The sequence below is a fragment of the Zonotrichia leucophrys genome, chromosome 23, assembly GCF_028769735.1.
Source record: "Zonotrichia leucophrys gambelii isolate GWCS_2022_RI chromosome 23, RI_Zleu_2.0, whole genome shotgun sequence".
NCBI lineage: Eukaryota > Metazoa > Chordata > Aves > Passeriformes > Passerellidae > Zonotrichia > Zonotrichia leucophrys.
In genome coordinates, this window is record NC_088192.1 from 1,890,072 (window position 1) to 2,028,382 (window position 138,311).

The 138,311-nt window shown below is 50.2% G+C and overlaps 9 protein-coding genes and 1 long non-coding RNA gene across 18 annotated transcripts in view; 6 read left to right on the forward strand and 4 right to left on the reverse strand.

Moving 5' to 3' along the window:
* Nucleotides 1–526: 526 nt before the first annotated feature.
* On the forward strand, nucleotides 527–12,164 carry LOC135457267 (coiled-coil domain-containing protein 28B-like). 7 transcript variants are annotated; one of them, XM_064731733.1, is made up of 8 exons: nucleotides 2,242–2,891; nucleotides 3,002–3,024; nucleotides 3,272–3,525; nucleotides 4,318–4,461; nucleotides 4,551–4,610; nucleotides 5,422–5,671; nucleotides 7,917–8,026; nucleotides 11,892–12,164. In XM_064731733.1, the coding sequence occupies exons 1-8, from the start codon at nucleotides 2,554–2,556 to the stop codon at nucleotides 11,997–11,999; spliced, it is 1,287 nt and encodes a 428-aa protein (XP_064587803.1). In that variant the 5' UTR covers nucleotides 2,242–2,553; the 3' UTR covers nucleotides 12,000–12,164. The 7 variants fall into 7 exon arrangements, with proteins under 7 accessions (XP_064587808.1, XP_064587809.1, XP_064587807.1 ...); XM_064731735.1 differs by lacking the exon at nucleotides 2,242–2,891 and having other exon boundaries at nucleotides 2,903–3,024; XM_064731736.1 differs by lacking the exons at nucleotides 4,318–4,461; nucleotides 4,551–4,610; nucleotides 5,422–5,671; nucleotides 7,917–8,026; nucleotides 11,892–12,164 and adding exons at nucleotides 954–1,159; nucleotides 1,671–1,895; nucleotides 1,980–2,134 and having other exon boundaries at nucleotides 2,737–2,891; nucleotides 3,272–3,468.
* Nucleotides 12,165–12,729: 565 nt separating this feature from the next.
* On the forward strand, nucleotides 12,730–13,941 carry LOC135457196 (uncharacterized). Of its 2 annotated transcripts, none has more exons than XR_010442680.1 (2): nucleotides 12,730–13,489; nucleotides 13,711–13,941. It is a non-coding gene; the product is annotated as an uncharacterized LOC135457196 (long non-coding RNA). The 2 variants fall into 2 exon arrangements; XR_010442679.1 differs by having other exon boundaries at nucleotides 13,722–13,941.
* Nucleotides 13,942–15,048: 1,107 nt separating this feature from the next.
* TMEM234 (transmembrane protein 234) lies at nucleotides 15,049–19,357 on the reverse strand. Its single transcript, XM_064731610.1, has 5 exons — nucleotides 19,339–19,357; nucleotides 17,002–17,153; nucleotides 16,143–16,209; nucleotides 15,926–16,018; nucleotides 15,049–15,307 (listed from the first exon to the last, which is right to left on the reverse strand). The coding sequence occupies exons 1-5, from the start codon at nucleotides 19,349–19,351 to the stop codon at nucleotides 15,246–15,248; spliced, it is 387 nt and encodes a 128-aa protein (XP_064587680.1). The 5' UTR covers nucleotides 19,352–19,357; the 3' UTR covers nucleotides 15,049–15,245.
* EIF3I (eukaryotic translation initiation factor 3 subunit I) lies at nucleotides 19,342–29,156 on the forward strand. The gene is made up of 11 exons (XM_064731609.1): nucleotides 19,342–19,477; nucleotides 19,689–19,781; nucleotides 19,867–19,954; nucleotides 20,421–20,486; nucleotides 22,382–22,531; nucleotides 23,867–23,994; nucleotides 26,191–26,301; nucleotides 26,567–26,656; nucleotides 27,036–27,109; nucleotides 27,195–27,287; nucleotides 28,826–29,156. Exons 1-11 carry the CDS (start codon nucleotides 19,475–19,477, stop codon nucleotides 28,905–28,907), a joined length of 978 nt encoding a protein of 325 aa, XP_064587679.1. The 5' UTR covers nucleotides 19,342–19,474; the 3' UTR covers nucleotides 28,908–29,156.
* Nucleotides 29,157–30,586: 1,430 nt separating this feature from the next.
* LOC135457178 (myotubularin-related protein 9-like) lies at nucleotides 30,587–39,908 on the reverse strand. Of its 2 annotated transcripts, XM_064731578.1 has the most exons (11): nucleotides 39,639–39,908; nucleotides 38,978–39,168; nucleotides 37,725–37,833; nucleotides 37,429–37,554; nucleotides 37,171–37,344; nucleotides 35,384–35,619; nucleotides 33,992–34,153; nucleotides 33,773–33,914; nucleotides 32,094–32,314; nucleotides 31,820–31,971; nucleotides 30,587–30,859 (listed from the first exon to the last, which is right to left on the reverse strand). In XM_064731578.1, the coding sequence occupies exons 2-11, from the start codon at nucleotides 39,157–39,159 to the stop codon at nucleotides 30,714–30,716; spliced, it is 1,650 nt and encodes a 549-aa protein (XP_064587648.1). In that variant the 5' UTR covers nucleotides 39,160–39,168; nucleotides 39,639–39,908; the 3' UTR covers nucleotides 30,587–30,713. The 2 variants fall into 2 exon arrangements, with proteins under 2 accessions (XP_064587648.1, XP_064587647.1); XM_064731577.1 differs by lacking the exon at nucleotides 39,639–39,908 and having other exon boundaries at nucleotides 38,757–39,044.
* A 1,013-nt stretch (nucleotides 39,909–40,921) lies between these two features.
* Nucleotides 40,922–42,404, forward strand: FAM167B (family with sequence similarity 167 member B). Its single transcript, XM_064731699.1, has 2 exons — nucleotides 40,922–41,206; nucleotides 41,754–42,404. Exons 1-2 carry the CDS (start codon nucleotides 40,922–40,924, stop codon nucleotides 42,015–42,017), a joined length of 549 nt encoding a protein of 182 aa, XP_064587769.1. The 3' UTR covers nucleotides 42,018–42,404.
* A 2,612-nt stretch (nucleotides 42,405–45,016) lies between these two features.
* LCK (LCK proto-oncogene, Src family tyrosine kinase) lies at nucleotides 45,017–62,084 on the forward strand. The gene is made up of 14 exons (XM_064731757.1): nucleotides 45,017–45,235; nucleotides 46,439–46,531; nucleotides 51,706–51,812; nucleotides 51,913–51,994; nucleotides 52,117–52,207; nucleotides 52,298–52,396; nucleotides 53,317–53,420; nucleotides 53,509–53,658; nucleotides 54,938–55,090; nucleotides 56,744–56,923; nucleotides 58,154–58,230; nucleotides 58,331–58,484; nucleotides 59,727–59,858; nucleotides 61,310–62,084. The coding sequence occupies exons 3-14, from the start codon at nucleotides 51,711–51,713 to the stop codon at nucleotides 61,510–61,512; spliced, it is 1,527 nt and encodes a 508-aa protein (XP_064587827.1). The 5' UTR covers nucleotides 45,017–45,235; nucleotides 46,439–46,531; nucleotides 51,706–51,710; the 3' UTR covers nucleotides 61,513–62,084.
* Nucleotides 62,085–62,563: 479 nt separating this feature from the next.
* HDAC1 (histone deacetylase 1) lies at nucleotides 62,564–97,100 on the forward strand. The gene is made up of 14 exons (XM_064731482.1): nucleotides 62,564–62,639; nucleotides 69,040–69,152; nucleotides 70,871–70,988; nucleotides 73,125–73,199; nucleotides 78,479–78,617; nucleotides 80,155–80,296; nucleotides 85,371–85,463; nucleotides 86,981–87,089; nucleotides 88,419–88,559; nucleotides 90,959–91,067; nucleotides 91,156–91,286; nucleotides 95,225–95,371; nucleotides 95,945–96,014; nucleotides 96,887–97,100. Exons 1-14 carry the CDS (start codon nucleotides 62,591–62,593, stop codon nucleotides 96,912–96,914), a joined length of 1,464 nt encoding a protein of 487 aa, XP_064587552.1. The 5' UTR covers nucleotides 62,564–62,590; the 3' UTR covers nucleotides 96,915–97,100.
* Nucleotides 97,101–106,857: 9,757 nt separating this feature from the next.
* On the reverse strand, nucleotides 106,858–109,322 carry MARCKSL1 (MARCKS like 1). Its single transcript, XM_064731535.1, has 2 exons — nucleotides 109,196–109,322; nucleotides 106,858–108,237 (listed from the first exon to the last, which is right to left on the reverse strand). Exons 1-2 carry the CDS (start codon nucleotides 109,256–109,258, stop codon nucleotides 107,692–107,694), a joined length of 609 nt encoding a protein of 202 aa, XP_064587605.1. The 5' UTR covers nucleotides 109,259–109,322; the 3' UTR covers nucleotides 106,858–107,691.
* Nucleotides 109,323–126,874: 17,552 nt separating this feature from the next.
* The window catches only part of TMEM39B (transmembrane protein 39B), a 20,865-nt gene continuing 9,428 nt past the window's right edge, over nucleotides 126,875–138,311 (reverse strand). Inside the window, exons 3-9 of the mRNA XM_064731463.1 lie at nucleotides 137,487–137,706; nucleotides 137,134–137,217; nucleotides 133,341–133,495; nucleotides 131,025–131,361; nucleotides 129,421–129,608; nucleotides 128,345–128,465; nucleotides 126,875–127,278 (exon numbers count right to left, since the gene is read on the reverse strand). Coding sequence (XP_064587533.1) covers nucleotides 127,042–127,278; nucleotides 128,345–128,465; nucleotides 129,421–129,608; nucleotides 131,025–131,361; nucleotides 133,341–133,495; nucleotides 137,134–137,217; nucleotides 137,487–137,706 — 1,342 coding nt within the window. The 3' untranslated portion in view covers nucleotides 126,875–127,041. The remainder of the gene's footprint in view (nucleotides 127,279–128,344; nucleotides 128,466–129,420; nucleotides 129,609–131,024; nucleotides 131,362–133,340; nucleotides 133,496–137,133; nucleotides 137,218–137,486; nucleotides 137,707–138,311) is intronic.

Below are 138,311 nucleotides of genomic sequence, written 5' to 3' on the forward strand. Positions count from 1 at the left end.
CACAAACTGTACCTACATACAACCCTATTCCTAAACCCCACAAACTGTGTACCCCAATCCCAAACCCCACAAACTGTGTACCCCAAACCCCACAAACTGTGTACCCCACTACCAATCCCCATAAACTCTATACCTGCACACATCTCCACTCCCAAACCCCAAAAACTGTACCCCAAACCCCACAAACTGTGTACCTACACAGAGCCCAATTCTCAAACCCCACAAACTCTGTTCCTACACACAGCCCCTGTCCCAAACCCCACAAACTCTGTTCCTACACACAGCCCCTGTCCCAAACCCCACAAACTCTGTTCCTACACACAGCCCCTGTCCCAAACCCCACAAACTGCCCCTGCCGTGTCCCAGAGCTCTGCTCTCCTTTCCTCGGCAATGAGCTGGGGGAGGCAGGAGGGATTGCAGACTTTTCCTGCCGTGTGGATGGGATGTCCCCGCTCAGGTGTCCCCAGTGTCACCCGGCGTGTCCCTCCCGGGGACGCTGCAGCCACCAGGAGCCACCAGCCCCGAGGGTCCCGGCCCTGGGGACACCAACCGGGCTGGTCCCTTGTGTCCCCAGCGGCTCCAGAATGTCCAGGATGGGTTAAAAACCCTGCCGGGATTTACAGCAGCAGCCGCGCTCGGGCTGGGAGGGGGGGGACGGACGGGATTTGTTAATCCCGGCTCTGCGCCAGGGCTGGAGGCCCTTCCCGGTTCCTTCCAGCAGCGACGGATCCCGCGGCGCGGCGGGGACACCGGAGCGGACTCGGGGTAAAACCCGCGGGGACACCGGAGGGGACTCGGGGTAAAACCCGCGGGGACACCGGAGGGGACTCGGGGTAAAACCCGCGGGGACACCGGAGGGGCGGGAGGGGGCGGCGGGAACGAACCGGGGGCTCGGGGAGCGGATCCCGCCCCGTTCCCGATCTGCGGGATGCTGATCCCGGGGCTGATCCCGGGGCCGATCCCGGGTCACGTCCGCGGATCCTGCGGAGGGGAAGGGAACTCCCGGAGGAAGTTCCCTTTCCCTTTAAATGCAAATCCCGGCTGTGCAGTCGGTGTCCATCGGGCGGGGGGCGTCCGGTGGGCTCGGGGTGTCCATCAGGGTCTGGGTGTCCATCGGGGTGTCCATCGGGTCCCGGAGGCCGGAGCGGGCCCGGCTCAGGTCAGTCCCGGCCGTGGCGCTCCGGACGGCGGCCGGAGGTTGCGGATAAAGGGGACAAAGGGGACAAAGAGGCTCCGAACCGGAGCTGCCCGGTCCTGGCACCGGGGGGGCCCGCGGGACAAAGGGGTGACGGTGCCCATGCGGTCCCCATGCGGTCCCTGTGCCCCGCTCTCCCCGGGGTGTTTCGGGACCGAAATCCTCCTTTCCATCTCGCCGGGGCCCGGCTGGAGCTGCGGCTGCGGTTCAGGCCCCGGCCGGGCTCCTGCGGGGAGGGAGCGGAGCCCCCCGGGAACGGGCACCGAGCTCCTGCTCCGGTCCTGCCGCCGCCAGCGAGCCCGGGGCGGCTCGGGGTGCCCGTGGGTGTCACTCCTTAACACGGGGGTCCCGGTGTCCCTGGCTGTGTCCCCTTCTATCCTGGGTGTCCCCGAGTCCCCCCCCTGTCCCCGGGTGTCCCCGAGCCCCTCCGCCGTGCCCCGGGCAGCCGCATCCTCTCCCCGTTATCTCCGTGCAGGGAAGGAGCCTCCACACGCCGTGTCCGCCGCACGCCCGTTCCTGATCCCGGTCCCGGTGCCATCGGCCCCATGGAGGAGCGCAGGAAGAAGCGGAGCCCGCAGAGCTGCCTGGCCCAGCCGCCGCCCGCCGGGGCCCCGCGGCCGCTGCCCCCGAGCAAGAGCGCGTCCTTCGCGCTGCCGCTGCCCGCGCTGCCCTCGCCCCGCCAGCGGCCGCGGCCCCGCCGGTCAGTGCGGCCCGGGGGCACCGGGGGCGGCACCGGTAGCGGTGCTGGTGTCGGTGCCGGTGCTGACGCCCCGTTCCCCGGCAGGGCCAGCAAGGAGCGGGCGCGGGCGGGCGCCGGGGGCTCCCGGGGGGCGCCGCTCCAGCACAGCTTCCTCACGGATGTGTCCGACGTGTGCGAGATGGAGCGCGGGCTGCTCAGCCTCCTCAGCGACTTCCACTCGGGAAAGCTGCAGGCGTTCGGTGGGGGACGGGGGGGATCCGTGGGGTGGGATGGGATGGGATGGGGTGGGATGGGATCCATGGGATGGGATGGGATCCATGGGATGGGATCAATGGGATCCATGGGATAGGGTGGGATGGGATCTATGGGATGGGATGGGATGAGATGGGATGGGATCCATGGGATGAGATCAATAGGATCCATGAGATGGGATGGGATCCATGGGGTAGGATGGGATTTCATCCATGGGATGGGATGAGGTGGATGACATTGGATGGGATCCATGAGATGGGGTCCATGGGTTAGGATGGGATGGGATGATTTAGGATGGGATTTGATCCATGGGATGTGATGGGTACAGGGAAGGAGCAAACTGGGGAATTTTGGATCCACAGGGAAGGGATGGGAAAATGTTGGATCCAAGGGAAGGAATGGATGGATGGAGGATGGATGGATGGATGGATGGATGGATGGATGGATGGATGGATGGATGGATGGATGGATGGATGGATGGATGGATGGATCAGGGACAGGCTGGGGCTGGGATTGGTCCGCAGGGAGGGTGCTCTGGGCCTGTGCTGGAGCCTCCCCAGGGATGTTCTGGAAGGTTCTGGTTCCCCAGGGAAGGAGTGCTCCTTCGAGCAGCTGGAGCACGTGCGGGAGATGCAGGAGAAGCTGGCGCGGCTGCACTTCGGGCTGGACGTGTGCGTGGAGGAGCTCCCCGAGGAGCAGAAGAAGGCAGCGGCTGACAGGAACCTGGACCAGCTGCTGGCACACGTGAGTGGCACCTGTGACACCCTGTGTCACCTCTGTCACCCTGTCCCCTGCCAGGCCTGGCACAGCCCGGCGTCCCCTCCGCTCCCTCAGCTCTGCCTTTGCTCCCACAGCTGGAAGAGCTCAGCAGCTCCATGTATCCTTGGCTGGTGACAGTGACAGTGGCAGGGGTGGCAGTGGTGACGGTGACGACAATGATGGCACTGCCCGTGATGGCACTGACAGGGGTGGCACTGGCAGTGATGACAGTGGCAGTGGTGACTGTGGCAGGGGTGGCAGTGATGGTGGTGAGGGTGGCAATGGCAATGGTGGCAGTGACACTGGTGGTGACATGACCCTGGTGACAGTGACGGTGCTGGCGCTTCCCCTTGACCCGCTCTCAGACAGAAGCTGCACCTGGCCGAGAGCTCGGACCCCGAGGACGCGGGGCCCTGACCCCGGCCCTGTCCCCGTCCCCGCCATCCCCGGGAGCCCCGCGCGGGCCCGGCCCTGTCCCCGCCATGGCGGCGGCGGTCGCGGCCCGATGACGGCAGCAGGCGGCGCCGGGGCCATGGCGGCCGCGCCGGGCCCGCGGGCCGGGGCTGAGGCTGAGACCGAGGAGCGGCGGCGGCTCCTGCGCTCCGTGACCCGGCTGCAGGTGCGGGATCGGCCCGGGGGAACGGCGGGGAGCCGGGAAGGGAAGGGGAAAGGCGGGTGAGGCCTTTGAGGGGGGCACTTCGGGATGAAACCCCTGGGGTGGCACCTCGGGGCGGGCGGGCACCTCCGTGAGGGCATCTCCGTGAGGGCATCCCCGGGCGGGCACTTCCATGAGGGCACCTCCGTGAGGGCACCTCCGTGAGGGCATCCCCGGGCGGGCACCTCCATGAGGGCATCTCCGTGAGGGCATCCCCGGGCGGGCACCTCCGTGAGGGCACCTCCGTGAGGGCATCCCCGGGCGGGCACCTCCATGAGGGCATCTCCGTGAGGGCATCTCCGTGAGGGCACCTCGGGGCGGGCACCCCCATGAAGGCATCTCCGTGAGGGCATCCCCGAGCGGGCACCTCCATGAGGGCACCCCTGGGCACGGGCGATGGGATGGGTTCGGTGCCGGTGCCCGGTTGGGTTCGGTTCGGTCCCGGTGCCCGGTTGGGTTCGGTGCCGGAGCCCGGTTGGGTTCAGCCCGGTGCCGGTGCCCGGCTGGGTTGGGTTCGGTGCTGGAGCCCGGTTGGGTTCGGTGCCGGTGCCCGGCTGGGTTTGGTGCTGGTTCCGGTGCCCGGTTGGGTTCGGTCCGGTGCCGGTGCCCGGTTGGGTTGGTTCGGTGCCGGTGCCCGGCTCGGTCCGGTGCCGGTGCCCTGTTGGGCTCGGTGCCGGTGCCCGGTTGGGCTCGGTGCCGTTCGGTGCCGGTTCCGGTTCGGTCCGGTCCGGTTCAGCGCTGCCCCGGCCGTGCCAGGCCTGTGCCAGGGGGTTCCTGCTGCGGCGGCGCCTGCGGAGCGTGCGGGCGGAGTTCGAGGCCGCCGTGCTGGAGATCGAGGGCGACCTGAGGCAGCTGCGCTGGATCGGCCGCGTCCTGCAGCGCCCGCGCTTCGGCCCCGAGGTCCGTGAGCACCGGGAGCGGCACCGGGAGCGTACCGGGAGCGGGGACTGTGCCCGGTGGCAGCGCTCACCCTGTGCCCCTGCCCGCAGGACGCTCCCGGCCCGGCCCCCACAGGATTTGGCGCTGCCGGTGCAGCCCGGCCTGCCCAGGTGAGTGAGGGATTCCCATCCCTGTCCCACTGCCCTGAGCACAGCAAAGCTTGGCATGGCTCAAACCAGAGCAGCAGAGCCTTTATATTTTAAAAATATATTTTATTTTGTTTATTGTAATATTTTCTTTTATTTTTGATACTTCTTTATATATTCTATATTTCCTCGATTTTATATTTTCTTCAGTATGTTTAAATTTATTTACTATTATATTATATTAATTTATATATATATTCATATATATAAATTATATATATATAAATTATATATATATAAATTATATATATATACACTATTATATTATATTAATTTATTTTCTATTATATATTTTATTTTGTTTGCTTTAAAATTTTCTTTTATATATCTTCTTTTAATGTTTTCTTTCATATTTCTTTATATTTTCTCTTATATATCTTCGTTTATTTTAATACTTTCATTAATATTTTCTTTTGTTCCTTTTATATTTCTTTTATATTCTCTTATATTTCTTTATATTTTCTTTTATATTTCTTTATATTCCTTTTTTTTTTCTTCCTACTTTCTTCCTGTTCATCTTCATTTTTTCTTAATATTTTCCTTGATATTTTCTTTTATGTTTCTTTTATATTCTCTTATATTTTTTTATATTTTCTATTTCATTATATTCCTTTTTTTTCCCTATTTTCTTCCTATTCATCTTTATCTTTTCTTCCTATTCCTCTCATATATTTTTTTTACGCTTTCTTGATTTTTTAAAGATATTTTCTCATATTTTTCCCTGTCTCTCTAATTGTATTGAGATTTTTTTTTCTCTTTTCCTTTTTTTTCCCAGCACTCTCCAGGAAAACCTTTGGATTCAGGGGAGGCTGCAGAGAACAAAAAAAGAAAAAAATGGGAGAAGCTGAATCCTGGTGGAGCAGAGCGGGGTGGGAACATCCCCCCCTCATCCCCAAACCCCAAAAACGCCAAAAACCCCAAAAACCCCCAAGATTTGGGGTGTGGTGCTGCTGAAATCCCTGAGGAGGAAGAGGAGGGAGCCCTGGAGTGGGACAGTGACAGCAGCGAGCTGGGAGCCAGCACAGGTGAGGGACACCAAATATTTTGGGAATATTTTGGGAATGTTGGAGAAGCCCCCACAGGGCTGAATTTTGATTTTTTTCCCCATTTTTTTGCAGGAATCCCAGAGGAGCTGCAGGGGCTGAATTTTGGTTTTTTTCACCCATTTTTTTTGCAGAAATCCCAGAGGAGCTGCAGGAGCTGCCCCCACATGACTGAATTTTGATTTTTTTCCCCTTTTTTTGCAGGAATCCCAGAGGAGCTGCAGTGGCTGAATTTTGGGTTTTTTCACCCATTTTTTTGCAGGAATCCCAGAGGAGCTGCAGGGACTGAATTTTGGTTTTTTCCTCATTTTTTGCAGGAATCCCAGAGGAACTGCAGGGGCTGAATTTTGGTTTTTTCTCCTATTTTTTTTTCCAGGAATCCCAGAGGAGCTGCCCCTACATGACTGAATTTTTATTTTTTCCCCATTTTTTTTGCAGGAATCCCAGAGGAGCTGCAGGAGCTGAATTTTGGTTTTTCCCCATTTTTTTTTCCAGAAATCCCAGAGGAGCTGCAGGAGCTGCCCCCACATGACTGAATTTTGGTTTTTTCCCCATTTTTTGCAGGAATCCCAGAGAAACTGCAGGAGCTGCCCCCACATGACTGAATTTTGGTTTTTTTCCCCATTTTTTTTGCAGAAATCCCAGAGGAGCTGCAGGATCAGCCCCCACATGACTGAATTTTGATTTTTTCCCCATTTTTTGTGCAGAAATCCCAGAGGAGCTGCAGGGCTGAATTTTGATTTTTTTTCACCCATTTTTTGTGCAGGAATCCCAGAGGAGCTGCAGGATCAGCCCCTACATGACTGAATTTTGGTTTTTTCCTCATTTTTTGCAGGAATCCCAGAGGAACTGCAGTGGCTGAATTTTGGTTTTTTTCCCCATTTTTTGCAGAAATCCCAGAGGAACTGCAGTGGCTGAATTTTGGTTTTTTTCCCATTTTTTGCAGGAATCCCAGAGGAACTGCAGGAGCTGCCCCTACATGACTGAATTTTTATTTTTTCCCCATTTTTTTTTGCAGGAATCCCAGAGGAGCTGCAGGGGCTGAATTTTGGTTTTATCACCCATTTTTGTGCAGAAATCCCAGAGGACCTGCAGGGACTGAATTTTTATTTTTTCCCCATTTTTGTGCAGGAATCCCAGAGGAACTGCAGGGGCTGAATTTTGGTTTTTTCACCCATTTTTTTTGCAGAAATCCCAGAGGAACTGCAGGGGCTGAATTTTGGTTTTTTCCCTATTTTTTTTTGCAGGAATCCCAGAGGAGCTGCAGGATCAGCCCTACATGACTGAATTTTGGGGTTTTTTCCCCATTTTTTGCAGAAATCCCAGAGGAGCTGCAGGGGCTGAATTTTGGGTTTTTTCTCCCATTTTTTTTGCAGAAATCCCAGAGGAGCTGCAGGGGCTGAATTTTGGTTTTTTTCACCCATTTTTTTCAGTCCCCACAGAGCTGAATTTTGGTTTTTCACCCATTTTTTGCAGGAATCCCAGAGGAACTGCAGGGGCTGAATTTTTATTTTTTCCCCATTTTTTTGCAGGAATCCCAGAGGAGCTGCAGGGGCTGAATTTTGATTTTTTCCCTATTTTTTTTTGCAGGAATCCCAGAGGAGCTGCAGGAGCTGCCCCCACATGACTGAATTTTTACTTTTTCCCCATTTTTTGTGCAGAAATCCCAGAGGAGCTGCAGTGGCTGAATTTTGGTTTTTTTCCCTGTTTTTTTTGCAGAAATCCCAGAGGAGCTGCAGAATCAGCCCCCACATGACTGAATTTTGATTTTTTCCCCATTTTTTTGCAGGAATCCCAGAGGAATTGCAGGGGCTGAATTTTGGTTTTTTTCCCCATTTTTGTGCAGAAATCCCAGAGGAGCTGCAGGAGCTGAATTTTGGTTTTTTTCTCCTATTTTTTTTTCCAGAAATCCCAGAGGAACTGCAGTGGCTGAATTTTTATTTTTTCCCCATTTTTTTGCAGGAATCCCAGAGGAACTGCAGTGGCTGAATTTTGGTTTTTTTCTCTTTTTTTTTTTTCCAGAAATCCCAGAGGAGCTGCCCTACATGACTGAATTTTATTATTTTTTCCCCATTTTTTTTGCAGGAATCCCAGAGGAGCTGCAGGATCAGCCCCCACATGACTGAATTTTGATTTTTTCCCCATTTTTTTTGCAGAAATCCCAGAGGAGCTGCAGGATCAGCCCCCACATGACTGAATTTTGATTTTTTCCCCATTTTTTGTGCAGAAATCCCAGAGGAATTGCAGAGGCTGCCCCGTTGGGAGCTGCAGGCCCTCAGGACTCGGCTGCTGCTGGAGCTGCTGTGGATCCAACAGGCCATTGCCAGCAGGAAACACGTGAGGAATGGGGAGAATGGGAGAGGAAATAGAAAGGAAAATATAAAGGAAATATCAAAGAAAATATAAAGGAAAATATTAAAAAAAAATTAAGAAATATCGAGGAAAGTATAAAGGAAAATATAAAAAAAAATAGGAAGGGATATAATGGAAAATATAAAGGAAAATATTAAATTATAAGGAATATTAAAGAAATAGGAAGGAAATAGAAAGGAAAATATAAAGGGAAATAAATATTTTAAAAAATAAAGGAAAATGGAAAATATTTAAAAAAATGGAAAGGAATATCAAGGAAAATATAAATGAAAATATTAAAAAATGTAAAGGAATATCAAAGAAAATATAAAAAATATAAAGGAATATCAAAATAGAAAAGAAAATATAAAGAAATAGAAAAGAAAATAGAAATAAATATAAAAAACTATAAAGGAATATAAAAGAAAATATAAAGGAATATAATAGAAAATATAAAGGAATATAATAGAAAATATAAAGAAAATATAAAAATTGGAAAGGAAAAAGAAAAGAAAATAGAAATATCAAAGAAAATATAAAGGAAAATATTTAAAGAAATAAAGGAATATAAAGGAAAATATTTAAAAAAATAGAAAGGAATATAAAGGAAAATATAAAGGAAAAGATAAAATAGAAATATCAAAGAATAGATAAAAGAAAATATAAAGGAATATAAAGGAAAATATAAAAGAAAATATTAAAATTATATAAAGGAAAATATAAAGGAAAATATAAAGGAAAATATAAAGGAAAATATAAAGGAAAATATTTTAAAAATATAAAGAAGATAAAATATAAAAGAAAATATAAAAATAGAAAGGAATGTCAAAATATGAAGGAAATATCAAAGAAAATATAAGGAATATAAAGGAAAATATAAAAGAAAATATTAAAAATAGAAAGGAATATGAAAAAAATATAAAGGAATATAATAGAAAATAGAAATATCAAAGAAAATACAAAATATAAAGGAATATAATAGAAAATATTAGGAAAATAAAAGAAAATACAAATGAAAATATAAAAAATAAAAAGGAATAGAAAGGAAAATATAAAGGAAATATCAAAGAAAATATAAAGGAAAATATTAAAAAAAATTAAGAAATATCGAGGAAAGTATAAAGGAAAATATAAAAAAAAATAGGAAGGGATATCATGGAAAATATAAAGGAAAATATTAAATTATAAGGAATATTAAAGAAAATATGAAGGAAATAGAAAGGAAAATATAAAGGAAAATAAATATTTTAAAAAATAAAGGAAAATGTAAAGGAAAATATTTAAAAAATGGAAAGGAATATAAAGAAAAATATAAATGAAAATATTAAAAAATGTAAAGGAATATCAAAGAAAATATCAAAGAAAATATAAAAAATATAAAGGAATATCAAAATAGAAAAGAAAATATAAAGAAATAGAAAAGAAAATAGAAATAAATATAAAAAACTATAAAGGAATATAAAAGAAAATATAAAGGAATATAATAGAAAATATAAAGGAATATAATAGAAAATATAAAGAAAATATAAAAATTGGAAAGGAAAAAGAAAAGAAAATAGAAATATCAAAGAAAATATAAAGGAAAATATTTAAAGAAATAAAGGAATATAAAGGAAAATATTTAAAAAAATAGAAAGGAATATAAAGGAAAATATAAAGGAAAAGATAAAATAGAAATATCAAAGAATAGATAAAAGAAAATATAAAGGAATATAAAGGAATATAAAAGAAAATATAAAGGAAAATATAAAGGAAAATATTTTAAAAATATAAAGGAAGATAAAATATAAAAGAAAATATAAAAATAGAAAGGAATGTCAAAATATGAAGGAAATATCAAAGAAAATATAAAGGAATATAAAGGAAAATATAAAAGAAAATATTAAAAAATATAAAGGAATATAAAAAAATATAAAGGAATATAATAGAAAATAGAAATATCAAAGAAAATACAAAATATAAAGGAATATAATAGAAAATATTAGGAAAATATAAAAGAAAATACAAATGAAAATATAAAAAAATAAAAAGGAATATAAAAGAAAATATAAAGGAAACATCAAAGAAAATATAAAGGAAAATATTAAAAAAAATTAAGAAATATCGAGGAAAGTATAAAGGAAAATATAAAAAAAAATAGGAAGGGATATCATGGAAAATATAAAGGAAAATATTAAGATATAAGGAATATTAAAGAAAATATGAAGGAGATATCAAAGAAAATATAAAAGAAAAAATTTAAAGAAATAAAGGAATATAAAGGAAAATATTTAAAAAAATAGAAAGGAATATAAAGGAAAATATAAAGGAAAAGATAAAATAGAAATATCAAAGAATAGATAAAAGAAAATATAAAGGAATATAAAGGAAAATATAAAAGAAAATATTAAAATTATATAAAGGAATATAAAAGAAAATATAAAGGAAAATATAAAGGAAAATATTTTAAAAATATAAAGGAAGATAAAATATAAAAGAAAATATAAAAATAGAAAGGAATGTCAAAATATGAAGGAAATATCAAAGAAAATATAAAGGAATATAAAGGAAAATATAAAAGAAAATATTTAAAAATATAAAGGAATATGAAAAAAATATAAAGGAATATAATAGAAAATAGAAATATCAAAGAAAATACAAAATATAAAGGAATATAATAGAAAATATTAGGAAAATATAAAAGAAAATACAAATGAAAATATAAAAAAATAAAAAGGAATATAAAAGAAAATATAAAGGAAATATCAAAGAAAATATAAAGGAAAATATTAAAAAAAAATTAAGAAATATCGAGGAAAGTATAAAGGAAAATATAAAAAAAAATAGGAAGGGATATCATGGAAAATATAAAGGAAAATATTAAAATATAAGGAATATTAAAGAAAATATGAAGGAAATAGAAAGGAAAATATAAAGGAAAATAAATATTTTAAAAAATAAAGGAAAATGTAAAGGAAAATATTTTAAAAAATGGAAAGGAATATCAAGGAAAATATAAATATTAAAAAATGTAAAGGAATATCAAAGAAAATATCAAAGAAAATATAAAAAATATAAAGGAATATCAAAATAGAAAAGAAAATATAAAGAAATAGAAAAGAAAATAGAAATAAATATAAAAAACTATAAAGGAATATAAAAGAAAATATAAAGGAATATAATAGAAAATATAAAGGAATATAATAGAAAATATAAAGAAAATATAAAAATTGGAAAGGAAAAAGAAAAGAAAATAGAAATATCAAAGAAAATATAAAAAATAGAAAGGAATATAAAAGAAAATAGAAAGGAATATAAAAGAAAATAGAAAGGAATATAAAAGAAAATAGAAATATCAAAGAAAATGTAAAGAAATATCAAAGAATATATAAAGAAGGATCAAAATATAAAGGAATGTAAAAGGAAATAGGAAATATCAAAGAAAATATAAAGAAATCTAAAAAATAAAGTATCAAATATATATCAAAGAAATAGGAAAAATGGAAAGGATATATCAAAGAAAATATCTAAGAAAATAAAATATAAAGGAAATGTATCAAAGAAAATAGGAAATATCAAAGAAAATGAAAATATAAAATAGAAAGAAAATAGAAAGAAATATCAAAGATAATAGAAAAGGACATAGAAAAGAAAATTTAAAATAAAATAGGAAGGAAATAGAAGATAGAAAAAAATATCAAAGACAATAGAAAAGGAAGTAGAAAAGAAAATGTAAAATAAAATAGAAAATAGAAAGCAATATCAAAGACAATAGAAACGGAAATAGAAAATATAAAGAGATCTAAAAGAAGATATAAAGAAATCCATAGAAAACACAAAGCGATGTACACTGGGCTGTGTCTCCCCGCAGTTCCTGCTGCTGAAGCAGAAGTTGGGAGTTGCTGCCCATCCCTGCAGCGTCCCCGAGTTCCCGGCCTGCTGTGGAGAGGCCCTGGGGCTGCAGCAGCCTCAGCTCTGAGGGCACAGGGACAGCTGGGGCTGCCCCACCCGGAAAATGGAACAGAATCCTGCTGGGGCTGTTTGGTGTGAGCAGGAGCAGCCATGGCAGGGTCCTGGGGGGATCCTTCCCTTCCCTTCCCTTCCCTTCCCTTCCCCTTCCCTTCCCTTCCCTTCCCTTCCTTCCCTTCCCTTCCCTTCCCTTCCCTTCCCTTCCCTTCCCTTCCCTTCCCTTCCCTTCCCTTCCCTTCCTTCCCTTCCCTTCCCTTCCCTTCCCTTCCCTTCCTTCCCTTCCCTTCCCTTCCCTTCCCTTCCCTTCCCTTCCCTTCCCTTCCCTTCCCTTCCCCTTCCCTTCCCCCTTCCCTTCCCCCTTCCCTTCCCTTCCCTTCCCTTCCCTTCCCTTCCCTTCCCTTCCCTTCCCTTCCCTTCCCTTCCCTTCCCTTCCCTTCCCTTCCCTTCCCAAACCTTCCCAAACCTTCCCAAACCTTCCCAAACCTTCCCAAACCTTCCCTTCCCTTCCCTTCCCTTCCCAAACCTTCCCTTCCCAAACCTTCCCTTCCCAAACCTTCCCTTCCCAAACCTTCCTCCCTTCCCTTCCCTTCCCTTCCCTTCCCTTCCCTTCCCTTCCCTTCCCTTCCCTTCCCTTCCCTTCCCTTCCCTTCCCTTCCCTTCCTTCCCTTCCCTTCCCTTCCCTTCCCTTCCCTTCTCCCCTTCCCTTCCCTTCTCCCTTCCCTTCCCTTCCCTTCCCTTCCCAAACCTTCCCTTCCCAAACCTTCCCTTCCCAAACCTTCCCTTCCCTTCCCTTCCCTTCCCTTCCCTTCCCTTCCCTTCCCTGGGATCCTGCTGGCTGATCCAGGTGGGACATGAAGGTTGGAGGTGTTTTGGGTGGAGCTGGAGCTGCAGGAAGGAGCTTTTCCCACAGAACCGAGGGGATTCCATGTGGGAATTGGGGTTTGGGGTGGCTCTGCACTGTCCTGGGTGTCCCAGGGGGTTTTTGGGAGTGCAGAGTGGGGAGGGAGGGCAATCCCCTGATCCTTGGGGTGAGGCTCATTCTGCCTCTGGGAATTCTCTCCTGGACAAAGGAGCTGCTGCTTTGGGAATTCCTTCAGCTCAGGGACGTCCCAGGTCCCTCAGAAAGGGACATCCAGGGACGTCCCAGTCCCTCAGAAAGGGACATCCAGGGACATCCCAGGTCCCTCACAAAGGGACATCCCAGAGAAATCCCAGGGGTCATCCCAGGTCCCTGAGAAAGGGACATCCAGGGAACATCCAGGGACATCCCAGGTCCCTCACAAAGGGACATCCAGGGACATCCCAGTCCCTCACAAAGGGACATCCAGGGACATCCCAGATCCCTCAGAAAGGGACATCCAGGGGACATCCCAGATCCCTCAGAAAGGGACATCCAGGGACATCCCAGGTCCCTCACAAAGGGACATCCCAGAGAAATCCCAGGGGTCATCCCAGGTCCCTGAGAAAGGGACATCCAGGGAACATCCAGGGACATCCCAAGTCCCTCACAAAGGACATCCCAGGTCCCTCAGAAAAGGACAAAAGGACATCCAGGGACATCTCAGATCCCTCAGAAAGGGACATCCATGGACATCCCAGGGACATCCCAGTCCCTCAGAAAGGGACATCTCAGATCCCTCAGAAAGGGACATCCATGGACATCCCAGTCCCTCACAAAAGGACATCCAGGGACATCCCAGGTTCCCCAGGGAACATCCCAGAGAAATCCCAGGTCCCTCACAAAGGGACATCCAGGGACATCCCAGGGGACATCTCAGATCCCTCACAAAGGGACATCCAGGGACATCCCAGGTTCCCCAAGGACTTTCCCCCACACTGGTGCTGTGCTCCCCTGTCCCAACCCCACAGCAGATGTGGATCTTTCTGCTGTGGAATTCTGGAATTCTTTTTATTTTTTGAGAATAAAAAAAAAATCTTTTCCTGATGCTGAAGCTGTTCCTGCCTGGCTCGCTGGCATCTCCATGGCTGAGGGAGGGGTGGCCAGGACAGGACAGGAGCTTTGGGACTTCCCAGACTGTGACAGGGAGGTGACAGCACCTGGACATGAGGTGGGACATGAGGTGCTGAGCCAGAAATCCTGGATCAGATCCTGGGGGATAAATCCTGCAGGATCAGAGAGCCCTGAGGATGCACAGGAGGGTTTGGGGTGCTCAGGAGGGTTTGGGATTGATTGTCAGAAGGGTTTGGGGTGGGCAGAAGGGTTTGGGATTGATTGTCAGAAGGGTTTGGGGTGGCTGGAAGGGTTTGGGATTGATTGTCAGAAGGGTTTGGGGTGGTTGGAAGGGTTTGGTTTGGGATCGTCAGAAGGATTTGGGCTCAGTGAGGGGCTGGTTGGAAGGGTTTAGAGTGGCTGGAAGGATTTGGGCTCAGTGAGGGGCTGGTTGAAGGTTTTAGGGGTGCTCAGAAGGTTTAGGGGTGCTCAGAAGGGTTTGGGATTGTCAGAAGGGTTTGGGCTCAGTGAGAGGCTGCTTGGAAGGGTTTAGGGTGGCTGGAAGGGTTTGGGCTCAGTGAGGGGCTGGTTGGAAGGGTTTAGAGGTGGTCAGAAGGTTCTGTGGTGGTCAGGAGGGTTTGGGATTCTCAAAAGGGTTTGGGATTCTCAGAAGGGTTTGGGATTGATTGTCAGAAGGATTTGGGGTGGCTGGAAGGGTTTGGTTTGGGATTGTCAGAAGGGTTTGGGCTCAGTGAGGGGCTGGTTGGAAGGGTTTAGAGGTGGTCAGAAGGTTCTGTGGTGGTCAGGAGGGTTTGGGATTCTCAGAAGGGTTTGGGATTGATTGTCAGAAGGGTTTGGGGTGGCTGGAAGGGTTTGGGATTCATTGTCAGAAGGGTTTGGGGTGGTTGGAAGGGTTTGGGATTCATTGCCAGAAGGATTTGGGGTGGCTGGAAGGGTTTGGGATTGATTGTCAGAAGGATTTGGGGTGGCTGGAAGGGTTTGGTTTGGGCTTGGCAAAGGGGTTTGGGCTCAGTGAGGGGCTGGTTGAAGGTTTTAGGGGTGCTCAGAAGGGTTTGGGCTAATCAAAAACTCCATCAGTGCCAGGAGGTCACACTGGATAATTTATTAACCCTTTCTTACCCCCTTTCAGTGCTGTCCAAGCCAGTTTGAGGCACCCAAATCCCCTGAAGGCACAGAGTGGCTGCTGTCCCTGCAGTGGGGAGTGCAGTCCATGGGATTTGTTTGGGATCCATCCCAAAACACCTTCCCAGGCCCGGGAGGAGCCCTGGGTGAGCCTCTGCTGCCTCAGGCCCCAGCCAGGCACAGCGACAGCCCCAGCATGGTGAGCAGCATTCCTGCCACAGCCCCTGGGGAGGAACAAATCCAGGATCAGCAAACGGGGACAAACCGGGAATCTGCCCCAAACAACCACCTCCAGCTCCTGCAGTTTGAAATTCCCCAATTTCCTGCTTTTTCCTGAGCACCTGAGCAAGGCACGTTGACTTTTGGGCCACTCCTTTTCCATCATGGGCATTTTACTGAGGGAAATTTAAATCCTTTTAGCTTTAAACAGGCAATTCTGGCTTTAAATTCACCAGTCCTGCCCAAAAATCTATTTCAATTCCCTTTCCCTTTTCAATGGGATAAAAAATCCCATTGAAATGGGAATTTTCCATTCTCATTTCAATTCCCTGCAGCCAAAGCTGCTCTGACCCAGTTCAAGCCTTGTGGGGTGTTTGGTGTCTTCAGATTAGATTGTAAATTAAATTATACATTAAAATCAAATCTCCCACATGAAAAACCAAATCTCCCACATTATAAATTAAATCCCCCATGTTATAAATTAAATGATACATTAAAAATGAAATCCCTCACATTAAAAATCAAATCCCCCACATTAAAAATCAAATTCCCACATTACAAATCAAGTAATCCCAATGCAATAAAAGCTGATTTCTTGAGGAAATGCTGGAAGTGGGACTCACTTTTCCCCCCAATGTCCTCTCCCAGGATTTTCCCAGTCACCAAGGTCACAACCAAAGCCAGGGAGTTGCAGAGTGGCACTGCCAGCGACAGGTCTGAAATGCAAGATCCAAGTGGAGAAATTTGATTTATTTGGCATTATTCCAAGGGATCTTCTTGCTGTTTGGCTGAGCCACAAAATCCCATCAAAGCACCCCAAAAAAAGCAGCAGGGTCTGACCTGTGGAGGCCAAGGTGAGGTAGAAGAGCAGAGATCCAGCCTGGTTGAGCAGGAAGGGCACCAGGTACTGCAGGAGAACACAGAGCTTCAGGCAATTGTGGATATTGGGGTTCAGCAAGGATACCAAGCTTTCAGCAAAGTTCACTTTGTCTCTTGGTGTCCTGGTTCTTGTCACTGTTGTTTTATGATTCAGATACAAAAATTCCACAAATACATTGAATTAACAGAGCTATTTTACATTATTATCTGAGTTAATTCCACAAATGAAATATTTAACAGCACATAGTTTGTACTTTAATAGCATGAGAAGTTCTAAGCTATATTTATCACATTATTGATATAAACTACACGGTGCATGCAAAATCTGATATATTATATTATATTATATTATATTATATTATATTATATTATATTATATATAATACTATTACATTAATTATATAATAATATTATATAAATACATATTATTATAAAAAATTAAATTATTAATATTATTTAAATATCATTAATATATTATTTAATATTAATAATATATAATATAATATATAATATATATAATATATAATTATATATATATAATTCATATATAAACTATATATAATACAATATATTATATATAATATATATAATGCATATAATATATATTATATTACATTATTTTATTATATTATAGTATAGTATAGTATATTATATTATATTTATTATATTTATTATACCAAAAAGCAGTTCAAAGGGATTACAAGCTGCACTATATCAGGATCCTTGTGATTACCAATAACTTGCAGAAGCCAACACACCAATGACAAAGAAGCCATTAATGATATTTATCATTTATAATTAATGCCAGGCGGGCTCTCACCTGCCAGTTGAGGCTGAGGAACCGCAGCTCCGCCAGCAGCTGCCGCAGGCGGCCCCGGCCCCGCTGCTCCTCCATGCCCGCGGCTGCCGCCCTCAGGAACGGCCCGGTGCCGCCCCAGAGCGCGGCCACCAGCGCCAGGGCCAGCGCCTGCCCTGCGGGGAACGGCGGGGTCAGAGCCGGGAGCCAGCCCGGCCTCAGCCCCGGGAACGGCGGGGTCAGAGCCGGGAGCCAGCCCGGGCCCGGGAACAGCGGGGTCAGAGCCGGGAGCCAGCCCGGCCTCAACCCCGGGAACAGCGGGATCGGAGCCGGGAGCCAGCCCGGCCTCAGCCCCGGAACGCGGGTCAGAGCCAGCCGGCCCAGCCTCAGGAACGCGGGGTCAGAGCCGTGGAACCAGCCCGGCCTCAGCCCCGGGAACGGCGGGGTCAGAGCCGGGAGCCAGCCCGGCCCCGGGAACAGCGGGGTCAGAGCCGTGGAGCCAGCCCGGCCTCAGGAACGCGGGGTCAGAGCCAGCCCCGGCCTCAGGAACGGCGGGGTCAGAGCCAGCCCGCCCGGCCTCAGGAACGGCGGGTCAGGAGCCAGCCGCCCAGGCCCCGGGAACGGCGGGGTCAGAGCCGGGAGCCAGCCCGGGCCCGGGAACGGCGGGGTCAGAGCCGTGGAGCCGGCCCGGCCTCAGCCCCAGGAACACCGGGATCGGAGCCAGCCCGGCCTCAGCCCCGGGAACAGCGGTTAGATCGGAGCCAGCCCGGCCTCAGCCCCGGGAACAGCGGGGTCAGAGCCATGGAGGCAGCCCGGCCTCGGCCCTGGGAACAGCGGGATCGGAGCCAGCCCGGCCCCGGGAACAGCGGGGTCGAGCCAGCCGCGCCCCGGGAACGGCGGGGTCAGGCACCCGGCCTCAGCCCGGAAACACCGGGACGGACCGGAGCCAGCCCGGCCCCGGGAACAGCGGGATCAGAGCCGGGAGCCAGCCCGGCCTCAGCCCCGGGAACAGCGGGGTCGACCGGGAGCAGCCCGGCCTCATCCCGGGAACACGCGTCAGAGCCGGGAGCCAGCCCGGCCTCAGCCCGGAACAGCGGATCGGAGCGCGGAGCAGCCCGCCCCCGGAACGGTGGGTCAGAGCCGTGGAGCAGCCCGCCTCGGCCCGGACGGCGGTCAGAGCCACCGCTTCAGGAACGGCGGCGAGCGGGACCACCCGGCCCCGGAACACGGGGTCAGAGCCGGAAGCCAGCCGCCTCAGCCGGAATAGCGGGATCGGCCAGCCCGCCCACCGGACGGCGGGGTCAGAGCAGCGCCCGAACGCGGGATCGAGCCAGCCGCCTCACCCCGGGACAGCGGGTCAGAGCCAGGAGGCAGCCCGCCCATTCCGAACGGCGGGTCAGAGCCGGAGCCAGCCGCCCGCCCCGGAACACGGATCGGCCACCGGCCTCAGCCGGGAACGGCGGGTCAGAGCCGGAGCCAGCCGCTCACCGGGAAAGCGGGGTCAGAGCCAGCCCGGCCCGGGACAGCGGGTCAGAGCAGCCCGCCTCACCCCGAACACCGGGATCGGAGCCGGCCCGCCGGACAGCGGATCGAGCCGTGGAAACAGCCCGGCCTCACCTGGAACAGCGGGTCAGCGGAGCCAGCCCGGCCGGAACAGCGGATCGAGCCATGGAGGCAGCCCGGCCTCAGTCCCCTCGATGCCTTCAGTTTTAGGTTTTATATTTTCCATGCTCTGCAGTGCCTTAGTGTGTGAACTTAATATAAAGTGTTTTAGCAAGTTCTCCTCACAGCTCAGTCCCACAGAACAATCCTTTTCCTCTCCTCAGTCCCACAGAACAATGAATTTCCAGCCTCAGTCCCCAAAAGTGCAAACAGCAGGGAATGGAGGGGAGCAAACTGGGAGGGTGGGACTGCATCACCCGGAGCTGGAACTGGACACTGAACCCCATATGGAAATGGACCAAAACTCATAAAAGTGTGAAAACTCGTGACTTGGGGTCTATCTTGGGTGTAGCCACAGCCGGGCCCTTGTGGATCAATTAAAGGTCTTTTAACAAATCCCTACTTTATTCTTTAACTCTGTCCAGCCTCTGTTCCAGAGAGCCTCTCCAGGCATCACCCTCAGCACCGGGCAGTGCCCGAGGCCCGGCCGGATGAGCCCGGAGCAGCCCGGGCCGGTGCCAGCTGTCCCTGCCCGCGGGACCGGCTGATCCCCAAATTCCTTCCCCATTCCACGCTCCCGTCCTGTCACCATAGCCCGACTCCCCCTCCCCAACCTCCCCGCACTCCCTCAGCCCTCCCAGCCACGCTTTCCCCCTTCCCATCCAAACCCTCCCCGCGCCGCCATCACTCCCTCCTCACCCGCGGTCGCCATGGCAACGCCGCCACGCTTCCTGCTTCCCGGAAGTACCTGTGTTGCCATTGACACAGTGACGTATTTCCGGCGCGCCGCCGCCATCCCGGAAGTGCCGCCCCGTGAGGCCTCAGCGTGGCCGCCATGGTGAGAGCGGGATGGCCGCGGGCTCGGGGGCCGCGAGTTTCGGTGCCACCGATGATTCACCGGCTCTACACCCCCGGTCCGAGGCTCCTGGGCGCGGGGGGGCGGCTTGGCCGACCCCCCGCGTCCCAGGAGCCTCGGACCGGGGGGCCGCGCTCCCCCCCCCCCACCCTCCCATCATCACCCTCATTAATTATTTAATAATTAATTACAGAAGCCCATCCTGCTGCAAGGCCATGAGCGCTCCATCACTCAGATCAAATACAACCGCGAGGGAGACCTGCTGTTCACCGTGGCCAAGGATCCCGTGAGTGCTCCCCACCACCGCTAATTACCCGTCCATTAATTAATCCTTAATTTTAATTAATTTTTTTCCCCCCTCTTCCTCGCAGATTGTCAATGTTTGGTATTCGGTGAACGGCGAGAGGTTGGGGACCTACAATGGGCACACGGGAGCTGTGTGGTGTGTGGATGCTGACTGTATCCTTTGATCCCAAAACCGGTTTTATTTCATATTTTAGAGGCTGAATCATCCTCGGTGCTTCCTCCCGGCTGCTTCTCATCTTCCTCTCCAAGAGCAGCGTTTAAATTCTTCTTTTTAAACTGAATCCATTCCTTCTGCTGCCTCTTGTTTGGGTGTTTTCCCATTTGGGACAACATCCTAATTAATATCTGGATTTGTTGTGCCTTTTGGATATTTGGGAAGGTTTTCCACAGGCAGCAGAGATAAAAGGGTGGGAAATTTATTTAAATGCAAGAAATGGAGCTTTTTCTTTTCATTTTCATGGGGAAAAGATGGGATTTTGCCATGGGAACACTTGGGCTCTGTGTTGCCTTCCCTGGGGCAGATTTTGCCCTGAAAAATATCAATTTTTGGGTTCAGAATTGTTCTGTGAGTGCCCTGGCAGGGGGATTTGGGGCTGATTTTCCCTTAATGGAGGCTCAGGGGACACCAGGCATGTCCTGACCGGCTCTGCAGACAACAGCTGCCGCCTGTGGGACTGTGAGACAGGTGAGGGCACCCCAGATTCCCTTTGGGGACATCCCTGGGCCTGGGGGACACTGCTGGGACTGACACAGAGCAGACACCTGGAACTGAATCCATTCCCAAATTGCTTTCCAGAGCATTCCATGTTCTGTTCCATGCTGCTTTTAATGAGGGAATAATTTCCCAGCTCCCTGAAAATTCCTTTTCCCTTTTTAAAATTTGAGGCTGGAATTGCCACAGAGCAGAAACATGGAGCTGAATCCATTCGTAAATTTTCTTCCCACCTAAAGCATTTCAGGATTCCATTCCATGTTATTTTTAATGAGGAAATCCCTTCCCAGCTCCCTGAAAATTCCTCTTCCCCTCCTCTTGTTAAAATCTGAGATTCCCCTGAGCGAGGCTGGAATTGTCACAACGCAGAGATGTGGAGCTGAATCCATTCCTAAATTCACTTCCAAATCATTCCAGGATTTTATTCCATGCTCTCCCAGTTTGTTTTTAATGAGGAAATCACTTCCCAGCTCCCTGAAATTTCCTCTTCCCCTCCCCTTTTTAAAATTGAGGTTCCCCTGAGTGAGCCCTGAATTGTCACAGAGCAGGGACCTGGAACTGAATCCATTCCTAAATTCCCACCCAGATCATTCCAGGTTCCATTCCAGGGTTCCATTCTATTCCAGCACCTTCTCCGCTGAGGATGGGTGTTTTGAAGGATGGAATCACTTCCCAGCTCCCTGAAAATTCCTCTTTCCCTCCTCTGTTAAAATCTGAGGTTGCCCCAATCAAGGCTGGAATTGTCACAACGCAGAGATGTGGAACTGAATCCACTCCTAAATTCCCACCCAGAACATTCCAGATTCCATTCCAGGGTTCCATTCTATTCCAGCACCTTCTCCCATTGAGGATGGGTATTTTTAATGAGGGAATCCCTTCCCAGCTCCTTGAAAATTCTTTTTTCCCCTCCTCTGTTTAAATCTGAGGCTCCCCAAGCAAGGCTGGAAGTGACACCTCAGCACAGGGTGTGGAACTGAATCCATTCCTAAATTCACTTCCAAATCATTCCAGGATTTTATTCCATGATCTCCCAGGCTGTTTTTAATGAGGAAATCACTTCCCAGCTCCCTGAAATTTCCTCTTCCCCTCCCCTTTTTAAAATTTGAGGTTCCCCTGAGTGAGCCCTGAATTGTCACAGAGCAGGGACCTGGAACTGAATCCATTCCTAAATTCCCACCCAGATCATTCCAGATTCCTTTCCAGGGTTCCATTCTATTCCAGCACCTTCTCCCACTGAGGATGGGTGTTTTTAATGAGAGAATAATTTCCCAGCTCCCTGAAATCCCTCTTCCCCATCTCTGTTAAAATCTGAGGCTCCCCAAGCAAGGCTGGAAGTGACACCTCAGCACAGGGTGTGGAACTGAATCCATTCCTAAATTCCCACCCAGAGGATTCCAGGTTCCATTCCAGGCTTCCATTCTATTCCAGCACCTTCTCCCACTGAGGATGGGTATTTTTGAAGGATGGAATCACTTCCCAGCTCCCTGAAGACTCATTTTCCCCATCTCTGTTAAAATCTAAGGCTCTCCTGAGTGAGGCTGGAATTGACACAGAGCAGGGATCTGTGACTGAATCCATTCCTAGATTCCCACCCAGAACATTTCAGGGTTCTATTCCATGATATTTTTAATGAGGAAGACATTTTCCAGCTCCCTGAAAATCCCTCTTCCCCATCTCTGTTAAAATCTGAGGCTCCCCAAGCAAGGCTGGAAGTGACACCTCAGCACAGGGTGTGGAACTGAATCCATTCCTAAATTCACTTCCAAATAATTCCAGGATTTTATTCCATGATCTCCCAGGCTGTTTTGAATTTTGAATTCCCTTCCCAGCTCCCTGTAAACCCCTTTTTTCCCTGCTCTGCCCCCCAGGGAAGCAGCTGGCCCTGGTGAAGACCAGCTCAGCCGTGAGGACGTGCGGCTTTGACTTTGGAGGGAACATCATCATGTTCTCCACGGACAAGCAGATGGGCTACCAGTGCTTTGTCAGCTTCTTCGACCTCAGGGACCCCAGCCAGATCGGTGAGGGGCCAGGGCAGCCCCCTCTGGGGTCCCACTGGGCTTTTGGGGTTAAATCTCATGGGCAGGGATTCCTTCCCCTAGCCCGAGTTGCTCTAACCTGGAACATTTTCAGGGATGGAGCAGAGGGGATGATTCCCTAAAAAAATCTCTTTTGGATGGGTGGGAGTGGTTGTGGGGTGATCACATCAGCAAGGACACAATTCCTTCATTCCCTCTTCCTGTGGGATTCCAAAATGCTGCCCCTGAGCCCCCTGGAAATCTGAGCTCCATAAATTAAAATCCACCCTTGAAATGCTGGAAAAGCATTTTATTCTGCTCCCCCTTCCCCATGGGATTCCAAAATGCTGCCCTGGAAATCTGAGCTCCACAAATAAAAATCCACCCTTGAAATGCTGGAAAATCCCAAATCCAACTGAGCAGGGATTCCTTTCCCTGTCCCAAGTTTTTCTAACCTGGAACATTTTCAGGGATGGAGCAGAGGGGATGATTCCCTAAAAAAATCTCTTTTGGGTGGGTGGGAGTGGTTGTGGGGTGATCACATCAGCAAGGACACAATTCCTTCATCCCCTTCTTTATGGAATTCAGAATTCCTTATGGAATTCAAAATGAATGGAATTCAAATTTTCATCCCTGGAAATCTGAGCTCCACAAATTAAAATCCTCCCTTGAAATGCTGGAAAATCCCAAATCCAACTGAGCAGGGATTCCTTTCCCTGTCCCAAGTTGCTCTAACCTGGAATATTTTCAGGGATGGAGCAGAGGGGAAGATTCCCTAAAAAATCTCTTTTGGGTGGGTGGGAGTGGTTGTGGGGTGATCACATCAACAAGGACACAATTCCTTCATCCTTTCTTTATGGGATTCCGAAATGCTGTCCCTGGAAATCTGAGCTCCACAAATAAAAATCCACCTGGAAAATCCCAAATCCAGCTGGGCAGGGGACATAAAAGGATAAATCTTAATTTTGTAGGGGATTATAAAGCTCCCAAACGAGCCCCTCTTACTCAGGAGCATCAGGAACAGGGAAATGCCAATTTGTGGGAATGCTGCAGCAGGGAGTTCCTGCACTTGAAAATTGAATTTCCCTAGAAAATTCTTTGTTGGGAGTGCTTGGGGGCGATTTTTTTCCCTAAAAAAATCTCTTTGCTGGCAGGGGAGTGATCACATCAACAAGGACACAATTCCTTCATCCTTTCTTTATGGGATTCCGAACTGCTGCCCTTGCAAATCTGAGCTCCACAAATAAAAATCCACCTGGAAAATCCCAAATCCAGGCTGAGCAAGGGGCACAAAGGGCTCAGAGGTGCCCCTGGGTGCTGATTTCTCCTTTCCCCCAGAGAACAACGAGCCCTACATGAAGATTCCCTGCAGTGACTCCAAGATCACCAGCGCCGTGTGGGGCCCGCTCGGGGAGTTCATCATTGCTGGCCATGAGAACGGGGAGCTCAACCAGTTCAGTGCCAAGGTAGGGCCTGGGGCAGCCTGGGCAGCATTCCTGGGGGGATCAGGGCTGGGATGTGGGATTTGGGGGGCTCCAAACAGCAGCTCCAGCGAGGATCATTGAGATATGGGGGTGCTCTGAGCGAGGCTGGAGTTGGCACAGAGCGGGGCGTGGAACGGAATCTGTTCCTAAATTCCCTTCCAGCCCAGAGCATTCCAGGATTTTATTCCATTATCTCTTCTATTCCAAGTTGTTTTTAATGAGGGAATCACTTCCTAGCTCCCTGGAAATTCCTTTCCCCCTCCCCTTTTTAAAATCTGAGGCTCCCCTGAGTGAAGCTGGAAGTGACCCAGAGCAGGGACGTGGAACTGAATCCATTCCTAAATTCCCTCCCACCCAAAGCATTCCAGGATTTTATTCCATGATCTCCCAAGTTGTTTTTAATGAGGGAATCACTTCCCAGCTCCATGAAAATTCCTCTTCCCCTCCCCTGTTAAAATCTGAGGCTGCTCCAAGTGAGACTGGAAGTGATGCAGAGCAGAGACATGGAACTGAATCCATTCCTAAATTCCCTCCCAGTTTATTTCTGTTCTGGGGTTCAATCCTTGTTCTCCCAGGATTTTATTCCATTATCTCCCAAGTTATTTTTAATGAGGAGAACATTTCCCAGCTCCCTGGAAATTCCTCTTCCCCTCCTTTGTTAAAATCTGAGGCTCCCCCAAACAAGGCTGGGAGTGATGCAGAGCAGGGACATGGAACTGAATCCTTTCCTAAATTCCCTCCCCACCCAAAGCATTCCAGGATTTTATTCCATGATCTCCCAAGTTGTTTTTAATGAGGAAAACATTTCCCAGCTCCCTGGAAATTCCTGTTCCCCTCCCCTTTAAAATCTGAGGCTGCTCCAAGCAAGGCTGGGAGTGATGCAGAGCAGGGACATGGAACTGAATCCACTCCTAAATTCCCTCCCAGTTTATTTCTGTTCTGGGGGTTCTGTTCCTTGTTCTCCCAGGATTTTATTCCATTATCTCCCAAGTTATTTTTAATGAGGAAAACATTTCCCAGCTCCCTGGAAATTCCTGTTCCCCCCCTTTTTAAAATCTGAGGCTCCCCTGAGTGAAGCTGGAAGTGACCCAGAGCAGGGACATGGAACTGAATCCATTCTTAAATTCCCTTCCTACCCAAAGCATTGCAGGATCCCATTCCATGTTCTTCCAGGTTGTTTTTAATGAGGGAATCACTTCCCAGCTCCATGAAAATTCCCCTCCCCTGTTAAAATCTGAGGCTCCCCCAAGCGAGGCTGGGAGTGATGCAGAGCAGGGACATGGAACTGAATCCTTTCCTAAATTCCCTCCCAGTGCATTTCTGATCTGGGGGTTCAATCCTTGTTCTCCCAGGATTTTATTCCATTATCTCCCAAGTTATTTTTAATGAGGAAAACATTTCCCAGCTCCCTGAAAATTCCTCTTCCCCTCCCCTGTTAAAATCTGAGGCTCCCCCAAGCAAGGCTGGGAGTGACACCTCAGCACAGGGTGTGGAACTGAATCCATTCCTAAATTCCCTCCCCACCCAAAGCATTCCAGGATTTTATTCCATGATCTCCCAGGTTGTTTTTAATGAGGAAAACATTTCCCAGCTCCCTGAAAATTCTTCTTCCCCTTTCTTGTTAAAATCTGAGGCTCCTCCAAGTGAGACTGGAATTGTCACAGAGCAGGGACATGGAACTGAATCCATTCCTAAATTCCCACCCTGATCATTCCAGGTTCCATTCCAGGCTGTTTTTAATGAGGGAATCACTTCCAGGATTCCATTCCATGTTGTTTTTAATGAGGGAATCCCTTCCCAGCTCCCTGAGAACTCCTTTTCCCCTCCTTTGGTAAAATCTGAGGCTCCCCCAAGCAAGGCTGGGAGTGACACCTCAGCACAGGGTGTGGAACTGAATCCATTCCTAAATTCCCACCCAAAGCATTCCAGGATTTTATTCCATGTTTTCCCAAGTTGTTTTTAATGAGGGAATCACTTCCCAGCTCCATGAAAATTCCTCTTCCCCTGCTCTGTTAAAATCTGAGGCTCCTCTGAGCGAGACTGGAATTGACACAGAGCAGGGACATGGAACTGAATCCATTCCTAAATTCCCACCCAGAACATTCCAGGATTTTATTCCATGTTATTTTTAATGAGGGAATCCCTTCCCACCTCCTGAAAACTCCTTTTCCCCTCCAGTCAGGGGAGCAGCTCTCCAATATCAAGGAGCACACCAAGCAAATCAACGACATCCAGACCTCCAGGGACATGACCATGTTCATCACTGCTTCCAAGGATAACACAGCCAAGGTGAGCTTTGCCTGCCAGGATCTCTCCTCACAGGGATTTTATTCCCTTGGGAATGTTCAGTGAGAAAGGCAATGATCAGCCAAGCATTGAAAATAAAATATTTTGGTATTTCCATAGAACATTTGCAGTTTAGATTCTGGACAGTGGAAGATTTCCCTTTCTGGAGGGGAATATTTTTGGGATTTGAGCTTGCAGAGGGAACATCCATGCAGGTGAGGCCCAGCAGCTGGAGATAATGAATTAATTTATCATTTTTCCCTCATAGCTCTTTGACTGCACATCCCTGGAGCACCTGAAGACGTTCAGGACGGAGCGGCCGGTGAACTCTGCTGCTCTTTCCCCCATCTTTGACCACGTAAGGATCAGCTCCCTGAGGCTCTCACTGATCCTGGCACTCCTGCAGCGTGGCTGCTCCCATCCAGCCCAAAACCAACACTCTGCAATAAACCTGGGGGATTTTTGCTGGGAACAAAGTTTGGTGTGGTCAGGGAGGTGGGAATTCCTCAGGGGGTTGGAGGCTGATGGTGGATTTGTGGGCTTTGTGGGATTATTGGGAAGTGCTGGAGGCTGTCACCACCTCTGGAGGTGTCCAGGGAACCTCTGCACCTGGCACTCACTGCTCTAAACTGGTTTCAAGGTGGGGATCAAAGCTGGAGGTTTTTCCCAACCCCAAATCGCAGAGGGAAGCACTGAAGGGCTCTGTTTGTGATTTCTCTGGTTTCTGTCCCCTGCAGGTGGTGCTGGGAGGAGGGCAGGAGGCCATGGATGTGACCACAACCTCCACCAGGATTGGCAAATTCGAGGCCAGGTTGGTCCTTTTTTTGTTGTTTTTGAGGATTCTGTGCTTTGCTCCCTGTTGGGTTTTGTGACAATCTCAATCTTCCTCCTGCCAGGTTCTTCCACTTGGCTTTTGAGGAGGAGTTTGGCAGAGTCAAGGGGCACTTTGGGCCCATCAACAGCGTGGCCTTCCACCCTGATGGCAAGAGGTGAGAGCCTTGCAGTGTCCCCAGTGCTCCCAGTCCCACTTTTGAACTGGGATATGACCAAACTCAGGCTGGGAGTGGAAGCAGCCCCTGAATTCTCCCATTCCCAGCCCAGGCAGTCACTCACACCCTGCTCCACATCCCTGATTCTTTTTCCCACTTTGTGATTCCTGTATCAGTTTCAGGAGTGGGTGAGGAGGCCAAACTTCCTATTTGTGCTGCCAGCAGCATCCCTGGCTCTGCCATCCCTGACTCTGCCACCCCTGACTCTGCCACCCCTGACTCTGCCACCCCTGACTCTGCCACCCCTGACTCTGCCACCCCTGACCCTGCCATCCCTGACTTTGCCACCCCTGGCTCTGCCACCCCTGACTCTGCCACCCCTGACTCTGCCATTCCTCTCTGCAGCTACAGCTCAGTGTCCCCAGTCCACCCAGTTCCAGTGTCCCCAGTTCCACTTTTGAACTGGGATATCACCAGACTCAGGTGATTTCTGTGCTAGGAGTGGAAGCAGCCCCTGAATTCTCCCATTCCCAGCCCAGGCAGTCACTCACACCCTGCTCCACGTCCCTGATTGTTTTTTCCCACTTTGTGATTCCTGTATCAGTTTCAGGAGTGGGTGAGGAGGCCAAACTTCCTATTTGTGCTGCCAGCAGCATTTCTGACCCTGCCATCCCTGGCTCTGCCACCCCTGACTCTGCCACCCCTGACTCTGCCATCCCTGACCCTGCCACCCCTGGCTCTGCCACCCCTGACTCTGCCACCCCTGGCTCTGCCACCCCTGGCTCTGCCATCCCTGGCTCTGCCACCCCTGGCTCTGCCATCCCTGACTCTGCCACCCCTGACTCTGCCACCCCTGGCTCTGCCATCCCTGGCTCTGCCACCCCTGGCTCTGCCACCCTGGCTCTGCCACCCTGGCTCTGCCACCCCTGGCTCTGCCATCCCTGACTCTGCCACCCCTGGCTCTGCCACCCCTGGCTCTGCCATCCCTGGCTCTGCCACCCCTGACTCTGCCACCCTGGCTCTGCCACCCCTGGCCCTGCCATCCCTGGCTCTGCCACCCCTGACTCTGCCACCCCTGACTCTGCCATCCCTGACCCTGCCACCCCTGGCTCTGCCACCCCTGACTCTGCCACCCCTGGCTCTGCCACCCCTGACTCTGCCACCCCTGGCTCTGCCACCCCTGACTCTGCCACCCCTGGCTCTGCCACCCCTGGCTCTGCCATTCCTGATTTTGCCATTCCTCCCTGCAGCTACAGCTCAGTGTCCCCAGTGTCCCCAGTCCCACTTTTGAACTGGGATATCACCAGACTCAGGGGATTTCTGTGCTAGGAGTGGAACCAGCCCCTGAATTCTCCCATTCCCAGCCCAGGCAGTCACTCACACCCTGCCCCTCACCCTGCCCCACATTCCTGATTATTTTTCCCACTTTGTGATTCCTGTATCAGTTTCAGGAGTGGGTGGGGAGGCCAAACTTCCTATTTGTGCTGCCAGCAGCATCCCTGACCCTGCCATTGCTGATTTTCCCTTTCCTCCTGCAGTTACAGCAGTGGGGGGGAGGATGGCTACGTCCGCATCCACTACTTCGACCCCCAGTACTTCGAGTTCGAGTTTGAAGCCTGAAGGAGAATTTCCCTCTCCTCTCCTCTTCTTTTCCCTTCTCCAAGCCCTTGCCCAAGGCTGCAGGAAGGGCCTGAAGTTGTTTTTGGGGGTTTGGGAGGTTGGGGAAGTGGGAACTCTCCAGTGGTTTTTACTGGGACAAGAGTGAGGGGAACTGGGGTTGGCTGCCTGCCCTGCTGGGCATATTTATAAACCAGGGGGAGGGGAAAAAAAGAGGAAATAAATAGAAATCTTTTCTAAACACAAGGAAAAGCACCTCTGTGGGGTTTTTTTTAGGTTGATTTTTCCTTATTTGAATCCAAATTAACCCAAGGACTTTGTTTTGCCAGCTCTGTTGTCATTTGTTCCACACCCATGGAGCAGTGCTGCTCCTCCTGGGACCTCTGCCCATCCATGAACTCCTTCCCAGCGAGGCTCCACAGCCTCAGCCCTGCCCTCAAGTGTGAAAAAGCTGCAAATTCAGCAGCCAGGAATTGTTTTGCACACGCCTGGCCCCGCTGCTGTGTTTGCTGGGCTGACCCTGAGCCAGCTCCTCTCATGGAACAGATATTGCAGATATTTCCTTTTCCTGCCCTGTGCAGATCCTCACCCTCACACCCTCCTGGCTCTTTTTATTTTTTTTCCTTTTTCCTTCCTCAAAACTGGGCTCAAGGGCAGAATTCCCAGGCTGGCTCTGGGCCCAGAGCTGCTGGCACGACAGAGGCTGCAGCCTTGGGGATTTTAGGGGTGGTGGTGGTTTTGTGTGTCCTGTTGGGGTTTTTTTTGTGATCTTTTGGGGGTTTTTTTTGTGTGATTGTTGGGTTTTTCTCTATGATCTGCTGGGGTTTTTTGGTGTGATCTTTTGGGGTTTTTTTGGTGTGATCTATTGGAGGTTTTCCTGTATGATGTGCTGGGGTTTTTGGTGTGATTTGCTGGGGTTTTTGGTGTGATCTCTTGGGGTTTTTTGTGATCTGTTGGGGTTGTTTTGGTGTGATTTGCTGAGGGTTTTTTGGTGGGATATGCTGGGGTTTTTGATGTGATTGTTGGATTTTTTGTGTGTGATCTGCTGGGGTTTTTCTGTATGATCTGTTGGGTTTTTTGGTGTGATTGTTGGGTTTTTCTGTATGATCTGTTGGGTTTTTTGGTGTGATTGTTGGGTTTTTTCTCTGTGATCTGTTGGGGTTTTTGATGTGATTGTTGGATTTTTTTGTGTGTGATCTGTTGGGGTTTTTTTGGTAGGATCTGCTGGGGTTTTGGTGTGATTGTTGGGTTTTTTCTCTGTGATCTGTTGGGGTTTTTCTGTGTGATCTGTTGGGTTTTTTGGTGTGATTGTTGGGTTTTTTTGTGTGTGATCTGCTGGGGTTTTTCTGTATGATCTGTTGGGTTTTTTGGTGTGATTGTTGGGTTTTTTTGTGTGTGATCTGCTGGGGTTTTTCTGTATGATCTGTTGGGTTTTTTGGTGTGATTGTTGGGTTTTTTTGTGTGTGATCTGCTGGGGTTTTTCTGTATGATCTGTTGGGGTTTTTTGTGTGTGATTGTTGGGTTTTTTCTCTGTGATCTGTTGGGGTTTTTCTGTGTGATCTGTTGGGTTTTTTGGTGTGATTGTTGGGTTTTTTCTCTGTGATCTGCTGCTCTTCAGCCCCAGAGCCATCCACAGGCCCTGCTGCAATCCCAGTGGGAAGGAGCAGCTTCCTTATGGAAGAGCAGGACACAGGCCAAGGCTGGGAGAGAAATTTACTGAAACGAGCTCAGGGTGGGCAGCTCAAGGCTGGGACAGCTCTGCCCACGGGCTCTGTGTCCTGCACAGCCCTTCCATGGCACCATCCAGTGTCACCTTGTCCCAAATTTCCCATTTTCTGTCCCAGCTGGGGGCTCAGCCAGGGGCTGGCTCTGCCTTTTTTCCTGCACCAACCTCTGGATCTGCCCCCAGGCCTCCTCCAGGTGCTGGGAGGGACGGATCCAGCGCAGGAAAAAACCTGGGAGGGGGAAAGAGCTGGGGGTGAGCTCAGCCCTGTCAGAGAGGGAAAAACACAGAACTGAGGGACAAAACCTGGGAGGGAGAAAGGGCTGGGAGTGAGCTCAGCCCTGTCAGAGAGGGAAAAACACAGAACTGAAGGTGAAAACCTGGGAGGGAGAAAGGGCTGGGAGTGAGCTGAGCCCTGTCAGAGAGGGAAAAACACAGAACTGAAGGTGAAAACCTGGGAGGGAGAAAGGGCTGGGAGTGAGCTGAGCCCTATCAGAGAGGGAAAGGCAGAACTGAAGGAAGAAACCTGGGAGAGAGAAAGGGCTCAGCTCACCCCCAGCTCTATCAGAGAGGGAAAAATAGCACCAAAGGACAAAACCTGGCAGGGAGAAAGAGCTGGGGGTGAGCTCAGCCCTGTCAGAGAGGGAAAGGCAAAACTGAAGGAAGAAACCTGGGAGAGAGAAAGAACTGGAGGTGAGCTGAGCCCTATCAGAGAGGGAAAAATAGCACTAAAGGAAAAAACCCGTCAGGGAGAAAGCTGGGGGTGAGCTCAGCTCTGTTAGAGAGGGAAAAACACAGAACTGAAGGAAGAAACCTGGGAGAGAGAAAGGGCTCAGCTCACCCCCAGCTCTATCAGAGAGGGAAAAATAGCACCAAAGGACAAAACCTGGCAGGGAGAAAGAGCTGGGAGTGAGCTCAGCTCTGTTAGAGAGGGAAAAACAGCACAGGACAAAACCTGGCAGGGAGAAAGAGCTGGGGGTGAGCTCAGCTCTGTCAGAGAGGGAAAGGCAAAACTGAAGGAAGAAACCTGGGAGAGAGAAAGAACTGGAGGTGAGCTGAGCCCTATCAGAGAGGGAAAAATAGCACCAAAGGAAAAAACCTGGCAGGGAGAAAGGGCTGGGGGTGAGCTCAGCCCTGTCAGAGAGGGAAAGGCAGAACAACCGAGGGTGGATTTTGGGAGGATCCCACTCACCCTGCCACAGCTGGATGCTCTGGGGCTCCACGGAGGGCCAGATCACCAAGGGGTTGTGTGAGTACAGAGGGTTCAGGTACTTGTGCTTCTCCTCGGGCTGCTCCAGCCATGCCCACAGCGAGTGCGTGCTTTCCTTCACCTTACACAGGCTCCTGTGGGGGCACGGGTGGGGATACATCGCAGTCCCCAGCGGGGTTTGGTGTCCCCTGAGCTGTGACAGGAGGGGTTTGGTGTCCCCTGAGCTGTGACAGGAGGGGTTTGTCCCCACACCCACCTCTCCTTCTCGTTATTGCACAGGAAGGTGCCGTAGGCCGAGGCGTAGGCGTTGTCAAAGAGGGTGAGCAGCAGCTTCTCCCCAAATTCCAGTGACAGGGGGAACTGCCGGCTCAGCTGCCACACGCAGTCGAGGAAGAGGAGGAAAACTGGAGCTTCCTGCTTGCCCCGGGCGTGGGAGGAGGCGGAGCGGGCGCAGCGCAGCTGGAAGGGGTGCCCGGCCTGTGGGACCGCCATGGTGACCCAGAGTGAGGCACCCGGCCTGTGGGACCGCCATGGTGACCCCGAGTGAGGCACCTGGTCTGTGGGACCGCCATGGTGACCCAGGGTGAGGCACCCGGCCTGTGGGACCGCCATGGTGACCCTGAGTGAGGCACCCGGCCTGTGGGTGTGGGATCACCATGGTGACCCAGAGTGAGGCACCCGGCCTGTGGGTGTGGGATCACCATGGTGACCCAGAGTGAGGCACCCGGCCTGTGGGACCGCCATGGTGACCCCGAGTGAGGCACCCGGCCTGTGGGACCGCCATGGTGACCCAGCCTGTGGGACCGCCATGGTGACCCAGGGTGAGGCACCCGGCCTGTGGGACCGCCATGGTGACCTGGGGTCAGGCACCCGGCCTGTGGGACCGCCATGGTGACCCAGCCTGTGGGACTGCCATGGTGACCCAGAGTGAGGCACCCGGCCTGTGGGACCACCATGGTGACCCAGAGTGAGGCACCCGGCCTGTGGGACCGCCATGGTGACCCAGAGTGAGGCACCCGGCCTGTGGGACCGCCATGGTGACCCAGAGTGAGGCACCCGGTCTGTGGGACCGCCATGGTGACCCAGAGTGAGGCACCCGGCCTGTGGGACCGCCATGGTGACCCAGAGTGAGGCACCCGGCCTGTGGGACCCCCATGGTGAGGCCAGGCTGGGCCCCCCACCTGGGGCAGACCCCATGGATCTGACCAGAGCTCCATGGAGGATTGAGATTTAACAGTAGGAGCTGCTGAGTCAGGGTGAGACAGCAAAATAAGCTCCTGTCTCCCACCCCCCACCCCTTAGCCTTATCTTTGTAACCTCATAGGCCACTATCCCTAACCCTTACTATTTTACAAGTTTGGATCCCCCTATACCCTATAAAAAGGGGCTGTCTTAGCCCATTCCACAGCAGAAGAGCTGTCACTGGAACCCCTCACAGACCCCCCAAGAAACCATTGCTGTGGAACCACCAGGACCTCTCCTTCTCCTCTCTCACATTTGCCTTCCCTCAGCCAAAGGAACCCTAGCGAGCAAGCAAAGAGGTGGGATCCTGGGAGAGCTGAGAATCACTAAAGAGCTGAGATCCTGGGAGAGCTGAGAATCACTAAAGAGCTGAAATCCTGGGAGAGCTGAGAATCACCAAAGAGCTGAGATCCTGGGAGAGCTGAGAATCACCAAAGAGCTGAGATCCTGGGAGAGCTGAGGATCACTAAAGAGCTGAGATCCTGGGAGAGCTGAGAATCACCAAAGAGCTGAGATCCTGGGAGAGCTGAGAATCACTAAAGAGCTGAAATCACCGAGCTTGCTAAGGGTAGCCTGCAGTGGCTGTGAGGGCACTCTGTCTCCCTGAGGGACTGAGATCCCAGACCTGCATCGTTCAATAGTAAGGCCAAGCTCCAGGCTTTGTTGTACCCACCGTGCTCAGAAATGCCTCACCTGGATCCATTCCCGCTCCAGCAGCCCCTGGAAGCCCTGCAGGGTGCGGCAGGCGGGGTCCAGGATGAGCTGGGCCAGCGCTGTCACCAGCAGCGTGGTGTCCGTCCCCTCAGCGCCGTGCACCAGCACCGTGCAGCCCTCTCTGTGGGGCCAGACGGGGTTTGGGGTCACACTGAGGGTTTGAAAAGGGACAAGGTGGGCGAGGTGCAGCCCCCTCACCTGTCCAGGCACTGGGCAGCCAGGCAGGCCGTGCTCAGGGCGGCCTTGACGTGGCTGAGCCAGCGGCTGCTGTCCAGGCGGCACAGCCAGCGCTCCATGGTCACAGCGGGGTCAGCGCACAGCTCCACCAGCCTGGAGAAACTGTCCTGCAGCACACGGCCCCTGGGGACACGGGGACACTGTCACACACGGGGGACACTGTCACACACAGGGGACACTGTCACACACGGGGGTCACTGTCACACAGCGGGGACACTGTCACACAGCGGGGACACTGTCACACACAGGGGACACTGTCACACACGGGGACACTGTCACACAGTGGGGACACTGTCACACACGGGGGTCACTGTCACACACAGGGGTCACTGTCACACACGGGGGTCACTGTCACACACGGGGACACTGTCACACATGGGGGACACTGTCACACACGGGGGACACTGTCACACATGGGGGACACTGTCACACACAGGGGACACTGTCACACACGGGGGTCACTGTCACACACAGGGGACACTGTCACACAGTGGGGACACTGTCGCACACAGGGGTCACTGTCACACACAGGGGTCACTGCACAGCTCCACCAGCCTGGAGAAACTGTCCTGCAATGGGTGGCCTCTGAGGGACACAGGGGACACGGTGGCACTGTCACACAGGGGACAGTGTCCCAGGATGAAGGAGGAATTGAGAATCTGACCCCGTGTTCTCAGAAGGCTGATTTATTGTTGTATTGTGTATTTTGTATTTATATTTTATAGTATATTATTTTTACAGTTTATTTTATATTACATTATATTACATATTTTACATTACATTTTTATTTAATATTATATTTTACATGTTATATTTTATTTTATATTTTATATTATAGTTTGTTATATTTTACGTTATATATTATATTAGGTATTACATTATGATCGATATTATGTATTATATTTTGTATTATAGATTATAATGTATCATATGTATTATTGTATTACATAATATTGTATTATACAATATTATATAATACAATGATATTTATATTTTATATCTATATTATATATAGATATTTTATATTCCTATTATATAGCTAGAAGATAGTTATATATTTATAAAATATAGCATTATATTATATTATATTATATTATATTATATTATATTATATTATATTATATTATATTATATATTATATGAATGCTATACTAAACTATCCTAAAGAATAGAGAAAGGATACTTACAGAAGGCTTATCAAGAATGATAACAGAACCTGGCGACTCCTCAGAGCCTCCACACATCTGGCCGTGACGGACCATGAATTTAAAACCATCCCCAAGCTGGCTAAACCATCCCCAGCCCCTATCCCAGAGAAGGGAATTTCCAGAATTGTGGCAGCGCCGCCCTCACCTGTCCAGGGCGCGGTGCAGCCGCCTCCAGCCGGGGTACGCGGATTTGTGCTCGGTGCCGCCGCCGCTGATCCGCGCCTGCTTGGCCGCCTGCGCCGAGCGCGTGTCCAGGACAAAGCCGCGCCCGGCCCCGGCCCCGGCCCCGGCCCCGGCCAGGATCGCCCCCAGCAGCTGCTCGTCCTCTCGGCTGCGCCGCCGGTTCGGGCCCGTCAGCGGCTGGCTGCTGCGGAGCAGGGCCTGGGGACACGGACACGGCGGGGATGGGGGAGAGAGGGACCAGGGGAGCCTCAGAGAGCCTGAAGGGGCTCCAGGAGAGCTGGGGAGGGATTTGGGATAAGGGACTGGGGGATGGCACAGCTGGGAATGTCCAGCCTGGAGGAGAGAGGGCTCCAGGAGAGCTGGAGAAATAAGGGAATAATGGATTGCACATCTGGGAATATCCAGGCTGGTGGAGAGAGGGCTTCAGAGTGACCTTAGAGAGCCTGAAGGGGCTCCAGAAGGGCTGGAGAGGGATTTGGGATAAGGGACTGGGGGACGGGACACAGGGAATGTCCAGGCTGGAGGAGAGAGAGCTCCAGGGTGACCTCAGAGAGCCTAAAGGGGCTCCAGGAGGGCTGGAGAGGGATTTGGGATAAGGGATTGGGGGATGGCACAGCTGGGAATGTCCAGCCTGGAGAGGAGAGGGCTCCAGGAGAGCTGGAGATGGATTTGGGATAAGGGATTGCACATCTGGGAATATCCAGGCTGGAGGAGAGAGAGCTCCAGGGTGACCTTAGAGAGCCTGAAGGGGCTCCAGAAGGGCTGGGGAGGGATTTGGGATAAGGGACTGGGGGACAGGACACAGGGAATGTCCACCTGGAGGAGAGTGGTCTCCAGGAGAGCTGGAGAAGGATTTGGGATAAGGGATTGCACAGCTGGGAATATCTAAGCTGGAGGAGAGAGAGCTCCAGGGTGACCTCAGAGAGCCTGAAGGGGTTCCAGGAGAGCTGGAGAGGGATTTGGGATAAGGGATTTGGGATAAGGGACTGGGGGATGGCACAGCTGGGTGTGGAATGTCCAGGGCTCAGTGAGGATGAGAGGGCTCCAGGAGAGCTGGAGAAATAAGGGAATAATGGATTGCACATCTGGGAATATCCAGGCTGGTGGAGAGAGAGCTCCAGGGTGACCTTAGAGAGCCTAAAGGGTTTCCAGGCGGGCTGGAGAGGGATTTGGGATAAGGGATTGGATGGCACAGTGGAATGTCATGTGGAAGAGAGGTCAGGAGACTGGGGATGGGATAGGATTGCACACTGGGAATATCCAGGCTGGAGGAGAGGAGCTCAGGGTGACTAAAGCCTGAGGGTCCAGAGAGCTGGAGAGGATATGGGAAAGGATTAAGGATTGCACACTGGAATGTCCAGCTGGGAGAAGAGGGCTCGAGGTGACCTTAGAGAGCCTGAAGGGGTTCCAGGAGGGCTGGAGAGGGATTTGGGATAAAGGATTAGGGAACAGGACACAGGGAATGGTTTCCCACTGGCAGATGGCAAGGATGGATGGGATGTTGAGAAAGAATTCTTCCCTTGGAGGGGCTGAAATGGCTTCCCCAGAGAATCTGAGGCTGCCCCTGGATCCCTGGCAGTGCCCAAGGCCAGGCTGGAACACCCTGGGACAGCAGAGGCGTCCCTGCCATGGCAGGGCTGGCACTGGATGAGCTTTAAATCCCTTCCCACCCAATTCTGGAGCCCTCTGCCGATGGAATCCCCTTCCTGAGGGGTAGGAGGGGCCGGCAGAGGGGCAGCCCGGACTCACGGTGCCGTTTTTGGGGTGGAAGTAGCTGAGGACGGGGAAGCGCCCGCCCTGGCGGAACCGCGCCGCCCTGGCCACGGTGTCATCGGGCACGGCCGCGGGCACCATCACGGCGGGCGGGTACGAGGGGCAGGCGCTGAAATCGCCGTTCACGGTGCTCAGCCGCCACCGGCTCGTCTGGGGGACAGGCGACAGCAGCGACATCAGCGACAGAGCCAGCAGGGCCCGGGGAAGGCGGCGGGTCCGCCCGGGCGCGCTCACCTGCGATGCCACCCGCTGGAAGTGGCACTCGGGGACACGCAGGTGCCAACCCTGCTGGAGCTGCAGGCTCGGCGGGCGGTAGAAGAACGGGTACAGCATCATCACCGAGTCCACCGAGGAGAGAGCCTGCTCGGGGACACCGGGGCTGCTCGGGGACACCGGGGCTGGCACTGTCCCCGTGTGCCAGCTCCATGTGCCAGCCCCGTGTGTCAGCGCAGTGTTTACCCAGTTAATGCCGAACCCAGAGCAAACACAGCAGCGCTTTTCGCACCCTTTTTTGCCCGGCTGGGTCTCACCTCGATGGAGCTGGCGATGTTCAGACACTGCTCCATGCCCGGGATCTCCAGCTGCAGCACCTGCAGGTCCTTGCAGCGCAGCGTGATGGTGCCCGAGGAGCCGCAGACCCTGCGGGAGGGGTCAGGGCTGGCTTGGGGACAGTCAGGGCTGGCTTGGGGACAGCCAGGGCTGGCTTGGGGACAGTCAGGGTTGGTTTGGGGACAGTCAGAGCTGGTTTGGGGACAGCCAGGGATGGTTGGGGACAGCCAGGGCTGGCTTGAGGACAGTCAGAGCTGGCTTGAGGACAGTCAGGGATGATTGGGGACAGCCAGAGATGGCTTGGGGACAGTCAGAGCTGGTTTGGGGACAGCCAGGGATGACTGGGGACAATCAGGGATGGTTTGGGGACAATCAGGGCTGATTTGGGACAGCCAGGGCTGGCTTGGGGACAGTCAGGGATGATTGGGGACAGCCAGGGCTGGCTTGGGGACAGTCAGGGCTGGCTTGGGGACAGTCAGAGCTGGTTTGGGGACAGCCAGGGATGATTGGGGACAGTCAGGGATGGCTTGGGGACAGTCAGGGATGGTTGGGGACAGCCAGGGCTGGCTTGGGGACAGCCAGGGATGATTGGGGACAGCCAGGAATGGTTTGGGGACAGTCAGGGATGGCTTGGGGACAGCCAGGGATGGTTTGGGGACAGCCAGGGATGGCCTGGGCACAGTCAGGGCTGGCCTGGGGACAGTCAGGGCTGGTTTGGGGACAATCAGGGATGATTGGGGACATTCAGAGTTGGCTGGGGGACAGTCAGAGATGGCTTGGGGACAGTCAGGGATGGCTGGGGGACAGTCAGAGCTGGCTTGGGGACAGTCAGGGATGATTGGCAACAATCAGGGAAGGTTTGGGGACAGCCAGGGCTGATTTGGGACAGTCAGGGCTGGCTTGGGGACACACAGCGACAGCACCGAGCCGCCCGAGGGCCGTGCCGGATTTGGGACTCTCATCTGCCACCGCAGCCGGGACAGGGCGAGGTGACCAAGCCAAAAAAGCCAAACCTGGTGTCCTGCAGGGAGCCGCCACTCCGGGGGTGCTGGTACCAGCCTAAATTCTGCACTCTGAGGAGGAGGAGGAGGAGGAGGAGGAGGAGGAGAGGAGGAGGCAATGCCCGCTCTGCCTCCCCCAGGAGGAAGAGGAAGGGCGCGGTGCCCGTGGGTGCCCAAAGGGAGAGAGGGTGGCACGGTGACAAGGACAGGGACAGCCTTGGGGACATGCCCACCTTTTCTCCACGGCGTCCACGTTGCGGATGAGCAGCCAGAGCTCCAGCTCGCCGCGGGGGCACGACGAGAGCAGCAGGTGGTGGCTGGTGATGCACAGCGTGCCCCGCACCGCGGGCAGCCCCTGTCGCGACAGCAGCACGTCCTCCACTGTCGCCGTCTTGATCAGCTCCGAGAACTCCATGGGCGCCGCCTGGGCCCGGCCGGGGAGGGAGGAAAGGGAAAAGAAAAAAAATTGAAAAAAAAAAAAAAAAAAAAAAAAAAAAAAAAAAGAAAAAAAAAGGGGAAATCCTGCGGCTCTGGGCCCGCCTGGAAACCCCTGCCCTGCGCGACACGCGGCGCGCTGTCCCCTCTCCGTGGTGGCACTGTCACCTCCAGAGCGCGGCAGTGCCATATGGCGCTGGGGAAACTGAGGCACGGCGGGCTGAGCTGGAGGGGATTTTGGGGAGGATTTTTGGGATTTTAGGGAGCGGCTCCCGCTCCTTCCCCGCCCCGCTGGGCTGGACCCGTTACTGACCCCGACACCACCGGGCTGGCAGGGTCCCCACGGGCTCTGCTGTCCCCAAAGCCACCCCCGGGGCTGGGGACGGGGCTGGAGACGAGGAAGAGGAGGAGGAGGAGGGTGGGTGGCGGTGCTGCTGCCCCGGGCACCCCTGTGCTTACCTGCTCGGGCTGGGTGGCAGGTGGGGACCTGGGGGTGACAAACAGGGACAAACCGGGACCTGGGGGGACAAGCCGGGACAAGCAGGGACTTCGGGGGACAAGCAGGGAGGGACCTGGGGGTACAAGCCAGGACCTGGGGCGACAAGCCAGGACCTGGGGGGACAAGCAGGGTGCGGGCAGGGGACCTCAGAGTGCCAACAGGGACCTGCCGCCCATAAGGAGAGGTTTTTTTGGGGCAGAAAAGGGAATTTTAGGGGATTTGGGGGGACAAGGAAGAGCTCGGAATGCAGGGAGGGGACCCCGGGGTGGCAGCGGGGGAGCTCGGGGTGCTCGGGAGGGGGTTTGGGGGTGCGGAGGGGCAGTTGGGGCACTCGGGCTGGGACGGGGGGTGGCGATGTCCCCGCACGGCCCGGCCCGGCCCGGCCCGGCTGGCGGATGTCGGGTTTAAGGTGGCCCGGCCCGGCTCGGCCCGGATGAGGGAGGCGATGCCCGGGCTGGGTTTGGGGCTGAGTTTGGGGTCAGGTTTGGGGTCCCTGCGTGCGGTGCCACAGCGAGGGGACACGGGAGGAGCCGTGGGAGGGGACATCGTGGGGACAACGGGAATGGGGAGTGGAGCGGGGGGAACAGAAGGGGATTTTGGGGACAATCTGGGGAGCTTGGAGGGCATGAGGGTGGGCAGGTGAGACCCCCGAGCCACCCCCGCTGCCCCTGGAGCCCTGCGGGCACGGGGAGGTGACACGGGACAGACCCGGACGCGGCTCCACCTTAAGGTCCCGTCCGGGTGCGGGACCCCGGCTGCCTCCCCGGCCACCCCCCCCGGTTCTTTTTCCTTCCTCGGGTTTTTTTTGGGCCCCCCCAAGACGCGGGGAGGGGCGGATGGGACCGGGGATAAATCATTAAATCATTAAATCAATCATTAAATCATTCCCGCTCCTCAGCGCCCGGTGACGGCTCCGTCCGGGAACGGGGAGGCTCCTCCCGGGCGGAGACAATGATGTTAAAAAAGAAAAGAAAAGGAAAAAAAAATAAAGCAAAGTAAAAAAAAATTAAAATTAAAAAACCAACAACACAAGAAGCCAAAAATACTCCTCTAGATAAGGAAATTCATAAGGAAATTCCTGCCCATCGGATTTGTCCTCCAGGGGTGGATAAATAGCCGGGAACCGGGCGCAGCTGGGGCAGGGAGTGGGGCAGGGTGGTCGCGGGCAGGGCGGGGCCTTCATCCACCCGTGGGCGCAGAAATCAGCGCGGATTTTGGGGTCCGGGCTCTGCTTTATCCCACCATGGCCTTGAGCCAGCTGAAATTCAAGGAACTGGGCGAGGAGGAGCCCACCTGGGAGCAGGAGAACCTGGAGAGCCTCAAGGCGCTGGCGGCCAAGCTGAAGCTGCAGACGCGCCGACCCTCGTACCTGGAGTGGGAGGCGCGGGTGAGGGGGCAGCGCTGGGGCACCCCCGGGGGCACCCCCGGGCCAGGGCAGAGCCCCCCGCACCCCCGGCAGCGGCAGCCGGGGGGCGTTTGTGGCTTTGCCACCCTGGAGGCGGCCTTGGAGTGGCTCAGGACGGAGCTGGTGAGTGGGACGGGGACAGGGAGCGGTGGGGACACCGCGGGGTGAGGGGGTCTGGGCATCTCTGCCAACCTCGCTGGGTGGGCACGGATTGGATTTTCCCCAGGGTTTTGTGGCTCTGCGGTGTCACAGCTCTGTCCCTGACCCCTCACGGCACCGGCTTTGCCAACATGGCGGCTGCTCTGGAGTGGCACGGGGACAGGGAGCGGTGGGGACACCGTGCCCATCACCACCAGGCACAGCAGGGCGAGGGGGTCTGGGCATCTCTGCCAACCTCGCTGGGTGTGCAGGGATTGGATTTTCCCGAGAGTTTTGTGGTTCTGCGGTGCCACAGCTCTGCCCCTGACCCCTCACGGCACCGGGGGTGGTGGCCTTGTGGCTGTCACCCCCTCCTGCTGCTCTGGGGGTGGCACAGAGGGCACGATCTCAGCCGTGGCCGTGCCCAGCCTGGCACCGCGGACGCATCGCGGGGTTTGTGCCCTGGCCGAGCGCCATCCCCGCTGCCCGGGCACCGATCCCGCTGCTCCATGGCCGTTCCCTGTGCCCGCAGCGGGAGATGCAGGCCCTGGACCAGCGGCTGGCGCAGCAGCTGATGCGGCTGCGGGCGCGGCTGCACCGGCTCAAGGTGGAGCAGGCCTGCCACCAGCACAAGGAGATGCTGGACGACGCCACCTTCGGCCTCGAGGGCTGCGAGGAAGACTCGGATCTGCTGTGCACCATCCCGCCCAAGGCCGCCTTCCTGCTCTCCACGCCGCTCAAGCACATCGGGGTCACCCGCATGAACATCAACTCCCGCCGCTTCTCGCTGTGCTGAGCCCGGGGCAGCGACGGGGTTTGGGGACTGAGGGACTGGGGCAGGACGTGCTGTCCCCAGGGTGGTGACATGCGGCGGTGGCACCGGAGTGTCACCATCCCTGTGGGTGTCACCATCCCCGGGGCACAGGAATGTCACCATCGTCTCCAGAGCATGGTAATGTCACCATCCCCACTGGCACCGGAATGTCACCATCCCCATGGGTGTCACTATGCCACCATGGGCATCGAAGTGTCACCATCCCTGTGGGTGTCACCATCCCCGGGGCACGGGAATGTCACCATCATCTCCAGAGCATGGTAATGTCACCATCCCCACTGGCACCGGAATGTCACCATCCCCATGGGTGTCACCATGCCACCATGGGCATGGGAGTGTCACCATCCCCATGGGCACTTGTGTGTCGCCATCCCCATGGATGTCACCCTCCCCGATGAGCATGGGAATGTCACCATTCCTATGGGTGTCACCATGCCACCATGGGCACGGGCATGTCACCATCCCCCCCATGACATGAGAGTGTCACCATCCCCATGGGGAATGGCAATGTCACCATCCCCATGGGCACCCGAGTGTCACCATCCCCTTGGGTGTCACCATCACTGAGGGACACAGGAGTGTCACCCTCTCCCCCGGGACACGGGAATGTCACCATCCCCACAGGGCATGGGAATGTCACCATCCCCATGGGTGTCACCATCCCCTTGGGGGCACGGGAATGTCACCATCATCCCCGGGCATGGGAATGTCACTATCCCTCCATGGGCATGGGAGTGTCACCATCCCCATGGGTGTCACCATCCCCATGGGCACAGGAGTGTCACCATCCCCATGGGTGTCACCATGCCACCATGGGCACGGGAGTGTCACCATCCTCCCCATGACATGGGAGTGTCACCATCCCCATGGGGAATGGCAATGTCACCATCCCCTTGGGTGTCACCATCACTGAGGGACACAGGAGTGTCACCATCTCCCTTGGGACACGGGAATGTCACCATCCCCTCCAGAGCTTGGGAATGTCACCATCATCCCCGGGCATGGGAATGTCACTATCCCTCCATGGGCATGGGAGTGTCACCATCCCCATGGGTGTCACCATCCCCATGGGCACAGGAGTGTCACCATCCCCCCAGGCATGGCAATGTCACCATCCCCATGGGTGTCACCATCACCATGGGCACTGTGATTGTCACCATCCCCCCAGGCATGGCAATGTCACCATCCCCATGGGCATGGGAGTGTCACCATCCCCATGGGTGTCACCATCCCCATGGGTGTCACCGTCCCCATGGGCACAGCAGTGTCACCATCCCCCCGGGGCATTTTGGGGCCCGTCCCCGGCGCTGTTGGGGTTCAGCCCCGTGGGCAATGTGGGGTTCAGGCTCTGAGGTGCAATAAAAGCAGCCGAGGCTCAGAGCCGATGGCTTTTCCTTATCGGCGCCCCCAGATGTGACAGCCGCCCTCTTTCCGTGCCGGTGACACCTCCAGGTGGCTGTGACTTCCACAGGCCGCGGGTGAAGCAGTGCCAGGGGAGCCTTGGGGATCATTTGGATCATTTTGGGGCCGCTCCTCCCTGCAGGGACACGAGCAGAGCCCCAACGTGTCCCCGAGGTGCCACATCCCCCCCACTTTGTCACCTCTGCGCTTCCTGCCTGCGCCTGCGGCTTCCCGCCCCATCAAAGCAGCCAGCACAATGTCACAATGTCGCTGTGGTTGTTGTACCCAAAACAGCGCTGCCACCCCCCCGGGGGGCACCGCGGGTCCCCTTGGGCCCGGTCCGTGTCACCGCGGCTCTCAGGGCAGCGGTGGCACGGTGGTGACACAAAGGTGACAGAGCAAGGGGGCTCTGAGCAGTGTCCTGCAGCACAGAGGGGACATTGGGGCACATGGAGGAGGGTGGCAGTGCCAGGAGGGGACACTGGGGTGGGGCAGGGACGGCCAGGCTGGCACAGAGGGGACAGTGCGGGGACAGAGCAGGGACAGAGGGGACAGTGCGGGGACAGAAGGGGACAGCAAAGGGATAGTGCAGGGACAGAGGGGACACTGGGGCACATGGAGGAGGGTGGCAGTGCCAGGAGGGGACACTGGGGTGGGGCAGGGACGGCCAGGCTGGCACAGAGGGGACAGTGCAGGGACAGCGCAGGGACAGAGGGGACAGTGCAGGGACAGAGGGGGACAGAGGGGACAGTGCAGGGACAGTGTAGGGACAGAGGGGACATTGGGGCACATGGAGGAGGGTGGCAGTGCCAGGAGGGGACACTGGGGTGGGGCAGGGACCGCCAGGCTGGCACAGAGGGGACAGCGGGGACAGTGCAGGGACAGAGGGGACAGTGCAGGGACAGTGTAGGGACAGAGGGGACACTGGGGCACATGGAGGAAGGTGGCAGTGCCAGGAGGGGACACTGGGGTGGGGCAGGGACGGCCAGGCTGGCACAGAGGGGACAGTGCAGGGACAGAGGGGACACTGGGGTGAAGCGGGGGCAGCACAGGGGCAGGGCAGGGACAGTGTAGGGACAGAGGGGACACTGGGGCACATGGAGGAGGGTGGCAGTGCCAGGAGGGGACACTGGGGTGGGGCAGGGACGGCCAGGCTGGTACAGAGGGGACAGCACAGGGGCAGGGCAGGGACAGAAGGGGACAGCACAGGGACAGAGCGGGACAGAGGGAACAGAGGGGACAGAGGGGACAGAGGGGACAGAGCAGGGACAGAAGGGAACAGAGGGGACAGCGCAGGGACAAAGGGGACAGAGGGGGACAGAGGGGCGCTGGCAGCAGTGCCACCCCCTCCGCGTGCCCTGCCAGGGGCCCGGCGGTGGCAGGAAGCCATCGGGGTTTGTCACTCGCTGCTCTTGCGGTCGGGGGCGAGCTGAGAGCGGCTCCGGGCTCCTCTCGGCTCCGCTCATGCGGCGGAAACCGGAGCGAGGCGGGGACAGCGGCGGCGCGGCCGGGCCGGGGGCTCCGCTCCCCAAAACACCCGGGGGGCTCCGAGCCCCAAAACACCCGGGGGGCTCCGCTCGGCGCCCCAAAAGCATCGAAGGACTCCGCTCTGCTCCCCGAAAGGATCGAGGGGATCATCTCTGCACCCCAAAAGATCCGGGGGGCTCCGCTCCGCACCCCACAAGGTTCGAGGGGCTCCGCTTTGCACTCCATAAGGCTCGGGGGGATCCTCTCCGCACCCCAAAAGGCTCGAGGGACTCCGCTCTGCACCCCACAAGGTTAGAGGGGCTCCTCTCTGCATCCCTCCCGGCTTGAGGGGATCCTCTGTGCACCCCAAAAGGACCGCGAGGATCCTCTCTGCACCCCACAAGGCTCGGGGGGATCCTCTCCGCATCCCAAGAGGTTCGAGGGGCTCCTCTCTGCACCCCAAAATACCCGGGGGGCTCCGCTTTGCACCCCAAAAGGCTCGGGGAACTCTGCTTTTCACCCCGCCTGGGTTGGGGGGATCCTCTCTGCACCCCAAAAGGATCGGGGGGCTCCGCTTTGCACCCCAAGCTCGAAGGTCTCTCGACCACACGTCGGGACTCTGCTCTGCTCCCCATAAAGTTCGGGGGGCTCCTCTCCGCACCCCACAAGGTTTTGGGGGCTCCTCTCCGCACTTCGCGAGGCTTGAAGGACTCTGCTCTGCACCCCAAAAGGCTCGGGGGGCTCAGCTTTGCACCCCTAAAAGGATCGTGGGGCTTCTCTCTGCATCCCGCCTGGCTTGGGGGGCTCCTCTGTGCACCCCAAAAGGCTTCGGTGACTCTGCTCTGCACCCCAAAAGGACCGGGGGGCTCCACTCTTCACTCCATAAGGTTTGAAGGACTCCTCTCTGCACCCCAAAAGGATCGGGGGGCTCCGCTTTGCACCCCAAAAGGCTCGAAGGGATCCTCTCCGCACCCCACAAGGTTTTTGGGGGATCCTCTTCTCACCCCATAAGGTTCGGGAGGCTTCTTTCCGTACCCCGAAAGGCTTGAGGGACTCCGCTCTGCACCCCAAAAGGATCGGGGGGATCCTCTCTGCATCCCGCCTGGCTTGGGGGGATCCTCTCTGCACCCCAAAAGGATCAGGGGGGCTCCGCTTTGCACCCCAAAAGGCTCGAAGGGATCCTCTCCGCACTCACCCGGCTTGAAGGACTCTGCTCTGCACCTCACAAGGCTTGGGGGGACCCTCTCTGCACCCCACAAGGTTTTGGGGGATCCTCTTCGCACCCCATAAGGCTTGGGGGGCTCCTCTCGACTTCACGAGGCTTCAAGGACTGCCTGCACCAAGCTCGGGGGCTCGCTTGCACCCCTAAAAGGATCGGGGGCTTCTCTGCATCCCACCTGGCTTGGGGGTCTCTGTGCACCCAAAGGCTTCGGTGACTTGCTCTGACCCAAAAGGTCGGGGGCTCCACTCTTCACTCCATAAGGTTTGAAGGACTCCTCTCTGCACCCCAAAAGGATCGGGGGGCTCCTCCCGGGCTGCCGAGGATGAGGAGGATGTGACGGGCAGGACATGGCTCAGTGACAGCGGCCGCTCCTTGTCCAACCCAGGTGAGAGCCGGGGAGGTTTGGGGGGCACCCGGGGGGTTTGGGGGGTACCGGGGGGGTTTGGGGGGATGGGAATGGGGGTTCGGGTTGGTTCCGAGCCAGGCTGGGCTCTGCGTCCCTCTGGGACATCCCTGGCCCAGTTTGGGGGTTCAGGCGCTCAGAAATTCCCATTTTTGGTGCCCAGTTTGGGGCTTCAGGTCCTCAGAAATCCCCATTTTTGGTGCCCAATTTGGGGCTTAGGCACTCAGAAATTCCCATTTTTGGTGCCCAATTTGGGGTTCATGCACTCAGAAATTCCCATTTTTGGTGCCCAATTTGGGGCTCCAGGCACTCAGAAATTCCCATTTTTGGTGCCCAATTTTGGATTTCAGGTGCTCAGAAATCCCCATTTTTGTTGCCTAATTTGTGGCTTAGGCACTCAGAAATTCCCATTTTTGGTGCCCAGTTTGGGGTTCAAGCACTCAGAGATTCCCATTTTTAGTGCCCAATTCCCATTTTTGGTGCCCAATTTGGGCTTCAGGCACTCAGAAATTCCCATTTTTGGTGCCCAATTTTGGGCTTCAGGCACTCAGAAATTCCCATTTTTGGTGCCCAATTCCCATTTTTGGTGCCCAGTTTTGGGTTTCAGGTGCTCAGAAATTCCCATTTTTGGTGCCCAATTTGCGGCTTCAAGCACCCAGAAATTCCCATTTTTGGTGTCCAGTTTGGGAAATTCCCATTTTTACTGCCCAATTTGGGGCTTCAGGCTCCCAGAAATTCCCACTTTTGGTGCCCAATTTTGGATTTCAGGCACTCAGAAATTCCCATTTTTGGTGCCCAATTCCCATTTTTGGTGCCCAATTCCCATTTTTGGTGCCCAATTTTGGATTTCAGGCACTCAGAAATTCCCATTTTTGGTGCCCAATTCCCATTTTTGGTGCCCAATTTTGGATTTCAGGTGCTCAGAAATTCCCATTTTTGGTGCCCAATTCCCATTTTTGGTGCCCAATTCCCATTTTTGGTGCCCAATTCCCATTTTTGGTGCCCAATTTGGGTTTCAGGTGCTCAGAAATTCCCATTTTTGCTGCTGGCTCATTGCCCTGCTGCAGTGTCACCCTTGGGGACACGGCCCTGGTGGCCCTGCCAGGCTGTGCCACCCCTGGGTGCCCACCCAGAGGGTTCACATCTGGCTCACATCTGGCTCGAGGTGCCATGGGGACAGCTCAGATTTCACCCTGGTGACAACGGTGACAAACCAGCAGGGCCACGTGGACGGAAGGGACAGCACAGGACAGCACAGAGACCCCAAACTCAGATTAAAAAACCCCAAAAATTCAAACCCACACCTGGCACAGCCACCCCTGCCAGCACAAAGAAATTCAGTTGCACCGACAAAACACAAAAAACCAACTTCAAACACTCTTTTTTGGGGTTTTTTTATTTTTTTGTTTTTTTTTTTTCTCGTGAAACGGCTGCTGGGTGGAAATTACGCTGTGGCTTGGGGCTGGGAGAGAAAAAAGCACAAAAAAATAGCAGCACCTCCCTGCTCAGCATGGGAGGAAAAAACAGAAAAACAGCTCCTGGAGGGGTTTGAGGGGCTCTGGGGGTGGATTTGGGATTTCTCAGCTGTTCTTTAGCTCTGGGTAAGAAATGTGGGCACTTTAATGTTGTTCTGGTCCTTAAAAGTTGAGTTTAAGCTGGGTTCTGCTCAGAAAAGTCCTCAAAATGTTGGCGAATTTTGAATTTTTACTCTCCTGGTTACCTGGATGAGATGTGGGCACTTTGCCGCTGTTCTGGTCCTTAAAAGTTGAGTTTAAGCTGGGTTCTGCTCAGAAAAGTCCTCAAAATGTTGGTGAAATTTGGATTTTTTGGCTTTTCTGGTTACCTGGATGAGATGTGGGCACTTTGCTGCTGTTTTGGTCCATAAAATCTGAGTTTGAGCTTTGTCCTGCTCAAAAAAGTCCTCAAAATGTTGGTGAAATTTGGATTTTTTGCTTTTCTGGTTACCTGGATGAGATGTGGTCGATCTTGGTGGTGCTGGGAGTTGTAAGGGAAGAGTCTGAAAAAGGGACCCCAAACCCTCCTTAGGGACCCCAAACCCTCCTTGGGGACCCCAAAACCTCCTTAAGGACCCCAAACCCTTCTTGGGGACCCCAAACCCTCCTTGGGGACCCCAAACCCTCCTTAGAGACCCTAAAACCTCCTTAGGGACCCCAAACCATCCTTGGGGACCCCAAACTCTCCTTAAGGACCCCAAACCCTCTCTGGGGACCCCAAACCCTCCTTAGAGACACCAAACCCTTCTTAGGAACCCCAAACCCTCCTTAGAGACCCTAAAACCTCCATGGGGACCCCAAACCATCCTTGGGGACCCCAAACCTTCCTTAGGGACCCCAAACCCTCCTTAAGGACCCCAAACCCTTCTTAGGAACCTTAAACCCTCTCTGGGGACCCCAAACCCTCCTTAGGGACACCAAACTCTCCTTAAGGACCCCAAACCCTTCTTGGGGACCCCAAACCCTCCTTAGGGACACCAAACACTCCTTAAGGACCCTAAACCCTCCATGGGGACCCCAAAACCTCCTTAGGAACCCCAAACCATCCTTGGGGACCCCAAACCCTCCTTAGAGACCCTAAAACTTCCATGGGGACTCCAAACCCTTCTTGGGGAGCCCAAACCCTCCCTGGGGACCCCAAACCCTCCTTAAGGAGCCCAAACCCTTCTTGGGGACCCCAAATCCCCCCTGGGCACCCCAAATTCTCACAGGGGGCACAGCTGGGGCTGTGACACACCTGGGCTGGCAGGAGGTGACAAAACCCTGCGGAAGTCACACCCGGGACGAATCCTGGCCCCGTGGGCGTGGGAGGATTCTGCAGAAGAGACTTTTCCGGGGCCCACGCGCCGCTGCCGGGGTTGGTGGCACGCTCAGCGTTTTGGGAAGGCCAGAGGTGCCCGGGGTTGTGCCACGCTCAGCGTTTTTGGGAAGGCCAGAGGTGCCCGTGGGGTTTGTGCCATGCTCAGCACTCTCAGGAATGCCAGAGGTGCCCAGATTTGTGCCATGCTCAGCACTCTCAGGAAAGCCATAAGTGCCCATGGTGTTTGTGCCACACTCAGTGTTCTCACCCAGAGGTGCCCACGAGGTTTGTGCCACTCTCAGTGTTCTCAGGAAGGCCAGAGGTGCCCACAGGGTTTGTGCCATGCTCAGCACTCTCAGCAAGGCCAGAGGTGCCCAGATTTGTGCCACACTCAGCGTTTTTGGGAAGGCCAGAGGTGCCCGGGGTTGTGTCACACTCAGTGTTCTCAGGAAGGTCAGAGGTGCCCATGGGGTTTGTGCCATGCTCAGTGTTTTTAGGAATGCCAAAGGTGCCCAGATTTGTGCCATGCTCAGCACTTTCAGGAATCCCAGAGGTGCCCAGATTTGTGCCACACTCAGTGTTTTTGGAAGCCAGAGTGCCCAGGGTTGTGAGTCAGCGTCTCACCAGGTGCCCACGGGTTTTGTGCCACTTCGTGTTTTGGAATCCAGAGGATGGTGGCCCATGGGGTTTGTGCCACTCTCGCGTTTTTGGGAACCAGAGGTGCCCGGGTTTGTGCCAAGCTCAGTGTGGTTTTTGAATAGGTCCCACAGGTGCCTAGGTTTGTGCCATGCTTAGCGTTTTAGGAAGGCCATAAGTGCCCAGGTTTGTGCCATGCACAGCACTTTCAGAATCCAGAGTTGCCTGTTTGTGCCACTCTCAGTGTTTTTGGGAAGGCCAGAGGTGCCAGGGTTGTGCATGCTCATTTTTTGGGAAGGCCAGAGGTGCCCAGATTTGTGTCACACTCAGTGTTCTCAGGAAGGCCAGAGGTGCCCGTGGGGTTTGTGCCACTCTCGGTGTTTTTGGGAATCCCAGAGGTGCCCATGGGTTTTGTGCCATGCTCAGTGTTTTTAGGAATGCCAAAGGTGCCCAGATTTGTGCCATGCTCAGTGTTTTGACGCAGAGGTGCCCATGGAGTTTATGCCACACTCAGCACTCTCGGAATCCAGAGGTGCCCCGGTTTGTGCCACTCTCAGTGTTTTGAGGGAACTGGCCAGAGGTGCCCGTGGGGTTTGCAGAGCTCCCGACAAAGGTGCCCACGCCCCGGTGGCACTGCGGTGTCACCACGGCCAAGGCTCGGGGGCGTTGCAGGACTGGGGGTTCAGGAGCACCCCTGGTGCAGCAGGAACGGGGCTGGGTGTGCAGAGGATGGGAATTTGTAGGAAAAGCAGTTTGGATGTGCCCACGTTGGGCTGTGAGGGGATTTTAGGGTCGGGGAGGTGCTTGCCCAGCCAGAGCTCGTTAAAGCAGAGCTGCAGGAGCGTGCTAATTAATTGCTAATGGGATGTTAATGAGGAGGTTGTTATGTGCAGGGAGAGCAGAGGGATCGGCCCCAGAGCGGCACGGCGGGGAGGAGCTGGCACAGAGGAGCCTCAGGCTGGGCACTAATTGCCTTCAGTGGTTTAATTAACGGAGGCAGGATAAATTAGGGGGAAATAACGGCTGGTGAGGGAGTCAGGGAATGGCCCTGGGATGGATGGAGGGATGGATGGATGATGGATGGATGATGGATGGATCCATGGATGGATCCATGGATGGATGGATGATGGATGGATCCATGGATGGATGGACCCATGGATGGGTGGATGGATGGATGGAAGGTCCATGGATGGATGGATGGATGGATGGATGGATGGATCCATGGATGGATGGATGGATGATGGATGGATGGATGGATCCATGGATGGATGAATGGATGGATGGATGGATGGAGGGATGGAGGGATGGATGGAGGGATGGATCCATGGATCCATGGATGGATGGCTCCATGGATGGATGGATGGATGGATGGATGGATGGATGGATGGAGGATGGAATGGAGGATGGACCCATGATGGATGGATCCATGGATGGATGGATGGAGGGATCCATGAATGGATGGATGGATCCATGGATGGATGGAGATGGATGGAAGGCCATGGATGGATGATGAATGGATGGAGCCATGGATGGTGGATGAATGTGAATCCATGGATGGATGGATGGATGGATCCATGGATGGATGGATGGATGGAAGGTCCATGGATGGATGGACGGATGCAGGAATGAGGATGAGCTCATTCCTGAACTGGAGCATGAGGACAGCCAGCAATGGGGTTGCCCTGTGTCACCCGTGTCCCCCACAGCCACCATGGGCTGCTGCTGCAGCTCGGACTATGACGAGGACTGGATTGAGAACATCGACATCTGTGAGCACTGCAATTACCCCATCGAGCCCGACAGCAAGCGCCAGGTGAGCAGGGGGTGACAGACCCCGATCCCGGTGCCCAAACCCCCCCAGAGGTGCCCAAACCCCCCGAGCCGGGGGCTCACCAGCTCCTGTCCCCTGGCAGAGGCTGATCCGCAACGGCTCCGAGGTGCGAGACCCCCTGGTGTCCTACGAGTCCTCGTCCCCTCCGTGCTCCCCCATGCAAGGTGAGGCATGGCTGTGGCCTGGGGGGGCTGTGACACCCCCAGAGCGGTCACTGCCACCCCAGAGCGGTCACTGCCACCCCAGAGCGGTCACTGCCACTCTGTCCCTGCTCTTGTCCCCACAGAGAAGCTGGTGGTGGCCCTGTACAACTACGAGCCCAAGCACGACGGGGACCTGGGGCTGCGCAAGGGGGAGAAGCTGCGAGTGCTGGAAGAGTGAGGAACCCCAGAGGGGCTGGGGGGTGTCAGTGAGGGTCTGGGGGGCTCATTGAGGGTCTGGGGTCTCACTGAGCTCTGTCCCTGCAGGAATGGGGAGTGGTGGAAGGCGCAGTCGCTCACCACGGGCCAGGAGGGGCTGATCCCACACAACTTCGTGGCCTTGGTGAACAGCCTGGAGCCCGAGCCGTGAGTGGGGATGGAGAGGGTGGTGAGGGATGGATGGATGGATGGATGGATGGATGGATCCATGGATGGATGGATGGATGGATGGATTAATGGGAGGATCCATGGATGGGATGGATGCATCCAGGGATGGATGGATGGATGGATGGATGGATGGATGATGGATGATGAATGGATCCATGGATGGATGGATGGACAGATCCATGGAGAGATGGATCCATGATGGATGGATGATAGATGATGGATGGATTTCTCCATGGATGGATGGATGCATCCAGGGATGGATGGATGGATGGATGATGGATGATGAATGGATCCATGGATGGATGGACGGATGGATGGATGGATGGATGGATAGATAGATAGATAGATAAAGGGATGGATGGATGGATGGATGGATGGATGATGAATGGATGAATGGATGGATGATGGATGGATGGATGGATCCATGGAGAGATGGATGATGGATGGATGGATGGATCCATGAAGAGATGGATGATGGATGGATGGACAGATCCATGGAGAGATGGATCCATGATGGATGGATGATAGATGATGGATGGATGGATTTCTCCACGGATGGATGGATGCATCCAGGGATGGATGGATGGATGGATGGATAGATAGATAGATAGATAGATAGACAGATAAAGGGATGGATGGATGGATGGATGGATGGATGGATGGATGGATGGATGGATGGATGGATGATGGATGATGAATGGATCCATGGATGGACAGATCCATGGAGAGATGGATCCATGATGGATGGATGATAGATGATGGATGGATGGATTTCTCCATGGATGGATGGATCCCCGGATATGCCCCAGTGGGATCTGAGCCCTGGGAAGGAGCCTGCAGCACTCCACAAATCCCCAGGGCTCGGTTCCCCTGTGCCCTGACCCTGCCCCGTTCCCCAGGTGGTTCTTCAAGAACATCAGCCGCAAGGACGCCGAGCGGCAGCTCCTGGCCTCGGGCAACACCCACGGCTCCTTCCTCATCCGCGAGAGCGAGACCTCCAAAGGTGCCACCTGTGGGTCCCCAGGAGGGCTCAGGAGGGCTCGGGGGTCCCCAGGAGGGCTCGGGGGTCCCACGCGTGTCCCCGTCCCCAGGCTCGTACTCGCTGTCCGTGCGGGACCTGGACGAGAGCCAGGGAGAGACGGTGAAGCACTACAAGATCCGGAACATGGACAACGGCGGCTTCTACATCTCCCCCCGCGCCCCCTTCGGCAGCCTCAGGGAGCTGGTGCAGCACTACACACGTGGGAACGGGAACGGGAACGGGGCGGGAATGGGGCGGGAATGGGAACGGGAATGGGGCGGGAATGGGAATGGGAACGGGAATGGGGTGGGGTGGGAAAGGGAATGGGGCGGGAATGGGGTGGGGTGGGATGGGATGGGATGGGATGGGATGGGGTGGGGTGGGACGGGATGGGATGGGATGGGATGGGGCGGGAATGGGATGGGATGGGATGGGACAGGACAACATGGGACAAGATGAAATGGGAATGGAAGAGAATTGGATCGGGTGGAACACGATGGAATTGGAATGGGATAAGATAGGAATAGGAGAGAATAAGAGGGGATGGGATGGGATGGGATGGGATGGGATGGGATGGGATGGGATGGGATGGGATGGGATGGGATGGGATGGGATGGGATGGGATGGGATGGGATGGAATGGGATGGGATAGAAAAGTTGTGGGATGGGATGGGAAGGGAGTGGGATGGCACAGGATGGAACGGGGAAGGGTGTTACGGGATGAAATTAAATGGGAATGGGACAGAATTGGATGGAGTAGAAAATGATGGAATGGGAATGGGACAGGATGGGGTGGGGATGGGATTGGATTGGAGGGGATGGCGCCGAACAGGATAGAATGGGACAGGACGGGATAAAAAAGCTGTGGGATGGGACAGGATGGGATGGGATGGGATGGGGCAGGGTGTTATGGGACAAGATGAAATGGGGATGGAGGAGAATTGGATGGAGTGGAACAGGATGGGATGGGAATGGGATGGGATGGGGATGGGATGGGATGGGATGGGATGGGATGGGATGGGATGGGATGGGATGGGATGGGATGAATAGGAAAGTTGTGGGATGGGATGGGAAGGGAGTGGGATGAGACAGGACAGGATGGGATGGGGCGGGGTTATGGGACAAGGTGAAATGGGAATGGAAGAGAATTGGATGGGGTGCAACACAGTGGAATGGGATAGGATGAGATAAGATGGGAATAGGAGAGAATAAGAGGGGATGGTACAGGATGGGATGGCATCAAACAGGATGGGATGGGATAGGATGGCATAAAAAAGTTGTGGGATGGGATGGGAAGGCAGTGGGATGAGACAGGACAGGATGGAATGGGGCAGGGTTATGGGACAAGATGAAATGGGAATGGAAGAGAAGAGAATTGAATGGGGTGGCACGGGATGGCACGGGATGGGACGAGCAGGACCCGCTGCTCCCGGTGCCCCAGCCCAGCCCTGGCTGTGCCGGGTGCTGGCGCTGGCCCAGCTCTGCCTCCCCGTGCCCAGGCAGCTCCGACGGGCTGTGCTGCCGCCTGGGCAAGCCGTGCCAGACGCAGAAGCCGCAGAAGCCGTGGTGGCAGGACGAGTGGGAGGTGCCGCGGGAGTCGCTGAAGCTGGTGGAGAAGCTGGGAGCGGGGCAGTTCGGAGAGGTCTGGATGGGTGAGTCAGGGGGAAACTGAGGCACCAGGGCGAGCAGCGGGATCCTCCAGCCGGGATCTCCCACTCTGGACAGTTCAAAGGTGGACATTTCACTTAAAATGGATCTCTACTTGAGAAAATTTCTGCTCTGCAGTTTTCAAACCACAGACTTACTCAAAGATGTACATTTTGCTTAAATCCAAATGGATTTCTACCCTAGAAAATTTCTACTCTGTAGTTATCAAACTACAGACTTGACTTAACTCAAAGATGTACATTTCACTTAAATCAAAACGGATCTCTACTCTAGAAAATTTATACTCTCTAGTTTTCAAACTACAGACTTAAAGAAGGACATTTCACCTAAATCAAAATGGATTTCTACTCTAGAAAATTTCTGCTCTGCGGTTTTCAAACTACAGACTTAAAGATGCACATTTCACCTAAATCAAAATGGATTTCTACTCTAGAAAATTTCTACTCTGTAGTTTTCAAACTACAGACTTAAAGATGTGCATTTCACCTAAATCAAAATGGATTTCTATCAGAAAATTTATACTCTGTAGTTTTCAAACTAGACTTCAGTCAAAGATGGACATTTCACCTAAATCAAAATGGATTTCTACTCTAGAAAATTTCTACTCTATAGTTTTCAGATTTAACTCAAAGATGCACATTTCACCTAAATCAAAATGAATTTTTCCTCTAGAAAATTTCTACTCTATAGTTTTCAGCCTTAACTCAAAGATGCACATTCCACCAAAATCAAAATGGATCTCTACTCTAGAAAATTTCTGCTCTGCAGTTTCCAAACTACAGACTTAAAGATGCACATTTCACCTAAATCAAAGTGGATTTCTACTCTAGAAAATTTCTGATAATCTTTATGTTTTCAACTAACTCAAAGATGGACATTTCACCTAAATCAAAATGGATTTCTACTCTAGAAAATTTCTGCTCTGTGGTTTTCAAACTACAGACTTAAAGATGCACATTTCACCTAAATCAAAATGGATTTCTACTCTAGAAAATTTCTAAATTTCTACTCTAGTTATCAAACTACAGACTTCACTCAAAGATGCACATTTCACTGAAATGAAAATGGATTTCATCAGAAAATTTTCTCTGTGTTTTCAAACTACAGACTTAACGATGGACATTTCACCTAAATCAAAAGATTCTACTCTAGAAAATTTATACTCTGCAGTTTTCAACTTAACTCAAAGTGTACATTTCATTAAATCAAATGATCTCACTCTAGAAAATTTCTGCTCTGTGGTTTTCAAACTACAGACTTAAAGATGCGCATTTCACCTAAATCAAAACGATTTTTCTCTAGAAAATTTCTACTCTTAGTTTCACCTTAACTCAAAGATGCACATTCACAAAATGAAATGGATCTCTCTCTAGAAATTTCTACTCTAGTTTTCAAACTACAGACTTCGCTCAAAGATGTACATTTCACTTAAATCAATAGGATCTCTACTCTAGAAAATTTCTGCTCTGTGGTTTTCAAACTACAGACTTACAGATGTGCATTTCACCTAAATCAAAATGGATTTCTACTCTAGAAAATTTCTGCCGTGCCGTTTTCAAACTACAGACTTAAAGGCGTACATTTCATTTAAATCCAAATGGATTTCTACTCTAGAAAATCCCTGCTCTCGCCCCAAGGTCTGTACAACGGGCACACCAAGGTGGCAGTGAAGTGCCTCAAGGCTGGCAGCATGTCCCCCAGCGCCTTCCTGGCCGAGGCCAACCTGATGAAGAAGCTGCAGCACGCGCGGCTGGTGCGGCTCTACGCCGTGGTCACCAAGGAGCCCATCTACATCATCACCGAGTTCATGGAGAAGGGTGAGGCCACCCCGGGGGGCTCCAGGGGCTGCTCCGGCCTTGGGGATGTGGCCATGGAGGTCTGGGGGTTTGAGGCTGGGAAGGGTCTTTGGGGTAAAGCTCAAGCTGGGAAAAATTTCCGTTTAAACTGGAAGAGTGATGTGTGCTGGGCATTGTCCTGGGAAGGGTGACAGAGCTGGGGTTTGTCCCTTGGGCACTAAAATCTGGGGTGGCCAATGGTGGGCATTGTCCTGGCAATGGTGACAGAGCCTGGGGTGGTTCTTGTGGCACAAAATGGGTCCTGGGCATTGTGCTGGCAGGGGTGACCAATCTTAGAGTGGTCCCTAAAACCCGGGTTGACCTGAAACATGGGTGTCCTGTGGCAGTGGTCCTGCTGGCAAGGGTGACCAATCTTAGAGTGGTCCCTGTGGCCCAAATTGGGTCATGGGCATTGTCCTGGCAATGGTGACAGAGCCTGGGGTGGTCCTTGTGGCACAAAGTGGGTCATGGGCATTGTCCTGGCAATGGTGACCAAGCCTGGGCTCCTGTGGTCCTAAAACCATGGGATGCCTCAGTTCCAATCTTGGGTGGGCCTTGGCAAAGGTGGGCATTAGCTGGGGATGGTAAAACCTGGGGTTGACCCAACTGAGTTCTGGCATTATCTGGAGGAATGACCAAGCCTTGGGTGGTCCCTATGCCACCCAAATTGGGTCCTGGGCATTGTCCTGGCAAGGGCGACAAATCTTAGGGGATTCTTGTGGCCCAAAATGTGTCCTGGGCATTGTCCTGGCAGGAATAACCAACCCTGGGGTGACCCAAAATGAGTCCTGGGCATTGTCCTGGCAGGGGTGACCAAGCCTGGGGTGGTCCCTGCCACCCAAATCTGGCGTCCTGGCGCATGGTGTCCTGTGGCAAGGGTCACATACCACTGTGCCATTGGATTCATTCCTTAAACCCTCCTGCACAGGGATGTGACTGGGCGCAGTCCTGCATGTGCAGGCTTCCAAAAACCTGGGAAAAACGGAAATCAGATTTGGGTGCAATTGTGGAAATTTGTTAATTTTTAGAGGACTTGACCACTTGAGTCTGCTCCCATGCCCTGGGGCAACTTTGCACTTTGTTTCCTCTACCAACACTTCCAAATATCCCTTTTCTTGTAGGTTTTCCTAGGTTCACCATTCCCAGAGCTTTTTTGGGGGGACAGTGTCCTTGTGACCCCCCAGGAGCTGAGAACTGCTGCTTTCATCTCAGGCAGCCTCGTGGATTTCCTCAAGACCTCGGAAGGAGTCAAGCTCAGCATCTACAAACTCCTGGACATGGCAGCTCAGGTGAGGGGGGAGCAGAGAGCTGGGGATGGAGCTGGGAGAGCTCTGCGGGGCTGGAGCCGCTAATTAACGACAGCAATTAATTAATAATCCCAAACCCCAGATCGCTGAAGGCATGGCTTTCATCGAGGCCAAGAATTACATCCACAGGGACCTGAGAGCTGCCAACATCCTGGTGTCGGACACTCTGTGCTGCAAAATCGCCGATTTCGGGCTGGCCCGGCTCATCGAGGACAACGAGTACACGGCTCGGGAGGGTGAGCCCGCCCTGCCCGGGGTCACAGGGCTTGGGGACAGCGGGACAGGGACCCTGGAGCTTGGGGACAGCGGGACAGGGACCCTGGAGCTCCAGGGCTTGGGGACATGGGGACAGGGACCCTGGAGCTCCGGAGAGCTTGGCCACAGGGCTTGGGGACATGGGGACAGGGACCTGGAGCTCCGGGAGAGCTTGGGGAATATACAGGACAGGGACCTGGCTGGAAGCTTCTGGACTGAGCTTGGGAGCATTGGGGATCAGGGACCCTGGAGCTCCAGGGAGCTGCCACAGGGCTTGGGGACAGCGGGACAGGGACCCTGGAGCTCCAGGGAGCTTGGGGACATCGGGACAGGGACCCTGGAGCTCCGGAGAGCTTGGGGACATGGGGACAGGGACCCTGGAGCTCCGGGGAGCTTGGGGACAGCGGGACAGGGACCCTGGAGCTCCAGGGAGCTGTCACAGGGCTTGGGGACAGCGGGACAGGGACCCTGGAGCTCCGGGAGCTTGGGGACATGGGGACAGGGACCCTGGAGCTTGGGGACAGCGCTACAGGGACCCTGGAGCTCCGGGGAGCTTGGGGATATCAGGACAGGGACCTTGGAGCTCCAGGGAGCTTGGGGACATCGGGACAGGGACCCGGAGCTTGGGGACATGGGACAGGGACCTTGATTGGAGCTTCCGGGAAGCTGGTGGGACATCGGGACAGGGACCCTGGAGCCCCGGGGAAGCTTGGGGACAGCGGGACAGGGACCCTGGAGCTCCAGGGAGCCGCCACGAGGCTTGGGGACATGGGGACAGGGACCCTGGAGCTCCGGAGAGCTTGGGGATATCAGGACAGGGACCCTGGAGCTCCAGGGAGCTGTCACAGGGCTTGGGGACATGGGGACAGGGACCCTGGAGCTCCAGGGAGCTTGGGGACAGCGGGACAGGGACCCTGGAGCTCCGGAGAGCTTGGGGACAGTGGGACAGGGACCCTGGAGCTCCGGGAAGCTTGGGGACATGGGGACAGGGACCCTGGAGCTCCGGGGAGCTGCAAGAGAAGAGTTCAAGGAATATTTTTCCCTTTTCCATCTCCCCCCCCGCAGCTGGAGCGGGGCTCCTGCTTTGTGTGGCTGCCACCAAAGCCAGGCTGTCCCCAGGCAGTGACAGAGCCCGGCTGGGGACAGCCCCCAGGGATTAACGCCGCGATTCCAGCTCAGCCAGGGCTCTTCATCCCCTCCCTTCCCTTTTCTCCGCTTTCCAGGAGCCAAATTCCCCATTAAGTGGACGGCGCCCGAGGCCATCAACTACGGCACGTTCACCATCAAGTCGGACGTGTGGTCCTTCGGCATCCTGCTCACCGAGATCGTCACCTACGGCCGCATCCCCTACCCAGGTCGGGCTCCTGGGGCGGCTGCGGGGCTGGCACGCCCTCGCTGTGTGTCTGTGTGTCTGTGGGTGTGTCTGTGTGTCTGTCTGTGGGTGTGTGTCTGTGTGTGTGCATGCAGCGCTGCACGCACGCCGCTGCCAGCCTGGCTCGCTGCCCAGCGGGGCTGCACCGGGCACCGCAGCCACCTGGGGAGGGGTTAGGGGGCGAAGTGGAGGTGCCCCCCAGCGGGTTTGGAGGGGGGGTGGACCGGACCCAAACTGGGTGGGATTGTTGGGCAGGGGTGACCAATCTTAGGGGGGTCCCTGCCACCCAAATTGGGTCCTGGGCATTGTCCTGGCAAGGGTGACCAATCCTAGAGTGGTCCCTGTGACCCAAATTGGGTCCTGGGCATTGTCCTGGCAGGGGTGACCAATCCTGGAGTGGTCCCTGTGACCCAAACTGGGTCCTGGGCATTGTCCTGGCAGGGGTGACCTGGGGTGGTCCCTGTGGCCCAAAATGGGTTCTGGGCATTGTCCTGGCAGGGGTGACCAATCTTAAGGGGGTCCCTGCCACCCAAAGTGGGTCCTGGGCATTGTCCTGGCAGGAATGACCAATCCTGGAGTGGTCCCTGTGACCCAAACTGGGTCCTGGGCATTGTCCTGGCAAGGGTGACAGAGCCTGGGGTGGTCCCTGTGGCCCAAAATGGGTTCTGGGCATTGTCCTGGCAGGAATGACCAGTCCTGGGGTGGTCCTTAAAACCTGGGGTGACCCAAAATAAGTCCTGGGCATTGTCCTGGCAATGGTGACGAGCCTGGGTGGTCCCTAAACTGGGGTGCCCCAAAAATGGGTCTGGGCATTGTCCTGGCAAGGGTGACAGACCTGGGTGGTCCCTGTGACCCAAATGGGTCCTGGGCATTGTCCTGGCAGGTGACCAACCTGAGGGGGTCCCTGTGACCAAATTGGGTCCTGGGTGTTGTCCGCAGAAAACATCTGGAGTGGTCCCTTGACAGACTGGGTCCTGGCTTGCCCCTTAGGGGACAACTGAGGTGATCCAGCTTGAGTCCTGGGCATTATTCTGGCAGGAATGGCCGAGCCTGGGGTGGTCCCTGCCACCCAAAGTGGGTCCTGGGCATTGTCCTGGCAGGAATGACCAAGCCTAGGGTGGTCCCTAATACCTGGGGTGACCCAAAATGAGTCCTGGGCATTGTCCTGGCAAAGGTGACTGAGCCTGGGGTGGCACCCAACACCATGGGGGTGACCCAACCTAGGTCCTGGCAGGGGTGACCAACACCAGGCTGGTCTCTGTGACATTGAGGTGCCCCAAACTGGGTCCTGGACATTGTCCTGGCAGGGATGACCAACCCTGGGGTGGTTCCTGTGACCCAAACTGGGTCCTGGCAGGGATGACCAACCCCAGGATGTCACCCCCACCACGGGGGTGACCCACCCTGACCCCCACACCGTTCCCCTCCCTGCAGGCATGACGAACCCCGAGGTGATCCAGAACCTGGAGCGGGGGTACCGCATGCCGCAGCCCGAGCACTGCCCGCCCGAGCTGTACGAGCTGATGAGGCAGTGCTGGAAGGAGAGCCCCGAGGAGCGCCCCACCTTCGACTTCCTCAGGAGCGTCCTCGAGGACTTCTTCACCGCCACCGAGGGCCAGTACCAGCAGCAGCCCTGAGCCTTGGGGGTCCCCACAGACCCCATGGACACCGCCCCGGCCTGGGCGTGAACTCTGTGAACATTTGCAGCGCTCCAGAGCTTGGGAGCAGCAGATTTGACTCCTTCAAGAGGGGCTGAGCAGACCCACAAGCGCTAGGGGATGGCACAGGGTGCCCACCTTGCTGTCCCTGCTCTTCCCTGAGGGCACATCCAGGTTCCAGCCCCTCAGCCCACTCTGTGCCCACTTCACCCCCCGGGGATGGTCAGAACAGACCCCCCCAAATCCTAAGGGATGGCAGAGGTGCCCAGAGGGTGCCCACCCTGCTGTCCTTGCTCTTCCCAGGGTTATATCCAGGCTCCGGCCCCTCAGGACTCACATCCCGGCCCCAGCCCCTCAGGGCTCCCCTCAGCCCGCCCTGAGGCGCCCCCCTCAGCCCTCAGTGATGGCAGGAACCCCCTCAGCAGCGCTGCCCACTGCACCCCTCGGCTGTGGGACGCTCCCTCTCCCTCCCAAGGTGTTTGCAGCACCTCTCCCACAATAATTTCGGGGAAATAAAGGCGTTTGCAGCGGCGGGGGCCTCGCAGGGCCGGGCTGCCATGGGGAGGGGGATGTGGGGTGATGCCCGCGGCGCACGGACCCCATTGGGGGTACACGGACTACACTCGCACCAACCCACCCCGAGGAGCCACTGGGACCCCCGGGACCCCCCTGACCCCACCGGAGCCCTGGGAGCCCCCCCAGACCCTCCCTCGGCCACCCCTTGCCTTGGGGTCCCCCCTCCCCTGGGATGGTTCAGCCCCCCTTAACCCCCCCACTCAGGGAATGGTTCCTCCCCGCCCACCTGGACCCCCCTCAGCGATGGTACATCCTCCCCCCCCCGTCCCCCGCCGCAATGGTACAGCCCAAGCTCCCCCGGCGCTCAGCCTAACTTGCTAGGTGCCGCTGCGGCTTGCGATTGGTCAGCGGGCGGGAGGGGGCGGAACGGAGAGCTACGATTGGACAGAACAGCGCGGGAGGCGGGGCCGCGGGCCCGGGGCGGGCAGGGTTGGTTGCGCGGCGCGGCGGCGGGTCGGGCGCTGTGAGGGGAGGCAGGAAAATGGCGCTGACGCAGGGCACGAAGCGCAAAGTCTGCTACTACTACGATGGTGAGGGGCTGCGGGCACCCGCCGGGGCCGCCGGGCCGCGGGGGAGCCGTCCCGGGGCGGGGGGGAGCGGGGGGCTGAGGGGGCGGGGTTGAGGGGTGAGGGGAGAATGGGGGGGGTGGGTGTGAGGGGTCGCTGAGGGGGAATGGGGAGGGGGATGAGGGCAATGGGGTCACTGAGGGAGGATGGGGGTGGGATGAGAGCTTGGGAATGGGGGATCTTTGGGGTCACGGAGGTGAGGGGGGGTTTAAAGGTTGTGGGGAGGGATATTGGGGGTGTTGATGGGCAGGGGAGGTCAGGGGGTGGGATCAGGGGTGGCGTGGGGTTTTTAATGGGGTTGAGGGGCGTAGGAAGCGTGTGGGGAGCACTGAGGGGGACAATGGGGCGAGGGGCGGAAGATCGGGGGGTGGGACGGGGAAATTGGGAGATTTAGGGCAAGATCGGGGGGATAGGGAAATGGGGAGATCTGGGAGTTTGGGGGAAGATCAGGGGGATGAGGAAATGTGAGAATTTGGGGGAAGATCAGAGGAGTGGGAAATGTGGGGATTGGGATTTGGGGGATGAGGAAATGTGAGAATTTGGGGATTTGGGGGAAGATCAAGGGGATGAGGAAATGTGAGAATTTGGGGGAAGATCAGAGGAGTGGGATGGGGAAATGTGGGGATTGGGATTTGGGGGAAGAGGAAATGTGAGAATTTGGGGATTTGGGGGAAGATGTGGGGGAATGGGGAAATGGGATTTGGAGATTGGGGGAAGATCAAGGGGGTGAAGAAATGTGAGGATTTGGGGGAAGATCAGAGGAGTGGGATGGGGAAATGTGGGGATTGGGATTTGGGGAAGATCAGGGGATGAGGAAATGTGAGGATTTAGGGGAAGATCAGGGGGATAGGGAAATGTGGAGATCTGGGAGTTTGGGGAAAGATCAGGGGGATGAAGAAATGTGAAAATTTGGGGGAAGATCAGGGGAGTGGGATGGGAAATGTGAGAATTTGGGGATTTGGGGGAAGATCAGGGGGATGAGGAAATGTGAGAATTTGGGGATTTGGGGGAAGATGTGGGGGAATGGGGAAATGTGGGGATTTGGAGATTGGGGGAAGATCAAGGGGTGAAGAAATTGAGGATTTGGGGGAAGATCAGAGGAGTGGGATGGGGAAATGTGAGAATTTGGGGATTTGGGGGAAGATCAGAGGAGTGGGATGCGGAAATGTGGGGATTGGGATTTGGGGGAAGAGGAAATGTGAGAATTTGGGGGAAGATCAGGGGGATGAGGAAATGTGAGAATTTGGGGATTTGGGGGAAGATCAGGGGGATGAGGAAATGTGAGGATTTAGGGGAAAATCCAAGGGATGAGGAAATGTTGGGATTTTGGAAATTGGGGGAAGATCAGGGAGATGGGGAAATGAGATTAGGGGGAAGATCAGGGGGGTGAGATGAGGAAATGGAAGGATTTGGGAAACTGGGGAAATGTGAGGATTTAGGGGAAGATCAATGGGGAAATAGAGAGGTCCCAGTCCTGCCCCTCTCCCTTCCCTGCTCCCCTTGTGTCACAGACCTTGTGCAATTCTCTGAATTCAAATAAAAACTCATTCTTGCTGCTTCTTCCCCTCTCTAAGGAAGTGCAGGAGGCTTTTCCAAATCCTGTCCTATTTTTTCCCTCTAAAAATGTGATTTTTTCCCACTAAAATATGATTTTTTCCCTCTAAAAATGCAATTTTTCCTGCTAAAAATGTGATTTTTTTCCCCTCTAAAAATGTGATTTTTTTCCCTCTAAAATATAATTTTTCCTGCTAAATATGATTTTTTCCTGCTAAAAATATAATTTTTCCTGCTAAAAATGTGATTTTTTTCCCCTCTAAAAATGTGATTTTTTTTCCCTCTAAAATATAATTTTTCCTGCTAAAAATGTGATTTTTCCTGCTAAAAATGTGATTTTTTTCCCCTCTAAAATGTGATTTTTTTCCCTCTCTAAAATGTGATTTTTTCCCTCTAAAATGTAATTTTTCCTGCTAAAAATGTGATTTTTTTCCTTCTAAAAATGTGATTTTTTTCCCTATAAAATGTGATTTTTTCCCCTCAAATGGAAGATTTTGAGCCCTGCTGTTTCTAATTTTTAAAGGCATTTAATTCCATCTCAAATATGAAATAAGAAATAATCATATAAATATGAAATATGAAATAAGAGCACTTGTTTTGTTTGTAATTCTGCTGCTGCCCTGCACAAGAATTTCACAAATTTGGCTTCCACATTTTGTGATGAGCTTTTAGTCCCTTTTTTTTTTTTTTTTAATTTTTAAAATCTTAGTGCCTTTTAAATCTTTATATTTGATTCCTTTTTGTTTAATTTTTAAATTTTAGCGCCTTTTTTTTTAATTTTTAAATTTTTTTTGCTTTTAAATTTTTAAATAGGGATTTTTAAAAGCCTCATTGAATTCTCTGCTTCTATTTCCTCTGCAGAGCCTCAAATATTTATTGAAAGTTCCCCAAAATTTTGATTTTTAGGTGGTAAAATCCATCCCTGAAAATTGGCAAAATTTCAGAGAATTGAATTATTTTCAATGGGGAAAAATGTATTTAATTAAAAAAAAATCAGGGATCCACAGGGAACACGAGCTCAGGTTTAACCCATTAAAAAATGGGAATTTTTAAAAGCTTCACTGAGTTCTATTTTCACTGCAGAACCTCAAATATTTATTGAAAGTTCCCCAAATTTTTCATTTTGAGGTTGTAAAACCCATCCCTGAAAGTGACAGTGTATTAGCAAAATTTCAGAAAATTGAATTATTTTCAATGGGGAAAAATGAATTTAATTTTAAAAAAATTGTATTTAGTGAAAGAACAACCAGGTAAATTCCTGGGTGAGGGGGGATTTGCAATTCTGACATCTTTTGAAAATAAATCCACTGAAAATTTCTAAAGGAAGAAAAGCTGTTTGTGCTGATGAAATATGAATTTAAATATTAATTTTGCTCTCTGAGTCACTGGCCAGACCGGATTGGAGCTTCCCAACAGGAGCTGGAAAATGAACCTTGGCACAGAGAAATTCCTGCTCCCTGCAGGGCATGGGGGATCTGAAAGGGAAATTTGGGGAATTGCAGGGAAAGGAGGTGGGGAAAAAATCCCATTTTTAGTTTGGAGCAGCAAATCCACTTGGGGAGGTCCTGGAAAAGAATTCCTGGGGGATTGGGAGGGATAAAAAAGGGTGAAAAGTGGAGCTGTAAGATCCCAAATCTGGGAAATATCTCTGGGAATGATCCCAAATCTGGGATTGATCCCAAATCTGGGAAACATCCCTGGGACTGATCCCAAATCTGGGACTGATCCCAAATCTGGGAAACATCCCTGGCACTGATCCCAAATTTTGGAAATATCCCTGGGACTGATCCCAAATCTTGGAAATATCCCTGGGATTGATCCCAAATCTGGGATTGATCCCAAATCTGGGAAATATCCCTGGGATTGATCCCAAATCTGGGATTGATCCCAAATCTGGGAAACATCTCTGGGATTGATCCCAAATCTGGGAAATATCCCTGGGACTGATCCCAAATTTTGGAAATATCCCTGGGACTGATCCCAAATCTGGGACTGATCCCAAATCTGGGAAACAAATCTGGGACTGATCCCAAATCTGGGAAATATCCCTGGGATTGATCCCAAATCTGGGAAACAAATCTGGGACTGATCCCAAATCTGGGAAATATCCCTGGGATTGATCCCAAATCTGGGAAATATCCCTGGGATTGATCCCAAATCTGGGAAACATCCCTGGGACTGATCCCAAATTTGGGAAATATCCCTGGGATTGATCCCAAATCTGGTTCATCCCTGGGACTGATCCCAAATTTTGGAAATATCCCTGGGATTGATCCCAAATTTTGGAAATATCCCTGGGATTGATCCCAAATCTGGGACTGATCCCAAATCTGGGAAATATCCCTGGGATTGATCCCAAATCTGGGAGATTCCTCCTCTGCCACAGCCATGGAATGGTTTGGGTTGGATTGGAAGCTGATCCAGCAGCAAGGATCCAATCCCAGCCCCTTCCCAAGGACTGCTGACATTCCAAATTCTCTTTTCTCAAATTTGAGGGTGGAATTCCAAATTCCCTGTCTCAAATTTGAGGGTGGAATTCCAAATTCCCTGTCTGAAATTTGAGGGAGATCCCTGAATCCATGGATTTCCCTGTGCCAATCTTGGAGATCTTCCTTTGCCATGGACATAATCCAGCCTCAGGGATCCAAAATTCCAGCCCCTTCCCAAGGATTGGTGGCATTCCAAATTCTCTTTTCTCAAATTTGAGGATGGAATTTCAAATTCCCTGTCTCAAAATTGAGGCTGGAATTCCAAATTCCCTGTCTGAAATTTGAGGGCGGAATTCCAAATTCCCTGTCTGAAATTTGAGGATGGAATTCCAAATTCCCTGTCTGAAATTTGAGGATGGAATTCCAAATTCCTTGTCTGAAATTTGAGGATAAACCCTGAATCCATGGATTTCCCTGTGCCAATCTTGGAGATCTTCCTTTGCCATGGAATGGTTTGGGTTGGGACATAATCCAGCATCAATGATCCAAAATTCCAGCCCCTTCCCAAGGATTGGTGGAATTCCAAATTCTCTTTTCTCAAATTTGAGGGTGGAATTCCAAATTCCCTGTCTGAAATTTGAGGGTGGAATTCCAAATTCCCTGTCTGAAATTTGAGTGTGGAATTCCAAATTCCCTGTCTGAAATTTGAAGGTGGAATTCCAAATTCTCTTTTCTCGAATTTGAGGATGGAATTCCAAATTCCCTGTCTCAAATTTGAGGATAAACCCTGAATCCATGGATTTCCCTGTGCCAATCTTGGAATTTCTTCCTCTGTCATTCCATGGTTTGGGTTGGGACATAATCCAGCATCAAGGATCCAAAATCCCAGCCCCTTCCCAAGGATTGGTGGCATTCCAAATTCCCTGTCTGAAATTTGAGGGTGGAATTCCAAATTCCCTGTCTGAAATTTGAGGGTGGAATTCCAAATTCTCTTTTCTCAAATTTGAGGATGGAATTCCAAATTCCCTGTCTCAAATTTGAGGGTGGAATTCCAAATTCCCTGTCTCAAATTTGAGAGTGGAATTCCAAATTCTCTTTTCTCAAATTTGAGGATGGAATTCCAAATTCCTTGTCTGAAATTTGAGGATAAACCCTGAATCCATGGATTTCCCTGTGCCAATCTTGGAGATCTTCCTTTGCCATGGAATGGTTTGGGTTGGATTGGAAGCTGATCCAGCATCAATGATCCAAAATTCCAGCCCCTTCCCAAGGATTGGTGGAATTCCGAATTCCCTGTCTCAAATTTGAGGGTGACATTCCAAATTCCCTGTCTGAAATTTGAGGGTGGAATTCCAAATTCCCTGTCTCAAATTTGAGGATGGAATTCCAAATTCCCTGTCTCAAATTTGAGGCTGGAATTCCAAATTCCCTGTCTGAAATTTGAGGGTGGAATTCCAAATTCCTTGTCTGAAATTTGAGGATGATCCCTGAATCCATGGATTTCCCTGTGCCAATCTTGGAGATCTTCCTTTGCCATGGAATGGTTTGGGTTGGATTGGAAGCTGATCCAGCAGCAAGGATCCAAAATTCCAGCCCCTTCCCAAGGATTGGTGGAATTCCAAATTCTCTTTTCTCAAATTTGAGGGTGGAATTCCAAATTCCCTGTCTCAAATCTGAAGATGAACCCTAAATCCATGGATTTCCCTGTGCCAATCTTGGAGATCTTCCTTTGCCATGGACATAATCCAGCATCAATGATCCAAAATTCCAGCCCCTTCCCAAGGATTGGTGACATTCCAAATTCTCTTTTCTCAAATTTGAGGGTGGAATTCCAAATTCCCTGTCTGAAATTTGAGGGTGGAATTCCAAATTCCCTGTCTCAAATTTGAGGGTGGAATTCCAAATTCCCTGTCTCACATTTGAAGGTGACATTGCAAATTCCCTGTCTCAAATTTGAGGATGGAATTCCAAATTCCCTGTCTCAAATTTGAGGGTGGAATTCCAAATTCCCTGTCTCAAATTTGAGGATGGAATTCCAAATTCCCTGTCTCAAATTTGAGGATGGAATTCCAAATTCCCTGCCTGAAATTTGAGGGTGGAATTCCAAATTCCCTCTCTCAAATTTGAAGGTGGAATTCCAAATTCTCTTGTCTCAAATTTGAGGATGGAATTCCAAATTCCCTGTCTGAAATTTGAGGGTGGAATTCCAAATTCCCTGTCTCAAATTTGAGGGTGACATTCCAAATTCCCTGTCTGAAATCTGAAGATGAACCCTAAACCCATGGATTTCCCTGTTCCATAAAAGTGCAAAATCCCAGGAGAAGCAGCAATAAACCCCACAGGAGCTGGAATTGCTGACACAAACTCCTTTCTGCTTGCAGGGGATGTTGGGAATTATTATTATGGCCAAGGACATCCCATGAAACCCCACAGGATCCGCATGACCCACAACCTGCTGCTCAACTATGGCCTCTACAGGAAGATGGAGATCTATGTAAGCTCATTATTTCTGCCATAATTTGTATTTTAGCCTTTAATTGTGGAGCTTTTCTCTGAGAGGAAAGGAATAAACCCCCATTTGTTGTGTTTTTGTATTTCTGGTTTTTCTCTGTGTGTTTCAGAGAGGCTTTGCAGACTGCAAAACTGATTTTTATCCTTGAAATTCAATTTATTTCCACATCTCCCTATATAGCTCACCAACAATGCCATTTTTCCTTTTCAAATTCCTATTTCCAGTCCCATATTTCCCCCCAGGAACTGGGAAAAATCTGAATTAGGGAATAAATCCCAAAGCTGTGTTTCTGTCTTTGCTGCTCTACAGGAAGATGGAGATCTATGTAAGCTCATTATTTCTGCCATAATTTGTATTTTAGCCTTTAATTGTGGAGCTTTTCTCTGAGAGGAAAGGAATAAACCCCAATTTGTTGTGTTTTTGTATTTCTGGTTTTTCTCTGTGTGCTTCAGAGAGGCTTTGCAGACTGCAAAACTGATTTTTATCCTTGAAATTCAATTTATTTCTACATCTCCCTTTGTAACACCAGCAATGCCATTTTTCCTTTTCAAATTCAGATTTTTCCCAGTTCCTGGGGGGAATTATGGGACTGGCAATGGGAATTAGGGAATAAATCCCAAAGCTGTGTTTCTGTCTTTGCTGCTCTACAGGAAGATGGAGATCTATGTAAGCTCATGATTTCCTGTCATAATTTGTATTTTAGCCTTTAATTGTGGAGCTTTTCTCTGAGAGGAAAGGAATAAACCCCAATTTGTTGTTTTTATGTATTTCTGGTTTTTCTCTGTGTGCTTTGCACTGATTTTTATCCTTGAAATTCAATTTATTTCTACACCTCCCTATATAGCTCACCAACAATGCCATTCTTGCCTTTCAAATTCAGATTTTTCCCAGTTCCTGGGGGGAATTATGGGACTGGCAATGGGAATTAGGGAATAAATCCCAAAACAACCCTTGCTGTGTTTCTGTCTTTGCTGCTCTACAGGAAGATGGAGATCTATGTAAGCTCATTATTTCTGCCATAATTTGTATTTTAGCCTTTAATTGTGGAGCTTTTCTCTGAGAGAAAAGGAATAAACCCCAATTTGTTGTTTTTATGTATTTCTGGTTTTTCTCTGTGGTGAAGTGAGGCATTCTGTGCTTCAGAGAGGCTTTGCAAAACTGATTTTTGAAATTCAAAATTCAATTTATTTCCACATCTCCCTATATAGCTCACCAACAATGCCATTTTTCCTTTTCAAATTCAGATTTTTCCCAGTTCCTGGGGGGAATTATGGGACTGGCAATGGGAATTAGGGAATAAATCCCAAAGCTGTGTTTCTGTCTTTGCTGCTCAACTATGGGCTCTACAGGAAGATGGAGATCTATGGAAGCTCATTATTTCTGCCATAATTTGTATTTTAGCCTTTAATTGTGGAGCTTTTCTCTGAGAGAAAAGGAATAAACCCCAATTTGTGTTTTTATGTATTTCTGGTTTTTCTCTGTGTGCTTTGCAGACTGCAAAACTGATTTTTATCCTTGAAATTCAAAATTTTATCCTTGAAATTCAATTTATTTCCACATCTCCCTTTGTAACACCAACAATGCCATTTTTCCTTTTCAAATTCAGATTTTTCCCAGTTCCTGGGGGGAATTATGGGACTGGCAATGGGAATTAGGGAATAAATCCCAAAACAACCCTTGCTGTGTTTGTGTTTTTGCAGCGTCCCCACAAGGCCAATGCAGAGGAGATGACCAAGTACCACAGTGATGATTACATCAAATTCCTCAGGTCCATCCGCCCTGACAACATGTCTGAGTACAGCAAGCAAATGCAGAGATGTGAGTGAAAATCTGGGATTTTATCCCAAATTTTTATCACCTTTCATTCTCTTGATTTTGATTTTTTTATGGGGATTTTTCTGATGAATAAAGAATTTTAAAACCAAACTCTCAAGTTAAAGGAGCTGAGTGAAATCCTTTGATCTGGTTGTGTTTTAGGGTTTTATTTTTGTTGTTTAAATTCCTTTCCTGGCTTGGAGATGACAGAATTTTCCCATTTCTGACCATGTTGGTTTGGTGTCAGTGCTTATCTTCAACCAGAGTTGGTTTCAAACCAGCAAAATAAAAAACCCCAATTTGTTGCTTTAAAACCCAACAAATTTAAAACCAGTAAAATAAAAAACCCCCAAAACCCAAATTTGTTGCTTTAAACCAGTAAAAAAAAAACCCAAACCCAATTTGTTGCTTTAAAACCCAACAAATTTAAACAGTAAATTAAAAAAAACCCAAAACCCAAATTGTTGCTTTAAACCACAAATTTAAAACCAGCAAAATTAAAAAAAACCCAAAACCCAATTGTTGCTTTAACCAGCAATTAAAACCTCAACCCAAATTTGTTGCTTTAAACCAGCAAATTTATAAAAAGCAAATTAAAAAAAAACCCCAAACCCAAATTTGTTGCTCTAAAACCCAACAAATTTAAAACCAGTAAAATAAAAAACCCCCAAATCCAAATTTGTTGCTTTAAACCAGCAAATTAAAAAAACCCCCAAAACCCAAATTTGTTGCTTTAAAACCCAACAAATTTAAAACCAGCAAAATTAAAACCAAAATTTATTGTTTAAAACCGTAAAATAAAAAACCCCCAAACCCCAAATTTATTGCTTTAAAACCCAACAAATTTAAAACCAGCAAAATAAAAAACCCCCAAAACCCAAATTTGTTGCTTTAAACCCAACAAATTTAAAACCAGCAAATTAAAAAACCCCCAAAACCCAAATTTGTTGCTTTAAAACCCAACAAATTTAAAACCAGCAAAATAAAAAAACCCCAAAACCCAAATTTGTTGCTTTAAAACCCAACAAATTTAAAACCAGCAAAATTAAAAAAACCCCAAAACCCAAATTTGTTGCTTTAAAACCAGCAAAATAAAAAACCCCCAAACCCAAATTTATTGCTTTAAAACCAGCAAAATAAAAAACCCCCAAAACCCAAATTTGTTGCTTTAAAACCCAGCAAATTTAAAACCAGCAAAATAAAAAAACCCCAAAACCCAAATTTGTTGCTTTAAAACCAGCAAATTAAAAAAAAACCCCAAAACCCAAATTTGTTGCTTTAAAACCCAACAAATTTAAAACCAGTAAAATAAAACAACCCCAAAACCCAAATTTATTGCTTTAAAACCAGCAAATTAAAAAAAAACCCAAAACCCAAATTTGTTGCTTTAAACCAGCAAAATAAAAAAACCCCAAAACCCAAATTTGTTGCTTTAAACCAGCAAATTTATAAAAAGCAAAATAAAAAAAAACCCCAAACCCAAATTTGTTGCTTTAAACCAGCAAATTAAAAAAACCCCCAAAACCCAAATTTGTTGCTTTAATCCCAATAAATTTAAAACCAGCAATAAAATTGTTCTTTAATACAGCAAAACCCCAAAACCCAAATTTTGCTTTAGCAATTTTAAAAAGCAAAATAAAAAAACCCCAAAACCCAAATTTGTTGCTTTAAACCAGCAAATTAAAAAACCCCAAATCCTCAATTTGAACCCAAATTTGAAGGATTTTCTCATGAACCCTCAGCTCTCTCTGGGTTTTCTGTGCTGATTTTATTCCTTAAAAAAACCAAAATATGAAAATTAAAATGTAAAGCACAGAGCTTTTCTTCAGCAAAACCTGCTGGAATGGGGATGAAATTCTCTAATTCCATTTTTTACATGCCAGAGTGAAACCAAAGGGCCTGAAGTTTAATTTCTGGTAATGAGTGATTATTTTTAACAGTTAATTAATTACAGCAAAAATTGATTGAGGCTGAAACTGCAGTTGTGCTGTGTGATTTGAACTCAGCCCCACATTTCCATTGCACCATTTGATCTCAGAGTTTTATTTAACACTTCTGGCCACTTTCAAAATCCAAATTTGTAAAATTCTGATTTTATTGCTGCTTTTATTTTAATAATTCTTTTCCATTCTGTTCCAGTTAATGTAGGGGAGGACTGCCCTGTGTTTGATGGGCTCTTTGAGTTCTGTCAGCTTTCTGCTGGAGGCTCTGTGGGTAAGAGCACAGATTTTTGGTATTTTTTATTGTGTTATTTTTATAACATATTATATTATTTTTATAACATATTATAACATTTATAACATATTATGTTATTTTTATAACACATTATATTATTTTTATAACATAACATTTATAACATATTATATTATTTTTATAACATATTATAACCTTTATAACATATTATATTGTTTATATAACATAACATTTATAACATTATAACCTTTATAACATATTATATTATTTTTATAACATATTATAACATTTTTAACATATATTATTTTTATAACATAACATTTATAACATATTATATTATTTTTATAACATATAACATTTATAACATATTATATTATTTTTATAACATGTTATAACATTTATAACATATTATATTATTTTTATAACATATTATAACATTTATAACATATTATATTATTTTTATAACACATTATATTATTTTATAACACATTATATTATTTTTATAACACATATTATTTTTATAACATAACATTTATAACATATATTATTTTTATAACATATTATAACATTTATAACATATTATATTATTTTTATAACATAACATTTATAACATATTATATTATTTTTATAACATAACATTTATAACATATTATATTATTTTTATAACACATTATATTATTTTTATAACATAACATTTATAACATATTATATTATTTTTATAACATATTATAACATTTATAACATATTATATTATTTTTATAACATAACATTTATAACATATTATATTGTTTTTATAACATAACATTTATAACATATTATATTATTTTTATAACATAACATTTATAACATATTATATTATTTTTATAACATATTATAACATTTATAACATATTATTTTTATAACATATTATAACATTTATAACATATTATATTATTTTTATAACATAACATTTATAACATATTATATTATTTTTATAATATATTAAATTCTGTCTCTATTGCTGATTTCATAATGAAATCCAATAATAATGAAATAATAATTTAATCATGAAATCCTTGCCTGTTGAATCCTTTTCCATTTATTAATCACTATTTTATGTTACCTCACTAAAGGAATGAGTGGCTCTGTAACAACACCAATGAGTTAAAACAACAAAAAAAAAGAGCTAAAACCAAACCACAACATTAAAAAAAAAATCAACCTGAGCTTTACATTCAAATAAAAGTTGTGAAAGTCTCACCCTGAGCAGGCACAACCTGTAAAGGAAAAACCTGAGTGGTTTTTTTTCAAAAACCACCAACTCTGGACACGAGGCAGAGCAGAAACTGAAAGGTTTGAGTGCTGGAACATTGAAATATTTTTATTTTCTCACAGCAGAGCTGTGGCAGCAACACCTCCAGTGTGGATTTCCTGTGCCTGCAGCAGCTCTGGGCTCTCTCTCTGCTCCCAGGGCTGCGCAATTTCTCTCATTTCTCATTTTTGGCAGCTTGCAGGACCTGCAGAAAGTTGGGAGGAGAATTCCTCTGGGTGCATTTTCACTGAACACAGCTCAGCTCAAACCTTGTTCTGAGGAACCAGAGTGACCCCAGTGGGTGCTGGGTTTGTGAGGATTTTCCTGCTCTGAGGGGAAAATGGGAAGGGATGAGAAATATTTCCCATTTTCCCTTGGTTTGTGGGGACATCCAGAGTCAGACCCTGGAGCAGGAGCCCCAAAAACCCCAGGGAGGAGCTGGAGCTCTGTTTGAGGATTTTCCCTCCTGCCTTAACCTGTGTGGGATTTCCTCCTCAAACCTTGCCCAGATTGTCTCCAGTGTGACCCCAGCTGGGTTCCTGCTCTGGTGCAAAAATGGGAAGGGATGAGAAATATTTCCCATTTTCCCCTGGATTTGTGGGGACACCCTGGAGCAGGAGCCCCCAAAAACCCCAGGGAGGATCTGAATCTCCCCTCAGGCTCTGTTTGAGGATTTTCCCTCCTACCTTAACCTGTGTGGGATTTCTTCCTCAAACCTTGCTCTGTTCAGGGCTCTGAGGAACCAAGTGACCCCAGCTGGGTTTGTGAGGATTTTCCTGCTCTGAGGGAAGGGATGAGAAATATTTCCCATTTTCCCCTGGATTTGTGGGGACACCCTGGAGCAGGAGCCACAAAACCCCCAATGAGGATTTGCAGCTCCCCCTCAGGTTCCATTTGAGGTTTTCCCTCCTGCCTTAACCCGTGTGGGATTTCCTCCTCAAACCTTGCCCAGATTGTCTCCAGTGTAACCCCAGCTGGGTTCCTGCTCTGGGGCAAAAATGGGAAGGGATGAGAAATATTTCCCATTTCCCCTTGATTTGTGGGGATACCCTGGAGCAGGAGCCCCCAAAAACCCCCAAGGAGGATTTGGAGCTCCCCCTCAGTCTCTGTTTGAGGATTTTCCCTCCTGCCTTAACCCATGTGGGATTTCCTCCTCAAACCTTGCTCTGTTCAGGGCTCTGAGGAACCAGAGTGACCCCAGCTGGGTGCTGGGTTTGTGAGGATTTTCCTGCTCTGAGGGGAAAATGGGAAGGGATGAGAAATATTTCCCATTTTCCCTTGGTTTGTGGGGACACCCTGGAGTGGGAGCCCCCAAAAACCCCAGGGAGGAGCTGGAGCTCTGTTTGAGGTTTTTCCCTCCTACCTTAATTTCTTGTAATTGGGATTTCCTCCTGTGTGGGATTTCCTCCTCAAACCTTGCTCTGTTCATGTCTCTGAGAAACCCAGATTGTCTGAGTGATACCCCAGCTGGGTTTGTGGGATTTTCCTGCTCTGAGGAGGAAATGGGAGGGGATAAGAAATATTTCCCCTTGGTTTGTGGGGACATCCAGAGTCAGACCCTGGAGCTGGAGCCCCAAAAACCCCAGGGAGGATTTGGAGCTTCCCCTCAGGCTCTGTTTGAGGTTTTCCCTCGTGCCCTAACCTGTGTGGGATTTCCTCCTCAAACCTTGCTCTGAGGGCTCTGAGGAACCAGAGTGACCCCAGCTGGGTGCTGGGTTTGTGGGATTTTCCTGCTCTGAGGGGAAAATGGGAATGGATGAGAAATATTTCCCATTTTCCCTTGGTTTGTGGGGACATCCAGAGTCAGACCCTGGAGTGGGAGCCCCCCAAAAACCCCAAGGAGGATTTGCAGCTTCCCCTCAGGCTCTGTTTGAGGTTTTTCCCTCCTGCCTTTATTTCTTGTAATTGGGATTTCCTCCTGTGTGGGATTTCCTCCTCAAACCTTGCCCAGATTGTCTCGAGTGATACCCCAGCTGGGTTTGTGGGGATTTTCCTGCTCTGAGGGGAAAGATGAGAAATATTCCCATTTCCCCTTGGTTTGTGGGGACACCCTGGAGCAGGAGCCCCAAAACCCCCGGGAGGATCTGAATCTCCCCCTCAGGCTCTGTTTGAGGATTTTCCCTCCTGCCCTAACCTGTGTGGGATTTCCTCCTCAAACCTTGCTCTGCTCTGAGAAACCCAGATTGTCTTGAGTGATACCCCAGCTGGGTTTGTGGGGATTTTCCTGCTCTGAGGGGAAAATGGGAAGGGATGAGAAATATTTCCCATTTTCCCTTGATTTGTGGGGACACCCTGAAGCAGGAGCCCCCAAAAACCCCAGGGAGGATTTGGAGCTTCCCTCAGGCTCTGTTCGAGGTTTTTCCCTCCTGCTTTAACCTGTGTGGGATTTCCTCCTCAAACCTTGCTCTGCTCTGAGAAACCCAAATTGTCTCAGTGTGACCCCAGCTGGGTTTGTGAGGATTTTCCTGCTCTGAGGGGAAAATGGGAAGGGATGAGAAATATTTCCCATTTTCCCTGGATTTGTGGGGACACCCTGGAGTGGGAGCCCCCAAAAACCCCTGGGGAGGAGCTGGAGCTCTGTTTGAGGATTTTCCCTCCTGCCTTACCCTGTGTGGGATTTCCTCCTCAAACCTTGCCCAGATTGTCTCCAGTGTGACCCCAGCTGGGTTCCTGCTCTGAGGAAAAAGTGGGAATGGATGAGAAATATTTCCCATTTCCCCTTGGTTTGTGGGGACACCCTGGAGCAGGAGCCCCAAAACCCCCGGGAGGAGCTGGAGCTCCCCCTCAGGCTCTGTTTGAGGATTTTCCCTCCTGCCTTACCCTGTGTGGGATTTCCTCCTCAAACCTTGCTCTGTTCAGGGCTCTGAGGAACCAGAGTGGCCCCAGTGGGTGCTGGGTTTGTGAGGATTTTCCTGCTCTGAGGGGAAAATGGGAATGGATGAGAAATATTTCCCATTTCCCTGGATTTGTGGGAACACCCTGGAGTGGGAGTCCCCCAAAAACCCCAGGGAGGAGCTGGAGCTCTGTTTGAGGATTTTCCCTCCTACCTTAATTTCTTGTAATTGGGATTTCCTCCTGTGTGGGATTTCCTCCTCAAACCTTGTTCTGCTCTGAGAAACCCAGATTGTCTCCAGTGTGACCCCAGCTGGGTTTGTGGGATTTTCCTGCTCTGAGGAAAAAGTGTGAATGGATAAGGAATATTTCGCATTTCCCCTTGTTTTGTGGGGACACCCTGGAGCAGGAGCCCCAAAAACCCCAAGGAGGATTTGGAGCTTCCCCTCAGGCTCTGTTTGAGGTTTTTCCCTCCTACCTTAACCTGTGTGGGATTTCCTCCTCAAACCTTGCCCAGATTGTCTCCAGTGTGACCCCAGCTGGATTTGTGGGATTTTCCTGCTCTGGGGCAAAAATGTGAAGGGATAAGAAATATTTTCCCTTGATTTGTGGGGACATCCAGAGTCAGACCCTGGAGCTGGAGCCCCAAAAAACCCCAGTGAGGATCTGGAGCTTCCCCTCAGGCTCCGTTTGAGATTTTCCCTCCTGCCTTAACCCGTGTGGGATTTCCTCCTCAAACCTTGCCCAGATTGTCTCCAGTGTGACCCCAGCTGGGTTCCTGCTCTGAGGAAAAAGTGTGAATGGATAAGGAATATTTCGCATTTCCCCTTGTTTTGTGGGGACACCCTGGAGCAGGAGCCCCAAAAGCCCAGGGAGGATCTGGAGCTCCCCTCAGGCTCCATTTGAGGATTTTCCCTCCTGCCTTAACCTGTGTGGGATTTCCTCCTCAAACCTTGTTCTGCTCTGAGAAACCCAGATTGTCTCCAGTGTGACCCCAGCTGGGTTCCTGCTCTGGGGCAAAAATGGGAGGGGATGAGAAATATTCCCATTTCCCCTTGTTTTGTGGGGACACCCTGGAGTGGGAGCCCCCCAAAACCCCCAATGAGTATCTGCAGCTCCCCTCAGGCTCCATTTGAGATTTTCCCTCCCACCCTAACGCGGTGCGTTGTGTGCGCAGCCAGCGCGGTGAAGCTGAACAAGCAGCAGACCGACATCGCAGTGAACTGGGCTGGAGGGCTCCACCACGCCAAGAAATCCGAGGCCTCGGGGTTCTGCTACGTCAACGACATCGTGCTGGCCATCCTGGAGCTGCTCAAGTACGGCAGCGCGGCCTCCTCCTCCTCACTGCTCATCCCCAGCGTTTTGCATTTATTCTGGGCTTTTTCTGGGTTTTTGGGCTCTGATCCCTTCTCTGCCAAAGGGGTTTTGGGGGGAAAAAATCCTAAAAGTTTTGGTAATATAATCTGTGATCTATGATCTATAATCTACAATATATAATATATATATCTTATATATAATATATTTATGTAATATAGATATATATAGATATAGATATCTAGATATATGTAGATATACTATATCTATATATATAGATAGATATATAATCTATAATCTACAATATATAATCTACAATATAATATATAATATATAATATATAATATATAGTATATAGTATATAGTATATTTTATGTATAATACATTATATATAATATATACTATACACTATATAATATGCAAAATATGATGTAATATGATATAATATAATATATGATATGATATGATATAATATAAAATATGGTATAATATAAAATATTATATAATATAATGTAATATGACATTCTAGAATATTATCTATAATACATAATAATATATAATATATGTTATAATGTGCTGTAATGTAATATTATATATTATAATAAATATATATAATATATGCTACAATATAACATAATATATAATATAATATAATATAATATAATATAATATAATATAATATAATATAATATAATATAATATAATATAATATAATATAATATAATATAATATAATATAATATAATATGCCATGACATTATAGAATATTATCTATAATATATAATAATGCATAATATATATGTTATAATGTTATATAATTTAATATAATATATTATAATAAATATACATCATATATACTACAATATAACATAATATCCTATATTACATAGCATAACATTTAGAAGAATATATAATAATATATAGAATACATTATAACATATAACATAACCTATAACATATAACATATTATATATATTCTATATTCTATATTTTATATAATATATAATATATAATATATTATATATTATATATTATAGTTTTAATACTGATTATTATATAATATAATTATCTACTTTGTTAGAAAGAATTCAAATATTTTTACTATTCTTTTAAATATGATATTTATAATAGTATAATAGATATTATATAAATTACATTCTATTTATTCCAAACTAATTCAATTCTAATTTTGGGGATTATTAATCAATCCCAGCTCCTCAGTGCTCCCCCTGAAATAAGAGAGGGAATTTGAGATGCCACCAGTGCAGGGCCCTGAGGATTTTTGCAGCTTTTTAGATTTGTCCCACCCATGGCTGCAGGCAAACCTCACTGTGGCAGAAAAATCTGCATAAAAATCTGCATAAAAATCTGCATAAAAATCTGCATAAAAATGCTCTTTATTGGCTGAATCTGAAACAAACCCAACAGCAAAAATCACTTTATTTTCTGTCCCTTCCCCTGTAGATCCTGCCCTGAATTCCCTGCTCTGGGGTCACTTTTTCCTCCCAATAAATCCAAAATTCTGATTTTTTTTTTCCAGGTACCACCAGCGAGTTCTGTACATTGACATCGACATCCACCACGGGGATGGGGTGGAGGAGGCTTTTTACACCACAGACAGGGTCATGACCGTGTCCTTCCACAAATATGGAGAATATTTCCCAGGAACTGGGGACCTCAGGGTGAGAGCCACCAAATTCCCAGCAAATTTGGGGTTTTTTGGGATTTTTTTGGGATTTTTTTCCAGCTTTTTTGGGGTTTTTTTTCCCATTTTTTGGGGTTTTTTTTCCAGCTTTTTTGGGTTTTTTTCCCGGCTTTTCCATTTTCTGAGGGCAAAGGTTTTTCCCATTTTTTCCCCATTTTCCCTGATTATTTTCCTGATTTTTTCCTGATAATTTTCCTCATTTTTTCCTCATTTTTATAAACCACTTGGCTGTATACATGATAAATACATTAAAATACATAATATTTTAGTGTAGAATATTTTATTTTTATTTGAAAATAGAATTCAGTGACTGAATAAAATCTTTCACTTGGGATTTGTATTTTTTCAGCCCTACCAAGAGCTTGGTGCTGCACTATAAATTCAATAACTATTTTTATAAACCACTTGGCTATGAGTGTGATAAAATGTTAAAATATTTTAGTGCAGAATATTTTATTTTTATTTGAAAATAGAATTCAGTGACTGAATTCTATTTTCAAATAAAATCTTTCGCTTGGGATTTGTATTTTTTCAGCCCTACCAAGAGCTTGGTGCTGCACCATAAATGAAATAACTATTTTTATAAACCACTTGGATGTAAGAGTGATAAAAACATTAAAATACATAATATTTTAGTGCAGAATATTTTATTTTTATTTATTTTCTTTTGATTTGAAAGTAGAATTCAGTGACTGAATAAAATCTTTCACTTGGGATTTGTATTTTTTCAGCCCTACCAGCAGCTTGGTGTTGCACCATGAATGAAATAACTATTTTTATAAACCACTTGTCTGTAAACATGATAAATAGGTTAAAATATATAATATTTTAGTGCAGAATATTTTATTTTTATTTGAAAATAGAATTCAGTGACTGAATAAAATCTTTCACTTGGAATTTATATTTTTTCATCCCTACCAAGCACTATAAATTAAATAACTATTTTTATAAACCACTTGGATGTGAGAGTGATAAAAACATTAAAATATATAATATTTAGTGTAGAATACTTTATTTTTATTTGAAAATAGAATTCAGTGACTGAATAAAATCCTCCACTTGGGACTTGTATTTTTTCGCCCATTTCACAGAGTATGCTTGCACTGATTAAATTTCCAATTAATCTATTTTTATAACCACTTGTCTGTATACATGATAAATACCTTAAAATATATAATATTTTAGTGCAGAATATTATTTTATTTGTTTTTATTTTTTCTTGATTTGAAAGTAGAATTCAGTGACTGAATAAAATCTTTCCACTTGGATTTGTTTTTTTCCCCCTACCAAGCAGCTTGATGCTGCACTATAAATTAATAATATTTTTATAAACCACTTGGCTAAGAATGATAAATAGGTTAAAATTATATTTTAGTGCAGAATATTTTATTTTTATTTGAAAATAGAATCAGTGACTGAATTAAAATCTTTCACTTGGATTTATATTTTTTCATCCCTACCAAGCTTCTATAAATGAAATAACTTTTTTATAAACCACTTGGATGTAAGAGTGATAAAAACATTAAAATAATAATATTTTAGTGTAGAATATTTTATTTTTATTTATTTTCTTTTGATTTGAAAGTAGAATTCAGTGACTGAATAAAATCTTTCCTTGGGATTTGTATTTTTTCAGCCCTACCAAGAGCTTGGAGTTGCACTATAAATGAAATAACTATTTTTTATAAACCACTTGGCTGTAAACATGATAAATAGGTTAAAATATATAATATTTTAGTGCAGATATATTTTATTTTTATTTGAAAATAGAATTCAGTGACTGAATAAAATCTTTCACTTGGGATTTATATTTTTTCATCCCTATCAGCAGCTGCTCTACCTATAAATTAAATAACTATTTTTATAAACCACTTGGATGTGGAGTGATAAAAACATTAAAATAATAATATTTTAGTGCCGAATATTTTATTTTTATTTGAAAATAGAATCAGTGACTGAATAAAATCTTTCACTTGGGATTTGTATTTTTTCAGCCCTACCAAGAGCTTGTGTGCACATGAAATTAATAACTTTTTATATAACTACTTGGCTGTGTGTGATAAATACATTAAAATATATAATATTTTAGTGAGATATTTATTTTATGTTTTATTTATTTTTGATTTGAAATAGAATTCAGTGACTGAATAAAATCTTTCACTTGGGATTTGTGTTTTTCACTAAAGCTTGATGTGCACTATTTTAATAAACACTATTTTATAACCATTGTAATGTTAAAATGATAAATATTAAAATAATTTTTTAATATTTTATATTTATTAGTTTTATTTTTTCTTGATTGAAAGTAGAATTCAGTGACTGAATAAAATCTTTCACTTGGATTTGTATTTTTCCTACACCATAAATGAAATAACTTTTTATAAACCACTTGGATGTAAGAGTGATAAATACATTAAAATACTTATAATATTTTAGTGCAGAATATTTTATTTTTATTTATTTTCTTTGATTTGAAAGTAGAATTCAGTGACTGAATACAATTATGCCTGAATATTCAGTGCCCAGCCAGCGGCTGCCTAATGAACTTCTGCCAGTAAACATGTAATATTAAAATATTAATTATTTTGAGTGCAGAAATTTTCAAGCTTTTTTGAATGATTGTGGGAATATTGGTTCTTGGATTTGTTTTTTCAGCACTCACACAGCTGGATACCCTTAAATTAATAACTATTTTTATAAACCACTTGGATGTGAGATGTAAAAATTAAAAATTATTTTTTAGTAATATTTTATTTTTATTTGAAAATAGAATTCAGTGACTGAATAAAATCTTTCACTTGGGATTTGTATTTTTTCAGCCCTACCAGCAACTTGGTGTTGCACCATGAATGAAATAACTTTTTAATAAGCTATGGTGTGGTGTGATAAAAAACATTAAAATAATAATATTTTAGTGAGAATATTTTATTTTTTATTTGAAAATAGAATTCAGTGACTGAAAAATCTTTCACTTGGGATTTGTATTTTTCGCTACCAACTATCTCATAAATAAATAACTTTTTATAAACCCTTGGTATAATGTGATAAATTTAAATAATTATTTTATGCAGAATATTTTAATTTTTTTAATATTTTATTTTTATTTGTTTTAATTTCTGATTGAAAGTAGAATTCAGTGACTGAATAAAATCTTTCACTTGGGATTTGTATTTTGCTGCTCACCATAAATAAATAACTATTTTTATAAACACTTGGATGTAAGAGTGATAAAACATTAAAATACATAATATTTTAGTGCAGAATATTTTATTTTTATTTATTTATCTTGATTTGAAAGTAGAATTCAGTGACTGAATAATCAGTGACTGCATTCTGCCCAGCCCAGCGCGCTGCCGTGCCGTCTGCCGTAAATCATTAATATTGAACAATATTAATTATTCTGGATTCAAAGCTGGGTTCCAAAGCTTCCTTTGCCAGTTTGGGGCAGGATTGGGGTTTTTGGTGAGTTCTGCTCTGCTCTCCCACCCCACAGGACATCGGGGCGGGCAAAGGGAAGTACTACGCTGTGAAAATTCAATAACTATTTTTATAAACCACTTGGCTATGAATGTGATAAATGTTAAAATATTTTAGTGCAGAATATTTTATTTTTTTTTAATATTTTATTTTTATTTGTTTTTATTTATTTTCTTTGGATTTGAAAGTAGAATTCAGTGACTGAATAAAATCTTTCACTTGGGATTTGTCCTACCCAGAGCTTGGTGCTGCACCATGAATGAAATAACTTTTTAATAGACCACTTGGCTATGAGTGTGGCTATGAGTGTAATAATGTATTTAATTATAAATACATTAAAATACATAATATTTTAGTGCAGAATATTTTATTTTTATTTGTTTTTATTTATTTTCTTTGGATTTGAAAGTAGAATTCAGTGACTGAATAAAATCTTTCACTTGGGATTTGTATTTTGCTGCTACACCATAAATGAAATAACTGTTTTTATAAACCGCTTGGATATAAGAGTGATAAAAACATTAAAATACATAATATTTTAGTGCAGAATATTTTATTTTTATTTATTTTCTTTTGATTTGAAAGTAGAATTCAGTGACTGAATCAATTCAGTGACTGAATAAAATCTTTCACTTAGAATTTGTATTTTTTCACCCTACCAAGAGCTTGCTGCTACCCTATAAATTAAATAACTATTTTTATAAACCACTTGGATGTAAGAGTGATAAAAACATTAAAATACATAATATTTTAGTGCAGAATATTTTATTTTTATTTATTTTCTTTTGATTTGAAAGTAGAATTCAGTGACTGAATCAATTCAGTGCCTGCCGTGCCCAGCCCAGCGCGCTGCCGTGCGCGTCTGCCGTAAATCATTAATATTGAACAATATTAATTATTCTGGATTCAAAGCTGGGTTCCAAAGCTTCCTTTCCCAGTTTGGGGCAGGATTGGGGTTTTTGGTGAGTTCTGCTCTGCTCTCCCACCCCACAGGACATTGGGGCAGGCAAAGGGAAGTACTACGCTGTGAAAATTCAATAACTATTTTTATAAACCACTTGGCTCTGAATGTGATAAATGTTAAAATATTTTATTGCAGAATATTTTAATTTTTTTTAATATTTTATTTTTATTTGTTTTTATTTATTTTATCTTGATTTGAAAGTAGAATTCAGTGACTGAATAAAATCTTTCACTTGGGATTTGTATTTTTTCAGCCCTACCAAGAGCTTGCTGCTGCACCATGAATGAAATAACTATTTTTATAAACCACTTGGCTGTAAACATGATAAAAACATTAAAATACATAATATTTTAGTGCAGAATATTTTATTTTTATTTATTTTCTTTGGATTTGAAAGTAGAATTCAGTGACTGAATCAATTCAGTGACTGAATAAATTCAGTGACTGCCGTGCCCAGCCCAGCGCGCTGCCGTGCGCGTCTGCCGTAAATCATTAATATTGAACAATATTAATTATTCTGGATTCAAAGCTGGGTTCCAAAGCTTCCTTTGCCAGTTTGGGGCAGGATTGGGGTTTTTGGTGAGTTCTGCTCTGCTCTCCCACCCCACAGGACATCGGGGCGGGCAAAGGGAAGTACTACGCTGTGAATTACCCGCTGCGGGACGGCATCGATGACGAGTCCTACGAGGCCATTTTCAAACCTGTGAGTGGGAACCTGCTCTGCTCAGGGAGCCTCTCTGGTCCCTCTTTGTCCTCTGGGATGTTCTTTGGGGGTTTTGTTGAGGTTTTGGGGGGTTTGTTTGTAATGGGATGAGGTGAACCAAGGGGGGTGTTCTAGTGAGCACTCGGGGTGTGGGAGATCCTGGGGTGAGAGAACCAGTGTTGGGGGGGGATGGGATTGTGGATGGAATTGTGCTGGAGATGGAATTATGCTGGGGATTGTGCTGGGAATGGGAATGTGCTGGGAATTGTGCTGGGGATGGAATTGTGATGGGAATTCTGATGTGGATGGAATTGTGCTGGGAATTCTGATGGGAATTGTGGTGGGGATGGAATTGTGCTGGGGATTGTGCTGGGAATTCTGATGGGAATGTGCTGGGAATTGTGATGGGAATTGTGTTGGGGATGGAATTGTGCTGGGATTTGAGTTGTGATGGGAATTGTGCTGGGGATTCTGATGGGGATGGATTGTGGTGGGAATTGTGCTGGGGGTGGATTGTGATGGGAATTGTGATGGGAATTGTGCTGGGGATGGGAATGTGCTGGGAATGGGAATGTGCTGGGAATTCTGATGGGATGGAATTGTGCTGGGGATGGAATTGTGCTGGGGATGGAATTGTGGTGGGAATTGTGCTGGGAATTGTGCTGGGGATGGAATTGTGATGGGGATGGAATTGTGGTGGGAATTCTGATGGGAATTGTGCTGGGGATGGAATTGTGGTGGGAATTGTGCTGGGAATGGGATTGTGCTGGGAATGGGAATGTGCTGGGAATTGTGATGGGAATGGAATTGTGATGGGAATTGTGGTGGGAATGGGAATGTGCTGGGAATTGTGCTGGGAAGGGATTGTGCTGGGATTTGTGCTGGGATGGAATTTGCTGGGAATTCTGATGAAATTGTGCTGAGGGTGGAATTGTGATGGGGATGGAATTGTGCTGGGAATGGAATTGTGATGGGAATTGTGCTGGGGATGGAATTGTGCTGGGAATTCTGATGGGAATTGTGGTGGGGATGGAATTGTGCTGGGAATTCTGATGGGATTGGAATTGTGGTGGGAATTCTGATGGGAATTGTGGTGGGGATGGGAATGTGCTGGGGATGGAATTTGCTGCGAATTCTGATGGGATGGTGCTGGGGATGGAATTGTGGTGGGAATTCTGATGGAAATTGTGCTGGGAATGGAATTGTGCTGGGAATTCTGATGGGAATTGTGCTGGGGATGGAATTGTGCTGGGGATGGAATTGTGCTGGGAATTGTGCTGGGGATGGAATTGTGCTGGGAACAGCCCAGAGCTGAGCAGCTCCATGATCTCCCCATGAGCAGCCTGTGGGGTTTCCATGCCAGCATTTACCCCCTTGCTTTGTGGGGACACCCAGAGCCAAAGCCTTGGGCTGGAGCTTTGTGGGTGCCCCAAAAACCCCTCCCTGTGCCTGCCTGTCCCTGTGCTGCTGTGCCAGGGGCCCGTGGGCAGGGGGTGACAGAACCTTTGGTGTTTCAGGTGATCTCCAAGGTGATGGAGACGTTCCAGCCCAGCGCCGTGGTCCTGCAGTGCGGCTCTGACTCCCTGTCCGGGGACAGGCTGGGCTGCTTCAACCTCACCATCAAAGGTAGGAGCCAAAGCTGCTCAGCAGCAATTCCATGGCAAAGTTTGGCAGGAAACTCTCCCAGATGTGTGGGCTTGGCAGAAAGATTGTGAAATGTAGAGTTTGATGAAGGAACAGAGATGGAAGCAAGTTTTGATATAGAAGAAAGGAATTGCTGAGCCATTACTGGATAACCAAGGTTAGTTAGAAGGGGTTTTTATGGATAAACCCACCCCAAACAAGATGTTTTACCAAGCAGAAAGATTCCACAGGCAAAAAAGCCAAGTAGAAAAAAGATCTCAGAATTTTCCACTGCAAGAAAACTGAAAAACAACTTCTAGCTTAAACTGTAATGTACTGACTTTTAGTGATTGGAGAACAGGAACATGAATATGGTAATTACAGTGGTTATGATAGGCTATAGATAAAAGTTAAGGTATAGATTGATTCTACTGTGTTAGGATGCTCAGCAAAGAAAAATGTAGAATGCATTGTGACCAAAAGAAAAGTAAATAATGCATTGTAACCAAAAGAAAAGTAAATAATGCATTGTAGCAAAAGAAAAGTAAACAATGCATTGTGACCAGAAGAAAAGTGTAGAATGCATTGTGACCAAAAGAAAAGTAAATAATGCATTGTGACCAAAAGTAAATAATGCATTGTGACCAAAAGAAAAGTAAATAATGCATTGTAGCAAAAGAAAAGTACAGAATGCATTGTGACCAAAAGTACAGAATGCATTGTAGCAAAAGAAAAGTAAATAATGCATTGTAGCAAAAGAAAAGTGTAGAATGCATTGTGACCAAAAGAAAAGTAAATAATGCATTGTAGCAAAAGAAAAGTAAATAATGCATTGTGACCAAAAGAAAAACATAGAGTGCATTGTGACCAAAAGAAAAGTGTAGAATGCATTGTGACCAAAAGAAAAGTGTAGAATGCATTGTAGCAAAAGAAAAGTATAGAATGCATTGTGACCAAAAGAAAAGTAAATAATGCATTGTGACCAAAAGAAAAGTAAATAATGCATTGTGACCAAAAGAAAAGTAAATAATGCATTGTGACCAAAAGAAAAGTAAATAATGCATTGTGACCAAAAGAAAAACATAGAGTGCATTGTAACCAAAAGAAAAGTAAATAATGCATTGTTAGCAAAAGAAAAGTCTATAATGCACTGTAACCAAACCCACAGGGTCCCCAGGGCTGCCTGCAGCTGGAGCTGGCAGCTGTGGGCACAGCTCTGTCACCCACCACCCTGCCCTGCTGTAACTCTTGGATCCAATAAACTGCATTTTGCTCCCACATCCCTCATTCAGGCATTTACCCCCCAAATGGGACCTGTTTTTTGCCCTGCAGGCCATGCCAAGTGTGTGGAGTTTGTGAAGAGCTTTAACCTGCCCATGCTGATGCTGGGAGGAGGGGGGTACACCATCAGGAACGTGGCTCGCTGCTGGACCTACGAGACTGCTGTGGCTCTGGACACCGAGATCCCCAATGGTAAAACCCCCCTGGGCTGGCTGACACCCCTGGGGCTGCTGAGGAAGGCAGAGAAAATCAACCCCCTCCCTCCAAATTGCTGTAAATGTGAAATTAAGGGGCTCGCAGGCAAAAAATATGGGAGCAGGAAATAACGGTTTTTTAATAGGGAAGAAAATGAAAGGATAAAATAAACAATGCAGTGAACTAAACCAACAGTGCCAGAGTCAGAACCCAACCTGACACCCTGTGGGCCAGGCTGTTGGCAGCAGCCCATTGGAATTGTGGCTCAGCCCTCCTGCAGTGTCAGGGCTGGTTCTGCTGGAGCAGGATCCTGGAGAAAGGTGCAGTCTCTGCCTCTGGAGATCCAGGGGCAGAGGCAGCTGCTGTTCCTCTGGGGAATCCAGTGCAGAAGCCGTGCTGGTGTTCCAGAATCTCCAGATTATATCCAGGTAGGAATGCTTGAAATCTCAGATTATATCCAGGTAGGAATGTTCCAGAATCTCCAGATTCTATCCGGGTAGGAATGCTTGAAATGTCCAGTTTTCATCCAGGTAGGAATGTTTGAAATCTCCAGATTGTGTCTGGGTAGGAATGTTTGAAATCTCCAGATTCTATCCAGGTAGGAATGTTTGAAATCTCCAGATTATATCCAGGTAGGAATGTTTGAAATCTCCAGATTATATCCAGGTAGGAATGTTTGAAATCTCGAGATTGTATCTGGGTAGGAATGTTTGAAATCTCAGATTCTATCCGGGTAGGAATGTTTGAAATCTCCAGATTCTATCCAGGTAGGAATGTTTGAAATCTCCAGGTTCTATCCGGGTAGGAATGCTTGAAATCTCCAGATTGTATCCAGCTAGGAATGTTTGAAATCTCCAGATTCTATCCAGGTAGGAATGTTTGAAATCTCAGATTCTATCTGGGTAGGAATGCTTGAAATCTCCAGATTCTATCCAGGTAGGAATGTTTGAAATCTCCAGATTATATCCAGGTAGGAATGTTTGAAATCTCCAGATTCTATCCAGGTAGGAATGTTTGAAATCTCAGATTATATCTGGGTAGGAATGTTTGAAATCTCCAGATTATATCCGGGTAGGAATGTTTGAAATCTCAGATTATATCCAGTGGGAATGTTTGAAATCTCAGATTATATCCAGTGGGAATGCTTGAAATCTCAAGATTATATCCAGTGGGAATGTTTGAAATCTCCAGATTATATCCAGGTAGGAATGTTTGAAATCTCCAGATTGTGTCTGGGTAGGAATGTTTGAAATCTCAGATTCTATCCTGGTAGGAATGCTTGGCTCCTCCCCCTGGGCTCCCATCTCCCAATGGGATGCTTTAATTCTTATCAGCCATGCAGGGACATTCAATGGCCTCTTATCAGCAGTGTCCCCCCAGAGGGAGGAGTGATTGTGATAACTCAGAGAGAGATAAGGAAATCTGCCCACTTGATAAAATACAGCTGCCATGCTGATGGTAACAGAATCCATCCTGCCTTTAAATCTGGAACACCCCCAAGAGCTCAGGTGGAGAATTTACAGGGAACCCCAACAAGGGAAGAGATGAGAATCTGACTCCGTGTTTCAGAAGGCTGATTTATTATTTTATGATATATATTATATTGAAAGAAAATGATGTGCTAAAAATATACTGAAGAATAGAGGGAAGGGAAGGGAAAGGGGAAAGGGGAAAGGGGAAAGGGGAAAGGGGAAAGGGGAAAGGGGAAAGGGGAAAGGGGAAAGGGAAGGGAAGGGAAGGGAAGGAAGGGAAGGGAAGGGAAGGGAAGGGAAGGAAAGGAAAGGAAAGGAAAGGAAAGGAAAGGAAAGGAAAGGAAAGGAAAGGAAAGGAAAGGAAAGGAAAGGAAAGGAAAGGAAAGGAAAGGAAAGGAAAGGAAAGGAAAGGAAAGGAAAGGAAAGGAAAGGAAAGGAAAGGAAAGGAAAGGAAAGGAAAGGAAAGGGAAAAGGAAAAAGGAAAGGGAAAGGAAAAGGGAAAGGGAAAGGAAAAGGAAAAGGAAAAGGAAAGGAAAGGGAAAGGGAAAAGGAAAGGAAAAGGAAAGGGAAAAGGAAAGGAAAGGGAAAAGGAAAAGGAAAAGGAAAGGAAAAAGGAAAAGAAAGGAATTATGATAAAATCTTGTGACTGACCAGAGAGTCCGAGCCAGGACTGTGATTGGCCATTAATTAGAAACAACCCCATGAGACCAATCCCAGATTTACCTGTTGCATTCCACAGCAGCAGATAATCAATGTTTACATTTCATTTCTGAGGCCTCTCAGGAGAAAAAGATCCTAAGGAAAGGATTTTTCCCAAAAACACATCTGTGACACTCAGGGACACGCACGATCCCTTTTGGATTCCCAGTGCTGCATCCTGCTGATTAATTAACCTGCTGTTAATTACCATTAATTCCCCCCTAGAACTCCCATACAACGACTACTTTGAGTACTTTGGGCCTGACTTCAAGCTGCACATCAGCCCCTCCAACATGACCAACCAGAACACCAACGAGTACCTGGAGAAAATCAAGTGAGCCCTGAGGGGATGGCCCTGCCAGGGGGGGCTTGGTGGCCTTGGTGGCCTTGGTGACCAAGTGTCCTTCCCTGGCTGGCTCTAGGCAGAGGCTCTTTGAGAACCTCAGGATGCTCCCCCACGCCCCCGGCGTGCAGATGCAGCCGATTCCTGAGGATGCTGTGCAGGAGGAGAGCGGGGATGAGGAGGAGGATGATCCTGAGAAACGCATCTCCGGTAGGTGCTGGGCTGGGGCTGTGCTGGGAATGGTGCTGGGGATGGTGCTGGGGAGGGAATTGTACTGGGAATTCTGATGGGAATTGTGCTGGGGATGGAATTGTGCTGGGAATTCTGATGTGAATTGTGCTGGGGATGGGATTGTGCTGGGAATTGAATTCTGATGGGAATGGAATTGTGCTGGGGATTGAATTGTGCTGGGAATTCTGATGGGGATTGTGCTGGGGATGGAATTGTGCTGGGAATTCTGATGGGAATGGAATTGTGCTGGGGATTGTGCTGGGGTGGGATTGTGGTGGGAATTCTGATTTCAATTGTGCTGGGAATTGAATTGTGCTGGGGATGGAATTATGCTGGGAATTCTGATGGGAATTGTGCTGGGAATTCTGATTTGATTTGTGCTGGGAATGGAATTGTGCTGGGGTGGGATTGTGCTAGGAATTCTGATGGGATTGGAATTGTACTGGGAATTCTGATGGGAATTGTGCTGGGGATGGAATTGTGCTGGGAATTCTGATGGGAATTGTGCTGGGAATGGAATTGTGCTGGGAATTCTGATAGGAATTGTGCTGGGAATGGTGCTGGAAATTCTGATGGGAATGGAATTGTGCTGGGAATGGGATTGTGGTGGGAATTCTGATGGGAATTGTGCTGGGAATGGAATTGTGCTGGGAATTGTGCTGGGAATGGAATTGTGCTGGGAATTGTGCTGGGGATGGAATTGTGCTGGGAATTGTGCTGGGATTGGAATTGTGATGGGAATTCTGATGGGGATTGTGCTGGGAATGGGATTGTGCTGGGAATTCTGATGGGAATTGTGCTGGGAATGGTGCTGGAAATTCTGATGGGAATGGAATTGTGCTGGGATTCTGATGGAATGGATTGTGCTGGGATGTCTGGATTGGGCTGGGAATTGGGTGGGAATGGGTGTGTGGGGAATTGTGCTGGAAATTGGTGGAGTTAATTGTGCTGGGATGGAATTGTGCTGGGATGGAATTTGATGGAATTCTAGGGATGGAATTGTGCTGGGATGGAATTTGTGGGAATTCTACTGGGGATGGAATTGTGCTGGGAATGGAATTCTGATGGGAATTCTACTGGGGATGGGAATTGTGCTGGGGACAGCCAATTGCTGGGAGCTTCATGATCTCCATGAGGATGGCTGGTGGTTCATGCCAGATTCCTGACTATCTGTGGACCCCAGAGCAGCCTTGTGGAGCTCTGTGGATTCCAAACCCAGAGCTGGAGCTTTGTGATTCCCTAAAATCCCAGGATGGGCTGGAGCTCTGTGGATTCCCTAAAATCCCCAGGAGGGGCTGGAGCTTTGTGGATTCCCTAAATCCCCAGGAGGGGCTGGAGCTTTGTGGATTCCCTAAATCCCCAGGAGGGGCTGGAGCTTTGTGGATTCCCTAAAATCCCCAGGAGGAGCTGGAGCTCTGTGGATTCCCAAAATCCCCAGGAGGAGCTGGAGCTCTGTGGATCCCCAAAATCCCCAGGAGGAGCTGGAGCTCTGTGGATTCCCCAAAATCCCCAGGAGGGGCTGGAGCTCTGTGGATTCCCAAAATCCCCAGGAGGGGCTGGAGCTCTGTGGATTCCCAAAATCCCCAGGAGGGGCTGGAGCTCTGTGGATTCCCTAAAATCCCCAGGAGGGGCTGGAGCTTTGTGGGTGCCCAAATCCCCAGGAGGGCTGGAGCTTGTGGGTTCCCTAAAATCCCCAGGAGGAGCTGGAGCTTGTGGATTCCCTAAAACCCCAGGAGGGCTGGAGCTCTGTGGATCCCAAAACCCCAGGAGGAGCTGGAGCTCTGTGGATTCCCAAAATCCCCAGGAGGGGCTGGAGCTCTGTGGATTCCCCAAAATCCCCAGGAGGGGCTGGAGCTCTGTGGATTCCCCAAAATCCCCAGGAGGAGCTGGAGCTCTGTGGATTCCCCAAAATCCCCAGGAGGAGCTGGAGCTCTGTGGATTCCCTAAAATCCCCAGGAGGAGCTGGAGCTCTGTGGATTCCCTAAAATCCCCAGGAGGAGCTGGAGCTCTGTGGATTCCCCAAATCCCCAGGAGGGCTGGAGCTTTGTGGATTCCCCAAAATCCCCAGGAGGAGCTGGAGCTCTGTGGTTCCCCAAATCCCCAGGAGGGCTGGAGCTCTGTGGATTCCCTAAAATCCCCAGGAGGAGCTGGAGCTCTGTGGATTCCCTAAACCCCAGGAGGGCTGGAGCTCTGTGGGTGCCCTAAAATCCCCAGGAGGAGCTGGAGCTCTGTGGATTCCCTAAAACCCCAGGAGGGCTGGAGCTCTGTGGATTCCCTAAAATCCCAGGAGGAGCTGGAGCTTGTGGATTCCCCAAAATCCCCAGGAGGGCTGGAGCTCTGTGGATTCCCAAAATCCCCAGGAGGAGCTGGAGCTTTGTGATTCCCCAAAATCCCCAGGAGGAGCTGGAGCTCTGTGGATTCCCCAAAATCCCCAGGAGGAGCTGGAGCTTGTGGATTCCTTAAAATCCCCAGGAGGGCTGGAGCTTGTGGATTCCCTAAAACCCCAGGAGGAGCTGGAGCTCTGTGGATTCCCTAAAATCCCCAGGAGGGGCTGGAGCTTGTGGATTCCCTAAAATCCCAGGAGGAGCTGGAGCTTTGTGGATTCCCTAAAATCCCCAGGAGGGGCTGGAGCTCTGTGGATTCCCCAAAATCCCCAGGAGGGGCTGGAGCTTGTGGATTCCCCTGAAAATCCCCAGGAGGGGCTGGAGCTCTGTGGATTCCCAAAATCCCCAGGAGGAGCTGGAGCTCTGTGGATTCCCTAAAATCCCCAGGAGGGACTGGAGCTCTTGTGGTCCCTAAAATCCCCAGGAGGGCTGGAGCTCTGTGGATTCCCCTAAAACCCCAGGAGGAGCTGGAGCTTGTGGATCCCAAAATCCCCAGGAGGGGCTGGAGCTTGTGGATTCCCCTAAAATCCCCAGGAGGGCTGGAGCTCTGTGATCCAATCCAGGAGGTGAGCTTGTGGTTTCCCATAAATCCCAGGAGGCGGATGTGGTTCGGGCTGGAGCTTTGTGGATTCCCAAAAATCCCCAGGAGGAGCTGGAGCTTTGTGGATTCCCTAAAATCCCCAGGAGGGGCTGGAGCTTTGTGGGTGCCCCAAAATCCCCAGGAGGAGCTGGAGCTCTGTGGATGCCCCAAAATCCCCAGGAGGGGCTGGAGCTCTGTGGGTTCCCTAAAATCCCCAGGAGGGGCTGGAGCTCTGTGGATTCCCTAAAATCCCCAGGAGGGGCTGGAGCTTTGTGGATTCCCCAAATCCCCAGGAGGAGCTGGAGCTTTGTGGATTCCCCAAAATCCCCAGGAGGAGCTGGAGCTTTGTGGATTCCCTAAAATCCCCAGGAGGGGCTGGAGCTTTGTGGATTCCCTAAAATCCCCAGGAGGAGCTGGAGCTTCCCCTCAGGCTCTGCCCCAGGGTTTTCACCCTCTCTGAATTGAATCCATCCCACTGGGTTTTTGTATTTCAGGATCTCTCCTGCCACAGGATTTCCATGCTGGGATAAACTCTGATTTTCCAGGGAGAATTCCAGCAGTTCCTATGGCTGGGACAGAATCCTTGGCAGAATCCTGGCTGTGAAAAATGGAATTTTCTGCCCAGCTCAGGGTCTGATTTGGCAGTGTCAGCTCTGACCCATCCCAACTGTGCTAATCCCACTTTTAGCACGATTTTGGAGCTAAAAGTGTGCTAATCCCACTGTGCTAATCCCACTTTTAGCACGATTTTGGAGCTAAAAGTGTGCCAATCCCACTGTGCTAATCCCACTTTTCCACACAATTTTGGAGCAGGTGGGAAGGGATGAACCCAAAGCTTCATCAGATCCCACAAAAATCAATTTATCCCCACCCAATCCTGATTTCTGTGAGCTCCCTCAGCCCATTCAAGCTGGGAACCTCCTGAAATTCAAAATCTGTGCTCTGCTTTGCAGTCAGGAACTCCAACAAGAGGATCTCGTGCGATGAGGAATTCTCGGACTCGGAGGACGAGGGCGAGGGCGGCCGCAGGAACGTGGCCAACTTCAAAAAAGCCAAACGGGCGAAGGCCGAGGAGGAGAAGGAGGAGGAGGAGAAGAAAGGTGGGAGAGCACCAGGGCTGCCCCTCCTGCCTGCCTTGGAATCCATTTCTTCCTCCTCTGGGGCTTTAAATTCATTTTTTCCTCCTCTGTGGTTTCATTGAATTTTTCCTCCTCTGTGTCATTTAATTTTTTCCTCCTATGTGTCTTTAATTTAATTTTTTCCTCCTCTGTGGCTTTAAATTCATTTTTTCCTCCTTCATGGTTTCATTGAATTTTTTCCTCCTATGTGTCTTTCATTGAATTTTTTCCTGCTCTGTGGCTTTAAATTCATTTTTTCCTCCTCTGGGGCTTTAAATTCATTTTTTCCTCCTATGTGTCTTTCATTTCATTTTTTCCTCCTCTGTCTTTCATTGAATTTTTTCCTCCTATGTGTCATTTAATTTTTTCCTCCTCTGTGTCATTGAATTTTTTCCTCCTCTGTGTCTTTCATTGAATTTTTTCCTCCTCTGTGTCATTTAATTTTTTCCTCCTCTGTGGCTTTAAATTCATTTTTTCCTCCTCTGTGTCTTTCATTGAATTTGTTCCTCCTCTCTGTGGCTTTAATTTAATTTTGATTTTTGTTTTTTTCTCCAGATGAGAAAGAAGAAGAAAAAGCAAAAGAGGAAAAAGCAGCAGCAACAACAACAGCAGCAGAACCCAAAGGGTAAAGCTGGCACTGCCCAGGGCATTGGGGGCATTGAGCCTGGCACTGCCCATGCCCAGGGCATTGAGCCTGGCACTGCCCATGCCCAGGGCATTGGGGGCATTGAGGAGCTGATGTGCCAGTTTAGGTGGCACTTGGAGGGAATTTGTCACAAATTCCTCATTGGAATTCCCTCATTGAGAGGGCTGAAAAATCAGAATATTGCTCTTTCTTTCAGCAATATATTAAAATATATAGATATTTAATATATTTAATATAATTAATAATATTTAAATTACGAATTAATAATAATGACATTAATATTAATTAAATTCATAGAATTAAAAGTAATTAAATTAATAATATATTTAAATCATGATATAATTTAATATGTTATTATGTTATATATTATATATTTATTATGTTATACTATATTACATTATACTACATTACATTACATTATATTATATTATATTATATTATATTATATTATATTATATTATATTATATTATATTATATTATATTGTATTATATTATAATATATATTATATATACAATAGATAATATTATATACCATATTATAGTATTATATATATTATAATGTACAATATATAATATATATTAATATAAAAATATAGATGTAATTATATAAATTTTATCTAATATAATGTAATGTAATGTAATGTAATATAATATAATATATAATGTAATATAATGTAATGTAATATATAATTATAATTTAATATATTATTAAAACAATAAATTTTAATATATTTAAATTAAATTTTCGCTGAAAACGAACCAGCTAAGCCACACTTTTACCCCTTGCTGCTACACCCAAACCCAAATTATTGATTTAATCCAAATATTTCTCTTTTTTTTTGCTTCCCAGGGTGAAGGAAGAGACAAAATCCACCTGAGGATCTGCAGATTTCTATTTTCTAGCTCTTTTCTGTAAATATTTCTATAGAATTGTACAAAGGACTGGAGAAATGTAAATTATTCCTTGCTGACCAGGGATTTTCACCCTTTGCCTTCCACTCCCTTCCTTGGTGTGACTCCAAAAAAAAACACAAAAAAATCACTTTTTTCCCTTCCCTTCCACAATAACCTTGCAAAAAAAAAAATTAATTAATTTAAGTAGAAATAGGTGGAAAATGGCCATCAATTCTTGCTTTTTTTCCTATTTTTTTTTATTTTTTTTGGGGTGTTTTTAATTCCCAAATGAAGCCTGGGAGAGAATTTTGTGGAAAAAAAAATCAAAATAACAAAAATTCTGCCATTTCTCAGGGTCACAATTGTGCAGTTCTTGAACAGAGTTGGTTCCTCCTGCAGCAAAATTGGGGAAAGAGAAGCAGCTGGAAAAAAACCTGAAAAATCCAATTTTTTTTGGTTATTTTGTGTGTTTTTAATAATTAATCAGCCCACAGAGCACAGATCTGGAAAATATAAAATGATAAAATGAAAATCACCCTCAGGGGTGGCTCAAAATCCCAAAAATGCCCTCAAATCCAGCCCAGAGCCCAACTGACATCTTTGACCTCTTTTCTTCAAGTGTGTCCCTAAAAAAACCAAAATTTTCCTGATTTTTTTCCTCATTTTTTCCTCATTTTTTTCTGATTTTTTCCCAATTTTTTCCCAATTTTTTCCTGATTTTTTCCCAATTTTTTCCCGATTTTTTCCTGATTTTTTCCTGAATTTTTATCTGATTTTTCCTGATTTTCCCCTGAATTTTTAATGATTTTTCCTGATTTTTTTTCCTGATTTTTTCCCCATTTTCCCTGATTTTTCCCTGATAATTTTCCTCATTTTTTCCTGATTTTTTTCTTGATTTTTTTTTTCCTTGATTTTTTCCTGATTATTTTCCTGATTATTTCCTTTATTATTTCCTCATTTTTTCCCTGATTTTTCCTGATTTTTTCCTGATTATTTTCCTGATTTTTTCCTGATTTTTTCCTGATTTATTCTTGATTTTTCCCCTCATCGTTTCCTCATTTTTCGTGATTTTTCCTGATTTTTTCCTGATTATTTTCCTGATTTTTTCCTGTTTATTTTCCTGTTTATTTTCCTGATTTTTTCCTGATTTTTTCCTGATTTTTTCCTGATTATTCCTGATTTTTTCCTGATTATTTTCCCGATTTTTTTCCTCATTTATTCCTCATTTATTCTTGATTTTTCCCCTCATCTTTTCCTCTTTTTTCCTGATTATTTTCCTGATTTTTTCTTCATTTTTTCCTGTTTTTTTTCCTGATTTTTTCCTGTTTATTTTCCTGATTTTTTTCCTGAATTTTTCCTGAATTTTTCTACATTTTTTCCCTGATTTTTCCTGATTATTTTCCCGATTTTTTCCTGATTTTTCCTCATTTTTCCTGATTTTTTTCTTGATATTTTTCCTTGATTTTTTCCTGATTATTTTCCTGATTTTTTCCTCATTTTTTTCCTGATTATTTTGTTTATTATTTCCTCATTTTTTCCCTGATTTTTCCTGATTATTTTCCCGATTTTTTCCTGATTTTTTCCTCATTTTTTCCCGATTTTTTCCTGAATTTTTATCTGATTTTTTCCTGATTTTTTCCTGAATTTTAAATTATTTTTCCTGATTTTTTCCTCATTTTTTCCCCATTTTCCCTGATTATTTTCCTCATTTTTCCTGATTTTTTCCTGATTATTTTCCTCATTTTTCCCTGATCATTTTCCTCATTTTTTTCCTGATTTTTTTCTTGATTTTTTTTTCCTTGATTTTTTCCTGATTATTTTCCTGATTTTTTTCCTCATTTTTTCCTGATTATTTCCTTTATTATTTCCTCATTTTTTCCCTGATTTTTCCTGATTATTTTCCCGATTTTTTCCTGATTTTTTCCTCATTTATTCCTCATTTATTCTTGATTTTTCCCCTCATCTTTTCCTCATTTTTCCTGATTTTTTCCTGTTTTTTTCCTGATTTTTTCCTGTTTATTTTCCTGTTTAATTGCCTGATTTTTTCCTCATTTTTTCCCTGATTTTTCCTGATTATTTTCCCGGTTTTTTCTGATTTTTTCCTCAATTTTTTTCCTGATTTTTCCTCATTTTTTCCTGATTATTTTCTTAATTATTTCCTCATTTTTTCCCTGATTTTTCCCGATTTTTTCCTGATTTATTCCTCATTTATTCTTGATTTTTTCCCTCATCTTTTCCTCATTTTTCCTGATTTTTTCCTGATTTTTTTCCTGTTTATTTTCCTATTTTTTACTCATTTTTCCTGTTTATTTTCCTGATTTTTTTCCTGATTATTTTCTTTATTATTTCCTCATTTTTTCCTGTTTATTTGCCTGATTATTTTCCTAATTTTTTCCTGTTTATTTGCCTGATTATTTCCTCATTTTCCTGATTATTTTGTTTATTATTTCCTCATTTTTTCCCTGATTTTTCCTGATTTATTCCTGATTATTTTCCCGATTTTTTCCTGATTTATTCTTGATTTTTCCCCTCATATTTTCCTGATTTTTTCCTGATTTTTTTTTCCTGTTTATTTTCCTATTTTTTCCTCATTTTTTCCTGTTTATTTGCCTGATTATTTTCCTGATTTTTTCCTGATTATTTCCTCATTTTTTCCTGATTATTTTCCGATTTTTACCTGATTTTTTCCTCATTTATTCTTGATTTTTCCCCTCATCTTTTCCTCATTTTTCCTGATTTTTTCCTGATTATTTCCTTTATTATTTCCTCATTTTTTCCCTGATTTTTATGGGCTAAAAACTCAAATTTTTCATTTTTTTCCCTTTTTTCCAGCTGCTCTCCTTCCTCAGGAATTCTATGGAATTCTGGAATTTTACAATTCCAGAATATTTTGATTTTTGCACCCTCCCACGGGAGCTCTGCTGAGGTTTCAACTCCAATAATGCTGCTAAAAATTCCCCAGCTTCTTTTGCAAAGGGTTGATTTTTTTAATTCCTCAATTTTTTCCCATTTTTTTCCCATTTTTTCCCATTTTCTCGTGGAGTTTTTTATTCTCTTTGGGTTTTCACTCGGAATTTTCAGTGTTTTTATGTGAAACAAGGACAGAGATCAATGGAATTTTGTGTCTGGGCATGGTGGGAGGGAAAAAATAAAATTATTGTGGTTTTTTAAAGAAGCGTTTATTTTGAATTTTCAGAACCTTTGTAATAAAACTGCTCCGTTTCTATGCTTGGTCTGATTATTTTTGTTTTTCCTTCATTAATTCCTTCATTTTCAGAGATTGTTTTTGTTTGGATTTCATGGAAATTCCAATAAAATAATTAGGGGTGGAATTAAGATTGGAAAAATTAAGCATTGATAATTAATTAAGGTAAGAAAAATAAGGCTTTCCTATATATTATATTATATTATATTATATTATATTATATTATATTATATTATATTATATTATATTATATTATATTATATTATATTATATTATATATTACATTATATATTATATATTGTATTATATAATATATTATATAATAGATATTATAATATATATTATTATATATTATATATTCTATTTTATATAATATATAATATACAATATGTAATATATACATAATATAATATAAATGTAATATAAATGTAATGTAAATGTAATATAATAAGTAATATATAATATAAATATATATAAATATATATAAATATATATAAATATAAATATATATATAAATATATATATAAATATATATAAATATATATAAATATATATAAATATATATTTATATATATATATAAATATATATAAATATATATAAATATATTTATAAATATATATATAAAAATATATAAATATATATAAATATATAAAATATATAAATATATATAAATATATATAAATATATATATAAATATATATATATATATATATATAAAATATATTATTCCCTCCTCCTTTGAGCAATGTTGCTTTAATTCCAGCCACCTAAACATTTCATTTATTTATTTATCCTACACCTAAAAAAACTCCTTGAATCTCTTTTGGAAAATCGTCATTTCCTTTGTAAATTATTTGGGATTTTATTTTTTTTTTTTAAAAAGAGATTCTCCCTCTGTGTTGAAAAAATGAACTCAAAACCTGAATTTCATTTTCCTAAAATGGCTGCCAGGCGCTCCCAAATCCTTCAAAATTGGGCAAAAATTCAATTTATTTCACACTTCTGCTCAAATAAATGAATCCCCTTAGGAAGCAAATCCCTGATTTTGGTTCCCTTGCACAAAAATTGGAATTTTTGGGGGTATTTCCCCCTTACCTTGAGGCTCTGGAAGAAACCAGCTGCTCCCAAATCCCCTTCAAAATTGGGCAAAAATTTAATTTATTTCACTCTTGTACTCAAATAAATGAATCCCATGAGGGAACAAATCCCTGATTTTGGTTTCCTTGCACAAAAAAATTTGAATTTTTGAATATTCCCACTCACCTTGAGCCCAGATCCTCTCAAATCCCAATTTCCCTTCAGATTTTGCTTTAAAAACCCATTTATTGCATTCTACTCAAATAAATGAATCCCATCAGGATTTTGGTTTCCCTGCATCAAATATGGAATTTTTTTTTTTGGTATTTTCACCTACCTCAAGCCTGGATGCTCCCAAATCCCAATTTCCTTTCAAAATTGGGTAAAAAATAAATTTATTTCACTTTTCTACTCATAGAAATCAAAATCAGATCCCTGATTTTGGTTCCCTTGCACAAAAATTGGAATTTTTATGGATTTTCCCACTTACATTGAGGCTCGTGAGGAGCCCGGATGCTCCCAAACCCCGTTCAAATTTGGGCAAAAATTCAATTTATTTCACACTTCTGCTCAAATAAATGAATCCCTTTGGGAAACAAATCCCTGATTTTGGTTCCCTTGCACAAAAAAAATTGGAATTTTTATGGATATTCCCACTTACCTTGAGCCCAGATGCTTCCAAATCCTTCAAAATTGGCTAAAAAATCCATTTATTTCACTCTTGTACTCAAATAAATGAATCCCATGAGGAAACAAATCCCTGATTTTGGTTTCCTTGCACAAAAATTGGAATTTTTATGGATTTTCCCACCCACCTTGAGGCTCGAGAGGAGCCCGGATGCTCCCAAATCCCCTTCAAATTTGGGTTAAAAAATTCCATTTATTTCACCCTTCTACTCAAATAAATGAATCCATTTGGGAAACAAATCCCTGATTTTGGTTTCCTTGCACAAAAAATTGAATTTTTTGAATATTCCCACCCACCTCAAGGCTTGGGAAGAGCCCAAATCCCAATTTCCTTTCAAAATTGGGTTAAAAAAATCCCATTTATTTCACTCTTCTACTCAAATAAATGAATCAATTTGGGAATCAAATCCTTGATTTTGGTTTCCTTGCACAAAAAATTGGAATTTTTGGGTATTCCACCTACCTGGATGCTTGGGAAGAGCCCAAATCCCAATTTCCTTTCAAAATTGGGTTAAAATCCTATTTATTTCACCCTTCTACTCAAATAAATGAATCCCCTTAGGAATCATCTCCCTGATTTTGGTTTCCTTGCACAAAAAAATTGGAATTTTTGGATATTCCCACCCACCTCAAGCCCAGATGCTTCCAAATCCCAATTTCCCTTCAAAATTGGGTTTAAATCCCATTTATTTCACCCTTCTACTCAAATAAATGAATCCCATGAGGAAACAAATCCCTGATTTTGGTTTCCTTGCACAAAAAATTGAATTTTTTGAATATTCCCACCCACCTCAAACCCGGATGCTTCCAAATCCCAAATTCCTTTCAAAATTGGGTAAAAAATCCATTTATTTCACTTTTCTACTCATAGAAATCAATCCCATTGGGACACAGATCCTTGATTTTGGTTTCTTTGTATAAAAAATTGAATTTTTATGGATATTCCCACTTACCTCAAGCCCAGATGCTTCCAAATCCTTCAAATTTGGGTTAAAAAATTCCATTTATTTCACCCTTCCACTCAAATAAATGAATCCCACAAGGAAGCAAATCCCTGATTTTGGTTTCCTTGCACAAAAAAATTGGAATTTTTATGGATATTCCCACCCACCTCAAGCCCAGATACTCCCAAATCCCAATTTCCCTTCAAAATTGGGTAAAAAAAATCCATTTATTTCACCCGTCTGCTCAAATAAATGAATCCCATGAGGAAACAAATCCCTGATTTTTGGTTTCCTTGCACAAAAAATTGAATTTTGATGGATTTTCCCACTTACCTTGAGCCCAGATACTCCTAAATCCCAAACCCCCTTCAAAATTGGGTTAAAAAAATCCATTTATTTCACTTTTCTACTCATAGAAATCAATCCCATTGGGAAGCGGATCCTTGATTTTGGTTTCCTTGCATAAAAAAATTGGAATTTTTATGGATATTCCCACTTACCTTGAGCCAAGATACTCCCAAATCCTTCAAAATTGGCTAAAAAAATCCATTTATTTCACCCTTCTACTCACATAAACGAATCCCTTTGGGAATCACATCCCTGATTTTGGTTCCCTTGCATAAAAAATGGAATTTTGATGGATTTTCCCACTTACATTGAGGCTGGAGAGGAGCCTTGGGATGCTCCCAAATCCCCTTCAAATTTGGGTTAAAAAATTCCATTTATTTCACCCGTCTGCTCAAATAAATGAATCCCATGAGGAAACAAATCCCTGATTTTGGTTCCCTGGCATAAAAAAAATGGAATTTTTATGGATATTCCCACTTACCTCAAGCCCAGATGCTTCCAAATCCTTCAAAATTGGGTTAAAAATCCATTTATTTCACTATTCCACTCAAAGAAATGAATCCCATGAGGAAACAAATCCCTGATTTTGGTTTCCTTGCATAAAAAATTGAATTTTTGGATATTCCCACCCACCTCAAGCCCAGATGCTCCTAAATCCCAAACCCATTTCAAAATTGGATAAAAAAATTCCATTTATTTCACTTTTCTACTCATAGAAATCAATCCCATTGGGAAGCAGATCCTTGATTTTGGTTTCCTTGCACAAAAAATTTGAATTTTTGGATATTCCCACCCACCTCAAACCTGGATGCTTCCAAATCCCAATTTCCTTTCAAAACTGGGTAAAAAAATCCATTTATTTCACCTTTCTACTCAAATAAATGAATCCCTTTAGGAAACAAATCCCTGATTTTGGTTTCCTTGCACAAAAATTTGAATTTTTGAACATCCCACCCACCTCCAGCTGCTCCTCCCCTTTGCCAGGGTGCAAACATTTTAAAATTTATTTTATTTCCTTTTTTTTTTTTTGCTTTTCTCCCACCAAACCATGAGGGCTGGGGTTGGGGAAAATTGGGAGGAAATTGAGGAAATTTGGAGGAAAAGAATGGAAAAGAGCAAATTCCAGGGAATTCAGGGACAGAGGCTCCGTTGGCGCCTCCTCCTCCCTTTGTTTGGGATTTTCCTTTCAGCAAATCCCACTCTTTAAAAAATAAATACAAATTAAATTCAATTAAATCAGGATTTAAATCGGGAATTTCGTGCTGAGTAAAACCCTAATAATAATAGTAATAATAATAATAATAATAATAATAATAATAATAAATTTTGTGCTGAGTAAAATCCTAATCCTAATAATAATAATAATAATGTAATTATAATATTATAATGATAAATGGTAATATAATGGTAAATATAATGATAATTATAATGTAATGTAATAATAATAATAATAATAATAGAATTATAATGTAATTATAATGATAATAATATTATAATGATAAATGGTAATATAATTATAATGGTAAATATAATAATAATTATAATGTAATATAATAGTAATAATAATAATAATAATAGTAATAATAATAATAATAATATTTAATTCTTTTCATTAAGAAAATGAATTTTTGAATTTTTTTTCCTAGGAAAATTAATTTTTTAAAATTTTATTAATAATAATTTCATTCTTTTCATTAAGAAAATGAATTTTTGAAATTTTTTTCCTAGGAAAATTAATTTTTAAATTTATTAATAATTTAATTATTTTCATTAAGAAAATGAATTTTTGAAATTTTTTTCCTAGGAAAATTAATTTAAAAATTTATTAATAATTTAATTCTTTTCATTAAGAAAATGAATTTTTGAAATTTTTTCCTAGGATAATTAAATTATTAAAAAAATTTAAAATTAATTTTTTTCATTAAGAAATTTTTTTTTCTAGGAAAATTGAATTTTTTTTAAATTTTTTAATGGGGAAATAAAATAAAAGCAGATGGGATTGGGAGGAGAAAAGATGCAGAGCAGCAGCTGAGCAGCGATGGATGGGAAAGTCCTTTGTGGCTGCATCTGCTGCCGCCCAATTAACAGCGAGCGCTAATTAAGGTAATTAATGAGCAGCTGCCGGGCTCAATCAGCGGGACAAGAAGGACTCGAGCTCTCCCGAAAAGGGGTCACCATTTATTCCTTTCAATGTTACACCTTTTGTTTGCTTGGTTTTTTAAAGTTTTTTTTTACCCTTTCTTATTTTTTTTACAAGTTAGAAAATCGCAAATCCACCAGGTTTTTTTTGGTTTTTTTTTGTTTTTTTTTTTGGCCGTTAAAAAAATTATTTACAGAGGAAAAAAAAAAAGGAAAAAAAATAAAAATAAAAATAAAAATAAACAAGGTTTGGTTTCACATTTTACAGCTGGTAGGGCCCCCCCTGTGACCACCCCGCACCCGAAAATTCGCATTTAAAGCAGAATTAAACACAGCGCACTTACAAGCTTTATGGGTTTAAAGCCAATAGGAGACATTGTAAAAAAATGAACCATTGATTTCTAGAGAAAAAAAAAACAAAAAAAACGAACCAGATTTTTGAAACCATTGATTTCTAGAGAAAAAACCAAAAAAAACACGAAATACTCGAAATGAACAAGTCAGAACCGGGAATGTGAACTGAGAAACAAAGAGAAAAAAAATCAAAGGAAAAAAAAATAATTCAAAAATAAATCAGAAATCCCATGGAACAGTCAATGGGAACGGGAAGGGACCCAGAGCAGGGTTTGGGTTTTTGAGTTGTAACTCCAGAGGCGTCCGGGCCAAATCTTCCTCCCCGGTTCGCTGATTTTGTTATTGTTGGGGTTTTTTCCATTTTTCCGTTTTCCAAAGGATTCAGCTCAAACTGCTCCAAGTGGCGGCGGGGGTGGGAACCCAACCCAGCGGCTTCTGCGGGGAAAGAGAAAAACCCAGCGAGGGTGGGCGGGGAGGGAGCGCGGGGCGGGCCCGGGGAGAACGGGGGGCGGGAGGGAGCCCCCGGTGATGGAGATCGGGATCCGGGTTGGTGTGAGAGCCCCCGGTGATGGAAATCAATGATCCGGGTTGTGAGAGAGCCCCCGGTGATGGCGATCAATGACCCGGGTTGGTGTGAGAGCCCCCGGTGATGGCGATCCGGGTTGCTCGGGCAGGGTCCCGGGCAGTGTGAGAGTCCCCGGTAAGAACGGAGGGCGGTGAGAGAGTCCCCGGTGATGGAGATCAATGATCCGGGTTGGTGTGAGTCCCCGGTGATGGCGATCCGGGACCCGGGCTGGTGTGAGAGCCCCGGTAGATGATCCAGCTGCTCGGTGGATGGTCAAGAGCCCGGTAAGAACGGAGGGCGGTGAGAGAGCCCCCGGTGATGGCATCATGATCCGGGTTGTGGAGGCCCCGGTGATGGATCCGTGGTAGAGTCCCCGGTAAGAACGGAGGGCGGCGTGAGAGTCCCCGGGTGGTATGATCGGTTTGGTGTAGAGCCACAGAAAGAACGATCCAGGCTGCTCGGGATGGTCTGAGTCCCCGGTGAGAACGGGGGGCGGTGAGAGAGACCCCGGTGATGGCGATCAATGATCCGGGTTGGTGTGAGAGTCCCCGGTGGTGACGATCCGGTGCTCGGCGGGTCTGGCAGTGTGAGAGTCCCCGGTGAGAGACCCCGGTGATGGAGATCAATGATCCGGGCTGGTGTGAGAGTCCCCGGTGAGAGAGCCCCCGGTGATGGCGATCAATGATCCGGGTTGGTGTGAGAGCCCCCGGTAAGAACGATCCAGGCTGCTCGGGGATGGTCCAAGAGCCCCCGGTGAGGACGGAGGGCGGCGTGAGAGCCCCCGGTGAGGGTCCTGGGCAGTGTGAGAGTCCCCGGGCTGCTCGGAGAGGGTTGGGGTCCATGTGAGAGCCCCCGGTGAGGGCGATCCGGGCATCCGGGGCTGCTCGGGGGGGAACAGGGCGATGTGAGAGCCCCCGGTAAGAACGATCCGGGCTGCTCGGGGAGGGTCGAGGACGATCCGGGCTGCTCGGGGAGGGTTTAAGAGCCCCCGGTGAGAACGGAGGGTGGTGCTCGGGGAGGGTCGAGGGCAGTGTGAGAGCCCCGGGCTGCTCGGGGAGGGTCGAGGGCAGTGTGAGAGCCCCGGGAGAGGACGGAGGGTCGAGGGTGGTGTGAGAGCCCCCGGTAAGAACGATCCGGGCTGCTCAGGGATGGTTTAGGAGCCCCCGTGAGGACGGAGGGCGGCGTGAGAGCCCCCGGTGAGGGCGGTCAGGGCTGCTCGGGGAGGGTCGAGGGCGGTGTGAGAGTCCCCGGTGAGGACGATCAATGATCCGGGGCTGCTCGGGGAGGGTCGAGGGTGATCCGGGCTGCTCAGGGAGGGTTGAGGACGGTGAGAGTCCCCGGTGATGACAATCCGGGCATCCCGGGCTGCTCGGGGGCGCTGTGAGAGTCCCCGGGCCGCTCGGGGCTGTCCCCGCTGAGGACGGCGCTGCCCGAGCGGTCTCTACTCCTCCTTCTGCTCCTCCGGGCTCGCCGCGGGCTCCGGCCCCGCTCCCTTCGAGGGCTCCTCGGCTTTGGCGGTGTCTCCGTGGCTCTCCCCTCCCTGCTGCTGCTCTTTCTCCTCCTCCTCCTCCTCCTCCCGGCTGCCCGCGGCTTCCCCGCCCTCCTGCCCCTCCTCGGGGGGCGCCGAGGGCTGCAGCCCCCCGGGCGGGCTCTCCTCGCTGCCGCCCCGCTCCTCGGTGGGCGACGAGCCCGAGGAGTCCCCGGCCTCCTTCTTGTTCTTGCGGAAGGAGATCCCGCTCAGCTTGAAGGGTTTCTTGAAGGAGAATTTCTTCTTCTTTTTAGGGGCGTCCTCCTTGGGGGTCGCGGCTCCTTCTCCGCCCTCGGCGGGCTCGGCGGCGGCCGGGGCGGGCTCGATGCTGTCGGCGCCCCCCGTTTCGGCCTCGCTCTCCTCCTTGGGGGGTTCCGCCGAGCCGTTCCCGTTCTGGGGGGCAGCCTCGACCCCCGCCTTGGGCGTCATGTCCCCGTTGGAGATGACATGGCCGTTCTCCTGCGGGGGGAGCGCGTCAGGCACGGCCGGGACCCCCGAGCCCCCTCCCCAAAACCCCCGCACCCCACAGAGGGCGCCCCAAGGGAAAACGGGGGGAACGGCGGGGATCCGGGAAACGGGCACGAGCAGGGGGATCCACCGGATGGGGCACGAGCACGGGGGGGAACACCGGAACGGCACGGCAGGGGGATCCACCGGGAATGGGGGCACCGAGCACGGGGGGATCCACCGGGGAAACGGGAACGGCAGGGGGATCACCGGAAACGAGCAGGGGGGATCCACCGGGGAAAACGGGCACCGGGGAAACGGGTGCACGAGGATCCACGGGAAAACGGGGCACGAGCCGGGAAACCATGGAAACGGGGGAACCGGCAGGGGATCCACGGGAAGGGCACCAGCACGGGGATCACAGGAAACGGGGCACCACCGGGGGAAAACCGGGGGCACCGAGGATCCACCGGGGAAAACGGGGGGCACCGAGCACGGGGGGATCCACCGTGGGGAAAGGAGACGGGGACACCGAGCACGGGGACAAGGGGGGTTTGCAGCCGGTGGAAACGGGGAGCACCGGGCACAGAGCGGGGCTCCCCCGAGGAAAGAAAGGAGCCACAAAAAGGGGGTGCAAAGACCCCGGGTTGGGGTCTCACGGGGGGATCCGCTCAGTGTGGGGGGGCCCAGCCCGCCACCACCGGGCGGCGCCCGCGCTCCACTCGCGCTACCGGGGCGGCGGCGGCGGCGGCGGACGGGACCCGCCCGGTGCCGGGGGGAGCCCGGGGCGCGGCGCGGGCGGTGCCGCATCCCCCGCTCCCCGCGGGGCTGCAGAGTCCCCCCAAGGCGCTGGAAAGGCTCCCCCGGGTCCACCGCGGCTCCATCACCGCGCCCTCCCCGCCGCGCTTTGTCCGCGCCGCCGCCCGTCCCGGCGGAGCGCACGGAGCCCCCCGGTGCCCCCGGTACGCACCTGCCCGTTGGCCTTGGCGGTGTCGGGGTCGCCGCCCGCCGCCTTGGAGCCCTGGCTGCCCATGGTGCGGCCTCGGGGAGCTGCCGGCCCCGCCGCGGCGGCTGCGCTGGGCGGGAGTGGGGCGAGCCCCCCGCCGGCCGCTGATAAGGCGAGGGGCGGGGGCGGGACGGGGCCGAGCCCGCCCCGGGGGCGGGGGGAGAGCGATGGAGCCGCCGCCCCGCCCGCCCCGGGGGGTTCTGGCCCGAGCCGAGCCCCCTCCCCGCGTGTGCGGCCGCGGGGGTACCCCCGTTCCTGGGTGGGGTCTCACGGCAGCTCCGTCACCCCCGCGGTGCTGCTCGCCCAGCCCTGACAGCTTTGGGGGGTCTCTGGTCTGCTCCCATCACCCCGGGGTGCTGCTCACCCAGCCCTGACACCTTTGGGATCCTGTTCGTCCATCCCTGTCACCCTTGGGGCGCTGCTCTGCCCCCATCCCTGTCACCCTTGGGGTGCTCTCACCCCATTCCTGTCACCTTTGGGGTGCTCTCACCCCATCCCTGTCACCCTCAGGGTGCTGCTCACCCCATCCCTGTCACACTTAGGGTCCTGTTCACCCCATCCCTGTCACATTTGGGGTGCTCTCACCCATCCTCTCACCTTTGGGTCCTCGTCATCCCATCCTGTCACCCTTGAGGTGCTCTCCACCCAGCCCCTGTCCCATTTACGGGCCTGCTCACCCCAGCCCTGTCTACCCTTGGGGCCTTTCACCCTTTCCTCTCACCTTGGGTGCCTCACACCTGTACCTTGGGGTGCTCTCACCCAGCCCTGTCACCTTTAGGGTCTGTCACCATCCTGTCACCCTCAGTGGCCACCCCATCTTTTACCCTTGGGTGCTGCTCACCCCATCCCTGTCACATTTGGGGTGCTCTCACCCAGCCCTGTCACCTTTAGGGTCCTGCTCACCCCATCCTTGTTACCCTTGGGTTGCTGCTCATCCCATCCCTGTCACCTTTAGGGTGCTCTCACCCCATCCCTGTCACCCCTTGGGGTCCTTTTCACCCCATCCGTGTCACCTTTGGGGTGCTGCTCACCCCATCCCTGACACCTCTGGGACGGTCCCATGGTGTCACTTGGCCCCCTTCTGTCCCCTCCCCAGGACTGTCCTGGTGCAGGTGGCTTCAGTCCTGTCACCCCATGGTTGTCACCCCAGGGTGCCTCACCCCAGGTTTTTGCTCATCCCAGCCCCATCATCCCCGGGGTGTCCTGCTGTGGGGACAGGCCGTGTCACCCCGTGTCACCCCGTGTCACCCCCCTGAGCAGCCTGGCACACGCACAGGGAGGTTTTCCCCCTCTGGCTGATTCCTCCTCTCCGATTTCCCGGAATAGGAGAGCTGAGAGGAAAAGAAAATGGAATAAAACTCGCGGGCTGTTTGCGCTGGATCCCTGCCAGGAGCCAGCAGCGCCCTTCACTCCCTGCAGCACCCAGCCCGTGCTGCATTCACTGAGAGCTCCCAAAATCCCTTTTTTTCCCATCCCCAGCCTCCAACACCCCCTGATAACAGCTCGAAAGCACCAAACCCCCAGCTCTGCACTTTCCCTGCGCTTTTCCCTGCTCCCACCAGGGCTGGCAGCACCCCCTGTCCCCAGCTGTGCCAGCAGCCCCGCAGCATCCAAGGCCAGGCCGAGAGGGGAAAACAATGTCCCGCTGTGTGTGCAGCACCAACAAGGTCATGTTTTGTCTCTGGCCTCCCTCCCTCCCTCCCTGCGCGCTGCTCACGCCCGGCAGAGCGAAATTGCTGTTAATTAAAACAGGCGGCATCCTCCTGATTGACTTTTGGGTGCCGGTTGATAAAGAGCCCTTGGCCGGCTGCCGGGCTGGCCCTGAGGGCTGCGAGCGTCCCCAGGGAGCGGGGCAGGGTGTTCCCTGCTGGGAACAGAGCTCGGGGAGAGCGGGGGCTCGTGGGCACACGGTGTTTGTTCACAATCACAGCTCCAGGCCGGCGTTCCTGGGGGAGGGAAAAGGGCAGGGGAGAACTTGCTGGTGTCCCAGGAGCTGTTCAGCCTTGGGAGATATCCATGGGGAATTGACGCTTCTCTTCCCACCTTCGTTTCATCCTGGAATGCAAACAGGCCTTGTGTGGCTGTGCCGTCCCATCCCATCCCATCCCATCCATCGATAATCCATCCCATCCTTTATTCCCATCCTCCCATTGATTCCCATCCCATCCCATTAATCCCATCCCATCCATCCCATCCCATCGTGTTGCACCCCATCCCATTCCCTCCATTCCCATTGATCCCACCACCCTACCCATCCCATCCTGTTCCCCATCCCAACCTCCATTCCCATTTTCCTATTGTTCCCATCACCCACCCCATTCCATCCCATCCCATCCCATCCCACCCCATCAATTCCTTCATTCCCATTCCATCCCTTTTCCATTGATTCCATCCCATCCCACCTGCATCACCATCCCATCCCCTTGGTTCTGCATTGCACACTTTTATCTGTCCCATCCCATCCCATCCCATCCCATCCCATCCCATCCCATTGATTCCCATCCCATCCTGTTCCACCCCATCCAATTCTCTTCCATTCCCATTTCATCTTGTCCCAAAACCTCTGCCCCATCCATCCTGTCCTGTCCCTGATCCCATTCCCACTCCTTTCCCATACATCCTGCCCATCCATTCCTCCATCCCATTCCATGTGTTTCACCCCATCCAATTCTCTTCCATTCCCATTTCATCTTGTCCCATATCGTTCTGTCCCCATCCCATCCCATCTCCATTCCATTTGTCCATCCATCCTGTTGATTCCCATCCCATCCCATCCCATCCCATCCCATCCCATCCCATCCCATCCCATCCCATCCCATCCATCCCATCCCATCCCATCCCATCCCATCCTGTGAGGAGAGGATATAAATAACCATATAAATAAAATAACCAATTCCCGGTGGATCCTCCCCGTCCAGGGCACATCTCTGTCCGTCTGTCCTTCCCTGCCCTTCCCCGCCTGGATCTGCTGCCCCTGGAGCTGCGTGGGATGGCCCTGCCTGTCCCCAGGCACATCCACGGCTGCTTTCCCTGCTCCTGCCTTTTCCATCTTCCAGCTTTCCCAATTTTCCCTGCTCCCAGCTTTCCCAGCTCCCAGCTTTCCCATCTCCCGATTTTTCTATCTCCCAGATTTTCCAGTTTTCCCAGCTCTGATCTTTCTCAGCTCCCACCTTTCCCAATTTCCAGTTTTCCCAGCTTTTCTAGATCCCAGTTTTCCCAGCTCCCACCTTTCCTAACACCTAGTTTTTCCAGCTCCCGGTTTTCCCCACTCACAGCTTTTCCAGCTCCCACCTTTTCCAATTCCCAGTTTTCCCAGCTCCCAATTTTCCCAGCTTTCCCAGCTCCCAGCTTTTCCCATTTTCCCAGCTCCCACCTTTCCCAGCTCCCAGGTTTCCCAGCTCCCAGGTTTCCCAGCTTTTCCAGCTCCCAGCTTTTCCCATTTTCCCAGCTCCCACCTTTCCCAGCTCCCAGCTTTCCCAGCTCCCACCTTTTCCAATTCCCAGTTTTCCCAGCTCCCAATTTTCCCAGCTTTCCCAGCTCTCAGCTTTCCCGATTCCCAGTTTTCCCAGCTCCCAGCTTTTCCAGCTCCCACCTTTCCCAGTTTTCCAGTTTCTCAGCTCCCTGCTTTCTCAGCTTTCCCAATTCCCATTTTCCCAGCTCCCACTTCCCAGCTTTACCATTTTCCAGCTCCCAGCTTTCCCATCTCCCGATTTTTCATCTCCCAGATTTTCCAGTTTTCCCAGCTCTGATCTTTCTCAGCTCCCACCTTTCCCAATTCCAGTTTTCCCAGCTCCCACCTTTCCCAATTCCCAGTTTTCCCAGCTCCCAGCTTTTCCCATTTTCCCAGCTCCCAGGTTTCCCAATTCCCAGTTTTCCCAGCTCCCCCGTTTCCCACCTCCCCGTGTCCCTGGGGACATTTGGTGACACCGGTGTGGGGCCCACAGGACCCACCAGAAACCAGAAATCACCGAACTCCCCCCCAAACCAACCCCACCAACCCCTCCCAGTTCAAACCAGTGCCCCCCAGTCCCGCCCTGGATCCCATCCCTGCCCTGCCGCCTCCTCCAGGGAATGCTCCAAACCCGTCAGGAGCTTGGGAATCTGCAGACAGACAGACAGACAGACGGACGGACGGACAGATTAGGGTCTGCCTGCTCCTCCGGCAGATGGACAGGCAGACAAATCTCTGCTGCTCCTGCCCGCCGGGCCGGATCCTCTCCGATGTTGTTTTCCACTTTCCAGACCTACTTAAAGCGCGGCTGATCATTAATTTATGGAGGAGCCGCAGGGCAGAGCCGGGAGCTCCGAGGAGGCACCGAACCTGCCCCGAATTCCCCCGTTCCTTAACGAGCAATTAGGGTAATTAATTATTCATGATCCAGGCTCATCCTCGGCGGGATTTTATCCCGAGTTAAAGGAGCCCCGGCCGGGGCGAGCGGCAGCGCTGGGAAGGAAAGCAGAGGGATTTCCACGTTGATTTATAAACAGCGAGGGAATTGAACGAATTAGAGAGAATTCCAGCGGGGAGAGTTGGGCTGGAGGGATGGGGACAAGCCCAGAGATGATTTGGGGTCTGGGGGTTTTCCTGTAGGGTCTGGGGGCTGCAATGATGGGGACAGCCCTTGGGGACAACCCAGAGCTGATTTGGGGTCTGGGGGCTGCCCCTGTAGGGTCTGGGGGCTGCAATGATGGGGACAGCCCTTGGGGACAGCCCAGAGATGATTTGGGGTCTGGGGGATGCCCCTGTAGGGTCTGGGGGCTGCAATGATGGGGACAGCCCTTGGGGACAGCCCAGAGATGATTTGGGGTCTGGGGGCTGCCTCTGTTAGGGTCTGGGGGTTTTCCTGTAGGATTTGGGGGCTGCAGTAATGGGGACAGCCCTTGGGGACAGCCCAGAGCTGATTTGGGGTCTGGGGGCTGCTCCTGTAGGGTCTGGGGGCTGCAGTAATGGGGACAGCCCTTGGGGACAACCCAGAGTTGATTTGGGGTCTGGGGGCTGCCCCTGTAGGGTCTGGGGGCTGCAGTAATGGGGACAGCCCTTGGGGACAGCCCAGAGATGATTTGGGGTCTGGGGGTTTTCCTGTAGGATTTGGGGGCTGCAATGATGGAGACAGCCCTTGGGGACAATCCAGAGTTGATTTGGGGTCTGGGGGTTCTCCTGTGGGGTCTGGGGGTTTTCCTGTAGGGTTTGGGGGCTGCAGTAATGGGGACAGCCCTTGGGGACAGCCCAGAGCTGATTTAGGGTCTGGGGGCTGCCCCTTCCATCCTGCACCACTTTGGCCTTCCCAGCACATGAAAATTCACCTGGGATGTTCCAGATGTGCATCCCATGGAGGATCAGGGGCGGCAGGAAAATCCTCGGGGCTGGGGGATTCCTGGTGGGAACAAGGAGGAGCAGGAATCTGTGACCTGAGCCATGCAGGGAATCTCTGATCTGAGCCATGCAGGGAATCTCTGATCTGGGCCATGCAGGGAATTTCTGATCTGAGCCATGCAGGGAATTTCTGATCTGGGCCAAGCAGAATTTCTGATCTGAGCCAAGCAGAATTTCTGATCTGGGCCAAGCAGGAGCTCTGGGCACTGAGTGAGCTCTGAGGTGCACCTGGGAAAATCCTCCCGGGGCAATCCCAGCTCTCCTGGGAATCCAGCAGGGTTCCCAAATCCTTCCTGCCCCGGGCAGGGCTCCAGCCCGGGAGGCTGAGCAGAGGCTCTGCCTTCCCATAGAAACCATGAAAGGGCCCCTTCTTGTGTTTGCCAGAGCCCCCCCGGCCATCGCTGGCTGTGCAGATCCCATGGCAACCAGCGCCTCCTGAAACTGCCCCGCTGTCCTGGGCTGCCTCTGCCTGCTGTGGGATCATCCCATGGGATCAGCCCATGGATCTGCCCCTGCTGTCCTGGGCTGCCTCTGCCTCCTGTGGGATCATCCCATGGGATCATCCCATGGATCTGCCCCTGCTGTTCTCTGCCTGCTGTGGGATCAGCCCATGGATCTGCCCCTGCCATCCTGGGCTGCCTCTGCCCCCTGTGGGATCATCCCATGGATCTGCCCCTGCTGTTCTCTGCCTCCTGTGGGATCAGCCCATGGATCTGCCCCTGCTGTCCTGGGCTGCCTCTGCCTCCTGTGGGATCATCCCATGGGATCTGCCCTGCTGTCCTGGGCTGCCTCTGCCCGCTGTGGGATCATCCCATGGGATCATCCCATGGATCTGCCCCGCTGTCCTGGGCTGCCTCTGCCTGCTGTGGGATCATCCCATGGATCTGCCCCAGCCAGGGCCTTTCCCAGCCCCTCAGCCCCTGCCCTGCTCCTGCTGGAGGTGCTGGGAGTGACAGAGCAAGGAAAGAGAGAGGAATCTGCTCTGTGTCGTATCTCGGAGCTCATCTGCTCCTCCTTGGGGTCAGGAGTTGGGAATTTTGTAAACAGAGCCCGGCCCCAAACTGAGAATTGGGATTTTGGCAAAGAGAGCCAGGTCCCAAACTCAGAATTGGGATTTTTGCAAACAGAGCCCAGTCCCAAACTCAGAATTGGGAATTTTGTAAATAAAGCCCAGCCCCAAACTGAGAATTGGGATTTTGACAAACACAGCCAGATCCCAAACCCAGAATTGGGATTTTGACAAACACAGCCAGGTCCCAAACCCAGAATTGGGATTTTTGCAAAGAGAACCAGGTCCCAAACTCAGAATTGGAATTTTTGCAAAGAGAGACAGGTCCCAAACCTAGAATTGGGATTTTTGCAAACAGAGCCAGGTCCCAAACCCAGAATTGGGATTTTTGCCAACAGAGCCCGGTCCCAAACCCAGAATTGGGATTTTTGCAAACAGAGCCCAGCCCCAGCCCCAAACCCCTCCAGGCTCCCCCTCAGGCCGGGCTGTGCACCCCAAGTGACAATGGGGACACCGTGTGACGCTCTGGGGCAGTTTTGGGGATCAGCACCCCCACGCTTTCCTCTCCCAGCCCGCAGATCCCTCCTGGCACAGCACAGGATCCCCCCAAGGCCCTGGCCCGGGCACCGCGCTCATCCCCCGGCCCTTATCTCGCTCTCCCGGCTGATAAGCGCTGCCTGACCCTGAGCCCGGAGCTCTGCCCAGAGCCGGGAGTGCTCCCCCGGCGGGGCTGCGAGGGCTCGGCTGCCCTGACCCGGGCAGGGACAGCGTCCCGAGCATCCTTCCTGCCCGCGGGGGAGTTCAGAACGGGAACAAAGGCCAGGCCCGCTCCAAGCGCGGCTTTTCCCGTGCTGTTTCCTGGCTCCCGCACGCCATGGAGGGACAGGGCAGGGCAGGAGGGGTGGGTGTGATTTGGGATCCGGATATCCCCATATCGCAGCCAGCCCCACAGATCCCACGGATCACACAGACCCTGCAGACCCCACAGATCCCACAGACCCCATGAACCCCCTGGAACCCCACAGACCCCACGGGTTCCGTAGATCCCACAGACCCCATGGGGCCCAGAAACCCCAGAGATCCCACAGGTCCCACAGACCCCACAGACCCCATGGCCTTACAGGCCCCACAGGCCCCACAGACCACAGAGATCCCACAGGTCCCAGAGATCCCCAGACCCCACAAACTCCACAGACACCACAGGTCCCACAGACCCCATGGACCCACGAACTCCACAGGTCCCACAGACCCATGGACCCCAGAAACCCCCAGAGATCCCCCAGGTCGCACAGATCCTATGGACCCCACAGATCCTGTGGCCTCACAGGCCCCACAGACCACAGAGATCCCACAGGTCCCAGAGATCCCCCAGACCCCACAAACTCCACAGACACCACAGGTCCCACAGGCCCCATGGACCCCAGAAACCCCCAGAGATCCCACAGGTCGCACAGACCCTACAGACCCCACAGACCCCATGGCCTCACAGGCCCCACAGACCACAGAGATCCCACAGGTCCCACAAACCCCACAGACCCCATGGATCCCACAGGTTCTGTGGATCCCAGAAAACCCCAGAGATCCCACAGACCCCACAGACCCCACAGACCCATGGCCTCGCAGACCACAGAGATCCCACAGGTCCCAGAGATCCCCAGACCCCACAAACTCCACAGACACCACAGTTCCACAGACCCCATGGACCTCACTAACTCCACAGGTCCCACAGACCCCATGGACTCCATGGACCCCAGAGACCCCCAGAGATCCCCCAGGTCCCACAGATCCTATAGACCCCACAGATCCCATGGCCTCACAGGCCCCACAGACCACAGAGATCCCACAGGTCCCAGAGATCCCCCAGACCCCACAAACTCCACAGACACCACAGGTCCCACAGACCCCATGGACCCCAGAAACCCCCAGAGATCCCCCAGGTCCCACAGATCCTATAGACCCCACAGATCCCGTGGCCTCACAGGCCCCACAGACCACAGAGATCCCACAGGTCCCACAAACCCCACAGACCCCATGGATTCCACAGGTTCTGTGGACCCCAGAAAACCCCAGAGATCCCACAGACCTCACAGACCCCACAGACCCCATGGCCCCACAGGCCCCACAGACCACAGAGATCCCACAGGTCCCAGAGATCCCCAGACCCCACAAACTCCACAGACACCACAGGTCCCACAGACCCCATGGACCCCAGAAACCCCCAGAGATCCTGCAGGTCCCACAGACCCCACAGACCCCACAGACCCCATGGCCCCACAGGCCCCACAGACCCCAGAGATCCCACAGACCCCACAGACCCCATGGCCCCACAGGTCCCACAGGCCCCATGGATCCCAGAAACTCCCAGAGATCCCACAGGTCCCACAGACTCCACAGAGATCCACAGGTACCACAAATCCAACAAACCCCACAGGTCCCACAGACCCCATGGACCCCAGAGACCCCACTGACCCCACAAACCCCACAGACCCCTCGAACACCCCACCGGGCCCCTCCAGCCCCTTTTGCCAGGTCCCCGGTGCCGGTGGCCGCCACTGGCCGGGAATGGGACCGGGCCCGGGCACTGCGGGACAGGGAATGGGACCGGGCCCGGGCACTGTGGGACAGGGAATGGGACCGGGCCCGGGTACTGTGGGACAGGGACCGGGGCAGGGACCGGGCCCGGGCACTGTGGGACAGGGAATGGGACCGGGCCCGGGCACTGTGGGACAGGGACTGGGGCAGGGACCGGGCCCGGGCACTGTGGGACAGGGACCGGGACCGGGCACTGTGGAACCGGGGCAGGGACCGGGCCCGGGCGCTGCGGGGCCGCTCTGCCTCCCCCGGGAGCCCCGCCATGTGAGGGCCCCTTTCTCCCCGGTCTCAATGCGGGTTTTTGTTGCGCTGCCGGGGCCGATAGCGCCGAGCGGGGACAGACAATAGGAGCCATTGTTCCCTTTCAGCCACATCTGACGGGCCCGGGCGCGGGGAAGAGGCCGCTGTGTGCCCGGCATGAGGGGGGAAGGGACAGCACGACGGACAGGGACACACAGACCGACCCTGGGTGTCAGCAGAGGGATGCCGGAGCCTAAAATCACCTTGATGTGGGTTGGAAAGGAGTTTGAGGAGCGTTCAGGTTTTGTTTGTGGTGCTGGGAAATCATCCCCGAGAGCCACGGAGTTCCCACCCCGCTCATCCTGGTGGAATATTAATTATCAAATGAAACCTGCGACATCAACACCACCAACGCTCCCCGCGCTGCTCCCTCTCCCCCAGGCCCTGAGGGAAATCCAGGGAAAAACCTCACCCCAAAAACCCCAAAAATCCCGCACGGGTGGGGTTCAGGGGCTGCAGAGGAGCCGGGAGCGGAGCCCGGGCTGGGGAATCCCGGCCGTGCCAGGGCTGGCTGCAACTTCCCACCAGAAATCCCCTCCTTCCCTCCATCCCCGGCCCGCACAATTCCCCCTTGGCCTCCGAGAGCTCAGGGGGGGCTCCGGGGGGGTTTTGGGGAGCGCTTTGCCCTCCCAGCCGTGCCCCGTGAGCTCCATCCCCCTGCGAGGGGGCACGGAGGGGTTCCCACCCCCCAATTCCCGCTCGGTTTTCAGGATCGGGGGGTCCCCACCGGTCCCCCCGGCTCTGGGGGAGCCCCCGAGGGGTCTCCAGGAGGTTTTGGGGTCTCTCGGGCCGGGCTGGGGGCAGCGGGGCCGTCCCCGCCCCCACGGCTCGCTGGGATGCAGCGGCGGATGCAGCTCGGCCGTAACCATGGCAACGGCAGCGCGGGGGGATGCGGGGGGTGGGAGGGGATGCGGGAGAGCCGGGGGGGAGCGGGGGGAACCGGGGGGAACCGGGGGGAACGGGGGGAACCGGGGGAACGGGGGGAACCGGGGGGAACCGGGGGGAACGGGGGGGAACGGGGGGAACCGGGGGAACCGGGGAGAACCGGGGGGAACGGGGGGAACGGGGGGAACCGGGGGGGAACGGGGGGGAACGGGGGGAACGGGGGGAACGGGGGGGAACGGGGGGAACGGGAGGAACGGGGGGAACCGGGGGGAACGGGGGGAACCGGGGGAACCGGGGGAACCGGGGGGAACCGGGGGGAACGGGGGGAACCGGGGGAACGGGGGGAACGGGGGGAACCGGGGGAACCGGGGGAACCGGGGGAACCGGGGGGAACGGGGGGAACCGGGGGGAACCGGGGGGAACGGGGGGACCGGGGGGGACCAGGAGGAACCGGGGGAACGGGGGGAACCAGGGGGAACCGAGGGGAACCGAGGGGAACGGGGGGAACCGGGGGAACGGGGGAACTGGGGGGAACGGGGGAACCGAGGGGAACGGGGGAACCCGGGGGGAACGGGGGGAACCGGGGGAACCGGGGGAGAACCGGGGGAACCGGGGGGAACGGGGGGAACGGGAGGAAACCCGGGGGGAACCGGGGGGAACGTGGGGAACCGGGGGAACCGGGGGAACGTGGGGAACCGGGGGGAACCGGGGGAACCGGGGGAACCGAGGGGAACGTGGGGAACGGGGGGAACGGGGGAACCGGGGGAACCGGGGGGAACCGGGGGAACTGGGGGGACCGGGGTGAACTGGGGGGAACCGGGGGAACTGGGGGACGGGTGAATGGGGAACGGGCAGAGCGGGGCTGCAGCGCTGCCGTCGCCCCCAGGGCCGCGTCTGGGGTCACCCCACATCTGGATTTGCTCACATCTGGATCCCGCTTTTCCCGGGTCTGGATTCACCCATTTTTGGATTCATCCACATCTGGTTTTACCCAGATCCTGGTTTTACCCAGGTTTGGGTTCGCCCAGGTCTGGTTTTGCCCCCCATCTGTTTTTCCTCGTGTCTGGCTTCACCCCACATCAGGTTCGTCCCCCATCTGACCTTTCCCAGGTCTGGTTTTGCCCCCCATCTGGTTTTTTTTTTCCATGTCCAGATTCACCCCACATCTGGGTTCGCCCCCCATCTGGTTTTTTCCCCCGTGTCTGGCTTCACCCCACACCCGGGTCACCCCACATCAGGATGCCCCACACATCTGGCTTCTCCCAGCTCTGGGTTCATCCCCTTTTTGGCTTTCCCCAGCTCTGGGCTCACCCCACATTTCTGTCCCCCAGGTCTCCCTTCACCCCACATGTGCCACCACCCCACACCCTCCTTGTCCCCTCTCCGTGTCCCCCCGCACTCCGCAGCGCCCACACGGGGTTTGCCCCCATTGTGCCCCCATTGTGCCCCGTCCCGGGGTCCGGGGGTGTTCAGAGGGCACGGGGGGCACCCATGGGTGCCACCAAAGCCGCCGCTGTTTGCTTTGGCGCGGCCGCGCTCGGGCTCCTCATTCCCTTTGCCCCGCGGCCGCTTTTCCTCTGCAGGACTCTGAACCTCGGGGTGCTGCCCTGAACCTCGGGGTGCTGCCCCTCTTAACCCCCTCAACACCACAGGAGTGCAGAGACCCCTCCCCACAATTTGGAGCAGCATCCCTGAGGGGACCCCGCTCCTCCCCGCTCTGGGGACACCGCGGGGACGCCGGGGGTGGCAGTGCCAGCCCCGTGCTGCCCACCTGCCCGCCCCCCTTGCCCGTGCCAGCCCCAGCGCCGCCAGCCCCGGCCGCGTTTGGCAGCGCAGCGGCTCAGCTGGAGGAAAGCCTGCGGCGCTGGAGTGACCCACTAACCTTCTTCTGCTGAAAAATGCATGAAATGCAGGCGGGGGCTGCGCACGCAGCGGGGCGGGCACGGCAGGGTGGGCACCGGGGTGGGCACGGGGGAGCCCCTTAGGGAATTGAAGGAGGGAAAGGGGGGTGCGATGCTCTGGCTGCCCGAAATTCGCAGCAAATTTTGGGGTGAGGTTTTTCCCCGCGGCTGGCGGGGTTTGAGCTGAATTGGCGGGGGTGGCACGGCGTGGGCACGGCGTGGCAGAGCGAAACCCCCCCGGAATGCCAGCAAGGAGATCAGGGACATCCCAAAGTGCCATCCCCGCTCCTCGGTGCCAGGGAGGGTGGCACGGGAGGGTGGCACGGCCCTGGCACAGCCATCGCAGCCCTGACCTCGTTTCTCTGCTGCTCCTCCTCGCCTCCAACACGCCCGGAGCAGATGGCAGCGAGCCGGGAGGGGACAGCGGGGGGGGGGACACCGAGCCCCCCGTGTGCCCCCCCGGGCTGGCAAGGGTTAACAGCTCCCGTGGCATGAATTGAATTGGGGTCTCTTTGCGCCGCCGCTCGCTGGAGACGCGCGGGGATTTTCGGCTGCTCCGGCTGCGGCCGAGCCACCCCCGGGCAGCCCCCGGGGCTGTGTCCGACCCCGGCGTCCCCTCCGAGAGGGACAAACCCCCCCCGGCCTCGGCTGGGAAGGGAGGGGGATTTGCAGGATTAAAGTTTTGCCTTTGTTCCTGCGGTCACAGCCCTGTCTGGAGGAGGAGAAGCTCGGGAAGAGGCAGCAGCGCAAGCTGGATGGAGTAAACAACGGAGCAGCTCCGGATCCGCGTTTCCCATCCTTTTCCCTCCCAAATTCCCAGCCTGGCCTCCGAGTGCTGCTGCTGCTCTCACCCGAGCAGGCTCAGAAATGAGGAAATCACAGCGCGGGGGTTTCCGGGGCGTTTCGGAAATCCCTGGGGTTTCCTGCGGGGTCTCAGCCCTGACTCAGCGCGGGGAGCTCCGCGCTCCTGCCCCGACCCCTCCAGCCCCACGCGTGTCCCCCCCTCTCCCCAGCCAGGTGGCAGCGCCAGCAGCGCCTCCACTCCCCCCCACGGCTAATTAACATGAGTTGACACTGATTAATTAACCCTCCCGCCTCATTAGAGCCCGGATGCGCATCCTGGGAGCATCAGGCGGCCGAGCCCCGTTATCAGAGCACGGTGGCCGCGTCCCACCCGTGCCAAGCACCGGGCACCGCTGTCCCCCCATCAGTGGGAGCGTCCCCAGCCCTGTCACTGTCCCCATCCCACGGCCCTCGCCAGCAGCGATAACGGGATTGGCTCCTAATCCACTTATTCCTGGCTGGAGCAGCCGCTCCCAACACCCGCAGGGCGCTGGGAGGGGGAAAACGGAGAGGGGATAAAAACCCGGCTGGTCCCGCTTGGGGAGGGGCTGGTGGCGCACACGGAGCGCTGAACCCTCGGGGATGGTGCCACCATCAGCAGCGCGGCCCTGGGGAGCAGCAGGATGAGCAAATCTTGGCAGGGAGATGAGATAAGAGCCCGGCCCAGCCCTCAGCCGGGGGCAGGGGAAGGTCACCCCAAGGCGGTGACACCCAGCTCGGAGGGAGGAAGGAAAAGGAAAAAATTTTCACTTCCCTGTTCGCGGCTCCCGTCCGGGGCTGGGTCACCGCTTTGGTCACCGTGTCCCCCCCGTGTCCGATCGGTTTGGGGGGCTCAGCGTGGGAATGTCCTGCCCTGAGCAGCCCTGGGGGTCTCAGCTCCCCAAAATCTGCGGCGCTGGGAGGGTGGGGATGCTCTGGGAAAGCTCTCAGCGACCTGCGAGCCATCCCTGAGCGGGGATTGTGAAATTGGGGCAGCGGGAGAGCCCCAAAAATAATTGGGATCGGGAATTGTCGCTTTCTAGGGTGAGCCCGGGGACAGATCCGTGCTTTTCCCGATGAGCTGGGAGGAAGCTGAGGGAGGAACGGGGACAGGTCCCACGCGGAGCTTTGGGGTTCGAGAAGGGCTCAGGGACCTGGGACAGCGTTGGGGACACACATCGAGGCCTCGCATCCCCCTGTGCGGGGCTCGGGAAGGAGGGAGCAGCCGGGAGCGCTGAGCCGGCGGGCAGGAAGCGGGGCCGGGGCAGGAAGGCGGCTCCGGGCTGGGCGGAAAAGCGGAGGAAGAGCGGAGGAAATGCGGAGGGGGGACCAGGGCCGGGGGGATCCATCTGGCCCCGTCCCGGAGCCGCCATCTGGTCCCCAGGAGCCATTGAGGGGACCCGGGGCGCTGCGGGCGCTGTCCCCGCTGTCCCTCAGGGCTTTGGTGGCCTCGGGTCCCCTCCAGCTCCTGGGGCTCGTTTGAGTGAGGAGATGAGGACGTGGGTGTGATAATGAGGATGTGTGGATGCTAATTAAGGGTTTGTAATTACGGCAGGATGGGTTCGTGGCCTGCCCAGGTTTTGCCCAGCCCGGCTCGGTGCAGCAGCTCCAAAATTTGGGTGTCCCAAGGGGACCCCGCGGCTCTGGGGGATGCTCGGGGTCCCCTGACAGGATCAGCTCTGGGATATTTTCCCCTCCCTGATGCTTTTCCCCGCCTTTGTCTCACCCCAAACCTGCTGCAGTGTGAGTAAATGAATCCCTAATTAACCACTTGGGGGATTTGGCTTTATTAATGTAAAATATATTTATCAGGGAGGAATGAAAGGTGCCAGTCTCTGGGTAGAGGGTGGCACGGTTCAGGTGGCATCACCTTGAGTTTTGGGGGATGTTCCTGTCCTTTCCCACCTTCTTGTCCCCATCAGGAGCTGCTGGACGCTGGATTTGGCAGTGAAGCAGCCAGGGATGGGATGGGGAGTTTGGGAGGTGCCCAGAGAGGGGGTTGAGCTTCAGGATCCCCCAGAAATGCGGGGTGCAGCCACCCAGGGTCACCCGGAATCCAGCGATCCTCCATCTGTGCCGAGCTGGGCTGGGAGCAGGCTGGAATTGGTGCTCGGAGCTCCCAGGAATTGGGATAAGGGTGGGAGCCGCGGCTTCCCAGGAACGCTGGGACGGGATTTTAGGGGAAAACAAACATTTCCCATCAGCTGCATCCGCTGCGAAGCGGGAGGGGATTCCCGGCGGGCAGCGGAGGGTGAAGTTTTCCCATTTTAGAGGGAATTTTTGCTCCAGCGCGGCCGCTGCCCTTGGGGACAGCCCAGGCTGGCTCCGGGCAGATGTGACCTCCCTGCTGGGACCCCAGGCTGGGGTGGCACCGGCCGCAATTCCCGCGCTTCGATGTCACCTCCTGCTCCCCAGGGCTCCTCGCTACCTGCGGCAAACCTGCCCCGGGCATCTGGCTGCTAATGCCGGGATTAGCGGGGCGGGAGCGGCAGATGGAGCCGGGACCCCCCCCCGTGGGGACAACCCGCGACCCCCGGGGTGACCACGGCAGCGGAGCCCCCATCGGAGCCGCCTCCGTGGTGTGCCGGGGGAACTCCCAGCGGAATCATCGGCGCCCCGGGAAAGCCCCGGTTAACGGGAAATGAGGCGGTGACGGCCCCCGGTGACAGCTCTGAGCGGCGTTTCTGGGAAAGCCGAGAATCCCCGTGTCCAGCCAGAAATACCCGCAGCGCTCTCGGGGTGGGAAGAAGGGAAGGCGAGGAGGGAATGGCTGCGTGTCTCCATCCTGCGCCCCCTCCCCAAATCCAGCTCCTTCATTCTTGGTCAAAAAGGGGAATAAGGAGAAGCCCCCAGGGATGTGTCGGGGGGTTCTGCCCCCCAGTTCCCAGCCAGGCCCCCCGTCCTGTCCTGTGCCCCACGGCTGCGTGCTAACCCCAGGGTCCCCGCTCAATGGGAGGAAGGAAATCCTCATCCTCGGGAAAGGCTGGACACGGCCGTTTCCTCCCGCCGTGCCCCGACATCACCGGGGTGGAAATCCCGGCCGGACACCGGGCTCGGTGCTGCTGGGGTCACACGGGAAACGGGGACAGGCGGGGGGGCCGCTCTGCGCCCCCAAACCCGCAGCATCTGCCGGGGGGCTCGGGGGGTTCAGCGGCGGAGCCGCTCGGTGTCCCCGGGAATGGGGGGGTCCCGCTCGGTGCCGGTGCCGGTCCCGGTGCGGGGTGGGGGTGAGGGAAGGCGCAATCCCACGGAGGGTGAGGCCGAGTCTGGCTCCCCTCCAGCCTTCGCTGTTCGCGCTGCTCCTTCCTCCTCCTCGCCCTTTGCCCGCTGACGGCAGCGCTGAGAAACGGCGGCGGCTCCGCTCCGGTGGCCTCCGGTACCGCCCTGTCCCCGCCGTGTCCCCGCCGTGTCCCCGCCGTCCCTCGGGGCTCTGCACCGACACCCCCGTTCAGCTCCCCGGGCCAAGGATGATGCAGCTCCCGGTCCCGGTCCTGGTCCCGGTTCCCCGGAGCCGCTCCGGTGCTTGATCTCCGCTTTCAGAGGCAAAAATGCCCTCGGGGTGGTCGGGGCTGAATCGGGAGCGGTGTCGGAGGCGGGACCGGGACCAGAACCAGGATCGGGATGGACTGGGACGGGAACCGGGATGGGAATCCGGATTAGGATGGGGATGGAAATCGGGACCGGGACCTGGATGAGGACCGGGATCAGGACCGGGATCGGGATCGGGACCGGGATCGGGACCGGGATCGGGACACGCGCCCCTGGCGCCCCCTGGCGGCCGCGCGGCCCTGCCGGAACAAAGGCCGGATCCGAGACCCCCCCGAGCCCCCCGGGACCCCTTTGGGACCCCCAGAACCCCTTTAGAGACCCCGGGAACCCCTCTGGGACCCCTCGGGACCCTCCCGCGGGCAGGCGGAGCCCGAAGCCCCCCAGCGGGGACGGCCCCCGGGCCGGGGCTCTCGGGGATGCGCTGCATCCCTTCCGCCTCACCCCCCTCCTCTTCCTCCTCCTCCTCCTCCTCCTCCTTCCCCGATCCTGACGGGCAGGAGGAGCCCGGGGAGAGCACCCGAGCCGCGGTAAAGGAGCAAAGGGGGCGCTGGGGCTCCCCCAAACCCCCTCAGCTCCCCCCGTGTCCCCTCAGCCACAGGGGACCCCCCAAACCAAGATCCCCCAGGTCGCATGGGCCCTACAGACCCCACAGACCCCATGGCCTCACAGGCCCCACAGACCACAGAGATCCCACAGGTCCCAGAGATCCCCCAGATCCCACAAACTCTACAAGTCCCACAAATCCCAGATCCCACAAACCCCACAGGTCCCACAGACCCTACAGACCCCACAGACCCCATGGCCCCACAGACCACAGAGATCCCACAGACCCCACAGACCCCCACAGACCCCATGGCCCCACAGGCCCCACAGGCCCCACAGACCACAGAGATCCCACAGGTTCCAGAGATCCCCCAGCAGCTGGGGCTCAGCAATTTGAAAATAAACATTTTAGAGAAATGACATCGCCTTTCCTTACACAGGGCATGGGGAGGGGGCTCAGGAGCTCCTGGGGACCCCCAAAAGGACGGGATGAGGGTTCACCCCCTCCTAAAGGAACCCATTTGGGAGCTTTAGCACACCTGTAACTCTCACCTTCCTCCTCCTCCTCCTCTCCACCATTAAAAAATCCCCTCCTCACACCCAAACAGCAGCAAACCTTCTGTCGCAAGCGAATCCAAACAACAAACACACAAACAACTTGTTGGGAGTAAAAAAATATGTTTTTTTTTTTCTTCCTTTTAATTACATCAGTTATCAAAGAAAACGACAACAACAACAAAAAAAAAGCAGTGGTAACAAAAATACAAAGCTCTGAGGGTTTCTCGTTTTTTGTTTGTTCTGTAATAGGCTGAGAGAGAGCATCAGTGCAATTGTTTTAATTTAACTTCTGCTCTGAGTCCCTGCTGGCAGCATAGGAGTAGGCTTTGCCCAGCACCAGGCGGTCCCGCAGCAGCTTGAAGAAGGCGTAGTAATTGCTGAAGAGGATCAGAGCCAGCGAGATCGTCTGGTGCCACTTCTCGGAGGAAATGAGCGAGTAGAGCTGGTAGAAGATGACAGCCCCTTCCAGCAGGATCAGGATGTTGAGGATTCGCAGTGGTTTGCTGAAAAAGAACTGTGGGAGGGAGAGCGGGGTGAGGCACCGGGCGGGAGGGCAGGATTGCTCTGGCTCTGGTGGTGGTTGAGAGCCCACCCTGGGCACTGCCAGCCCCAGCTGCACCAGCCCGAGGTGGGGTGTAGCAGGTAGGGCCTGGCGTGATGTTACGGGAAGACAGGGCCCCTGCCCCCTTAGATAAGAAAATTAACATAGGAATGCAGCCCCCTGAACCGAATTCCGGTAATTTTCCACTTGCCCAGGTAACTTTTCCATCCCTACTAACCATAGATGGTAAGGACAGACCCTCACCTGACGTAGAAGCCCCCTAGACTATAAAACCCCATGAGAAGAGAGAATAAAGGCCTTTGATCCTCCACCATATTGGTGTCCGTGTGTTTCTTAGGCCCGAGCGGCCCTGGGGAAGTAAATGAGCTTTGCTTGGTCGTATCCTCTGCAAGCTGTTCCAGCTCCAGAGCTCAGTCCCCAAGGGGAGTGGGTGCCAGAAGCCAGCTCGCTCTCAGACCAAGGCCGCGGGTCAGCCCCTAGCAAGCAGGGAATATTCAGCTCTTAGTGATTGGGCAGCTCTTGTGATTTCAGCTTTGCTTGCTAGGTAGCTTTTCCCTTGGCCTAAGGCTCCAGCAGACGGTAGAGAGAGGAGAAGCAGAAGACGCTGGCTGTTCCACGAGTGTGGCTTTATTGGAGGGTCCCTGAAGGGTCTCAGCTCTTCTTCTTCCCAGTTAGTAGGGGTACAGTGTGCTACTGTTATACCCTTGGCCTGGATCCAATCCTGACCAATGGCAAAGGTGTTAGAGTGACCATAAGTGACCAATGGTAGGGTTTAACACAATATTGCCTTACATGGCTATAGGGATAAGGTACAAGGCGGATGTCCCTGGAGACAGGAAACTTCTTTGCTGCTGTGTCAGCATTCTATTCTCCAAGGGGCCCTGGCTAAACCTGAAGAGTTTACTACAGGGAAGGGGGTCGCCATGCTGTTTCCTGAAACCAGGCCCCTGCCTTGTATCAGAAGGCAACAGTGGGGGGCTCGGGGGGTCCCTGTGCCAGCAGGGACAGGGGGGCTTACGTGGAATCGGAAGTGCGACACGTCCGAGGGCACGGCCACGTTGTAGTGACCCACGGCCTTGTAGACGTTCTTGCTGTGCTTCACCAGCACCCCCTGAGGCCACATGCACTCCTCAGTCCACCTGCAGGGAGCAAGAGCTGCCTTAATTCCACCTCCAGTGACCAAGAGATGCTTTAATCCCATCTGCAGGGCACAAGAGATTGTTTAATCCCACTTGCAGGGGACAGGAGATGCCTTAATCCAACTGCAGGGGACAAGAGAGTCTCTAATTCCACATGTAGGGACCAAGAGGTGCCTTAATGCCACCTGAGAGGGACAAGAGATTCCTTAATCCATCTGCAGGGGACAAGAGATTCTTTAATTCCACCTGCAGGGGACAAGAAATTCCTTAATTCCACCTGCAGGGAACAAGAGATTCCTTAATCCCACCTGCAGGGGACCAAAAAATTCCTTAATTCCAGCTGCAGGGACCAAGAAATTCCTTAATTTACCTGCAGGAACAAGAAATTCCTTAATCCCACCTGCAGGGAACAAGAAATTCCTTAATTCACCTGCAAGGACCAAGAAATTCTTTAATTCCACCTGCAAGGACCAAGAAATTCCTTAATTCACCTGCAGGGACCAAGAAATTCCTTAATTCCACCTGCAAGGAACCAACAGATTCCTTAATTCCACCTGCAGGGGACAAGAAATTCTTTAATCCCACCTGCAAGGGACCAAGAAATTCTTTAATTCACCTGCAAGGAACAAGAAATTCCTTAATCCACCTGCAGGGGATGGGAGATTTTTTAATCCCATCTTCATGGGGCTCTGCTGCCCCTCCAGCAGCAGTGAGGAGCATGGGAATGCTGCTCCCATTTGGCATTGTCACCATGGCAGTGACACCCTGCAGGTGGCTGTGGCCAGGAGCAGCAGGCACCGTGCCAAAACCCAGCTCTGCCTGGCAGGGGGACAGTGCCCAGAGCATTTGAGCCAACACCTCTGCTCTCACTTTTCCTTGCTTTATTTCAGGCTGAGCTCCCCATCCACCCACCAACCCAGCAAAGGGAGGAGAACTCCAGCAGAGAATTCCTTACTGGTGCTGCAGCACGTTGGAGCAGAGGGCAGGATCCACCTTCTGCCAGCAGCCCAGGTGTGCTGCAGCCTTGTGGAGCAGGTCACAGTAGCGGGCAGGCAGCAGGTACTGCATGAGGATCACCGAGGTGCTGATGGAAACCAGCAGGAAGAGCTCGCAGGACCAGCGCTTGTCGTAGTACTGTGTGTTCTGAGGGGACATGGGGACACTGTGGACAGCCCCAGCTGCCCAAGGTGTCACCACACAAAGCACTCAGGTAGATAAAATGAGCGCTGTGTGGAGCTGTTGAGCATGGAAAGGAAGAGCCCACGTGGGATGGGGGATGGAGAATTCCTGCAAAATAATTGTGCCATCTCCACCAAAACCTGGGAGGCAGCTCCTGATGCTCAGCTGATGGAGCACCAGCCCCTGAGGGCACAGGGACAGCCTCACTCCATCAGCACCAGACACTCAGAATTCAACCACCACGAGCAAGGACTGTGGCCCCTCACTGTGCCACAATCACCACAAGGAAGGACTGTGACCCCTCACTGTGCCACAATCACCACGAGCAAGGACTGTCCTCCCTCATTGTGCCCCAGTGTCGCCACAAGCAAGGACTGTGACCCCTCATTGTGCCACAATCACCACAAGCAAGGATTGTGACCCCTCACTGTGCCACAACCACCACAAGCAAGGACTGTGACTCTCATTGTCCCCCAGTGTCACCACAAGGAAGGACTGTGACCCCTCATTGTGCCCCAGTGTCACCACAAGGAAGGACTGTGACTCTCATTGTGCCACAATGACCACAAGGAAGGATTGTCCTCCCTCATTGTGCCACAATCACCACAAGCAAGGACTGTGGCCCCTCATTGTGCCACAATCACCACAAGGAAGGATTGTCCTCCCTCATTGTGCCACAATGACCACAACCAAGGACTGTGGCCTCTCATTGTCCCCCAGGGTCACCACAACCAAGGACTGTGACCCCTCATTGTGCCACAATCACCACAAGCAAGGACTGTGACTCTCATTGTCCCCCAGGGTCACCACAACCAAGGATTGTGACCCCTCATTGTGCCAAAATCACCACAAGGAAGGACTGTGACTCTCACTGTGCCACAATCACCACAAGGAAGGACTGTGACTCTCATTGTGCCCCAGTGTCACCACAAGGAAGGATTGTCCTCCCTCACTGTGCCACAACCACCACAAGGAAGGACTGTGACTCTCATTGTGCCACAATGATCACAACCAAGGACTGTGGCTCCTCACTGTCCCCCAGTGTCACCACAAGGAAGGATTGTGACCCCTCACTGTGCCACAACCACCACAAGGAAGGACTGTGACTCTCATTGTGCCACAACAACCACAAGGAAGGATTGTGACCCCTCATTGTGCCACAATAACCACAAGCAAGGACTGTGACCCCTCATTGTGCCAAAATCACCACAAGGAAGGACTGTGACCCCTCATTGTGCCCCTGTGTCACCACAAGCAAGGACTGTGACCCCTCATTGTGCCACAATCACCACAAGGAAGGACTGTGACCCCTCACTGTGCCACAACCAAGGACTGTGGCCCCTCCTTGTGCCCCAGGGTCACCTCCCAGCCAGGCCTCACCTTGACAAACCACACAGGCACGAAGGCCACGTAGTAGGCACTGAGCATGGAGCTCACCAGCACCTCCTTCATGCGCCAGTTGAAGTCCATCTTCAGGAACTCCACCTCGTTGCGGATCAGGTCCGGGGACAGGCAGCAGGCGTGGCTGGGCATGGCCTCCATGCCGTACATCTGCCTCGTGTGCTGCTTCCAGGTCTCCTTGAGCACTGTCAGGTAGTCCCTGCCCCGGGCTGTCACCTCCCCCGTGTCCCTGGGGCCGATGTTGGTGACCTGGGTGAAGAGCCCGGCCTTGCGAAAGTCACAGTTCAGCTGGAGGAAGGGGATGTACATCCCAAACCTGGAAAGCACAGAGCTCTGGGATCACCATCCCCAATTCCCCTGTGGGGTTCTGGAAGAGCACAGAGCTCAGGAGCTGCATCCCATCCCACTGGGATCACCATCCCAAATCCCTGTGGGGTTCTGCATGGCACAGAGCTCAGGAGCTGCATCTCATCCCATCCCCATCCATCCCATCCCATCCCATCCCATCCCATCCCATCCCATCCCATCCCATCCCATCCCATCCCATCCCATCCCATCCCATCCCATCCCATCCCATCCCCTCCCCTCCCCTCCCATCCCATCCCATCCCATCCCATCCCATCCCATCCCATCCCATCCCATCCCATCCCATCCCATCCATCCATCCCATCCCATCCCATCCCATCCCATCCCATCCCATCCCATCCCATCCCATCCCATCCCATCCCATCCCATCCATCCCATCCCATCCCATCCATCCCATCCCACTGGGATCCCATCCCATCCCATCCCATCCCATCCCATCCCATCCCACTGGGATCACCATCCCAAATCCCTGTGGGGTTCTGCATAGCACAGAGCTCAGGAGCTGCATCTCATCCCATCCCATCCCATCCCATCCCATCCCATCCCATCCCATCCCATCCCATCCCATCCCATCCTGTCCCATTCTGTCCCTGTGCCATCCCCATTTCATCTTGTCCCATAACACCCTGCCCCATCCCATCTCCTCCTATCCCATTCCATCGTGTTTCACCCCATCCAATTCTCTTCCATTCCCATTTCATCTTGTCCCATATCGTCCCACCCCATCCCATCTCCATTTCATCTTGTCCCATCTCATCCTGTCCTGTCCCCATCCCATCCCATCCCATCCCATCCATCCCATCCCATCCCATCCCATCCCATCCCATCCCCTCCCATCCCATCCCATCCCATCCCATCCCATCCCATCCCATCCCATCCCATCCCATCCATCCATCCCATCCCATCCCATCCCATCCCATCCCATCCCATCCCATCCCATCCCATCCATCCCATCCCATCCCATCCCATCCCATCCCATCCCATCCCATCCCATCCCATCCCATCCCATCCCATCCCACTGGGATCCCATCCCCAATTCCCCTGTGGGCTTCTGAGCTGGATGAGTTCAAAGCTTGGAGCAACCTGGGATAATGGAAGGTGTCCCTGCTACTGCTGAATGATCCCAAACCAGTCTGGGATTTCATAATTCCAAAGGGAAACTCCCAAAAAGAGCTTGGAGCTCAAACACAGGCAGCAAATCTTTGGGATGTTTCCCCTTGCAGCAAATCCCTGTGGATATTTCCCCTTTACAGCAAATCCCTGTGGATATTTCCCCTTCCAGCAAATCCCTGTGGATATTTCCCCTTTGCAGCAAATCCCTGTGGATATTTCCCCTTCCAGCAAATCCCTGTGGATATTTCCCCTTCCAGCAAATCCCTGTGGATGTTTCCCCCTGCAGCAAATCCCTGTGGATATTCCCAATTGCAGCAAATCCCTGTGGATATTTCCCCTTCCAGCAAATCCCTGTGGATATTTCCCCTTCCAGCAAATCTTTGGATGTTTCTACCAGGGAGGAGGGATCCATTTCCACTCCCAACATTTCCTTCTGATAGGTAACAAAACCCAGGAGCTGTTTGAATCCCTCCCACCTGGCACAGGAGCCCAGGAACAAAGGGAAAACAAAGCCCTGAGTTTTGTCAGCGCCACGGGAAAATCACACAACCCTTTTAATGAATAATAATTAATAATTAATGCTGACATCAAGCTGAAAGGGGGCTGAGTGTCACAGATGTGTCCTGCCACCACGGAATGTGACCCAGCAGGAGGGAGAGGTGCAGGATAAATTGTGTTTATAAGAATTTATAAACTCTCCATGGGCAGGGACAGCTTCCAAAAGGCCAGGCTGCTCCAAGAACCCCACACACCTACAGGGAGCCTCCCCCTGGATTTTTTGGGGGGATCCCCAATTCCAGAGGGAGGGATACTCACGGGTAGCACAGGAACAGGAGGTTGAGGAAGGAGTAGGTCCTGAAGAGGTGGATGATGGAGCGACACAAACTCCAGCCCGTGCCCGTGAGCACGGCGAAGCGAGTGAGCACCAGCAGGATGGAGCGTGGCAGGGACACCTTGCCACTCTGGGAGGCCTGTGGGACACAGGGGACATCGGGCACAGCTGGGCACAGCTGGGCACAGCTGGGCACTGCCTCTTCTTAAAGGAGAAAATACTGTGAAAAATCATCTGAGAAGGAAATGGCAGTGCCCAGCTGGCACCAGGACAGGGAGGGCTTCTGTGGAATTTGGGATCTCCAAAACCTCTCTGGAATCTGGGAGTGAGGAAAGATTACAGGTAAAATCTGGAGGGTTTCTGTGGAATTTGGGCTCTCCAAAACCTCTCTGGAATTTGGGAGTGAGGAAAGATCTGTGGAATTTGGGCTCTCCAAAACCCCTCTGGAATCTGGGAGTGAAGAAAGATTCCAGGTAAGGTCTGGAGGGTTTCTGTGGAATTTGGGCTCTCCAAAACCTCTCTGGAATCTGGGAGTGAGGAAAGATCTGTGGAATTTGGGATCTCCAAAACCCCTCTGGAATCTGGGAGTGAGGAAAGATCTGTGGAATTTGGGCTCTCCAAAACCCCTCTGGAATCTGGGAGTGAGGAAAGATCTGTGGAATTTGGGATCTCCAAAACCTCTCTGGAATGTGGGAGTGAGGAGAGATTCCAGGTAAGGTCTGGAGGGTTTCTGTGGAATCTGGAATCTGGGAGTGAAGAAAGATTCCAGGTAATGTCTGGAGGGTTTCTGTGGAATCTGGGCTCTCCAAAACCTCTCTGGAATCTGGGAGTGAGGAAAGATTCCAGGTAAGGTCTGGAGGGTTTCTGTGGAATCTGGGCTCTCCAAAACCTCTGGAATCTGGGCTGCATTGCTCAGGGAGTGAGGAAAGATTCCAGGTAAAGTCTGGAGGGTTTTTGTGGAATTTGGGCTCTCCAAAGCCTCTCTGGAATTTGGGAGTGAAGAAAGATTCCAGGGAAGGTCTGGAGGGTTTCTGTGGAATCTGGGCACTCCAAAATCTTGGGAATCTGGGAGTGAGGAAAGATCTGTGGAATTTGGGATCTCCAAAACCTCTCGGGAATCTGGGAGTGAAGAAATATTCCAGGTAAGGTCTAGAGGTTTCTGTGGAATCTGGGCACTCCAAAACCTCTGGAATCTGGGAGTGAGGAAAGATCTGTGGAATTTGGGCTCTCCAAAACCTCTGGAATCTGGGAGTGAAGAAAGATTCCAGGTAAGGTCTGGAGGATTTTTGTGGAATTTGGGCTCTCCAAAACCTCTGGAATTTGGGCTGCATTACTCAGGGAGTGAGGAGAGATTCCAGGTAAGGTATGGAGGGTTTTTGTGGAATTTGGGCACTCCAAAACCTCTCTGGAATCTGGGAGTGAGGAAAGATCTGTGGAATTTGGGATCTCCAAAACCCCTCTGGAATCTGGGAGTGAGGAGAGATTCCAGGTAAGGTCTGGAGGTTTCTGTGGAATCTGGAATCTGGGAGTGAAGAAAGATTCCAGGTAAGGTCTGGAGGGTTTCTGTGGAATTTGGGCTCTCCAAAACCCCTCTGGAATTCGGGCTGCATTACTCAGGGAGTGAGGAGAGATTCCAGGTAAGGTCTGGAGAGTTTCTGTGGAATCTGGGCTCTCCAAAACCTCTGGAATCTGGGAGTGAGGAAAGATTCCAGGTAAGGTCTGGAGGGTTTCTGTGGAATTTGGGCTCTCCAAAACCTCTGGAATTTGGGAGTGAAGAAAGATTCCAGGTAAGGTCTGGAGGGTTTCTGTGGAATCTGGGATCTCCAAAACCTCTGGAATCTGGGAGTGAGGAAAGATCTGTGGAATTTGGGATCTCCAAAACCTCTGGAATCTGGGAGTGAGGAAAGATCTGTGGAATTTGGGATCTCCAAAACCTCTCTGGAATCTGGGAGTGAAGAAAGATTCCAGGTAAGGTCTGGAGGGTTTCTGTGGAATTTGGGCTCTCCAAAAACTCTGGAATCTGGGTTGCATTACTCAGGGAGTGAGGAGAGATTCCAGGTAAGGTCTGGAGGGTTTCTGTGGAATTTGAGCTCTCCAAAACCTCTGGAATCTGGGAGTGAAGAAAGATTCCAGGTAAGGTCTGGAGGGTTTCTGTGGAATTTGGGCTCTCCAAAACCCCTCTGGAATCTGGGAGTGAGGAGAGATTCCAGGGAAGGTCTGGAGGGTTTTTGTGGAATTTGGGCTCTCCAAAACCTCTGGAATTTGGGCTGCATTACTCAGGGAGTGAGGAGAGATTCCAGGGAAGGTCTGGAGGGTTTCTGTGGAATCTGGGCTCTCCAAAACCCCTCTGGAATCTGGGAGTGAGGAAAGATTCCAGGTAAGGTCTGGAGGGTTTCTGTGGAATTTGGGCTCTCCAAAACCTCTCTGGAATTTGGGAGTGAAGAAAGATTCCAGGTAAGGTCTGGAGGTTTCTGTGGAATCTGGAATCTGGGAGTGAAGAAAGATTCCAGGTAAGGTCTGGAGGGTTTCTGTGGAATCTGGGCTCTCCAAAACCTCTGGAATTTGGGAGTGAAGAAAGATTCCAGGTAAGGTCTGGAGGTTTCTGTGGAATTTGGGCTCTCCAAAACCTCTCTGGAATTTGGGAGTGAGGAGAGATTCCAGGTAAGGTCTGGAGAGTTTCTGTGGAATCTGGGCTCTCCAAAACCTCTGGAATTTGGGAGTGAGGAAAGATTCCAGGGAAGGTCTGGAAGGTTTCTGTGGAATCTGGGCACTACAAAACCCCTCTGGAATCTGGGAGTGAGGAAAGATTCCAGGTAAGGTCTGGAGGTTTCTGTGGAATTTGGGCTCTCCAAAACCTCTGGAATCTGGGCTGGATTGCTCAAGGAATGAGGAGGGATTCCAGGTAAGGTCTGGAGGGTTTCTGTGGAATTTGGGCTCTCCAAAACCTCTCTGGAATTTGGGAGTGAAGAAAGATTCCAGGTAAGGTCTGGAGGGTTTCTGTGGAATTTGGGCTCTCCAAAACCTCTGGAATTTGGGCTGCATTACTCAGGGAGTGAGGAGAGATTCCAGGTAAGGTCTGGAGGATTTTTGTGGAATTTGGGCTCTCCAAAACCCCTCTGGAATGTGAGAGTGAGGAGAGATTCCAGGTAAGGTCTGGAAGTCACCAGCACCCAGCACACTCTCCTGGCACTGCTCCCATGGGATGATTCCACACTGAGCATCCCTGGGGAAAGCTGGAGTGATGGAGAGAGCAGGAAAAGAGGGAAAAGGAGGAGGGAATCAATCACTACAGTCTGGCTGAGACAGAAATTCAGAGTCAGAGCCAGCAGGTCTGGGGAGCTCAGTTGTGCTCTCTGCTCCTCCAATTCACCTGAGATGCTGACTTGGGAGCACCACAGAGGTTTTTAGGGGAGGATGGAGGGGTCTGGAATGGCAAAAGGGACCCAGAGCTTTCCAGATCTCCTGGAAGGACAGCTCTGACTTTACTGCCACAGTGAGGATCCCTGGCTCTTCCCTGGGGAAAGAACCCCTTTCTTTCCCAGGAGAGAGCAGGAAAGAGGCAAAAAGGAGGAGGGAATCAATCACTACAGTCTGGCTGAGACAGAAATTCAGAGTCAGACCCAGCAGGTCTGGGGAGCTCAGTTCTGCTCTCTGCTCCTCCCACTGGAAACCTCACCTGAGATTCTGGCTTGGGAGCACCACAGAGGTTTTTAGGGGAGGATTGAGGGGTTTGGAATGGCAAAAAGGACCCAGAGCTCTCCAGATCTCTGACTTTACCTCCTTGACGACAGCACCGATGAGGCGCCGTGCCAGGACGATGGTTGTCACCGTCAGCACGTTGAAGTCAATGAGGTGAAAGTTCTGTGGGGACAAAACCAAAATGATTCCATTTCCATCAGCACCAGGAACCCACATTCAACACAGAAACAGCCCCAAATTATTCTCTTTGGGGAATCTCTCTTCCAAGAGAATGCCAAGAAGACAACCAGAACCCAAAATGGGGGAAACAGGGAGTGGAAGCAGCAACCCTGAAGGGTCAGATGAAGTTTTTATCAAACATTATCTCTAAAACTTTCGGTTTTGTGAGCTAAAAGCCAGCCTGGGAGCTGCAGCTGCCCTTTGGTGCTTACCAGGGAGGTGTGGGAGGGAGGGTGGGAGGGAGGGTACCACCACACTGTCTTGTAGATGTTGATGTAGTGGACGAAGAGGGCGACGAGGTGGCAGAAGAAGAGCTGCAGCTCGAACAGGACGCTCCTCTCCACGGGCAGCTCGGGGATCTTGCAGTGCCGCAGGGGGACGACGGTCTGGGCTGCCAGAGGGGGGCTGGACAGGCCTGTGCCCGAGCCACTCCTGCCAGGGGAGCCAACAGTGAGCAGGGGAAGGTCCTCCAGCTCCCCCCACAGCTCTGAGATTGATGGGAAACTCGAGCTGTCGGTGGTTGGCACAAATCACAAATCTCAGGCAGATGTGAGCAGGGTTTTGCCCACACAAAACAATATTTGGAGCCAGGATATTTGATATTAAATCCCCTGTGTATTTCAGAGGGCTGAGCAGGGGGATGTCCTCCAGCTCCCCCCACAGCTCTGAGATTGATGGGGAAACTCAAGTTATCAGTGGCTGGCACAAATCACAAATTTCACTCAGATGTGAGCAGGGATTTGCCCACACAAAGGAATATTTGGACCCAGGATATTCGATATTAAATTGTTCAGACCCAGGGCTGAGCAGGGAAATGTCCTCCAGCTCTGAGATTGATGGGGAAACTCAAGTTATGGGTGGTTGGCACAAATCACAAATTTCAGGCAGATGTGAGCAGGGATTTGCCCACACAAAGCAACATTTGGACCCAGGATATTTGATATTAAATCCCCTGTGTTGTTCAGACCCAGGGGTGAGCAGGGAAATGTCCTCCAGCTCTGAGATTGATGAGGAAACTCAAGTTATCAGTGGTTGGC

Bases quoted from the DNA above. Each gene is read 5' to 3' on its own strand.
- LOC135457267 (XM_064731733.1), top strand. From the start codon at position 2,554: ATGGAGGATGGATGGATGGATGGATGGATGGATGGATGGATGGATGGA. The intron at 3,526-4,317 runs GTGCGGGATCGG...CGGCCGTGCCAG, and splicing joins GCTCCGTGACCCGGCTGCAG to GCCTGTGCCAGGGGGTTCCT. The intron at 4,462-4,550 runs GTCCGTGAGCAC...CCCTGCCCGCAG, and splicing joins GCCCGCGCTTCGGCCCCGAG to GACGCTCCCGGCCCGGCCCC.
- TMEM234 (XM_064731610.1), bottom strand. The intron at 16,019-16,142 runs GTCAGACCCTGC...CTTGCATTTCAG, and splicing joins CCTCACCTTGGCCTCCACAG to ACCTGTCGCTGGCAGTGCCA. The intron at 15,308-15,925 runs GTGAGTCCCACT...GTTCCTCCCCAG, and splicing joins AGAGGACATTGGGGGGAAAA to GGGCTGTGGCAGGAATGCTG.
- EIF3I (XM_064731609.1), top strand. The intron at 22,532-23,866 runs GTGAGGGGCCAG...CCTTTCCCCCAG, and splicing joins CAGGGACCCCAGCCAGATCG to AGAACAACGAGCCCTACATG. The intron at 27,110-27,194 runs GTTGGTCCTTTT...TCCTCCTGCCAG, and splicing joins ATTGGCAAATTCGAGGCCAG to GTTCTTCCACTTGGCTTTTG.
- LOC135457178 (XM_064731577.1), bottom strand. From the start codon at position 38,971: ATGTCCCCAAGGCTGTCCCTGTCCTTGTCACCGTGCCACCCTCTCTCC. The intron at 37,345-37,428 runs GTGAGCGCGCCC...CCTGTCCCCCAG, and splicing joins TCCAGCGGGTGGCATCGCAG to ACGAGCCGGTGGCGGCTGAG. The intron at 33,915-33,991 runs GTGAGGGGGCTG...CTGGCCCCACAG, and splicing joins GCTGCCCAGTGCCTGGACAG to AGAGGGCTGCACGGTGCTGG.
- FAM167B (XM_064731699.1), top strand. From the start codon at position 40,922: ATGGCCTTGAGCCAGCTGAAATTCAAGGAACTGGGCGAGGAGGAGCCC. The intron at 41,207-41,753 runs GTGAGTGGGACG...CTGTGCCCGCAG, and splicing joins AGTGGCTCAGGACGGAGCTG to CGGGAGATGCAGGCCCTGGA.
- LCK (XM_064731757.1), top strand. From the start codon at position 51,711: ATGGGCTGCTGCTGCAGCTCGGACTATGACGAGGACTGGATTGAGAAC. The intron at 51,995-52,116 runs GTGAGGCATGGC...TTGTCCCCACAG, and splicing joins TCCGTGCTCCCCCATGCAAG to AGAAGCTGGTGGTGGCCCTG. The intron at 52,397-53,316 runs GTGAGTGGGGAT...CCCGTTCCCCAG, and splicing joins AACAGCCTGGAGCCCGAGCC to GTGGTTCTTCAAGAACATCA.
- HDAC1 (XM_064731482.1), top strand. From the start codon at position 62,591: ATGGCGCTGACGCAGGGCACGAAGCGCAAAGTCTGCTACTACTACGAT. The intron at 91,287-95,224 runs GTAGGTGCTGGG...TCTGCTTTGCAG, and splicing joins TCCTGAGAAACGCATCTCCG to TCAGGAACTCCAACAAGAGG. The intron at 96,015-96,886 runs GTAAAGCTGGCA...TTTGCTTCCCAG, and splicing joins ACAGCAGCAGAACCCAAAGG to GGTGAAGGAAGAGACAAAAT.
- MARCKSL1 (XM_064731535.1), bottom strand. From the start codon at position 109,258: ATGGGCAGCCAGGGCTCCAAGGCGGCGGGCGGCGACCCCGACACCGCC. The intron at 108,238-109,195 runs GTGCGTACCGGG...CTCCCCCCGCAG, and splicing joins CCGCCAAGGCCAACGGGCAG to GAGAACGGCCATGTCATCTC.